The sequence below is a fragment of the Nycticebus coucang genome, chromosome 7 (genome assembly GCF_027406575.1).
Source record: "Nycticebus coucang isolate mNycCou1 chromosome 7, mNycCou1.pri, whole genome shotgun sequence".
Lineage (NCBI taxonomy): Eukaryota > Metazoa > Chordata > Mammalia > Primates > Lorisidae > Nycticebus > Nycticebus coucang.
Genome location: NC_069786.1, coordinates 104,315,667 through 104,432,534, shown reverse-complemented (window position 1 = coordinate 104,432,534; position 116,868 = coordinate 104,315,667). Strand labels below are relative to the sequence as shown.

General features: G+C 39.0%; 1 protein-coding gene across 1 annotated transcript; it reads left to right on the top strand.

The window, feature by feature from the left end:
- Nucleotides 1-57,838: 57,838 nt before the first annotated feature.
- Nucleotides 57,839-116,150, top strand: DYTN (dystrotelin). Its single transcript, XM_053596471.1, is given in 12 exon segments — nucleotides 57,839-57,866; nucleotides 58,383-58,457; nucleotides 61,639-61,840; nucleotides 63,205-63,290; nucleotides 64,064-64,159; nucleotides 69,447-69,532; nucleotides 69,742-69,887; nucleotides 73,841-73,952; nucleotides 75,582-75,730; nucleotides 101,650-101,809; nucleotides 104,304-104,796; nucleotides 116,047-116,150. Coding segments are annotated over 12 exon segments (1,737 nt in total).
- The last annotated feature ends 718 nt before the right edge of the window (nucleotides 116,151-116,868 follow it).

The following is a 116,868-nucleotide window of genomic DNA, read 5'->3' as shown; positions in this document are numbered from 1 at the left end:
GTTAATCACCTATTCATGTTATCAATAAGGCTTCTAGTCAACAGTAAACTATGACTATTAGTATTTAAATTGGGGAGGAGCCAAAAATTATATGCAGATTCTTGACTGCACAGGGATCAGCACTCCTAACCCCCATGTTGTTCAAGGATCAACTGCATATATATGTATGTGTGTGTGTGTGTGTGTGTGTGTGTGTGTAGGTATATAAATACACACATATATGTAAACATATGTATATTTATATGTATATTTTATATATGTAAAATATGAATACGTGCAAATATTTATGTAGAGGATTGTACCTTGTCTAAATCTACCTATACAAATCATATATCAGAAAAATAATAATTTAGTTACCATTTTTACCACATTTTTGCCTGAAACTCTTTATGTAGAAGGAAGCTGGCAAGCATAGAGAAGATGATTAATATTGTCAGGCAGGATGCAAAATCTTCATAGGGAGTTTGGTAGAAAGATGGTTCACTGAACCATATGGCTGGATGTCTACTTACTCATATTGCCCATTAGGCCATAGACCAGCCACTTTCATGGGTTGAGATTCCATAAAAGTGGGCTAGCATCTTGCAACTCCTAAGAAAGCATGGCATTTGGAAAAACTTGAGAGTGGAAGGACTAAGAAAAGAAAATGGGAATACCTGTAAAAAAAAGATGCTTGAAATGGTAAAAGCTATTATTTAAATTCTCTGTTGCAGCAAATTTTTTAGATATGCCCCCTCAAACCACAGCTGAAAAACCATTGGATCAAGAGCTCACAAATGGTAAGTGTTCAACAAAATGAGTATTTTCTTATTCTGTGAATGGAATTGGGTAGTAGAGGATGGAGTGTCCTTGGGATACTGTTCTTTTCCAATCCTCCCCCACTTCCCATATCCCATGCTTGCCTTCTGTCCTGGAACCTGTTTTCCCACTTTTATCAATAAGGCTTTGACAGTGAGAAGCATGTCCTTCCTTCAAAATGAATAAGTAAGGAATAGACACAACTAATCTTCATATCCAGACTTTCAAAGTCTAAAATTGACTTGAAAACAAGGCTGATGTAGATTTCTTTGTAGTTGACCACCCAAGATATTCAACCAAGCCTCCATATCTTTATTTAATGGTTATTAAAATGAACACAATCCAGTGCACCTCTCATTCTGAAAATGTATGTATGGGCTTTGGAATGGGCTCATTGTGCAAGAGTGAAATTAGTAGAGGGGAAGCAAGGCCAAGACAGGAAACGGAGCTGACAGTATCACTGCATGTACAATTCAGAATGAAATGTGAAGGAGCCAAAAGAGGCTACACAGAAAAGTAGTTTAGGGTCAGGAGAGAAGCCAGAATTAGTTTTGCTCTATGAAAATGTCTAGCAACCGTCTTGAGGTTTTATTTCCCTGTAGAACTTCTCTTACGCATTCACTTTCTCAACTGGAAAATTATGAATATAAGAATCCAGTAAACAGGAGGAAGAGGGAGCAAAATAAAACCTCATAAAAATACAGTAGAATCTCTGTAAGTGGCCCACCCAAGGGAATGTAGTGAACTAGTCCACGTACAGAAGTGGTCAACATAAGGAACTAGGCCTGCTGTACTGATAGGTACATGTGTGCTTGTCCAGTCTGTGAAAATCAAATCAACTTAAGGAGGTGGTCAGTGTAGGGAGGCAGTCAGCTATGGAGGTCCTCTATATGTTCCTAATGTATTTTTAAAATAGTCACATCTTTTCACTTCTCGTCCTTTTACAGATTTTGAAGACAAACCTTTGGAACCCTCACAGATCAAATTAGATGAAATATGAATTTACTTGGTTGTAAAATATAGAAAAAACATATATCACTGTCTATATTTAGGGAAGAATAATTTGAGAGATTGACTTCAGTCTCAGATGAAATGAAGTGAGGCAGTTAACTAATAGTGACAGCACAGAAGTCACAGTTGAGTCATTTCGTGTTACCTGTATACGCTCATGTTTGTCTATTAATAATTGGATTTTCTTAGAAATATTTCAGTGTCAATTCCTCTTTTCTAATCTACATTAAAATAGAGTTGCCAGTCGTTGTGTCTTGGACCATACATCCTTCTGAGAGAACCTGCTGCTTCCCACTGACCATGCCTGTGATGTGGCCTAGGTGGCCACGTTTACTCAGATGTAACCTCAACTGATGAGGCCAAACAGATGCATCATACATACTCAAGGAAAACAAATCATATTCATATTCTCTCTCTCTCAATTTTGAACTGCCACAAATAAATTTAAAAGTTGGTATCTGAGTCAGTTTAGTTGTAGTGAACAGGAGAAGAACACAGAGATGTGCTTATGAGATCTTCAGAGCTGGTCGGGTTCACCACGTTCATGAGACACAGCTGTGCACAGTTTTTCCTCGGATCTGCTTGGTGTCAGTGTTCAGTAAGTCAGACATTTTCTTTAGCTTAGTTTGAATACGTTTTAGCTTCTTGACACCAGATATGACCTGAGTAAACTGAATTTTGAAAGAAATGCATAATATTTTTACTATATAATTGCATGGTTTCAGTAAAAATTACTAAGTCTTTTATTATAGCAGTAGTCAATATGCTCAGATATTTTCCAGCTGAAAGATACATTTGTAAAGGTACAAATGCCAATTAGGAACTTTTGAAAGCCCAGGAGTCCTATTAAAAGCTGCTGATAGCTGTGCTTTCTCTGTATTTTTAATAGGTCTTAAGATACAGATTACTTTCTGAAAATTCAAGGAAATTTCAGATCCATCTACAGTGCTTCTACACAGTCATGATGAAGTGGGTAATTTCAAAATCACGACTGACTTTTGCTTGTTTCCAAAGTCAGCACTTCATTTAACGTTATTGTGAGAAAGCTGAATGTCTGTGTTAAGGACATTGGTTTTGTGCCTTAATCCTGCCATTTCCCCTGCCTCTCCTTTTGGGGTCCTCAGACAAAGGAAAGTGACCACAGGGACGATAATTAAATGAAAAATCAAGTGGTGCTATACATATAGCTGGGCATAGGGCAGCTGCCCCTCAGTCCACAGAGCTTGATGATACAATTAGGCTATATTGGAAGCTGTGATTCAGACCACGAAGTCTAAACAAAGCTTCCTGCTCTATGCCCATTGAACCTGTTATGTGAATCACTTACCACTCAGAACCAGTTAGAAAAGCCGGAGTGGAGAATACAACTATGTACACACATCACCTTTCAGTGTAGTGGCTCTGCCCCTTGGCGATATCCTTCCACGGTGTCAAGCTCTGACCAAGAAGATAAGGAGTTTCTTCCCCAACTCATGAACATCTAGGAAGTGGCTAGAGTGAGAAAAAGACAGTTTTCTGCCCTTTAGGGACATGTTGAGCTCCATCCCTAAGAGTTTGTACTTTCTAGCATGAATATGAACTATCACATGTTTGTACCACTGTAGAATGACCATGATGCTGTAGATAGAGTAGCCTCCCATAGGAAAATAGAACAGACTGATTTTAATCACTGTATCTTCTCCACACACTGTCCCAAATTATATAAGCATGGAATTACACTGGAATAAAAGTGTTAGTGTTTGCTATTTAAAAATTATGATGGTGCCAGTTCAAAAATCTTATTTAGGGAGGTTTTTTCTTTTTTTCCCCAGCTGGTGGGCTACCTCCACAGGAGCCTGTTAGGTATAGTAGACCAACTTGGGAAATCTCAAGTCTGCTTTTCCCACCAGAAGTAAGTTTAGCATGAAGGTATTAAAAATCATTTCTCTATACTATTAAAACTGGCATGATAAAGGCATGAGGGAAGAAGGTCCAGTAGAAAAATGAGAGTATGATTTGGAGAAAAGCATTATGTAAGTAGTTACTTTACTGGTCACTGAAATATGAGTTAAGTTCTATATAAATAGCAGGTACTATCAGTTGCTCCACCACCACCTGCCCTGCCCCATTCTTTTGACTAACAAAACTCTGATTTTTAGAGATGGTTGATGGGCCCAACGGTTTGGGCCCAGTGAATACTGAGATATCTAGTGTACTCTCATTTGCCAGTGATTGGTCTAGGGGCAGGCATATAGCCTGGTTTGGGACAATTATCCATAAGAAGAAGTCTTTTGGAGGAGAGAGAGAAAGAGAGAATTAATATATGGTATACAAAAAAGAAAGCATTTTGGCTCCCACCTATTTCCTTTCTGCTTAAAATTCTGTCCTACCAGAATATAATCCTTGCAGCTTTGGCAGCCATTTTGTGACCATAAGGAGAGAACTGAACCAGCTTAAGAGGGTGGCAGTGTAGAAAGACAGAAAAAAGCCTCTACCCAGCCCTTGATAACTTCAAGGAGCCTCTAAACTAACCTGGACCAACTCCAGAATTCCTGTCAAATAAGAAATAAATAACTCTGTGGTTCACTCCCCTGTTAATTGTGATTTCTGTTACATGTAGACAATGTCTATGAACTTATATAGTATCTATGGCTATATATCCTTATAGCTAATAGCTAATTAACTTAATAGAGAAATGTCCTTCAATTATTTATTTCAGGAAAATAAATAAGAAATACATTTTGATAATTTAAACAACTGAATTTTCCCAGGCCCCAAATCTCTACTAACTCTTATATTTTTAATATCTTTCCCAATTCCAATCAGTAAATACTGTCAGCCTAGTTCAATCCTAGATCAGTGGCTTTTGACATTAACATCAATCAAAATTACTCCCATCTCCAGAGTGTATAATTCATTAGATCTTAGGTGTGGCCAAGGATTTGTATTTTTGACAAGTTCCCAAATGATGCTAATGGTACTGATCTGGGGACCACATATTGAGAATCACTGCCCTAGACTATGGGCAATCACCTCCTAAATCGGCAACCATCCTCATTCACCTTATCTAGACCTACAACCCAGCTACCTCCATCTGGATTTTGCCTTTAATCACAGAATTCTTCTCTGAACTTACCAGAAAATTGTTTTGGGATTTCTTAATCCTAACCAAATTGGTCCACCACCATCCTACAAACCTTAGATTTGCTGCACCTTTGCCCTTGTGTGTATCATTTGCCCTGCCTAGAATGTTCTCAAATCTTATCTCAATAGTGGAGTGGCCTTTCCTCTCTTGGCCAAACCATTACTTATTTCTTTATTTTCAGGGAGATAAAAACTATAGTACACCAAAAGACAGAAATAGAGCAAGGAGCTTTTTTCTTCCCTCTGATCCCTATCAGGTGTAATTGTGAAATAATGTCATATGTAACTTTTATCTGCTCTTTTTCTGGCCTTAAAATGAGCATCTACAACTCTAAAGTGATCCTGGCCCAGAGATGAATGCTTACACAGTCTGCAGAGGACACAGAAAGGTTACCCAAGCTTGCAGCTGAGTTTCTGGAAGCAAACTGGTAACCATCCCAACAGTGAGCAGCTGCTCTTCCCCTCATATTAATTTCTTCTGGACAGAAATTATGAGCCCACAGAGACATCTAATCATAAGTATCTCACTTCCTTGGTACAGAGAAGCATGATTTCTATACAAAGGGGCCATATCAAGGGTTTTGCAGAGTACACAGAGTCCCTCCTTCTGGTAGATGTACTACCTGTCTCTGGGAAAACAGCCACAAACCCTAGTGTGTGTTGCTTAAGAACAGCACACAAGAGTCATGCCTAAGCTTTGCTATTAAATCAAATTTTCATCTGCATCTCCCCACATTACCACCATTTTTGCAAAGCTCCATGAAAAGCTCACAGTCCTCATGCTGACATATCAGTAGCATTTGACATCCATTCAGGCTGCTATAACAAAATACCATTGTCTGGGTAACTTACAAAGAAATTTACTTCTCACAGTTCTGGAGGCTGGGCAGTCCAAGATCAAAATGCCAACAGATTCTGCATCACGTTTTTTGATCCATAAATGACACCTTCCCCATGTGTCCTCACATGGCAGAAAGAGCAATGTGGCTCTCTGGGGCTTCTTTTATAAGAACACTAATCTCATTCATGGGGACAGAGCCCTCATGACCTAATCACCTCCCAAAGGCCCACCTCCTAAAGACATTATGTAAATAATTACTTTATCAGTCACTGAAATATGAGTTAAGTGTATATAAATAGCAGGTGCTATTACTTGCCCCTCCACAGCCCTGCCCCATTCTTTTGACTAATAGAACTCTGATTTTTAGAGATGGATGATGGGCCCAACAGTTTGGGCCCAATATATATTGAGATATCTGGTCTAGTCCCATTGGCCAGTGATGGAGCAGGCCAAAATTAGGGATTAGGTTTCAACATATGAATTTTGAGGGAGACAGAAACATTCAGACCTTAGCTGCAGTGTTGATCATTCTCTTACTTCTCTATATACCTTTACTTCATTTGCTTCTTGAGCCATGACAATTTCATGTTCTTCTTCCCACTTCATCCCCATGAAGTTCTCCACTCTTTCTCATTCTGCTTTGCTGATTCTGCATCATTTACCCTTCTAATGAGGGAACTCCCAAAGATCTGTCCTTGCTTACCTTCTCAGTCCACACTCATCTATTTCTGATCTCATCCACATATCATGGCTTTGAATTCCATCTACATGCAAGTAATTCCCAAATTTATATCTCCAGGCCAGTCACCTCTTCCAAATCTCAGACTTGTCTATCCTACTTGAAATTTCTACTTAAATGGCTAACAGACAAATTAACATGTTTCAAGTTTATCTCTTGTTTCCAACATCCCACACCCTAAACCTGCTCCTCCTGCAAAAATCTCAACACAAATACAATATTACCCGTACATGTGCTGAGCCCAAAACTTTTGGAGTCATCCTTAACTTTGCTTTTTCTTGCATTCTACATTCAATCATGGGAAATCCCATTGGCTCTACCTTGAAAATATTTCCCAGAACAAAATCTCCACCATTACCAGCTTGATCCAAGCCTCTACTCTCTGTTTTCTGGTTTATTGTAGAACCTGCTAAGCAGTCTCTCTTCTGTTATCCTTGACCTCTTACACCATTCGTAAAATAGTGGGAAAGGTAATAGTTTCTTTTAAAATGTGAATCAGATTATACCTCAGCTATGTTCGGAAACTTCTAGAGGCTTTCTAGTTACTTCAGAGTAAAAACCAAAGACTTTCAATGGCCTAAAAGGCTATGTCTGATTTGTTCCCATCCCCGCCTCTTTGTCTTTCTGATGTTTCCTACTACTGTTGTTTATGCTTGGACCACTCTGCTCTAGCCAAAATGGTCTCTTGCTGTACTTTATACCTGCCAGGCACATTCCCACCTCACAGCCTTTTTCCTGGCTATTCCCTCTCCTTAGAATGTTCTTCCTATCAATGATACTTAGCCCATACCTTCACTTCCTACAAGCTTTGCTGAAATTTCACTTTCTGAATAAAACCTATATCTACCTTGCTATTTTGTAAAATCTGCTCCTCTCAGCAATCTCCACCCCTTACCTGGCTCTGCTTTTTATTTTATTCCATAGTGCACACAATATTATTATATTGTGTTCTCACTCTAGCATTATTACTGTTTGTTCATATATTAAACTTATTATATATTGTCCATCTCCCACACAGGAATGAATGTCCCACAGTGGCAGAAATACGCCTCTGTTCCGTGATGTTTTCTAAGGACCTAGAATAAATGCCTGGCCCACAATTGCAATAAATATATATTTTGATCCCCTGCTTCTAAATTCCAACAATACTCATTATGTTTTGAAGTATAAAGGCAAAGGAAAACCAGTACGTCTTCAAGGAAGTAAGTGGGTTATTTATCAAGGTGATATCACCTTGATTAAATGTACCACCAAAGTCTATTCTTCCCTTTTGCAGGGTTTAAAGAGTTGTTTGCAGACACCAAGACTAATGACAACACAGGAGTGCCAACTTACCACTCTCAGACTTAAAATAGAAGTACCAAAATAAAAAAAGAAGAAGAAGTACCAATGTTACCAGATGTCCGCAGCCCTTACAGTACATTCACTTCCTCTACAAGCTACATAGAGACATGACTTATAATCAGAAGGCTTGGAGTCAGAACAAGAAGTATTTGGATAATTTCAATATCTGATTGTCTCAGGCCTAATTAACTTGTATCTCCAAAATGGAACCAGGCCCAGGAGAGACTAGCAGAAATCACAGGCAGGATACTTTCCCCCTGCACCATGCTAACTAGTCTTTCCTGATTATTTTATTCGATACATTTCTTGAGTTTTAGGATGACTCATTCAGTGTGGGAAGAAGACACTGAACAAGAAAAAAGAGCTCTTGTTTCTGCTTTGGATGAGTTTGCTTTCTAGTGAAGAAGACAAATAATAAGCAAGTAAAAATACAATAAAACGAGATGACCTAAAAGTGCTAAAAGCTATGTGCTAAAAGCTATGAATAAAATGGAGAGGTATGTTAAAGATTTCTCAGATAGGGGGCTGTCATGGAAGACCTCTGTGAAGCCTGGAGAATGAGTGTGAGGCAGATGAGCCAGGGAAATTCCAAGCACGGAAAATAACAAGGGTGAAGGTCCTGTTGTGGGTAACAGAGGAAGATTAGTAAGTTTTCAGAAACAGGAAAGAAACTAGCCAGCATGAGTACAAAAGAAGTGGGATGGGTTTGAAGAAAGAAGCCAGTCATAGAAGATTTTAGTAAATATTGGTAGGTAATTTGGATTTTGAAACCACTATCAGTGCCTCATGAAGAAAACATAAGCTGCATATAGGAGTAGATATGAGGACACCATATAGGAGGCTGTTAGTAGAGGTTCTAATGGCTTAGACCAGTGAGGTAGTAGTGGGGATGGGAAGAATTGGAAAGTTTGGGATATATTTTGGAGGTAGCATTCATGGGATTTGAAGGTAGAATGAATGTACTGAGAAGGTTAAATAAAAAGGAGAACTCAAAGATTACTGGTTTTAGTTTGAACAACTGAGTGGATAGTGGTGCCATTCCCTGAAATGTGAAGAGAGGGGAACAGATTTGAGGATAGAATAGAAAAGTCAGGACTATGTCAAGTCTAGTACCTAAGTTATCAATAGGTCTGCATTTCAGAGATGTCAGGGCTAGAGTTATCCATCTGTGAATTGCCAGCTTATAGGTGATAAGGAAACCTCAAACTATACAACATTTTCAGGAAGGGGAGAGCAAGGAAGGGAGCTGAAGACCTATCCTGAAGAAATTTCAAAATTTACCACCAGCTCTACAAGAAGGAGCCGACAAAGAAGAATCAGAAGAAATAGCCTTTTGTTTGGAGGGGAACCTTTAAAGAGTGGTAAGACAAAGGTAAAATCAGAGAGATTTAAAGGTGGAGCATTAAAAGATAAGCTAAAGATTGAGAAAATGAACAAATATATATATATATATATTTTTTTTTTTTTTTATTGTTGGGGATTCATTGAGGGTACAATAAGCCAGGTTACACTGATTGCAATTGTTCGGTAAAGTCCCTCTTGCAATCATGTCTTGCCCCCATAAAGTGTGACACACACCAAGGGCCCACCCCCTCCCTCCGTCCCTCTTTCTGCTTTTCCTCCCCCTCCATAACCTTAATTGTCATTAATTGTCCTCATATAAAAATTGAGTACATAGAATTCATGCTTCTCCATTCTTGTGATGCTTTACTAAGAATAATGTCTTCCACTTCCATCCAGGTTAATACACAGGATGTAAAGTCTCAATTTTTTTTAATGGCTGAATAGTATTCCATGGTATACATATACCACAGCTTGTTAATCCATTCCTGGGTTGGTGGGCATTTAGGCTGTTTCCACATTTTGGCGATTGTAAATTGAGCTGCAATAAATAGTCTAGTACAAGTGTCCTTATGATAAAAGGATTATTTTCCCTCTGGGTAGATGCCCAGTAATGGGATTGCAGGATCAAATGGGAGGTCTAGCTTGAGTGCTTTGAGGGTTCTCCATACTTCCTTCCAGAAAGGTTGTACTAGTTTGCAGTCCCACCAGCAGTGTAAAAGTGTTCCCTTCTCTCCACATCCACGCCAGCATCTGCAGTTTTGAGAGTTTGTGATGTGGGCCATTCTCACTGGGGTTAGATGATATCTCAGGGTTGTTTTGATTTGCATTTCTCTAATATATAGAGATGATGAACATTTTTTCATGTGTTTGTTAGCCATTTGTCATCTTTAGAGAAAGTTCTATTCATGTCTCTTGCCCATTGATATATGGGATTGTTGGCTTTTTTCATGTGGACTAATTTGAGTTCTCTATAGATCCTAGTTATCAAGCTTTTGTCTGATTGAAAATATGCAAATATCCTTTCCCATTGTGTAGGTTGTCTCTTTGCTTTGGTTATTGTCTCCTTAGCTGTACAGAAGCTTTTCAGTTTAATGAAGTCCCATTTGTTTATTTTTGTTGTTGTTGCAATTGCCATGGCAATCTTCTTCATGAAGTCTTTCCCCAGGCCAATATCTTCCAGTGTTTTTCCTATGCTTTCTTGGAGGATTTTTATTGTTTCGTGCCTTAAATTTAAGTCCTTTATCCATCTTGAATCAATTTTTGTGAGTGGGGAAAGGTGTGGGTCCAGTTTCAGTCTTTTACATGGAGACATCCAGTTCTCCCAACACCATTTATTGAATAGGGAGTCTATCCCCCAAGGTATGTTCTTGTTTGTTTTATCGAAGATTAGGTGGTGGTAAGATGTTGGTTTCATTTCTTGGCTTTCAATTCGATTCCAAGTGTCTATGTCTCTGTTTTTGTGCCAGTACCCTGCTGTCTTGACCACTATGGCTTTGTAGTATAGACTAAAATCTGGTATGCTGATGCCCCCAGCTTTATTTTTATTACTAAGAACTGCCTTAGCAATACGGGGTTTTTTCCGGTTCCATACAAAACGCAGAATCATTTTTTCCAAATCTTGAAAGTACGATGTTGGTATTTTGATAGGAATGGCATTGAATAGGTAGATTGCTTTGGGAAGTATAGACATTTTAACAATGTTGATTCTTCCCATCCATGAGCATAGTATGTTCTATATGTTCTATACGTGTCTATCTTCCATTTGTTAATATCCTCTGCTATTTCCTTTCTGAGGATTTCATAATTTACTTTATAGAGGTCCTTCACCTCCTTCGTTAGGTATATTCCTAGGTATTTCATTTTCTTTGAAACTATGGTGAAGGGAGTTGTGTCCTTAATTAGCTTCTCATCTTGACTGTTATTGGTGTATACAAAGGCTACTGACTTGTGGACATTGATTTTATATCCCGAAACATTACTGTATTTTTTGATGACTTCTAGGAGTCTTGTGGTTGAGTCTTTGGGGTTCTCTAAGTATAAGATCATGTCGTCAGCAAAGAGGGAGAGTTTGACCTCCTCTGCTCCCATTTGGATTCCCTTTATTTCCTTGTCTTGCCTAATTGTATTGGCTAGAACTTCCAGCACTATGTTGAATAGTAAAGGTGACAGAGGACAACCTTGTCTGGTTCCAGTTCTAAGAGGAAAAGCTTTCAGTTTTACTCCATTCAGTAAAATATTAGCTGTGGGTTTGTCATAGATAGCTTCAATCAGTTTTAGAAATGTGCCACCTATGCCTATACACTTCAGTGTTCTAATTAGAAAAGGATGCTGCATTTTATCAAATGCTTTTTCTGCATCTATTGAGAGGATCATGTGATCTTTATTTTTGCCTCTGTTAATATGGTGGATAACGTTTATGGACTTGCGTATGTTAAACCAGCCTTGCATCCCTGGGATGAAGCCTACTTGATCATGATGAATGACTTTTTTGATGATAAGCTGTAATCTAATGCTTGGATTTTGTTGAGAATTTTTGCATCTATATTCATGAGTGAGTTTGGTATGAAATTCTCCTTTTTGTTTGGGTCTTTTCCTGGTTTTGGTATCAGGTTGATGTTTGCTTCATAGACTGTGTTAGGGAAGATTCCTTCTTCCTCAATTTTTTGGAATAATTTCTGCAGTAGAGGAATAAGCTCTTCTTTGAAGGTTTGATAGAATTCTGGTTTGAAGCCATCTGGACCAGGGCATTTTTTGGTTGGAAGATTTTTTATTGTTTCTTTGATCTCAGTGCTTGAAATTGGTCTCTTCAGGAGCTCTATTTCTTCCTGGCTAAGTCTGGGGAGAGGGTGTGATTCCAAATATTGATCCATTTCCTTCACATTGTCAAATTTCTGGGCATAGAGTTTCTGGTAGTATTCAGAGCTGATCTCTTGTATCTCTGTGGGATCAGTCGTTATTTCCCCTTTATCATTTCTGATTGAGGTTACTAGAGATTTTACTTTTATATTTCTCGTTAGTCTGGCCAATGGTTTATCTATTTTATTTATTTTTTCAAAAAACCAACTCCTGTTTCATTAATTTTTCTGAATGATTCTTTTGTTTTCAATTTCATTGATCTCTGATTTGATTTTGGATATTTCTTTTCTTCTACTGAGTTTAGGCTTAGATTGTTCTTCTTTTTCCAATTCCGTAAGATGGCTTATGAGATTGTTGATGCGCTCTCTTTCTGGTTTTTGAATGTAGGCATCTAAAGTGATGAATTTTCCTCTCAAAACTGCTTTTGCAGTATCCCACAGGTTTTGGTAGCTTGTGTCTTCATTGTTGTGATGCTCAAGGGAGTTAATGATTTCCTGTTTCATTTCTTCCTGCACCCATCTGTTATTCAACAGAAGATTGTTTAAATTCCATGCCTTTGTGTGGGATCAAGCGTTTTTGTGGAGTTCCACCTTTAGTGCCTTATGGTCTGAGAAGATACAAGGTAAAATTTCAATTCTTTTGATTCTGTTGATATTTGTTTTGTGTCCCAGGATATGATCAATTTTGGAGAATGTTCCATGGGGTGATGAGAAGAATGTATATTCTTTATCTTTGGGATGGAGTGTTCTATATGCGTCTATCAAGCACAGTTGTTCTAGGGTCTCATTTAAATCTCTTATATCTTTGTTTAATTTCTGTTTAGAGGATCTGTCCGGCTCTGTAAGAGGAGTGTTAAAGTCCCCTGTTATTATGGTATTATCAGATATCATATTGCTCAGACTGAGTAAGGTCTGTTTCAAGAATCTGGGAGCATTTAAATTGGGTGCATAAATATTTAGAATTGAGATATCTTCTTGTTGTATTTTTCCCTTGACCAATATAAAGTGACCACCTTTGTCTTTTTTTGACTTTAGCTGCTTTAAATCCACATGAATCTGAAAATAAGATTGCAACTCCTCTTTTCTTCTGAATTCTATTTGCCTGAAAAATTGTCTTCCAACCCTTGACTCGGAGCTTTAATTTGTCTTTTGAAGCCAGGTGTGTTTCTTGCAGACAGCATATGGATGGCTTATGCTTTTTAATCCAGTCAGCCAATCTATGTCTCTTCAGTGGGGAATTCAAGCCATTAACATTTATTGAGATAATTGATAAGTGTGGTAGTATTCTATTCATCTTATTTGGTGAGAGTCCATTGCTTAGTTTTATCTTTTGCATCAGTGTGGAGGTTAGGATCTGTCCTTTAATTTCTGAGTTCTTACTTTGCTGCTGATCCATTGTGGTGGTCAGTGTGCAGAACAGGTTGAAGTATTTCCTGTAGAGCTGGTCTTGTTGTGGCAAATTTTCTCAATGTTTGTATATCCATAAATGATTTGATTTCTCCATCAATTTTTAAGCTTAGCTTAGCAGGGTACAGAATTCTGGGCTGGAAATTGTTCTGTTTAAGTAGATGAAAGGTAGATGACCATTGTCTTCTTGCTTGGAAAGTTTCATTAGAGAATTCTGCCGTCACTCTGATGGCTTTGCCCCTGTAGGTCAATTGGCACTTACTCCTGGCATCTTGCAGAATCTTTTCTTTTGTCTTGACTTTGGACAGGTTCATCACAATGTGTCTTGGAGAAGCTCGGTTAGAGTTGAGGCGACCTGGGGTCCGATAGCCCTCTGAAAGCAGTGTGTCAGAATCTTTGGTGATATTTGGGAAATTTTCTTTTATAATATTCTCTAGTATGGCTTCCATTCCTCTGGGGCATTCTTCTTCCCCTTCTGGAATTCCTATAACTCGTATGTTGGAATGCTTCATAAAATCCCATAATTCTGACAGTGAACGTTCTGCTTTCTCTCTCTTCTTTTCTGCCTCTTTTACTATCTGAGTTATCTCAAGAACTTTGTCTTCTACCTCTGAAATTCTTTCTTCTGCATGGTCTAACCTGTTGCTGATACTTTCCATTGCATCTTTAAGTTCCCTAATTGACTGTTTCAGTTCCTTCAGCTCTGCTATATCCTTTTTATATTCTTCATATCGTTCATCTCTTATTTGATCCTGTTTTTGGATTTCCTTTTGGTTATTTTCCACTTTATTAGCAGTTTCCTTCATTGTTTCCATCATTTCTTTCATTGTTTTCATCATGTGTATTGTAAATTCCCTTTCTGTCATTCCTAACATTTCTTTATAGGTGGAATCCTCTGCAGTAGCTACCTCATGGTCCCTTGGCGGGGTTTTTCTGGACTGGTTCTTCATGTTGCCTGGAGTTTTCTGCTGATTCTTCATCATGAGTGGTTTCTTTTATCTGTTTCCTTGCCCTAATTTTCCTTTCACTTCCTCTTGCTCTTTAAATTCTCGTGCCTGTGGACTAAGGGTTAGATGAGTCCTTTTGGTACAGAACCAGAAGGATGAGAAGGTTGAAGAGCAAGAAAGGGATGAAAGAAAGGAAGACCGAGTGAAAAGAAAAAAGAAATAGAGAAAGGAGAGGGGATAGGTAAAAGTAATATTGACAAAAAGAAGAGAGGCACAGAAAGAGGGAGATATATCAATATAGGTGTACAGTAGGGTACTTTAACACAACCTTAAAAAAAAAACCCACCTTCTGGGGGTGCCCAGTTGGGTGGTTCCCTTGAGGTCAGCAGCTCTTTGCTAACCTGATCAGACACAATACCCCACCTCCACCAAATAGAGAGGAAAGACAAAAATGCTATAAATCAAACCAAAACAAACAGAAAACTTTACGGGATAATATTGGGTGAAAAAACAAATAATAGTGGTAGAAACACTAGCAAAAATGAAGTTCTAGTTATTAAAAATGGCAGCAATGGGAAATTATAATTAAACTAGAAAAATTGAGAAAGAAAAAAGATCTGTACGGAAAAGGTTGAAATTAGAAAACAAAACAACATCAACAACATCAAAATAAACAAAAAAACAACCAAACAAACAAACAAAAAAAAAACACAACCAAAAACAAAGCAGTGTGTGTATGTTGTTGAATATTGTCTGGGCAACACGTGGTCTTCTGGGGTATGAGATGTTAATCACAGTTCTGATACGACTGGAGGCTGCTAGTTTCTCAAACCCCAGCAGGTAGACACCCTAAATCTCTCTTCAGCCCACTTAAAAGGCACTTTGAACTTGTAAACTTGCTGAGCAGAAGCTTTCCCAGGAAAGTGCTTGTCGCTGGAATCACTGCTGAAGTGGCTATCCACTTACCTAGTGTGCCAAAACCGGTCTCACTCTGCCCCCGAGGGTTAGGGCTGCAAGGCGGCTCAGACCCCACCCTTAGGCTACTTGGTCACTGGGTTACCAGCTCCCACCCAATTCTAGCTCTGCAACCCTGAGGGTGGAGCTTCTGGGGCAGATTGCTCACAATGGCTCCCTGTGACCCACAGCCAAACACTATTAGCTCCATCTGGCTCAGCGGCTCAGACTGGGGCCAGAGACAACAGCTAAAGTTCTCTGCATTCCTGCCCAGGCTCTCCACAAGCAGTTCAACTGAGTGCCAAGTCCAAAGACACCAAAACAGTTCACAGGTAAGGCCTTTCCAGTTTGCAGTCTCGCTGCTACTGAACTTACAGTTGCTGGCGGGTTTAGACCAATTGAACACAAGCGACCACTTGCCGGCTTTCCACTGTTTTAGTCCTCCTCTTGGGGTCCAGAAGTCTCTCGCTGACTCTCTGTATCTTCACAGGGATGATGATAGGTAGATCCCACCAGCCAGAGATGCCTGGAGTCCTATCTCCCCGGACTCACGGTGCCCAGATGCAAGGAAGCTGTTACTCGGCCACCATCTTGCTCTCCTCCCCCATGAACAAATATATTAATGTTTCTGGAAGCTAGAATAGTTGATGCTGGAAAAGAAAGAAAGAGATCCGGAGTGGGGGAAGGACAGGAAGAACCCTATGGTTTGGGTTTGTTGGATTGGAATTAAAGGTATCTTGATGAACTTATAAAAGGACCTAGAACACAGTAGTTGTCCCCCATAACAGTGAGCACATCTATTATTCAGATTTAGGGCCCCCAAACCATTGCTCACTAAATGAAATCAAGACTTTTTGGAGAAATGGCTGGTTTGGACAGGAGTGTGGAAAGTATATGATAAATATGGAATAGCTTGTTGGTCCAGAAAGTGCTACTACACACACACACACACACACACACACACACACAGGAAATGTCCAAAGGAAACAGACACCAGCTTGAAGAGACATCACCTTCACAAAGTGTACAAAGGGAACATCACCGAGTAATTAGATAAACTGATCTCATGTGCCTCCTAAGACGATGAACTTAGAAGGATTATGGTATCCCCCCACCCACCCACCGCCCAATGTGTATACTGAAAATAAGCTTGGGAGAACAACATACAAATTCAATTTGAAGAACTTTCTGCAAAATAATTGACTTATACTATTCAAAAATGCCAATGTCATGCTAACCAAGGGAGGCTGAGGAATTACCCCAATTATAGGGAACTAAAGTCAATGTGTGATCCTGGATTGGATCCTAAATCAGGAAAAAATTTCAATAAAGAGCATTAATTGCAAAATTTAAACACTATTTATTAGATAATAGTATTGTGTCAAATCTAAATTTCTCAATTTTTAAATTTATAGTGTGGCTGCCTAAGGGACTCTTCTTATCCTCAGTATATATAATCTTACGTATTTAAACTTAAAGGGGCAAAATGTCTGCATCTCATTCACAAATGGTTCATAAAAATATCACAATATGTGTGTATGTATGTGTGTATTTAGAAAAAACTCAAGCCAGGTTTTCCTCTGCTCTCACATCAAGGAAGCAATTACATTCTTCAGCAGACACAACTAGTGTCTTCCAATTCAAATCCAACACTACCTAGACATAGCATCAGATCCCACAGGATGAGGGCTCAGTCCCCAAGACTCCCCATAACCCCTTTGGGCACCAGTCATGATTCCAGGCTTCTGAAACTTTTGAGTAACCAGCTTCAAGTTGGGCTTCCCCTGATGCCCCCTATGAGTTTGATTAAAGTTTGAACATCCTCATTGAACTCAGGGGTTTATTATAAAGGATATCACAACGGATATAAATAAAGAGATATATAGGGTAAAGTATAAGGGAAGGGCCATGGAGTTTCCATGCCTTTCCTGAGCATGCCATCTTCCAAGAATCTACATGTGTTTATCTACCAGGAAGCTCTCCGAACACTGTCATTTTGAGGTTTTAGAAGGCTTCATTAGATAAACATGTTTGACAATCACATGGACATGTAATTGGGCTAAAAGGATTTGATCTAATCCCAGAAAGATCTCTCTGTTCAGTTTCTTCTTCAACTGTCTGTGTAACATTTCATCCTCCAGGGTATGGGGCAAGACCACCTCTCAAATGAGGAACCAGATTAGAGTCCTGCCTTGAGTATGCCAATGGAGAGCAGGGGAAGGTCAGAGAGAGAGATTTTGTTTTCTGAGCTCTGCTTGTGAGGCCTAAGGCACCCCAACATTAAAATAAAAGCTATGAGAGTTATGAGTCAGGAACCATGAAAGAAAATCTTACCATGGATGAAAACACACATATATTCAATATATATAATAGCTTATACATTATATATATAATAGTAATAGCCCAGTATATATGTCTATACAGTAACAATTGGTGATCTGAGTGAAAGGTGATGTGAGAGTTTTTTATTATTCTTCCAAGTTTAATGTATTTTGAAATTACCAGATAAAAAGTTTAAATAAGAAAAAGTTAAGACAAAGACAAAGGTGGAACAATTATACTTTGGATTCAGCAATATGGAAGTCATTGATTTTGATATACAGCTTTAGAAGCCTCAGCTATAAAATCATACCTTCTAGTAGCTTTCTACCTAAATATTTTTATAATTTTTGTCCAGTTGTGAATTAAATTTTTCTGGTATATTTGCTAACTGGATTATTGTCATATTTTTTATTTGTTTGACTTCTTCTGCAAACTGTGTCCAATGGCATGAAATAAGAAACAAAAGATGTGAAGAAAAAGGAAAAAGAAAGCTATAATTATTTACAAGTGATAACACCTAGAAAATACACAAAATATACCAATGAAATTTAGAATAAATGATTCTTCAGTAAAATGGAGATGATAATAAGTATTATTAATTATTATTAATAACAATAATAACTATTATACCATTTAACCAAGGAAGCAAAAAATCTGTAAACTATAAAACATTGATGAAAGAAAGTAAACACAAATTAATGGAAAGACATCCAATGTTTATGGATTTGAAGAATATTTTTATAATCTCTATACTACCCAAAGTGATCAACAGATTCAATGCAATCTCAATGAAAATTCCAATGACATATTTCACAGAAATATAAAAAATAATCCTGAAGCTTGTATGGGGCCACAAAAGAGCTCAAACAGCCAAAGCAATCTTAGGCAATCAAAACCAGAGGCATCACGCTCTACTTGACTTCAAGGTACCCTACAAAGCTATCGTAATCAAAATAACATTGTATTGGCATTAAAAAAAAAAGGCACATAGACTAATGGAACAGATCATAGAAAACCTAGGAACACATCCAGGTATTTACGGTGAATGATTTTTGACAAAGATTTCAAAAACACACAATGAGGAAAGGACAGTCTCTTCAATAATGATGTTGGGACAACTGGATATCCACATGCAGAAGAATGAAATTAGACCTCATCTCACATCATAAACAAAAGAACTCAAAAGACTTTGAGTATTTGAGACTTAAATATAATATCTGAAACTGTAAAACTGCTAGAAGAAAACATAGAATGAAATCTCCATGACAAATGAAATTTTAGATATGGCACCAAATATGACAGGCAACAAAAGAAAAACAGACAAATAGGATTACATGAAAGGTAAATGCTTCTGCACAACAAAGGAAACAATTAGTAGAATGAAGAGACAACTTGTACAATGGAAGAAAATACTTGCAAACATTAAATCTGATATCCAAATAGCCAGGTATTATGGTGGGCGCCTAGAGTCTCAGCCTCTTGGGAGGTGGAGGCAGGAGAATTGCTTGAGCCCAGGAGTTGGAGGTTGCTGTGAGCTGTAATGCCACAGCACTCTACCCACGGTGACAGCTTGAGGCTCTGTCTCAAAATACACACACACACACATATAACATGTAAGACAATAAAACAACTGAATAACAAGAAAACAGTAATCCAATTTTAAAAATGGGCAAAACTGAATAGACATTTCTCAAAAGAAGACATATAAATGGTGAACAGATTTATGAAAAAAATGCTTAATGTCATTAATAATTAGGGAAATGTAAATTAAAACCACAGTAAGATATCACCGTACACCTATTAAGATGGCTATTATTTTAAAAAATGAAAGATAGCAAGTGCTGGAGAGGATGTGGAGAAAAGGGAACCCTTTCACACTGTTAATGGGAAGTTAAATTAATACAGCCATTATAGAAAAGAGTATGTAATTTCCTCAAGAAGTTGGAAATATAACTATCCTATGATCCAGCAATTTCACTTCTAGGTTTATGTCCAAAGGAAATGAAATGTTATATTAAAGAGATACCTGCATCTTCCCTGATCACTGCAGCATTGTTCACAAAAGCCAAAATCTAGAGTCAATCGAAGTGTCCATCAACAGATGAATGGATGACAAAATTTTGGTATATGCAAATATAAGGTCAGACCATGAAGTTCATGAACTCAACCTGGAAAAAGTGCTACCCGCCTCATTGCTGAGTATCAGTACGGTCACCTTTGAAATACTCCCTTTGGGAAGCGATGCACCAATGCCGGCACCTAGTCCACCCTTCAAAGCAATTATGAACTTTTTTTTTTTGGAATGGCCATCAGCACTGCTGTTATACAAGGTCTGACAACTAAGTTTGTGAACTCATCCTAGAAAAAGTGCTATACTTCATTGCTGAACACCACTATAGTTCCAGATGGCCAAGGGAAAGTGTTCCAAAGGTGACCGTTGCAATATTTAGTAAAGAGATATGTAGCTTTTCTTTTCTTTTTTTTTTTTCTCACTTTATTACCCTTGGTAGAATTCTGCAGCATCATAGCTCACAGCAACCTCAAACTCCTGGGCTCAAGCAATTCTTTTGCCTCAGCCTTCCAAGTAGCTGGAAGTATAGGCACCTGCCACAATGGCCAGCTATTTTTAGAGATGAAGTCTCACTCTAGCTCAGGCTGGTCTTGAACCTGTGAGCTCAGGCAATCCACCTGCCTCAGCCTCCAAGAGTGTGAGGATTATAGGCATGAGCTGCAATGCCCAGCCTAGCACTTTTTCTAGGATGAGTTCACGAACCCAATTTTCTGACCTTATATACCAAATGGAATACTATTCAGCTTCAAAAAAAGAATGAAATTCTGTCACTTGTTTCAACATGGATGAAACTGGAGGTCATTATGTTAAGTGAAATAAGCCAGGCATAAAAAGGTAAATATTTGTGTGATCTCATTTATAAATAGGAATCTAAAAAAGTTGAACTCATAGAAGTAGATAGTAGAACAGTGGTTACCACTGACTGAGAGGAGGGAAGCAGTTGAGAAGATGTGTGTCTAAAAATAGAAAACCTGTACCAAGGAAGATACAGCAAATGAATTTAAATTATAACATTCTTTATGTCAAAGGACATAGAATTTTAGTTAGACTGGAGGAATAAGGTCAAGATATCACTTGCACAATATGATGACTATGTTTAATAACAATTATCTTATTTTTTTAAATTGTTCAGAGTAGATTTTAAGGGTTCTAACACCAAAAATGAGTATGTGAGGTAATGCATATGTTAATTAGCTTTATTTAGTCATTCTGTAATCCACATATATTTCAAAGCACCATGTTACACAAAGTAAGCATACACAATTTTAATTTGCCAATTGAATAATTAATTAAAAATAATAATAATTATATCAACAGTCTTTGCAACATCTCCTAAAATTTATCGTTTGATTTCTCTTACTGAACCTATCAGTCAACATTTTTTGACTCCCAAATATCAAGTATCTTTGTATCCCCAGAATGAAACCTACTCAGTTGTGGCAAATTATTCTTTTAATATGTGGTTTCTAGGTTCTTTAGTTAGTATTTTCTCATCTATCTTTATAAATAACATGGGCCCATATATATTTTTTTATGTGAGAATATGTGTGGAAAGGAGAGAAAGAGATTTTGATTGCTTTGTCATTTTGACATTCGGTGTTTTGCTGGCTTCATAAAATAGATTTGGTAGCCTTGTCGGTCTTCTAGCCATTCTCATGGTTATAAAAATCTTCTGTTTTCTAAAGCTTCAAGTTTTAAGTCATACAATAATCTGGGTTCAGAATGTTATAATTTGAGTTCATTTGCTGTCTCTTCCTTGGTATAGGTTTTCTATTTTTTCCATGAGTCAATTTTAGTAACTTATTTTTCTCTCTGAAATTATTCATCACGTATATACATAGACAAGACGTAAATCCTCTTTTGTGTGTATAAGGAGCCCTCAGAGAATAAAGAGAATTTTGATATGAGGACAATTAATGACAATTAAGATTATGGGGGGGAAAGCAGAAAGAGGGATGGAGGGAGGGGGGTGGGGCCTTGGTGTGTGTCACACTTTATGGGGGCAAGACATGATTGCAAGAGGGACTTTACCTAACAATTGCAATCAGTGTAACCTGGCTTATTGTACCCTCAATGAATCCCCAACAATAAAAAAAAAAGAGAGAGAATTAGTTCCTATGCATAAGAAGGCAAGGATGCCCAGTTAGTTGTTGGGCTGGTGTGGAACCTGTGTGTCTAAACTAGGAGAAGTTGTGATTGTGGCGGAAGATGCACCTTGCTCCTCCCTGTTTCCTCAAGGTGACACTGTTTCAGAAGGTAAAGACAGTGTCAGTTACCGATTATGATTTATGGAAACTATTGCCACGTTAGCAGGACAATACTTCCTCTGCAGTTGTTTGTGATATTGTAAATTTGCAATAACTGCTTTTGATTTCTCACCTAAAACATTTTACAAGAAGAGAAGAAAAGAAAAGAAAAAGTCTTCGTGTGACTAGGTCTATCTGAGCTTGAACTAGGAGACGCAACATTAACTACGATGTTCCAGGTCACAGAATTCAGTGAAACAAAAACAGTCCTGGGATCTTTTCTGGAAGCCTGTCCAAAATCAAGTCATGCTAAGAGCTCAGGACTATCAATTACCCATTTGCTTAAATTACTTTCCAACATGTCTAAGTTCATTCTTAGACATTATATTATAAATAAATAATATTTATAATATTATTTATCCCTTTAATTATGTTATTTAACTGGACATAAATATTTATCCCTTTCATTATGTTATTTAACTGGAAATTCAGATCACTTTTTTGGGAGGTGGGGGGTGCCAAGATTCTTGATCCACAGAATTAGTCAAGCCTGAGATTTGCTCAAATCTGGAGTGACGGCACTCAGAAACAGCTTCAAGACTCCTTGTAAATGCTGGGGCCTCAGATGCAACAATGTGTTCTGATACAGATTCTACATATAATGTAATGCAAAACTTCTAAATATGATTTCAGCTTTGAGTCTGCAGTAAACAAGCATAGAGTTCATGTAAGAAAGACTTGCTCTCTCCTTAGATTTTTTCTTATCTGTTTCCAGAAAAGGAAGTTTTTTTTTTGAGACAGAGTCTCACTTTGTTGCCCTCTGTAAAGTGTGGTGGTGTCATGGCTCACAGCAACCTCTAGGCTTAAGCAATTCTCTTGCCTCAGCCTCCCGAGTAACTGAGACTATAGGTGTCTGCCAAAATGCCTGGCTATTGTTTTGTTGTTGTTGCAGTTGTCATTGTTGTTTAGCAGACCCGAGCCAGGTTTGAACCCACCTGCATTGGTATATGTGGACGGCGCGCTACCCACAGAGCTATAGGCGCCGCCCCAAAAGGAAAAATATTTATGTAAAAAAAGACACATGATAGATTATTTTCCTCTTCCACTCCATCCCATTCTTGCTCCATTACTTTTCAATGGTTATTTTTTTCTTTTTTTTTATTAAATCATAGCTGTGTACATTGATATGATCATGGGGCATCATTCACTAGCTTCACAGACCGTTTACCAAGTTTCACATATACCCTTGATCAATGGTTATTTTTTTTTAATGTCTCAAGTTTCAGTTTTTACGAAACCAACAGTGTGATACTAATACATTTCAAAAGGAAAAGAATAAATTGACTATACTTGGACATCATATTCACTTTTCAAAACTGATTTTTATTATAGGACATTCTAGAGTGTATCTGACCCCCTGTATCACAGTTGTGTAAAGTGTATCAGTTGGGACCTGGACTCTCAGCCACTCTGGCTCTGGAGATGCTGTTCACAGTACACACCTCTTGTTTTTTGTTGCCAGACCAAGGAGTCCGTCCACTGTCACCCAAGTCAATTATTGGAGTCGTAGATGAGTGATCAACAGTTTCACTTTTATTTTCAGAAAAGCCAGTGATTCTCATTCCAGCTCATGCTGGAAAAAAGTGAGCAGAGGGATATCTTCCCAAAGAGTTGCTCTGTCCTCTTGTTTCTCCTTGTTATTTTTATACCTTCACAGAGCAATAGCTTACATCCGCAGTGCCATTAATCAGCATAGTATATGTTAAACAGATCTCCTCTTTGTAAGTTACAAAGTCAAACTATTTCTTGCTTTTGAGGTGGCTGTATCTTTAAAGCATTTCTAATTTGACTAAATTTTTAGCCAATTCATTCATCCCTGAGTGCACAGAATGCCCTGGGTCCTTGACTGGAACCATGGAGTCAGTTCCCCAACTTATCTATGGCAGTGGGCCCTGGAAGTGAATAAACCATCTCCAGACACCAGCACAGATGGCCTTGTTAGGGTCTGACCAGCAGCGCCCTGCATGAAACAGCTGTTCAGGATAACAGTGCCTACTATCATTTGGGGTTCAAACATTTATTGAAAGCCATGTTAAAATCGACCCCTGACTCCTCAGATGTCTGAAGACGTTAATGGTAAAGTTCTAGTACATTTGGCTAATGTGACAGTGCCTTTTTAAAACCCTATTAGGATTGGAACAGGTTTGTTTTTAATCTAGACTTCCTTAGAAATAAGACATTTTTAGATGATATTTAAATTTTAAAAGGAAATATGCATTCATAACAAATTATTACTGTCCATTTGAAGACTTGTATTATATTTCACACCTTTTAAAAATGTATAACCATGGCCAGGCGTGGTGGCTCACGCCTGTAGTCCTAGAGCTGCGGGGGACCGAGGCGAGTGGCTTGCCTGAGCTCAGAGGTTTGAGACCAACATGAGCCGGAATGAGCCAGAGTGAGACCCCATCTCTACCAAAAAAAAAGCCAGGCGTGGTGGTAGGTGCCTGTAGTCCCAGCTACTTGGGAGGTAAAGGGCAAGAAAATCACTAAAGGAAGAAAAGAAAAAAAAATTAAAAAAAATAAAACTTCAAACTAGGATGAGTGAAAGCCAGTTGAAATTGAAAGCAAAATAAAAAAAAAAAGGTAACCACACCTCTGTGTTTATAAAAGAATTAATACAATGAATTCAGTTCTATTTCTAGGCCACTGTTTTCTGAGTCAGTTGGTGGGGTGGTAGGGTAGCAGTTACCTGAGATATGGAGCCCTTGTATTGCCTCCTAACATTAATAGTAAGCCCTGCTCTCAGTAGCACCCAGAAGATGTTTTACTCTCCTCTCCTCCACAGGAAACCAATAGGAAAATAGCCCTTTGAAACAGAGATATAGGAGTGGCCTTAAATTATTCAAGATCTTTATTATTAATGAATGCACTTTTGTGGGCTATTGAAAACAGTACAGCCTCAAATGTACTGTTTGGCATGCACCATCTGGGCAGTCAGAACAAGAACTCAACTCTGTATAGGAATGTTATATCTGGAAATCTGTTTATATTCAGTTTTTCCTGCTTCCAGAATTGCTGAGTCATTTTTATACAGAATGTTTGACTAAATTACTTCTCCAGAGAAACTAACAAAGGTAAGGACCTGGCATGGAGGCAGACAGAGGCATCTCTGTACTGACCTTGACTATTGGGAGACCAGACCCTTCTAGCCGTCTTCCCGATAACTGGGGTGAGGGGGTGGGGTTCAGGGAGCACTTGGGGGAGTGTTTCTACACCAAGAAAAGTTCTGACCTGATTTCCCACGCTACAGCTTTTCTAAGCGAATATTACATGAATACATTTGGAAACTTCTTAGGTTTGGAAAGTCTCAAATTGCCACTGTTGCTATCACATTTTTAAAGAACTAATGGTAATCAGGTTTTGCTTCTGTTTCTCTCTTTGTAAAATGTTATTCGTCTGACCAAATAATTTGTGATCTCATTAATTCATTCATTAGAAGGTAGGTAAAGTACTATTTAAATTTAATTATCATGTGGCTTTGTAAAACTATTTTTAGCCATCCATGTTAACAAATATTTTTTTCTTAGAACTGCATAAGTCTTTCTTATAGCATTATCCATTCCTTTTGTTGAAAGTGAATATACATAATATAACTTTATATATGTATGTGCACAAATATAAACACACAAGGGGACTTCAAAAAGTTGATGGGAAATGGAATTAAAAGATAAAAAGTATAAACTTTATTTCTCAATAGAAGCTCCATCAAGTTCAAGACACTTTTATAACAAAGAGACCAGCCATTTAGTCCATCGCTAGAGAACTGAGGGACCTAGAAATTTAACCATGTCAATGCAGCCATTTTTGCACTATTTACTGAGGAAAAATGGGTGCTCTGAGAAGTTTTTTTAAGATTAGGAAGCAAAAAAAGCCAGAAAAAGCCAAGTCAGGTCTGTAAGTTGGAAACCTAATGATTTCCCATCAAAACTCTCAGAAACTGGGCAGCGCCTGTGGCTCAATGGGTAGGGCGCCGGCCCCATATGCCAAGGGTGATGGGTTCAAACCCAGCCCTGGCCAAAGTGCAACAAAAAAATAGCTGGGCGTTGTGGCGAGTGCCTGTAGTCCCAGCTGCTCGGGAGGCTGAGACAAGAGAATCGCCTACACTCAGGAGTTGAAGGTTACTGTGAGCTGTGATGCTACAGCACTCTACCAAGGGTAACAAAGTGCGACTCTGTCTCTACAAAAACAAACAAACAAAACAAAACAAAAAAAAACTCTCACAAATTGCCCTTGCTTAATGAGAGGAAGGAGCAGGAGCATTGTTGGAGTGGAGAAGGACTCTCTGGCAAAGCTTCCCTGCATGCTTTTTTTGCTAAAGTTTTGACTAACTTTCTTTTTTTTCTTTTCTTTTTTTTTATTAAATCATAGCTGTGTACATTAATGCAATCATGGGGCACCATACACTGGTTTTATAGACCATTTGAAATATTTTCATCAAACCGGTTAACTTAGCCTTCACCGCATTTTCTTAGTTATTGTGTTAAGACATTTATACTCTACACTTAGTAAATTTAACATGTCCCCTTGTAAAATGCACCGTAGTTGTGGTCCCACCAATTACCCTCCCTCCCACTTATGCTCCCCCTCCCTTCCCCCTCCTCTTTCCTCTTCTTCTTGGGCTATAATTGGGTTACAGCTTTCTTTTTTTTCTTTCTTTTTTTTTTGGTGGGGGGGATACAATGCGCTGATTTTTATTTTATACAATCTGACATGGTTAGATCAAATAATGGGAGGGTAAAAGGCGGGACCACACCTATGGTGCATATGACAAGGGTACAAGTCAAATCTGTCAAGTGTAGAACATAGATGTCTTGGCACAATAATCATGTAAATGAGGTGAAAGCTATGTTGACTAACTTTCTTAAAACATTCTCATGATAAGCAGACATTATCATTCTTTAGCCCACCAGAAAGTCAACCAGCAAAATATCTTGAACATCTCAAAAAACTATTGCCACAACCTTTCCTCCTGACTGGCCCACTTTTGCTTTGACTGGACCTCTTTGCCTGTTGGTAGCCTTTGCTTTAATTGTGCGTTGTCTTCAGGATTGTACTGGTAAAGCCATTTTTCTTTTCCCATTACAATTCTTTGAAGAAATCTTTCAATGTTAATGCCATTTGTTTAAAATTTCCATTGAAAGCTATGTTCTTATCTGCAGCTGATCTAGGGGCATCAATGGTTTTGGCAGTGTCCAGTGGAAAGCTTACTTAACTGAAATTCTTCAGTCAGAGTTGTGTAAGGTGGGCCGATTGAGATATCTGTGGTGTTGGGTGTTGTTCCCACTCTTCAGTTAGGACACAAACAACATAAATTCTTCCCTTGCAAATTGATGTGGATGGTCTGCTGTTACAAGCTTCATCGTCAACATCATCTCATCTCTTCTTAAAACTAGGTTTCCATTTGTAAACTGCTGATTTCTTTGGCGCATTGTCCCCATAAATCTTCAAAAACGTCAGGCTTCCACCATTTTTCCACCCAAGCATCTCTGTAAATCTGATGTTTGTTCTTGTTTCAATTTTAGCAGCATTCATGTTGCTGTGATTGGAGCTCCTTTCAAATTGAGATTTTATCCTTCTTAGTGCCTCTAACTACAGTCTGTTCAGATACACTATACTGAGTGAGTATGAGTTTACTTTGTTGCAAAGAAATTTTTGAAATCCATGCATAGTCTTTTCATAAGGTGCATTTTCCACATATTTTTTGAAGACCCTTCCTGCACATTTGTGTATGTATAGTTTAAACAATAGGTGCATCATGAAGCAATTGACAAGATAACTGATTACTCTTTCAAAAATGTTAACTGAATTCTATGTATACCCACCTAGGTGTACGCATATATGTAATGAATCAATAGTATTTGTTAGACATTTAATATGTAGAATTATTAAGCAGAGTGGTATTGGAAATTTAAATATTGAGAGCTTTGAATTTTGCCTGTAAAATTCAAATAAAGTTTACATTTTCTGTAAGGGAGAATCAATTCACTCTTAAAATTATTATGCCTTGAAGGTTCTAAGTACCCACAGTCTTAGTTTCAGTAGCTATCCTGAGAAGTATGGCTGGTATTAGATGTCTCTACCCTGTGTTCCTCCTTTTTATCTCCCAAGAGATTATTGGTTCCTTTTTCTTTCTTTCTTTCTTTTTTGTTTTTTGAAATGAGGGCTCACTATGTTGCCCAGGCTGGAGTCAAGGCCTGGGCTCACGCAATCCTTCCACCTCAGCCTTCTGAGTAGCTGGGATTACAAGCACGCACCACCAGCCCCAGCTTCATTTCTAGTTATAAGAATCCTCTTGCCATCTGTCATTCTAGGAAATTTGTGAAATGGACCCAGATAAACGAGGTGAGTATTATTGTCAAGTTTCTGAGCACAGTTTGTAAACAAAAGAATTAAGCACAGATGTTGTATTTTCAGACCTCTGAGTTGTAGAAGAAAGTAAATATTTGGCAGAGTTCTGGCTGAAAAGGAAATTACTAGGTGGTTAAAGTGACTTTCTTTCTCTTCTTAACAGAAATCAATCCCATCTTGAAGAGTATTTGATCTGTTGTCTTTAAAACATCAAAAATAATTTAACAAAAGGCTTAATATCAATGTAATTACATTTTAAATTACTATTCAAATTCACAAAATTGTCTTATTTTTATTTATATTCATTGTTTACTATTAAAATGATATCATTGCAGATATTTTAACACCAGGAATAAGTTTACAGTACTACATAGCCTCAGAGTTGGGAGAAAGGTCCATGGTTATCACTGCATGAATATTTGATAAAGAGGTATGGAGAAGCTACTTCATCTTTCTCCCAACATCCCTAAATGCCCAATTAGGCCCAGGACTGGTCTGTGACATTTTTATGATTGGATCTCTTCGCGGCCTTTTTATCTTGCCAACTCTAGATTGTTCTATTTGTTTTAAACAAAATTATGAAGAATTCAAATTATCTTTGGGTTTCTGTTTAACACAAAGCAGCAGGTAATCCACTCAAAGCTCAATTGTCTTTCTCTAACAGTGTCTCTCAAATTTAGTGTGCATCAGAGTCATCTGGACTGTCTGTTAAAATATTGCAAAGTCCCTCTTACAATTGTGTCTTGCCCCCAAAAGGTGTGTCACACACCAAGGTCCCAGCCCCCTTCTTCCTTCCCTTTCTCTGCTCTTCCTTTCCTCCACCCCTCTGTCCTTCTTTCTCCCTTCCCCTACTGCCACCATGGCATCAATGGTCATTAAATTGTCCTCATATCAAAATTGAGTACATAGGGTTCATGCTTCTCCATTCTTGTGATGCTTTACTAAGAATAATGTCTTCCACTTCCATCCAGGTTAATACAAAAGCTGTAAAGTCTCCATTTTTTTAATGGCTGAATAGTATTCCATGGTATACATATACCACAGCTTGTTAATCCATTCCTGGGTTGGTGGGCATTTAGGCTGTTTCCACATTTTGGCGATTGTAAATTGAGCTGCAATAAACAGTCTAGTACAAGTGTCCTTATGGTAAAAGGATTTTTTTCCTTCTGGGTAGATGCCCAGTAATGGGATTGCAGGATCAAATGGGAGGTCTAGCTTGAGTGCTTTGAGAGTTCTCCATAATTCCTTCCAAAAAGGTTGTATTAGTTTGCAATCTCATCAGCAGTGTAAAAGTGTTCCCTTCTGTCCACATCCATGCCAGCATTTGCAGTTTTGAGATTTTGTGATGTGGGCCATTCTTGCTGGAGTTAGATGGTATCTCAGGGTGGGTTTGATTTGCATTTCTCTAATAATTAGGGAGGATGAGCATTTTTTCATATCTTTGTTAGCCATTCATCTGTCTTCTTTAGAGAAGGTTCTATCCATGTCTCTTGCCCATTGATATATGGGACTGTTGGCTTTTTCCATGTGGATTAATTTGAGTTCTCTATAGATCCTAGTTATCAAGCTTTTGTCTGATTCAAAATATGCAAGTATCTTTTCCCATTGTGTAGGTTGTCTCTTTGCTTTGGTTGTTGTCTCCTTAGCTGTACAGAAGCTTTTCAGTTTAATGAAGTCCCATTTGTTTATTTTATAATTGAAGACTGCCACAGCAGTCTTCTTCATGAAATCTTTCCCCACACTGATATCTTCCAGTGTTTTTCCCGTGCTTTCTCTGAGGATGTTATTGTTTCATGCCTTAAATTTAAGTCCTTTATCCATCTTGAATCAATTTTTGTGAGTGGAGAAAGGTGCAGGTCCAGTTTCAGTCTTTTACATGTGGATATCCAGTTCTCCCAGCACCATTTATTGAATAGGGAGTCTTTCCCTCATTGTATGTTCTTGTTTGGTTTATTGAAAATTAGGTGGTTGTAAGATGTTAATTTCCTTTGCTGGTTTTCTTTTTCTTTTTTTTTTAAATTGTTAAATTATAGCTGTGTACATTAGTGCAATCACCTGTACCCATTCTAAGATGCACCATAGATGTGGCCCCACCCATTACCCTCCCTCTACCAAAACCTCCCCCCTCCCTTCCCCTTCCTTGGCCCTTTCCTCATAGTCTTGTGCTATAGTTGGGTTATAGTCTTCATGTGAAAGCTATAATTTAGCTTCATAGTAGGGCTGAGTACATTGGATACTTTTTCTTCCATTCCTGAGATACTTTGCTAAGAAGAATATGTTCCAGCTCCATCCATGTAAACATGAAAGAGGTAAAGTCTCCATCTTTCTTTAAGGCTGCATAGTATTCCATGGTATACAAGTACCACAATTTGCTAGTCCATTCGTGGGTCGATGGGCACTTGGACTTCTTCCATGACTTAGCAATTATGAATTGGGCTGCAATAAACATTCTAGTACAGATGTCTTTGTTATATTGTGACTTTTGGTCTTCTGGGTATAAACCTAGTAAAGGAATTATAGGATCGAATGGCAGGTCTATTTTTAGGTCTCTAAGTATTCTCCAAACATCCTTCCAGAAGGAACGTATTAGTGGGCATTCCCACCACCAGTGTAGAAATGTGCCCTTTCCTCCACATCCACACCAACATTTCTGGTTCTGGGATTTTGTTATGTGGGCTACTCTTACTGGGGTTAGGTGATATCTCAGTGTAGCTTTGATTTGCATTTCTCTGATGATTAAGGATGATGAGCTTTTTTTCATGTGTTTGTAGATCGTGTGTCTGTCTTCTTTAGAGAAGTTTCTCTTCAAGTCCCTTGCCCATCCTGAGATGGGGTCACGTGTTCTTTTTTTGTTAATATGTTAGAGTTCTCTGTGGGTTCTGGTTATTAGACCTTTATCTGAGGTATAACCTGCAAACATTTTCTCCCATTCTGAGAGCTGTCTGCTTGCTTTACTCACTATGTTCTTGGCTGTGCAGAAGCTTTTTAGTTTGATCAGGTCCCAGTAGTGTATTTTTGATACTGCTTCAATTGCCTGGGGAGTCCTCCTCATAAAATATTCACCCAGGCCGATTCCTTCAAGAGTTTTTCCTGCACTTTCTTCAAGTATTTTTATAGTTTCATGTCTTAAGTTTAAATCTTTTATCCAGTGAGAGTCTATCTTAGTTAATGGTGAAAGGTGTGGGTCCAGTTTCAGTCTTCTACAGGTTGCCAGCCAGTTCACCCAGCACCATTTGTTAAATAGGGAATCTTTTCCCCACTGAATGTTTTTAATTAGGTTGTCAAAGATCAAATAACGGTAAGTAGTTGGATCCATCTCTTGGTTCTCTATTGTGTTCCAGACATCTACTTCTCTGCTTTTGTGCCAGTACCATGCTGTGTTGATCACTATGGATTTATAGTACAGTCTCAGGTCTGGTAATGTGATTCCTCCTGCTTTCTTTTTATTGCTCAGTAATGTTTTGGCAATTCGAGGTTTTTTCTGATTCCATATAAAACGAAGTATTTTTTCAAGATCTTTAAAGTATGACAATGGAGCTTTAATAGGAATTGCATTAAAATTATATATTGCTTTGGGCAGTATGGACATTTTAACAATGTTGATTCTTCCCAGCCATGAGCATGGTATATTTTTCCATCTGTTAACATCTTCGGCTATTTCTTTTCTTAGAGTTTCATAGTTCTCTTTGTAGAGATCTTTCACATCCTTTGTTAGGTATACTCCCAAATATTTCATCTTCTTTGGCACTACTGTGAAAGGAATAGAGTCCTCGACTGTTTGTTCAGCTTGGTTTTGTTGGCATATATAAAGGCTACAGATTTATGGGTGTTGATTTTGTAGCCTGAGACATTGCTATATTCTTTGATCACTTCTAAAAGTTTTGTAGTAGAATCCCTAGTGTTTTCCAGATATACGATCATATCATCTGTGAAGAGTGAAAGTTTGATCTCTTCTGACCCTATGTGGATACCCTTGATCGCCTTTTCTTCCCTAATTGCAATGGCTAAAACTTCCATTACAATGTTAAAGAGCAATGGAGACAATGGGCAACCTTGCCTGGTTCCTGACCTAAGTGGAAATTATTTCAATTTAACTCCATTTAATACGATATTGGCTGTGGGTTTGCTGTAGATGGCCTCTATCAGTTTAAGAAATGTCCCTTCTATACCGATTTTCTTAAGTGTTCTGATCATGAAGGGATGCTGGAAATTATCAAAAGCTTTTTCTGCATCAATTGAAAGAATCATATGGTCTTTATTTTTAAGTTTGTTTATGTGTTGAATTACATTTATAGATTTATGTATATTAAACCAGCCTTGAGACCCTGGGATAAATCCCATTTGGTCATGGTGTATAATTTTTTTGATGTGTTGTTGGACTCTGTTTGTTAGGATCTTATTGAGTATTTTAGAATCTATATTCATTAGTGATATTGGTCTATAATTTTCTTTTTTTGTTGGGTCTTTCCTGGTTTGGGGATCAAGGTGATGTTTGCTTCATAGAATATGCTGGGTAATATTGCTTCTTTTTCTATATTTTGGAAAAGGTTTAGTAGTATATGTACTAGTGCTCCTTTAAATGTTTGGTAGAGTTCTGATGTAAAGCCATCTGGTCCTGGGCTTTTCTTTTTAGGGAGATTTTGTATAGTTGATGCTATTTCAGAACTTGATTTAGGCCTATTCAACATTTCCACTTCGTTCTGGCTAAGTCTTGGTAGGTGGTGTGCTTCCAGGTATTGGTCGATTTCTTTCAGATTTTCATATTTGTGAGAGTAGAGTTTCTTGTAGTATTTGTTAAGGATTTTTTGAATTTCTGAGGGGTCTGTTGTTATTTCATCATTACCATTTCTGATTGATGAAATTAGAGATTTTACTTTTTTTTTCCTAGTTAGTTTGGCCAAAAGGATTTTTTGAATTTCTGAGGGGTCTGTTGTTATTTCATCATTACCATTTCTGATTGATGAAATTAGAGATTTTACTTTTTTTTCCTAGTTAGTTTGGCCAAAGGATTATCTATTTTATTGATCTTTTCAAAAAACTAGCTTTTGGATTTATTGATCTGTTGTATAATTCTTTTGTTTTCAATTTCATTTAATTCTGCTCTGATTTTGGTTATTTCTTTTCTTCTGCTGCATTTGGAGTTGAAATGTTCTTCTTTCTCCAGTTGCTTGAGATGTTCCATTAAGTTATTGACTTCCTCTCTTTCTGTTTTCTTGAGGAAGGCTTGCAGTGCTATAAATTTCCTTCTTAGGACTGCCTTTGCAGTATCCCAGAGGTTCTGGTAATTCGTGCCTTGATTGTTGTTTTGTTCCAAAAATATGGTGATTTCCTTCTTAATCTCTTCTATAACCCATGTATCCTTCAGCATAAGGTTGTTTAGCTTCTATGTTTTTGTATGGGTATGCAGGTTCCTGTTGTTATTTAGTTCAACTTTTATTCCATGATGGTCTGAGAAGATGCAAGGAACAATTTCTATTTTTTTAAATTTGCTGAGGTTAGATTTGTGACCTAGGATGTGGTCGATTTTGGAGTATGTTCCGTGGGCTGATGAGAAGAATGTGTATTCAGTTTTTGGGGGGTTGAAATGTTCTGTAGATGTCTGTTAAGTCCAGATGCTGAATGGTTGAGTTTAAATCTAAAATTTCTTTGCTTAGCTTCTTTTTGGAGGATCTATCCAGGACTGCTAAAGGGGTGTTAAAATCTCCAACTCCATGGAAGTGGAGGAAATCGAGTTGCTCATGTCTGTTAGAGTTTCTCTTATAAATTGAGGTGCGTTGTGGTTGGGTGCATAAATATTAATAATTGAGATCTCATCATATTGAGTATTACCTTTAGCAAATATGAAGTGTCCATCCTTATCCTTAATTATTTTGGTTGGTTTAAAGCCTATTGTGTCTGCGAACAGGATTGCAACACCTTCTTTTTTCTGCTTTACATTTGCCTGGAATATAGATGACCATCCCTTCACCTTGAGTCTATATCTGTCTTTTAATGTAAGATGCGATTCTTGGATGCAGCAGATATCTGGCTTGATTTTTGTATCCAGTCCGCCAACCTATGCCTCTTTAGAGGACAATTTAAACCATTCACATTAATTGAGAGTATTGATAAGCCTTTCGAGAGACCAGTGGACATTTTTAATCCTTTTGTGACTGTGGAAGTTGGAATTTGATCAAAAATTTTTTGGGTGGGTTTACTTTTGTTGTGGAGAATTGCGCTGGTCTTTATGGAGGATAAGTCTAAGAATGTCCTGGAGAGCTGGTTTAGTTTTGGCAAATTTCTTCAACATGTGAATGTCGTTGAAGTATTTAATTTCTGCGTCATAAATGAAGCTCAGTTTAGCTGGGTACAGGATCCTGGGTTGAAAGTTATTTTGTTTTAGGAGATTAAAAGTTGATGACCATCCTCTTATAGTTTGAAAGGTTTCAGCAGAGAGATCTGCAGTTATTCTGATATTCTTCCCCTTGTAGGTAATGGTTTTCTTTCGTCTGGCAGCTTTCAGAATTTTCTCCTTCATATTAACTTTAGTGAAATGGATTATGATGTGTCTGGGGGATGTCTTATTTGGGTTGAGTCATGCTGGAGTACTGAAACTGCCTGCTATCTGAATATCAGAACCTCTTGGCATGTCTGGAAAGTTCTCCTTCGTAATCTCATGGAGAAGAGACTCTGTGCCTTGTGAGGCCACTTTGTCACTTTCAGGGATCCCTATAAGACAAATATTGGTTTTCTTCAAATTATCCGAGAGCTCTCTGAGAGAGTGGTCTGTTTTTGCTCTCCATTTCTCTTCTTCTTTGAGGGTTTGGGAGCATTCGAAAGCTTTGTCTTCAATGTCAGAAATCCTTTCTTCTGCTTGCTCCATTCTGTTACTGAGGGATTCTACTGTGTTTCTCAGATCTTTGAGGGATGCAACTTCTTGTCTCAATGTGTCAAAATCTTTGGTCATTTGGTCTTTGAATCCATTGACTTCTTGATGGAATTCTAATTTGATCTTATTTGCTATCCAGATCCTGAATTCAATTTCTGAAATCTCAGCTATTTGTTTGTGCATGGGGTCTTGTGCTGTTTCTGCCCCATTGATCCTTGGGGGAGTTGATCTACTCTGATTATTCATATTGCCAGAGATTTTCTGTTGATTTTGCCTCATGATTCTTTTTCACCATTGCCTCTGGCTGTCCCCATAGTTGGGGAGGTGTCTCTCCAAGCTTAAACTCCAGCGGGATCACTCTATTGTTGCTGGATCTTTGTAGGGAGTGACCCTGTGTAGTTCCTCTGGGGCTGCTGTAGCTAGGAGTTTTGCTTGTGGAAGCAGCTCCGGTTTGTGACCCACCCGGATCCAGCAACAGGGGTGGGGGTGGTGCACATGGTTCTCGGAGTGCCAGGCACCCAGTGACTTTGGCACAGAGAGCCCAAGGCTCCAGCAGTCTCTGGCCAGGAGAGAGCTCTGTGCAGAGGCAGGGAGGGCTCCAAAGGACACGCAGCTACCAGAGTCCCTGTCCAGATGAACTGGCTAGTGTGGAAGCTGGGAGGACACAGGAGGGAGGACACAGGGTTGCATGGCTCCCGCAGTTCCTGGTCAGGAAATGTGGAGGCCCAGTGGGTGCAGGTCACCAGTCGGGGGGTCACTGCACAGCTCTTATGGAAATCTGGGTGGCGCCAAGCCCAGGAGTTTGAGATTGCTATGAGCTGTGACGTCACGGCACTCTACCCAGGGCAACAGCCCAAGGCTCCAGTGTGCCAAAACCATCTCACTCTGCCCCTAAGGATTAAGGCTGTAAGGCAGCTCAGTCCCCACCTTTAGGCTGCTCAGTCAGTAGGTTAATTTAAACTGCCCAATCCTTGCTCTGAGACCCTGAGGGTGGAGCTTGCCAGGGCAGTTCATTCACAATGGCTTCCTGCGCCCAGCTCAGTGGCTCAGTCTGGGGCCCCAGACAATGCCCAAAGTTCTCCACACTCCTTCTCAAGCTCTCCCCAAGGCAGTTCAACTGAGTGCCAAGTCCAAGAACACCGAAACAGTTCACATGTAAGGCCTTTCCGGTTTGCAGTCTCACTGCTGCTTGTACTTACAGTTGCCAGCGTGATTAAGTCGATTGAACACACGCAAACACTTGCCAGTTTTCCACTGTTTTTATCCTCCTCTTGGGGTCCAGAAGTCCCTTGATGGCTCCCTGTATCCTCAAAGGGATGATTATAGGCAGATCCCACTGGCCAGAGATGCCTGGAGTCTTGTCTCCCCAGACTCACTGTTCCCAGTTGCAGGGAAGCTGTTACTCAGCCGCCATCTTTAATCTCTCCTCCCCCTTTGCTGGTTTTCTATTGGATTCCAAGTGTCTATGTCTCTAGATTTGTGCCAGTACCATGCTGTCTTGACCACTATGGCTTTGTAGTACAGCCTAAAATCTGGTATGCTGATGGCCCTGGCTTTGTTTTTATTACTGAAAACGGCCTTAGCTATACGGGGTTTTTCCTGGTTCCATACAAAACACAGAATCATTTTTTCCAAGTCTTGAAAGTACAATGTTGGCATTTTAATGGGGATGGCATTGAATCAGTAGATTGCTTTGGGAAGTATAGACATTTTAACAATGCTGATTTTTCCCAGCCCTGAGCATGGTATGTTCTTCCATTTGTTAATATCCTCTATTTCCTTTCTTAGGGTTTCATAATTTTCTTTATACAGGTCCTTCACCTTTTTTGTTAGGTATATTCCTAGGTACTTCATTTTCTTTGAAGCTATGGTGAAGGGAGTTGTGGCCTTAATTAGCTTCTCATCTTAACATTATTGGCGTATACAAAGACTACAGACTTGTGAACATTGATTTTATATCCTGAGACATTATTGTGTTTTTTGATCACTTCCAGGAGTCTTGTGGTTGAGTTTTTGGGGTTGTCTAAGTATAAGATCATATCGTAAGCAAAGAGGGAGAGTTTGACTGCCTCTGCTCCCATTTGGATGCCCTTTATTTCCTTGTCTTGCCTAATTGTATTGGCTAGAACTTCCAGCACTATGTTGAATAGTAATGGTGACAGAGGACAAAGTTGTCTGCTTCCAGTTCTAAGAAGAAAAGCTTTCAGTTTTACTCCATTCAGTAAAATATTAGCTATGGGTTTGTCATAGATAGCTTTGATCAGTTTCAGAAATGTGCCACTATGCCTATACTCCTCAGTGTTCTAATTAGAAAAGGATGCTGGATTTTACCAAATGCTTTTTCTGAATCTATTGAGAGGATCATATAGTCTTTGTTTTTGTTTCTGTTAATACAGTAAATAATGTTTATGGACTTGCATATGTTAAATCAGCCTTGCATCCCTGGGATGAAACCTACTTGATCATGATGTATGACTTTTTCGATGATAAGCTGTAATCTATTGGCTAGGATTTCGTTGAGAATTTTTGCATCTATATTCATGAGTGAAATTAGTCTTAAATTCTCCTTTTTAGTTGGGTTTTTTCCTGGTTTTGGTATCAGGATGATGTTTGCTTCATAAAACGTGTTGGGGAAGATTCCTTCCTCCTCAATATTTTGGAATAATTTCTGCAGTACGGGAATAAGCTCTTCTTTGAAGATTTGATAGAATTCCGGTGTGAAGCCATCTGGACCAGGGCATTTTTTGGTTGGAAGATTTTTTATTGTTTCTTTGATCTCAGTGCTTGAAATTGGTCTGTGCAGGAGCTCTATTTCTTCCTGGTTAAGTCTAGGGAGACAGTGTGATTCTAAATATTGATCCATTTCCTTCACATTGTCAAATTTCTGAGCATAGAGTTTCTGGTAGTATTCAGAGATGATCTCTTGTATCTCTGTGGGATCAGTTGTTATTTCCCCTTTATCATTTCTGATTGAGGTTACTAGAGATTTTACTTTTCTATTTCTAGTTGGTCTAGCCAAAGATTTATCTATTTTATTTATTTTTTTCAAAAAACCAACTCCTTGTTTCATTAATTTTCTGCATGATTCTTTTGTTTCCAATTTCACTGATCTCTGATTTAATTTTGGATATTTCTTTTCTTCTGCTGGGTTTAGGCTCAGATTGCTCTTCTTTTTCCAGTTCCATAAGATGGCTTGTGAGTTTGTTGATGTACTCTCTTTCTATTTTTCAAATGTAAGCATCTAAAGTGATAAATTTTCCTCTCAGAACTGCTTTTGCAGTATCCCACAGTTTTTGGTAGCTTGTGTCTTCATTGTTGTTGTGCTCAAGGGAGTTAATTATTTCTTCTTTTATTTCTTCCTGCACCCAACTGTCATTCAACAAAAGATTGTTTAATTTCCATTCCTTTGTGTGGGGTTGAATGTTTTTGTTGCAGTTGAGTTCCACCTTTAGTGCCTTGTGGTCTGAGAAGATACAAGGTAAATTTTCAATTCTTTTGATTCTGTTGAGTTTTTTTGTGTGTGTGTGTTCTAGGATATGATCAATTTTGGAGAATGTTCCATGGGGCAATGAGAAAATAATATTTTTTATCTTTGGAATGGAGTGTTCTATATGCCTCTATCAAGCACAGTTGTTCTAGGGTCTCATTTAAGTCCCTTATATCCTTGTTTAATTTCCGTTTAGAGGATCTGTCCAGCTCTGTAAGAGAAGTGTTAAAGTCCCCTGTTACTATGGTGTTATAGGATATCATATTGTTCAAACTGAGTAAGGTCTGTTTCAAGAATCTGGGAGCATTTAAGTTAGGTGAATATTTAGAATTGAAGCATCTTCTTGTATTTTTCCCTTGACCTATATAAAGTGACAATCTTTGTCTTTTTTGACTTTAGTTGCTTTAAATCCACATGTATCTGAAAATAAGATTGCAACTCTCTCTTTTCTCCTGAATTCTGTTTGCCTGAAAAATTGTCTTCCAACCCTTAACTCAGCGTTTTAATTTGTGTTTTGAAGCTAGGTGTGTTTCCTGCAGACAACAAATGGATGGCTTGTGTTTTTTAATCCAATTGGCGAATCTATGTCTCTTCAGTGGGGAATTCAAGCCATTAACATTTATTGAGATAAATTGATAAGTGTGGTAATGTTCTATTCATTTTATTTTGTGAGAGTCCTTTGCTTAATTTTATCTTTTACATCATTGTGGAAGTTTGGCTCTGTCCTTTATTTTCTGAGTTCTTACTTTGCTGTTGATCCATTGTGATGGTCAGTGTGTAGAACAGGTTGAAGTATTTCCTGTGGAGCTGGTCTTGTTGTGGTGAATTTCCTCAATGTTTGCATATCAGTAAATGATTTGATTTCTCTGTCAATTTTAAAGCTTAGCTTAGCAGGATATAGAATTCTGGGCTGGAAATTGTTCTGTTTAAGTAGATTAAAGGTAGATGACTTTGGTCTTCTTGCTTGAAAAGTTTCATTAGACAAGTCTTCAATCACCCTGATGGATTTGCCCCCATAGGTCAACTGGCGCTTACTCCTAGCAGCTTGAAAAATCTTTTCTTTTGTCTTGACTTTGGACAGGTTTATCACAATGTGTCTTGGAGAAGCTCTGTTAGAGTTGAGGTGACCTGGGGTCCGATATCCCTCTGAAAGGAGAGTGTCAGAATCTTTGGTGATATTTGGGAAATTTTCATTGACAATATTCTCTACTATGGCTTCCATTCCCCTGGGGCATTCTTCTTCCCCTTCTGGGATACTCATAATTCGTATGTTTGAAAACTTGATAAAGTCTCATAATTCTGTCAGTGAACATTTTGCTTTCTCTCTCTTCTTTTCTGCCTCTTTAACTATCTGAGCTCAAGAACTTTGTACTCTACTTCTGATATTCTTTCTTCTGCATTGTCTAATCTGTTGTTGATACTTTCTATTGTATCTTTAAGTTCCCTAATTGGCCGCTTCAGTTCCTTCAGCTCTGCTATATCCTTTCTATATGCTTCATATCATTCATCTCTTATTTGATTCTTTTTTTGGATTTCCTTTTGCTTATTTTCCACTTTATTATCAGTTTCCTTCATTGTTTCCATCATTTCCTTCATTGTTTTTATCATCTGTATTCTAAATTCCCTTTCTGTCATTCTAACATTTCTTTATAGGTGAAATCCTCTGCAGTAGCTACCTCATGATCCTTTGGGCAGCTGGGGAGGATGGGGTAGCAGGGGGTGCTCTGGACTAAATTTTTGTGTTGCCCGGATTTTTCTGCCGATTCTTCCTCATGAGTGTTTTCTTTTACTTGTTTCCTTGCCCTAATTTTCCTATCACTTCCTCTTGCTCTTTAAGTTACATGCCTCTGGCCTAGGGTTTTGATGAGTCCAGTTCTCCACTGCTATTGTCCTCCTCATGGGGACCAAAAGTCTCTTGCTGACTCCCTGTGTCCCCAAAGGGATGTTTCTGGGAAGATCCCACCAGCCAGAAATGGCTAGAGTCTTCTCTCCCCAGTCTCACTGTGCCCAGTTGCAAGGAAGCTATTACTCAGCCACCATCTTGCTCCTCCCTCCAGGAATGAGCATTTCTAGCAAGTCCCCACACAATACTGAAGCTGTCCACCTGGGATCACACTCTGAGGACCAATGGCTTCCAGTAGCTATTTCTGAGTCATCAAACCCATCTTAGTATCTGTGGAAAATGAATATAATGATGTGGCTAAGCAAAAAGATGGATTATTTAAAAGCAAAAGCTGTTTCCTAGTCAAATTGCTTCCATGCACAAGAACACATGTAACTTTGTAACTTTATTATTTCCTTAAGTATATAAAACTACTTTGCTTATAGCTTTGGGCATGATACATCCAGTAATTTCTTCCTCTCTTAAGTCTTTTCCCACATCAGAAAAAATGTCAAACGCTAGCCTTGAGGAAGCAGGTCTGGTAGTGCATCACCCGGGATCCTCATGCACTTGTCATGTGGCACTGCCTCACAGCTTGGCATGTTATGCTGCACAGCTTTGTCAGATGAGGCTGCAGAGCATAACGTGACAGCAGTGTGATGGGCCAGATGGTGGAGCAGCTATGCAGTGGTGCCTCCACAAAGCGTGGCATCTGGGAATTCACAGAGCCCCTAGTTTGCTAACTCCCTGTATCCATGTGATGCATCTGGGAGGAACCACAGCACAAAAACTGGCTATTTTCCATAGGGGGGAAGAAAGGCTGAGCATTACATTTCCATTAATTATTTCAACACTATTATGCCTGCTGTCAGTTTGCTTTCTTTCTCCAGACAAAGGGCAGAGGCAGAGGTGCTTCTTAGTTCTCCTATTTTATGACATTGGAGTTTTCTCTGAGCACTAAGCATTTTTTTTAAATGCTTAAACAATAAGGATATTGCATAACAAAAGATTCAGAGGAAATTATAGGTTTTTTGACAATGTTTGCACTTGCTGATAAAAGAAGGGGGGGAAGATCTGACTTTTTTAAACAGGATTTCTTGATTCGGTGACAATTTTTACACACTCACCTGAGGTGGGTGTCCTCTAACTCATGTTTGATCAGTGTATGCCCAGGGGGAGGTCCATGCTGTGCCCTCACTCCTCCAGGATTGGTCTGGCCTGGGTCAGCCCCTCTGTGGCTTAGCACAATGCATGGCACTCAGCATCTTTTACTCCATTACACTCATGGATAAGAAACATCATTTTCCAAACCGAAATCCAGCCATTGCACTTTTGTTAGCATTCAGATTGAGTTAAGTTTAAGAAGGAGCCATCCCCTTGGAGAAAAACATAAATCCTCAAGGTTGTTACCCTCAACATCTTGTCAAGGCTCTGATCTGAGGTGCAATCATGGCCATCACTCGTTATGCTCTTTCTTTTTAGTTTTGGGGCCTACTTGAAGACATGGGGCTCCAGGTCAAGACTGGACCCACAAGTCCCAGCCTGTGGCTGGTCTCCCTGGCTAAGCCAGGCAGCCATTCCCTCCACTTAGGGGGCTGCTGGTAAGGGCTTTCCCAGCATCTTTTCCAGGAACCATTCTTTCCCCCCAGGACCACTCTAGATTAATTTTTTGATGGGCCTGTCTTCCTTTTCCTATGAAGGCCTAAGTAGAGTTGATTTTTTTTTTTTTTAAGTAGGGTTGATTTCAAAGGTGGCTCTTAAATACCAAGAAGCTGTTAGATCTTCCAAAGGAGCAAAAAGAGCTTAGACTTTGGAACACACTCAGATTGGACCAGGAAATATTGCCTTTCCATTCTTTAAATTCTCCCACTGCTATAAGAACAAGAAAAAATTAGTATTGCCACAAATTAGCCTGCCACATATGTTTGAATCAAGGAAATCCACTGAGCACTTTCCTGTTTGGTGTTGTTAGGGCCTGCTTAGCCAAGGCTGAAAAAGTCACAAAACTCCCCCAGTACATAGATGTTCACTCCAAACTGCCTGAGTTTTGCTCATTAGTTAAATTGAAAAGTACTTTTATTTTCTTTGAGGCTTATTACCCTTAGCATAATAAATACAAATTAAGTCTTGGTCTCAATGTTTGCTTGCTTGTATGTCAAAACCTTTCTTTAGAATGAGTATTCTGGGTCTAAATTCTATTTAGTTGGCATTTGTTAAACACAGGAAATATCACAGATGCAAAATTGGTTAGCAGTTCTTCCCAAAAGTTGTGATCAGGTTTTTTTCCACTTCCCACTGGAGCTGGCCAAATCTTCACTGTTTTTTCTACCCTACAACCGTCTCCTTAGTCTAAGTAGATGAACTTGTCCTCAACTTCTGTAGTCCCCAAGCTCCAAGCCACAGATTTGTACCAATCCGTGCCCTGTTAGGAACTGGACCACCTAACTGGAAGTGAATGGTGAACAGGCAAGTGAAGCTTCATCTGTATTTACAGTTGCTCCCCATCACTGGCATCACTGCCTGAGCTCCACCTCTTATCAAACCTAGCTCCCCTTAACCCATTCAAACAATATCTTCCATAAAACTGGACCCTGGTGCCAAAAAGGTGGAAAGCTGCTGCTAAACTTCATAAAGAAAACAGAAACTTTTGGACATGACCATATCCTTACAGTTACCCTTGAATACTTTTATTCTTCCACTCAAGGAATAAAGCGCGGACTTCTGGTCCTACCTATTTCCTTGACCTGTGCACTTTTTTTCTGTTTGGTGTCTCTACCCTGGGGATTGTTATCATTGAGCAATATTTCAGTTGCTTGTGATAGAAAACTTAGCCTAAAGAGGCTATATTACCTTATATAATTAATAACCCAATCAAGAGATCTGCTGTATAGCACAATAATAAAAATGTATTGTACTCTTGAAAATTGCTAAGAGGGTAGATTTGAAGCATTCTCACCATAAAAAAATGATAAGTGCTACACATATGAGGTTATCTAGCTTGATGTACCCACTCCATAATGTATTCATATTTCCAAACGTTTTGTATATAATAAATATATATGGTTTTTATTTTTCAATTAAAACAAATTAAATTAAATAACCCAAAGCAACACTCGCTCACACTGGTCTCAGACATTGTCACCATGAAGTGGTTTCTCTCTATTGCCAAGTTCATCTCTGCTCACCTTTCACGTTGGTTTCATTCTCACATAATACACTCTGACAAGAGTGACTGTTGCTCTAATATTCCCCTCTTCCAAGGGCAAGTCCAGCAACAAAACAATTAAATCTGCTTCCTCAGTAAAAGAATCCTTAAACCCATTTTTACTGGGCTACCACTTGCCTGACTTTGATTGTGGTGCTATTAATGAGGAGTGCTGTGATGCATTCACTGAAAGGCTGGGTATGGGCTATGTGCCCCCCTGAAAATGGGAGAGTTGGAATTAACACCACTAGAATTTCATGGAGTTAGAGTAGGGGGAGGTGATTCACAGGAAGAAAGAAAAATTGTCAGGGCAGAGACAAGATGGCTCACTGAAGCAAGCTTTCCACAGAGGCTCCCGTCCAGAAGGAGAGTTAAAGGACAGAAATTTAGCAAGTAACCTGGTGGATTTGAGCTTCATCAAGAGAGAAGTTTGAAGAAAGCACATCAACCCTGCTGAGGCGAGCTTAGACCCCAAAGATACAAGCAAAAGGTACAAAATCCATCACCAAGTGGATGGGAGTCCCGTCCCCCATGAAAATGACTTGGAGTGCCCCACAAACAAATGAGCAGAGTTCAAAGGTCCTCCCACTACACTCCACGGGAGATACCCTCTAAAAACTGGACCTACCTCCCCTACTAGGGTGCCACAGCGTTCTCCTGCTGTTCTTCTCCAGCATAAAACTGTATAAAACTGTATATGTTCTCTACCAGCAACTCTGAGCTCCCAGAACTCCCCTCCATTCTCAGTCTGAGGTCTAGAGGCCTGTCCCCCAGGAGTCTAGATTCTTGGGTGATTTCTCAAGGGGTGTGGACAGTGCCTAAACTGCAGCTGGTCAGTGCTGACTCTGGGGCACGGGAGTGAGGAGAGGATGGTCAGCTGAGAGGGAACCATACCGGAGCAGCAGTACCCTGAGGCACAGAGCAGCAGCCGTCTTTTAGCAATAATAGGGCTCACTCCTGGATATTCTGAAGCCACACCCCCTGTCTCCCTGGGCAGCCAGAGGAAGCTGGGCATCTATTCAGGTGGCAACCACCACAGAACAGACCTGGAACAGAAACACAGGCCCCGTGAGTAAAAGGGTTTACCTACTGACCTGGGTGGAGCGCAGGGACTAGAAATGCACTTGCAGACCCGGGAAGTTCCCAGGGTAGGGCTGACTCAGAGGACCGCTTTACTGAGCCTAAGACACACCCAGCCCTAAGGGGATCGTCAGCCTATAGACAAAGGAAGACAGGAGGCTACAACTGACAGGTAACCAAATACAAACCTGCAGAACAAAGACAGGGCCTGAGGTGCAGGCTCTGGGAACTCAAAACAGCTTCTCTTCTGCAGGGGAATTTAGCAGGGACAGAAACAAATTCCTGCAAAGTTGTTCTGTTCTGTCAGTAACATCAATCAGGGGCGGGGCCGGAACTTAGTGAACAATCCCCAGCCTCCATCAAACGCTCGAGGTTGTCAGGCCTCATATCCCACTGCTGGATAGTGGCAGAGTGCAGCGGCCTGGCTGAGCAGATATAGATTTCCTTGTGATTCAGGCAGGTGCAATCCCCTGGAGTATCTGTTCACTAGAAGCAACTGGGTCACAGCCCTGTGGGTGTGACTGGGTGTGACAGAGGTGCAAGATGGGGAAGGAGGCACCAACCTTCCCAGACTAATCTATTTGCTAGGTGGGTCCTCCTGACTTCACAGAGCATCAGAATAAGTCATATCTAAGTTGTCACCAGACCCCTGCAATCCAGTTGCCAGAGAACTTTTAAACTCTCCCACTGGAGACAGGTGCTGACTGAGACAATTGATTTGGACCTTTTGAACTGAGCCAATCTCCCAAGGACTATTCAAGTGGGTGCCCTGGGTGTGTGGTTGTAGGAAGGTTTGATTTTCCTTTTCCATCAGTTGCCAGTGGGGGGCGGAGTGACTTAATAGCTGGTATTTCTCCACAGCTAATACTTCAACACAGATGACTGTTTCACTAGGGTTGGACAGAGACCAGCTGAAAACAAGACAGAACCACTTAGACCCACCACACAAAACAGGTCCCCAGTTTCTCAGGCCATAGCACTGTACGGGTGCTCGACGAAGCTCCAGGGGAATAATCAAATGGTGTAAAACAATCATGGGGAAGAATCAGCAGAAAAACTCTGGTAACATGAATAACCAGAATAGATCAACCCCCCCAAGGAAAGATATGGCAGATGTAACTGAAGATCCCATTCATAAACAGCTGGTCGAGATATCAGAAATTGAATTGAGAATTTGGATTGCAAACAAGATTAATAAAATGGAGTAAAATTTGGAATTAGAAATTCGAGCAGCAATTCAAAAGTCAGAATTAGCAATTTGAGGAGAAAGTTAAAAGTTGTCTCAAGAATTTAACAAATTTAAAGACAAAATCACCATTTTGATGCACTGAAACAAGAATTTGCAGCCCTCAAAGATCTGAAAATTACAGTAAAATCCCTCAGTAAGAGAGTGGAGCAAGCAGAAGAAAGGATTTCTGACATTGAAGACAAATCCTTTGAATGCTCCCAAACTCTCAAAGAGGAAGAGAACTGGAAAGCTAAAATGGATCATTCTCTCAGAGAGCTCTAGGATAATTGGAAGAAGGCTAATATCTGCCTCATTGGAATCCCTAAAAGTGATTAAGTGGCCTCCCTGTGCACAGAGGCCCTTCTCCATGAAATTATGAAAGAGAATTTTCCAGACATGCCAAGAGATTCTGAAATTCAGATAGCAGACAGTTTCAGAACCCCAGCACAACTCAATCCCAGTAAGACATCCCCCAGGCATATCATAATTAACTTCACTAAAGTTAATATGAAGGAGAAAATTCTGAAAGCAGCCAGACGTAAGAAATCCATTACCTACAAAGGGAAGAATATTGGAATGACTGCAGCTCTCTCTGCTGAAACTTTTCAAGCCAGATGGGGGTGGTCATTGACTTTTAATCTCCTAAAGCAAAGTAACTTTCCATCCCGGATCCTGTATCCAGCTAAAATGAGTTTCATTTATGATGGAGAAATTAAATACTTTAATGACATTCATATGTTGAAGAAATTTGCCATAACCAAACCAGCTCTTCAGGATATTCTCAGACCTATGCTCCATAATGACCAGCACAATCCTCTACCACAAAAATAAACTCACTCAGAAACTTTTGATCAAACTCCAACTTCCACAGTGGCAAAAGGATTAAAAATGTCCACTGGACTTTCAAAAAACTCGATAACCAAAATTTTACCAGACTTATCAATATTCTCCATTAATAGGAACGGTTTAAACTGTCCCCTAAAGAGGCACAGGTTAGCTGACTGGATACAAAAACTCAGACCAGATATTTGTTGCATACAAGAGTCACATCTTACCTTAAAACACAAATATAGACTCAGGGTGAATGGAAGATCATCCATATTTTAGACAAATGGTAATCAGAAAAAAGCAGGTGTTGCAATTTTATTTGCAGATACAATAGGCTTTAAAGCAACAAAAGTAAGGAATAATAAGAATGGTCACTTCATATTTGTTAAGGGTAATATTCAATATGATGAGATTTCAGTTATTAATATCTATGCACCCGACCAGAATGCACCTCAATTTATAAGAGAAACTCTAACAGACATGAGCAACTTGATTTCCTCCAGCTCCATAATAGTTGGAGATTTCAACAGTCCTTTGGCAGTATTGGATCAATCCTCCAATAAGAAGCTGAGCAAAGAAATTTTAGATTTAAACCTAACCATCCAATATTTGGATTTAGCAGACGTCTACAGAACATTTCATCCCAACAAAACTGAATACACATACTTCTCATCAGCCCACGGAACATACTCCAAAATCGATCACATCTTAGGTCACAAGTCTAACCTCAGTAAATTTAAAGGAATAGAAACTATTCCTTGCATCTTCTCGGACCACCATGGAATAAAAGTTGAACTCAGTAACAACAGGAACCTGCATTCTCATACAAAAACATGGAACTAAAATAATCTTATGTTGAATGATAGATGGGTCAGAGATGAGATCAAGAAGGAAATTGCCAAATTTTTGGAACAAAACGACAATGAAGACATGAATTATCAGAACCTCTGGGATACCACAAAGGCATTCCTAAGAAGGAAATTTATAGCCCTGCAGTTCTTCCTCAAGAGAATGGTAAGAGGAAGTTAACAACTTAATGGGACATCTCACGCAACTGGAAAAGGAAGAACATTCCAACCCCAAACCCAGTAGAAGAAAAGAAGTAACCAAAATTAGAGCAGAATTAAATGAAATTGAAAACAAAAGAATTATACAACAGATCAATAAATCAAAAAGTTGGTTTTTTGAAAGGTCAATAAAATAGATAAACCTTTGGCTAACCTAACCAGGAAAAAAAGAGTAAAATCTCTAATCTCATCAATCAGAAACGACAAAGTTACAGCATTGCAATGGAACTTTTTGCCACCGCAATTTGGGAAGAAAAGGCTATCAAGGGTATCTGTACAGGGTCAGAAGAGACCAAACTTTTGCTCTTCAAAGATGATATGATTGTATACCTGAAAAACACCAGGGATTCTACTACAAAACTCTTAGAAGTGATCAAGGAATACAGCAGCGTCTCAGGTTACAATATCAACATTCATAAATCAGTAGCCTTTATATATACCAACAATAGTCAAGCTGAAAAAACAGTTAAGGATTCTATTCCATTCACAGAAGTGCCACAGAAGATGAAATATTTGGGAGTTTATCTAACAAAGGATGTGAAAGATCTCTGTAAAGAGAACTATGAAACTCTAAGAAGAGAAAGAGAAGAAAATGTTAACAAATGGAAAAACATACCATGCTCATGGCTGGGAAGAACCAACATTGTTAAAATGTCCATACTACCCAAAGCAATATACAATTTTAATGCAATCCCTATTAAAGCTCCACTGGCATACTTTAAAGATCTTGAAAAAACAATACTTTGTTTTATATGGAATCAGAAAAAAACTCAAATACCCAAGACATTACACAGAAATAAAAACAAAGCAGGAGAAATCGCGCTACCAGACCTCAGACTATACTATAAATCAATAGTGATCAAAACAGCATGGTACTGGCACATAAACAGAGAAGTAGATGTCTGGAACAGAATAGGGATCCAACAGATGAATCCAGCTACTTACCGTTATTTGATCTTTGACAAGCCAATTAAAAACATTCAGTGGGGAAAAGATTCCCTATTTAACAAATGGTGCTGGGCGGACTGGCTGGCAACCTGTAGAAGACTGAAACTGGACCCACACCTTTCACTGTTAACTAACATAGACTCTCACTGGATTAAAGATTTAAACTTAAGACATGAAACTATAAAAATACTAGAAGAGAGTGCAGGGAAAACCCTTGAAGAAATCGGTCTGGGCGAGTATGTTATGAGGAGGAGCCCCCTGGCAATTGAAGCAGCTTCAAAAATACACTACTGGGACCTGATCAAACTAAAAAGCTTCCGCACAGCCAAGAACACAGTAAGTAAAGCAAGCAGACAGCCCTCAGAATGGGAGAAGATATTTGCAGGTTATGTCTCTGACAAAGGTTTAATAACCAGAATCCACAGAGAACTCAAACTTATAAGCAAGAAAAGAACAAGTGATCCCATCGCAGGCTGGGCAAGGGACTTGAAAAGAAACTTCTCTGAAGAAGACAGGTGCACGGCCTACAGACATATGAAAAAATGCTCATCATCTTTAATCATCAGAGAAATGCAATTCAAAACTACTTTGAGATATCATCTAACTCCAGTAAGATTAGCCCATATCACAAAATCCCAAGACCAGAGATGTTGGCGTGGATGTAGAGAAAAGGGAACACTTCTACACTGCTGGTGGGAATGCAAATTAATACATTCCTTTTAGAAAGATCTTTGGAGAACACTTAGAGATCTAAAAATAGATCTGCCATTCAATCCTATAATTCCTCTACTAGGCATATACCCAGAAGACCAAAAATCACATCATAACAAAGATATTTGTACCAGAATGTTTATTGCAGCCCAATTCATAATTGCTAAGTCATGGAAAAAGCCCACGTGCCCATCGATCAACAAATGGATTAATAAATTGTGGTATATTGGGGAGACAAGATGGCGGACTGAAGCCAGCTTTCAACAAAGGCTCCCGTCCAGAAGGAGAGTTAAGGGACAGGAATTTAGTAAGTATCCTGGTGGACTTGAGCCTCACCAAGAGAGAAGGCTGAAGAACGCACATCAACACCGCTGAGGCAAGTTGTGATCACAAGGACGCAAACAAAAGCTGAGACTTCAAGCCAGAGTAGAAGTTGCAATAGGACCGAACAGAAACCAGCTGAAAACAAGACAGAACCACTTTGCTCCACCACACCAGACAGGGCCCCAGTTTCTCAGGCCACAACACTGTACGGGCCCTCGATAAAACCCCAGGGGAAAAACCAAAGGGAGTAAACCATGGGGCGGAATCAGCGGAAAAACTCTGGTAACATGAATAACCAGAATAGATCAACCCCCCCAAGAAAAGATACGGCAGATGTGATTGAAGATCCCATTCATAAACAACTGGCTGAGATGTCAGAAGTCGAATTCAGAATTTGGTTTGCAGACAAGATTAATAAAATGGAATTAGGAATTCGAGGAGAAATTCAAAAACTGTCTCAAGAATTTAACGAATTTAAAGACAAAACCACCAAAGACTTAGACACACTGAAACAAGAACTTACAGCCCTCAAAGATATGAAAAATACAGTAGAATCCCTCAGTAACAGAATGGAGCAAGCAGAAGAAAGGATTTCTGACATTGAAGATAAAGTCTTCGAACGCTCCCAATCTCTCAAAGAGGAAGAGAAATGGAGAGCAAAAACGGATCACTCACTCAGAGAGCTCTCAGATAATTCGAAAAAAAACAACATAAGGGTTATAGGAATTTCGGAGACTGATGAAGTGGCTGCCAAGGGCACAGAGGCCCTTCTACATGAAATTATGAAAGAAAATTTTCCAGACATGCCTAGAGAATCTGAAATTCAGATAGCAGACAGCTTCAGAACCCCAGCACGATTCAACCCCAATAAGCCATCTCCCAGACATATCATAATTAGCTTCACTAAAGTTAACATGAAAGAGAAGATTCTCAAAGCAGCTTGGCGAAAGAAAACTATAACGTACAAAGGTAAGAATATTAGAATAACTGCAGATCTCTCTGCTGAAACTTTTCAAGCAAGAAGAGGCTGGTCATCAACTTTTAATCTCCTAAAGCAAAAAAACTTTCAACCCAGGATCTTGTATCCAGCTAAACTGAGTTTCATCTATGAAGGAGAAATTAAATACTTCAATGACATTCATATGTTGAAAAAATTTGCCATAAGTAAACCAGCTCTTCAGGATGTTCTCAGACCTATCCTCCACAATGACCAACCCAATCCTATACCACAAAAGTAAACTCACTCAGAAACTTCGGATCAAACTCCAACTTCCACACTGGCGAAAGGATTAAAAATGTCCACTGGACCTTTGAAAAACTCGATACCCAAAATTCCACCAGACTTATCAATACTCTCCATCAATGTGAATGGCTTAAACTGTCCTCTAAAGAGGCATAGGTTAGCTGACTGGATACAAAAACTCAAGCCAGATATTTGTTGCATACAAGAGTCACATCTCAACTTAAAAGACAAATACAGACTCAGAGTGAAAGGATGGTCATCCATATTTCAGGCAAATGGTAATCAGAAAAAAGCAGGTGTTGCAATTTTATTTGCAGATACAGTAGGCTTGAAACCATCAAAAGTAAGGAAGGACAAGAATGGTCACTTCATATTTGTTAAGGGTAATACTCAATATGACGAGATCTCAATTATTAATATCTATGCACCCAACCAGAATGCACCTCAATTTATAAGAGAAACTCTAACAGACATGAGTAACTTGATTTCCTCCAGCTCCATAATCGTTGGAGATTTCAACACTCCCTTGGCAGTGTTGGATCGATCCTCCAGAAAGAAGCTGAGCAAAGAAATCTTAGATTTAAACCTAACCATCCAATATTTAGATTTAGCAGACATCTACAGAACATTTCATCCCAACAAAACTGAATACACATACTTCTCATCAGCCCATGGAACTTACTCCAAAATTGATCACATTTTAGGTCACAAGTCTAACCTCAGTCAATTTAAAGGAATAGAAATTATTCCATGCATCTTCTCGGACCATCATGGAATAAAACTTGAATTGAGTAACAACAGGAATCTGCATACCCATACAAAAACATGGAAGTTAAATAACCTTATGCTGAATGATAGCTGGGTCAGAGATGAGATTAAGAAAGAAATCACCAATTTTTTGGAACAAAATGACAATGAAGACACAAACTATCAGAACCTCTGGGACACTGCAAAGGCAGTTCTAAGAGGGAAATTTATAGCACTGCAAGCCTTCCTCAAGAGAACGGAAAGAGAGGAAGTTAACAACTTAATGGGACATCTCACGCAACTGGAAAAGGAAGAACATTCCAACCCCAAACCCAGTAGAAGAAAAGAAATAACCAAAATTAGAGCAGAATTAAATGAAATTGAAAACAAAAGAATAATACAACAGATCAATAAATCAAAAAGCTGGTTTTTTGAAAAGGTCAATAAAATAGATAAACCTCTGGCCAACCTAATCAGGAAAAAAAGAGTAAAATCTCTAATATCATCAATCAGAAACAACAAAGACGAAATAACCACAGACTCATCAGAAATCCAAAAAATCCTTAATGAATATTACAAGAAACTTTATTCTCAGAAATATGAAAATCTGAAGGAAATAGACCGATACTTGGAAGCACGCCACCTTCCAAGACTTAACCAGAATCAAGTGGAAATGTTGAACAGACCCATATCAAGTTCAGAAATAGCATCAACTATACAAAACCTCCCTAAAAAGAAAAGCCCGGGACCAGATGGTTTCACGTCAGAATTCTACCAAACCTTTAAAGAGGAATTAGTACCTATATTACTCAACCTGTTCCAAAATGTAGAAAAAGAAGGAAGACTACCCAACACGTTCTATGAAGCAAATATCACCCTGATCCCCAAACCAGGAAAAGACCCAACAAGAAAAGAAAATTATAGACCAATATCACTAATGAATATAGATGCAAAAATATTCAACAAGATCCTAACAAACAGAATCCAGCAACACATCAAACAAATTATACATCATGACCAAGTTGGTTTTATCCCAGGGTCTCAAGGCTGGTTCAATATACGTAAATCTATAAATGTAATTCAGCACATAAACAAATTAAAAAACAAAGACCATATGATTCTCTCAATTGATGCAGAAAAAGCTTTTGATAATATCCAGCATCCCTTCATGATCAGAACACTCAAGAAAATTGGTCTAGAAGGGACTTTTCTTAAACTGATAGAGGCTATCTACAGCAAACCCACAGCCAATATCATATTGAATGGAGTTAAATTGGAATCATTTCCACTCAGATCAGGAACCAGACAAGGCTGCCCATTGTCTCCATTGCTTTTCAACATTGTAATGGAAGTTTTAGCCACCGCAATTAGGGAAGAAAAGGCGATCAAGGGTATCCATATAGGGTCAGAAGAGATCAAACTCTCGCTCTTCGCAGATGATATGATTGTGTATCTGGAAAACACTAGGGACTCTACTACAAAACTCCTAGAAGTGATCAAGGAATACAGCAGAGTCTCAGGTTACAAAATCAACATTCATAAATCGGTAGCCTTCATATACACCAACAACAGTCAAATTGAAAAAACAGTTAAGGACTCTATCCCATTCACAGTAGTGCCAAAGAAGATGAAATATTTGGGAATTTACCTAACAAAAGACGTGAAAGATCTCTATAAAGAGAACTATGAAACTCTAAGAAAAGAAATAGCTGAAAATATCAACAAATGGAAAAACATACCATGCTCATGGCTAGGAAGAATCAACATTATCAAAATGTCCATACTACCCAAAGCAATATATAATTTCAACGCACTCCCTATTAAAGCTCCACTGTCATATTTTAAAGATCTTGAAAAAACATTACTTCGTTTTATATGGAATCAGAAAAAACCTCGAATAGCCAAGACATTACTCAGAAATAAAAACAAAACAGGAGGAATCACACTACCAGACCTCAGACTTTACTACAAATCGATAGTGATCAAAACAGCATGGTATTGGCACAAAAACAGAGAAATAGATATCTGGAATAGAATAGAGAACCAAGAGATGAATCCAGCTACTTACCGCTATTTGATTTTTGACAAGCCAATTAAAAACATTCAGTGGGGATAAGATTCCCTATTTAACAAATGGTGCTGGGTGAACTGGCTGACAACCTGCAGAAGACTGAAATTGGACCCACACCTTTCACCATTAACTAAGATAGACTCTCATTGGATTAAAGATTTAAACTTAAGACATGAAACTATAAAAATACTAGAGGAGAATGCAGGGAAAACCCTTGAAGAAATTGGTCTGGGTGAGTATTTCATGAGGAGAACCCCCCGGGCAATTGAAGCAGCTTCAAAAATACACTACTGGGACTTGATCAAACTAAAAAGCTTCTGCACAGCTAAGAACACAGTAAGCAGAGCAAGCAGACAGCCCTCAGAATGGGAGAAGATATTTGCAGGGTATAACTCTGACAAAGGTTTAATAACCAGAATCCACAGAGAACTCAAACGCATCAGCAAGAAAAAAACAAGGGATCCCATCGCAGGCTGGGCAAGGGATTTGAAGAGAAACTTCTCTGAAGAAGACAGGCGCACGGCCTTCAGACATATGAAAAAATGCTCATCATCTTTAATCATCAGAGAAATGCAAATCAAAACTACTTTGAGATATCATCTAACTCCAATGAGACTAGCCTATATCACAAAATCTCAAGACCAGAGATGTTGGCGTGGATGTGAAGAAAAGGGAACACTTCTGCACTGCTGGTGGGAATGCAAATTAATACATTCCTTTTGGAAAGATATATGGAGAACACTCAGAGATCTAAAAATAGATCTGCCATTCAATCCTGTAATTCCTCTGCTGGGCATATACCCAGAAGACCAAAAATCACAACATAACAAAGATATTTGTACCAGAATGTTTATTGCAGCCCAATTCATAATAGCTAAGTCATGGAAAAAGCCCAAATGCCCATCGATCCACGAATGGATTAATAAATTGTGGTATATGTATACCATGGAATACTATGCAGCCTTAAAGAAAGATGGAGACTTTACCTCTTTCATGTTTACATGGATGGAGCTGGAACATATTCTTCTTAGTAAAGTGTCCCAAGAATGGAAGAAAAAATACCCAATGTACACAGCCCTACTATGAAACTAATTTGGGACTCTCACATGAAAGCTATAACCCAGCTACAACTTAACAATAGGGGGAAGTGGGAAAGGGGGGGTGGGTAGAGGGAGGGGAATAGGCGGGATCACACCTGTGGTGCATATTACAGGGGTATTTGCGAGGCTTGGTAAATGTAGAATGTAAATGTTTTGGCACAGTAACTAAGATAAAGCCGGAAAGGCTATGTTAACCACTGTGATAAAAATGTGTCAAATGGTTTATGTAGTGAGTGTATGATGCCCCATAATCATATCATTGTATACAGTTATGATTTAATAAAAAAATTAAAAAAAAAAAAAAGAAAAAAGAAAATGTTCGAAAGCCTATGGGGGAATTTAAAGTGCAGAATTTCTTTTAGAATTCTTTTTGTTTGTTTATTTGTTTGTATGCTTGTAAGCAGAATAAGCAGTTGTATTTTTAAAATAATGGATTATAAAAAGTTTTTGCAAGCCTCAAGGTAATTGCAAAACATAAATCCTACAATAGATACATAAAAAATAAAAAGTAAGAAATAAAAACACACTACCAAAGGAAAAAAAAAAATAAAAAATAAATTGTGGTATATGTACACCATGGAATATTATGCAGCCTCAAAGAAAGATGGAGACTTTATCTCTTTCATGTTTACATGGATGGAGCTGGAACATATTCTTCTTAGTAAAGTATCTCAAGAATGGAAGAAAAAGTATCCAATGTACTCAGCCCTAATATGAAACTAATTTATGGTTTTCACATGAAAGCCATAACCCAGTTATAACCCAGGAATAGGAGGAAGGAGGAAAGGGAGGGGAGGGAGGGGACAGGGGGCAGAGGGAGGGTCATTGGTGGGATTACACCTGTGGTGCATCTTACAAGGGTATATGTGAAACTTAGTAAATGTAGAATGTAAATGTCTGAACACAATAACTAAGAAAATGCCAGGAAGTCTATGTTAACCAGTGTGATGAAAATGTGTCAAACAGTCTATAAAACCAGTGTATGGTGCCCCATGATCGCATTAATGTACACAGCTATGATTTAATAAAAAAAAAAAAAAGGAAAACAAAAATTGTCATTTGGTGACCAAAAGAACATGTACCCACCGAGAGGAACTTTGCTATATCAAACACCTTATGGTTCCCACTTACTGAGTCTTCAACCTCTTCCTCTCTCCTGGCTCCCTTCCCTGACCCATACATACATTCTGAAATCTGTCCTCCCTTTGAAAACCAGTTTTGATTATGTTGTTCTAGCTATGGCCCTCTTGTCTTCCCTTCAGGTTAAAGATCTTGAAAAGTTGTCTGTTTTTATGTCTTCTCTTCATCTCACACTCATTGCTTAATCCTCTGCAGCTTGATTCTGACTTCCTGTGACTCTACTGCACCTGCTCTTGCAAAGACCTTCAACAGTGAACTTAATCATAAAAACCAGAATCAATAAGTTCCATTTATACCAGCAGTTTTCAAACTTCAGCTTGCATCAGCTTTACCTCAAGGGCCCATTAAAGAGTCTAGAGTTGAAAATTTGTTGGAGTTTTGTTACAAGTCATATTTCTAACAAGTTCCCAGGGCACTGCTAGTGTAGGAACCACACGGTGAGGACTACTGCTTTCTACAGTAATCAGGTAAAAGAAGCTGTGTTAAGTGCCTAAAATAAATTAAACAATAAAAATATAACATCTTATAAAGCTTTATTTAATGATATTAAAGCCAGTATGAATAAATTGGGATATCTACTCTGCATTTTTTATTTTTTCTAGATACAAAGACTGATTCTATTGGCCAGGTATAGTGGCTCACGCCTGTAATCCTGGTATTCTGGGAGGCCAAGGCACGTGGATTGCTTGAGCTCAGGAGTTCAAGACCAGCCTGAGAAAGAGTGAGTGATATCCCATCTATACTAAAAATAGAAAAATTAGCTGGCATCATGGCAGGTGCCAATAATCCTAGCTACTCAAGAGGCTGAGGCAGTGAACTAGGCTGAGGCCACTGCACTGTACCCAAGGTGACAGAGTAAAACTCTACCTCAAAAAAATAAATAAATAAATAAATAAAGAAGCTTTGTTCTGAGACAACAAAAAGCTGTTGGGAAATTGTTGTATGTCTCTTGAACTAAACAAAAATTAAATGTGGAGGAATGAATGAATGGAGGGACAGATTCATTGAAACAGATTTAAAATTGTGGTTCCTCAAGGGAAGTAAGAGAGACAATATTTAGTAAGTGCATTACCTATATTTTCTCATTTAAATTATGCAGATACTCTATGAGTAATGTATTATAATCCCTATGTATCTGATGAAGGAGTGGAAACTCAAAAAGTAAACTAATTTCCCCAAAGGAAAAAGGAAGGAATAAAAATAGGGATGGCTGGGTCCCAAACTCCCTCCTGCTCTTCACACTGGGGAACCAGCAAATCTACACTCAGTGCCAGGCAGGTGCTCAGAAATACTAGCCATTGCTATACGGGCTGGTGTAACTCTCAAAAAGTAAAGTAACTCTCAAAAAACGTATTTTTGTAATTCTTTTCTAATTATAAAAATAGCATTATACTCTTTGAAAACTTATATAACATTGACAAGTGGAAAGAAAGGAAAGAAACCACCTATAATCACAAATAACCCAGGTACTCAGAGATGTCCACTGTTAACTGCAGATGGCACTAGAAGTTAAGCTCCACGAAGGTGAGGTTCTTTATCTGTTTAGTTAACTGCTATACTTCAGGGCTCTGGAATCATGCCAAAGCCATAGAGTAAGAGCTCAATAAACATTTGCTAAATGCAGGAGTAGATGGATAGCTTTTGGGTCTTTTTCATAAATTACTAAATTTATATGTGCACATACAACTAAAATATATTAACAAAATTGATATTCTACCTTACATACAGTTTTTTATCTTATTTGTCTTACGAGGCACGGTCTTTTATATAAAAATTAGACAGAGGAATACTCCCTACTTTTCTGTGGACTCTTCCATTTGCTGGACTTGGAGGAGAGTGTTCTCTAGGATTACCTGTGGCTCTGAAATACTATAAATCTATTATTGTTCTTAGATAGAATTAAAAAGAGCTTTAGAACTTAATTTCCTTACCACCAACATAAAGTAGCTCTACGTGATCTCTAGGACTCCCTTCAGAATGCAGGATTTATTTCTATAATGAGACCGTCCTTTATCCGTGCATTTCATGTTTTCTTTACAGGTGCTCTTAACAGTATTGAGAATTCCATTTACAGAACAGCCTTCAAATTAGGATCAGTGCAAACTCTCTGCCAATGTAAGTATAGGCTCTCTAGAAACACTTGAAATGATCTGACCCTGAGGTGTGATGTAAAATTCATAGAGAAAACAAAAGCTTCCCCCATGCATATGACTGCCAGACTTGGGAAGGCTGGACTGTGCATGCAGCCCATTTGTGACCAGGAAGATGTTGGGGGAAAGATGTGCAATGCCCATGAAGCTTCTTCACTAACTGACACAGAAAATTCTGAATGAGGATTTTTGGTTTTTGTATTATTTTCCACTTGGCTTCTAAAAAAATTTTTGGTTTCCTTTTCAGGATACCAACGTTGATACAAAATAAAATAATAAAGAAAGAGTAGTTTAGGACCTATATTTGTAGATTTAAACATAAAAATTTTAAATTCTTACTACTATATAAGTTTCGCATTTTCAAGTTGTATCTCTTATTTATTAGTTGATATCTCTTATATATCTGAACATGTGAAAGTAATGAATAATGATGGGTCATAAATTTGAAAAAATCTTGAGAATTCCCTGAGAACTACTTGTTTGCATTAAATTTGTATCTGATTGAATGCTTTGATTTTCTTTTCTCATACTGTTATCTAAGTAAAATAGAGTAAGAACATTTATCCTGTGAAAATTCTCCAAAAAGAAATACGTTAGGTTGTAGCTATGGAAAAGATCAGGTCTTCAGCACATCTAACATTATTGATTTTTCATAATTTCTTTGCTTCATTAAAAAAGATCATTTCATGTGAAATGATTTCTGAAATATATAATCTCAGAACTAAAAGAAGTTGTGTTATATATATGACATTTCTACTGAAGGTTAAATTTTTTTCCTTAAGCCTAAAGTGTTACATAGACCAATGATTTTCACATTAAGCTTTATAAAGTATACATGGGTGTGAGGTAAGGCACAAAAGGGTTAACAAAAGTGAGAATAAGGGATGTAGCCAGGCCAGCTGGGAAGATTCAAAGACCATGTCTTCAACAGGAACAAGGCTGCATTTCTCTATTTTCCATACAGTATTATTCCTGTATCAGGTTCCTTTGAAGAAGGAATATTTTGGTTTTAGAAAATGTTTTATTTACTGGACTCAGCGCCCGGGCTCAGTGGTTAGGGCGCCGGCCACATACACCACAACTGGCAGGTTCAAACCTGGCCTGTGCCTGCTAAACCACAGTGACAATGACAACAAAAAATAGCCAGGCCTGTGGTAGGCGCAGTTTGAGGTTGCTGTGAGCTGTGACACCACGGCACTCTACCAAGGGCAACATGGTGACACTCTGTCTCAAAAATAAATCAATAAATAAAATAAAATAAAAATAAGTCATTAATGTAGACAAATAAACTCATTTAAAACTATTATTTACTGTCCTAGGAATAAACGAAAGGCAAAATACACTCACTCGATATTTACTCCCAATTATGTTCTTTTCCTGGAGAATCTCTCCTTAGAGAAAGTTAGCAGCAATTGTTCATATAAGTCTCCACCAATAAAGCCTGGGTACGGACAATAGTATGATGTGAAGATGTACATTTTTTAACTTACTGTTATCCTTGGCATCAGCAACAGTGAATATAAATAATACTTGTGGGAAATATTAACAACACACAAAATCGGTGTTTGAAAAAGTCTACCTAGAAAAGATATCCAAACAAAAATCTGAAGACAGTAAAGTCCCAAACACAGATAAAGATTAACAAGAGCTCCAAGTAGCAGGGTCTGGAGCACATTGCAGCATAAATCTTCATAAATCTTGCAGTGAGATTAATGGACACCGCTATTACCTGGTTTGCTGTAATATAGAACTCTCAGCAGAAGACAATAACATCCTGTGTTCAGAATACCAGGCCGAGGTGATAGGTTTTATCGATAAAAGAGTTTACAGCCTCCACAACCGGCAGCCAGATTTTTATTTAAGTCACATTCCCCAAACATGCTCCTGTGTTCCTTAGATGCGCCCCTTAAAAGCATATCAGAGAACAAATAAAAAATTTTATTACAGTCTTTGCTTTTCTTATCTGGGAGGTTGATTTACGAAGCAGAGGGAATCTCAGGGTTTTATCATTTCACAGGCTGAAGCATTGTAAATGCCAGTGGCTCCGGGTGCTTCCCCCATCCCCACCTCTCCGACGGTACAAGTGGCTGTTATTAATTTTGTCTGTCAACCTCTTTCTGCAAGAAATTATAGGGTTAGCTCTATGACATTCTTACTTCTATTCACTGCCTTGTAAAATTTTTAGGAGAAGATGGTAAAAAAAAAATACAGTATAAGAAATAAGCAATTATTTTTTGTAAGCAACTCTGGTTTTATGAAGTGCCATCTCTAGATAATAGTACTAATGCAACAAATATCAAAAAAAGTGATATTACTGACTTGCTGAATTATCAGACTCTTTGGGTTCTACCTAAAGAGATTTTTTTTTTAATTATAGCAATTGCATTTTAACCCACACCATATTCCTTCTGATGCTAGTCTACAGGCAGGAAAAACTGTATTTGAACCTGAAAGGTAAATTTGCTCAACCCACATAATAAAGAATATAAAAATATTTTTCTAACTTTTCACCATAGTTTCCTAACTTCCTTGGAAGGCTTATTTTTCAAGTTTCTCACTTCATTCTACAAAACAGATCCTAGAAATTGTACTGACAATTACGTGGTGAACAGGCTTTACTAACAGATGCACTTTTCCAAAATAAAATTGACTATCATAGTAAAGAGTAATGCCTGAATTACACACAAAAGATAGGTGTTCAAATAGTGGTCATATTTAATTCCCTTTACAGAAAATAGCTAGGGCTAAGCACAATGGCTCACGCCTATAATCCTAGCATTCTAGGAGGCCAAGGTGGGTAGATTGCTTGAACTCAGGAGTTTGAGACTAGCCTAAGCAAGACTTAGATCCCACCTCTATTAAAAAGAAAAATTAGCCAAGCGTGGTGGCAGGTGCCTGTGGTCCAAGCTACTTGGGAGGCTGAGGCAGAAGGATCAATTGAGCGCAGGAGTTTGAAGTTGCTGTGAGCTATGATGAAGCCACAGGACTATACCGAGGGCAACAAAGTGAGACTCTGTCTCAAAAAAAAAAAAAAAATTTTTAATTTAAAAAGACAACTGAATTAAACACTAAGAGGCATTTGCTTAATTTGAAGACTTTTGTTCTTATCAGAAAATCAAACTTAATTCTTCATTTGTTTCCTGCAGTGGACTTGATTGACAGCTCCCTGATTCAGCGTGTGCTACTACGACCACATTTCTGGGAAGCCAGGGAGCACTCGCTGTCTGGGCAGCAGCTTTTTCAAGTACTGCAAGAGCTGTTTCAGAGAGCCAAGGAGGAAAAACCAGGACAGGTGCATCCCAGAGCCTCCAAACTCACTCTCAGCCTTCTCATTACAATGTACGACAGGTGAGGGTGTGGATGTCACAGTGTGGCCTCAAGGGCAATGTTTAGCTGCCACTGGTCACTTCCCATTTGGTGCTGTTTAATGTTTGCTTCAGGTCTGGTATGTAAGAAGTCTTTGCTTTTCACAAATTTATTCCTCATTCAGGAGGGCAGCAAAGAACTAAACATTTATCAGCTTTGCAAATATAAATGACCCATGGATAGCAAAAAGGGGAAACAATTCCTACGTCACCCTTTCTTTCACACAAGTTCATTTCCACTCTGGAGAACCATGCACACACGCTTTGCTAGAGCAATTATACTGTATATATAAACTACACTTCTCTCCTGAGTCACTCCTAGCTTATCTTATTTCTCTGTTCATTTCTTTGTAATGCATCACCACGTTTTGTCCTGTTTTGGTTTTAGGCTAGAATAAGGTTGAATAGCTGTGCTTCGATGGCTAGCCTATAAATCAGTATAGGCTATGTCAAACTTCAGACTTACACTCTGAAGTCAGTGGTTGAGTGTGTGTGTGTATGTTGCTGAGCTGTAGAGTTTATGTTCCTCTGCCTCCTCCTCAAATTGGTTCAGTTACGTAGTGTTGACTCATTCTTTAGAATGAATACATAGTGAACCATAGTGAATACAAAACATTTGTAAAGTAGAAAAAAATGACTAAAGAAGAGAAAATATTACCCATCAGCTTGCCTTCCAGAGGCAAGTATGGTTTTAGCCACTGGGAAAATTCCTTATAATTATTTCCTATTCTAGTTTGTTTTCTTTTAGTTATTTGCACAAATAATATCTAAACACCTTCTCAAGTTATTTTTTCATGATTACAGCCTCCTTAAACAGGGAGCTTCTAATTGTCATCTCTGCTACTGGTGCCTGTCTCTAATAGTTCTCCTGCCTTCCATAAATTGTTTTGCAAATGGGGAAGGGACGATTAGTCTAAGATTGGGGACCGGTGAACTGTTGAATTTTTTTTTTTTTTGGCATAAATATTTGTTGCTTTTGCCTGGCCTTTGGGTCGTTCTTTCTTGTGTTGATTTCCAGGCAGCTGAGTCCTAAGGATGTGAGACTTACCTGCTCAGGACAGAGTGTACCCTGCATGCCCATTGCCTGGTACAGTGCTTAGCACACAGGAGACATCCAATAAATGTTTCTTGAATGAATAAATGAATGAATGCATGAATGAATGAATGACAAAACATGATAATTCAATATTCTGCTAAATTCTAGATCCAGGAAAAAGGACCATGAAAAGTTAGAACTTGTAACACCATGTTAGAAATGCCCCTTAAGAGTCAGAGCTGTTATAAACCTCTGCACCAATAATAACGCTGGCCTCGCCCTTCTTGTCTCTGTGTTTCGTGACCGTGCAGCACAGGAACAAGTTCTCTCCAGCTTGCAGCTGTGGCCACTGCCCTCATCGCCCTCTCAGGGGACAGCCCTCATACAAAATACAGAAGTAACGCAGCAGTTTTGAGCGTCCCAAGTATAGTGACCTCAAACAGCCAACCCGTTACTTTCATTACCCACCCACCCACCCCCTCTCTATTTTTGTTCTTTAGCATGATTTATGCCTTTATTAAAGAAAAATCTTACGATTTGGAGAATCTAGACTTTTTCAAGATGTATGCTTGCTAGTCACTCATTCCCTGCTTGTTCTCACTGTTTGTTTGTTTAGAGATTATCTAACTGGGAAAATCCTCACATGTCCCCTTTTACCAAGTTCATGACCTTCATCACAGATACACTGAATTATCGAGGGGTTGAAATGGGGATGGTTCTCCATACTTATCAAACTATTCTTGCTTGGGAGGCCTTCAAAATAGCAAGCAAATAATCAAGAATATATCTTTCCCTCCCCTTTCCCTTCATACCCACAGAGACTGTTACTCCAGAGCACACATTCTTGAAAGATACATTGCAAATGTTTGATTTAAAAAATTCCTCTTTTTAAAATTTCAGATTGATATGAAGATACAAATGATCAGGTTATACTGTTTGTGTTTATTAGGTGAAGTCCAAGTTGTAGCTGAGCCCTTCACCAGGAGGTGTGCCATGTACCCCTACATTGTGCCCATTTAGTGACAGCACATCAACCTCCCTCCTTTCCCTCCCCCCATTTGAATGTAGTTGTGTTTTCCTCTGTAAGGGTAGGCAGTTGTTCATCTACTGATTTCATATTAGTGTTGAGTACATTCAATTTAAAAATTTCTTTTCCCTTTACCTGTCTAGCTCTTTTTCAGCTCTATGCAGAAAATAGCAGAGGAGGTTATGATTCTGGGTTACGCATGACTCGAAGGGTTTTGAGAAACCTGCTAACAAACCTCTGCAGGTAAACCCCTGACACTTCAGAGTGCTAAACTGGGTTCAGTTACATTAGCCACATGGATTGTTAAAGAAATGTGGTGTTTACAGTGTCAGTCCTACCCTTATATAGCCCTCCATGGACTCTCACTGCTCTATGGCCACTGCTGTCAGCTGGGCACAGACCGCGGTCACTTCAGCCTCACCTGTTGCCATCGCCTCCTAACTAGCAACTCCAGCTCCAGCCTCCCCCTTTCTTAACTCTTCTTCCACTCCACAGCCAGGGACCTTTCCAAAGTGCAAACATGCCCCATAGCTGAAATTTTTTGTTGGCCATTCATATCTAAAGAATAAAGCCTCAACTCCTTAGCACTGCAGGCAAACAAAGCTTTCCTGATTTAATCCAATCCTTCTCCCTTAACAAAGAAGTAGAATCACGATTCTCATACAAATATAAAATGAACATGTGTCCAAAAATCTAATTCACTAATTAAATGTAGTCACCTACATAGTGCAAGATGTTACAACTAGTCCAAAGTGTGTGTGTTGAGGGAGGGGGGCAAAGAATAAATTGATAGATTAGATATATTCAAGGGAATTTGCAGGTGGATGCAAAATTGGCTTGAGGAAAAGAGAGGATTGTCTCTTCCCTTGGACAGAATTGATTTGCATGTCTACAGACAAGAACTATTTGCATTGCTTTTATTTTTCCACCTCTATAGAATTGTAAAATAGCCCAAACAATGATGCATGTTTCTATAGGTTCAGGTTATCGTCATTGAAAAGATAATTCAGTAGTCTCTTTTGCTTATTCTAAAGTGTTTAATTTTTCCTTACACTGTTTATACCCTTTTCACTTCTGCATAACCAAAATCCTTTCTGTGTCTGACATGTACCAAGCTCATGCCTGACTTCCACAGTTCCGTCTCCCCACAACACCAAGGCCTATCCTTTCTCTCGCTAACATTGCTCATCTGTCAAGATCATTCAAATACTAGTCACCTCCTTGCTCAAAGCCTTTTTAACTACCGATGCATAACTTTGTTATCGCTTGTGTCAAATTGCCCTACCTGCTTTCCCATTAGACTGTTTTCTCAAGAGAAGGAATTGAATCTCATTTATCTTTATACCCAGAGCCTTGAACAGTGCCTGATACTAAAAGTTTCAACAAATGATTAATGAATGTGCAGATGAAATGCAAGATTCAATACTCAAATCGTTATGAGGTCCCTCATTTCCTGTGTTTCAAGAAAGTGTGAATTTGATACTGTTTTTGTCCTTACTAGGCAAAGGAATTTAACCTCCTTAAATATGTTCCTTAAATGTTTTGAAAGAATGTAGAGATAAAGAGAAATATTATCAAAATATCTAGGCCAGCTGGCATGATTTAAGAAAACCTATCCAAAATTACCCTTACTTCGTGTTGTTGTTGTTGTTGTTGTTGTTTTGTGTTCTTGCTGAGGGCTTTTTTTTTTATTATTATTAAATCATAGCTGTGTATATTAATGCGATCGTGGGGCACCATACACTGTTTTATAGACCGTTTGACACATTTTCATCACACTGGTTAACATAGCCTTCCTGGCGTTTTCTTAGTTATTGTGTTAAGACATCTACATTCTTACTTGATTTGGTCTTAATATTTTATGTTCATATTGATCATAATCATTAACATTTAACTTAAATTCTAAACACTATTTTAAAATGTTCATTTTTTCTAGTATCAGAATATTACACACATTTTGGTTACACAGTTTGCTTTTGTATATTTTAAGTCAAGGTTACGATTGTGCCCCTCACCCAGCAAGTGTGCAGGGTACCTTTGTGATGTACCCATGAGGTGGGAATCCACCCATCCCCTTCTCCCCCTCCCACCCACTTGAATTTTACTGAATTTTGCTTTCCTGTGAGCACAAAAAGTGGTGATCAATTAGTTTGATTTAGCATTGAGTACATTTGGTGTTCTTGCTGTGCTTTATTTAGGAGAATGATCTCCAACTCAATCCAGGTTGTTATGAAAGATGCCAGATCGCCATCTTTTTTTTTTTTTTTTTGCTGAGTAGTACTCCATGATATACATTCACCACATTTTATTCATCCATTCATGAATTGGTAGGCACTTGAAAAGATGTTCATATTTCTTAAATAGAGCAATGATTTCTTTTGAACTTAAAATGCTGAAATACAGTAGCACCTATGGCTTAGTGGGTAGGGCGCCGGCCCCATATACCAAGGGTGGCAGGTTCAAACCCGGCCCCCACCAAACTGCAACAAAAAAATAGCTGGGCGTTGTGGCAGGCACCTGTAGTCCCTGCTACTTGTGAGGCTGAGGCAAGAGAATTGCCTAAGCCCAGGAGTTAGAGGTTGTTGTGAGCTGTGTGATGCCGTGGCACTCTACTGAGGACTATAAAGTGAGACTATGTCTCGACAAAAAAAAAAAAAAAAATGCTGAAATATCAGACGTCAGTTGCTGCAGCACATGGATCTCACCACCAGTTTTCTGCTCATACCAAAGCATTTCTCAGGGAGCTGCCACAACAGAAGCTGTTCCCCAGCTATTCCGCACTATAGGGCTTGGGATGGCAGGGCGCTGCAGTGGGGCAACCTATCCACTTGTGTATGTAAGCAGACCCATCAAACTAATATGTTTAGATGGCAGACATAATGAAAGGAGATGGGCTGAGGGGGATTTTCTTTATCCTATAGAATTCTCTGTGCTCTTCTTCTGACTGCTGCTCCCACAGGCCCTAAAAATCAACCCTTGTTCCCGGCTCAAATGAGGTCAATGAGCTACTAAACTAACAGCTCCCTAGCACTTCACCCTCACCCTTCCCACACTCCATGTACTATTGTGCTCCTGATACTGATTCTCCTGTTGGAAATGTGGAGATTGGCACAGCCAGTTATCAGCCCATTGACTTCCATTACGGACTCAGAGGCATATTCCCACACAAAATTCCAGGCCCTACCATGTGATTCAAATCCTCCCCCAAGTGTCATAATTACTGTTTCAAGTGGTGTTCTGCCTGTGCCAGCAAACCATCCAGCCACAGTGCATTCTTCCTAGAACACCTGCAAGAAATTAGTCCAATAGGCAATTTATCTGCAAAATCTTTTGTGCACACACTTACAGGCAAAAATATAGGTTAAAACTCATTACCAAAGTGAATTTTCTTTTCACTAGTATCAGAATCATGGTGAGTTGAACGTCTCTTATGTACCTCCCTTACTTTATAATTGATGTGAAACTCCTCTACCAGGCCTCAAGGACACCAGGGAGGGTGAATGATGAATTAACACAAACGTCTAGTGGTCCAGTTAGTTCATCAGCACTCACTGGGCAGAAGTGAGTAATGAGTTATTTTTTCAGACAAAGGCCAAATAACATAGGGAGTGGTTACTTAAATGTGACTGGTAGGGTTATTACCAATTTTAAGTACAAGCCATCTTGTCACTATTACGCAAATGTTTGTTGACTTCTGCCTGGCTAATTGTCAGCAAAGAGGTTCTGAGTGCCACTTTCCTGATTAGAAGAATGTTTATTGGAGTTGATGGACTCAGCAGGGGGTCTTTGAGATTACTTCTGAGCTTGCCAGCAATGCCTGCTGACAGCTTGTGCTGCAGAAGACATCAGACAGGAAATTGGGACCCGTGATCGAAGGGGAATAAGTGGAAGTGACAGGTACATGTATCTGTGCATATAGTTGATGTCAGAGCCAAGTCTCTGGCCATCTTGGCAGTCACAACAGGTTCTTAGCCCCTTCATTGAACTCCGTACGGTGGCTGTGGTTGGAAGATGGAAACCAGAGCGAGGGAGTGCAGGCTGAGCCGCCCTTGGAATATGTGTAAGGCCAGGGTATGACAAGCTGTGCGAAGGCCCGTCTACAAAGACTAGGACATCCTACAGTGAGGAGCTAACTTGTTTTTTTGACCTTGAACAAAATATCTTATTTCAATCAATATTTCAAAAAAATATTTATTTGGCAAATATAAATTGTTTAAGATGTGCAACGTGATGACTTGACATATGTAAACCCTATAATGATTACCATGGTCACAGTAATTACCACATCTATCACCACCCATAGTCACCATTCAGGGCAGGAGTATGAGGACACTTAAAAATCTGCTCTTGTATCGAATTTCGAGTTAACAATACAATATCATTGACTTATAGTCACCACGCTGTATATTAGATCCCCGGAAGGTATGTATCTTATAACTGAACGTTGTACTGTTGGATTAACACCTCCTCGCTTCCCCCAGGCCCCAGCTCCTGTTTTCCATGAATTCTACTCTGTTTCTGTGGGTTTCACTTTCTTAGATTCTTCACGTAAAATGAGATCATGCAGTATTTGTCTTTCTGGGCCTGGCTTATTTCACTTAGCCTATGGTCCTCCAAGTCCATCCATGTTGTCACAGACGACAGAATTTCCTTCTTAAAAAAAGCTAAGTTGTATTCTGTTGTGTAAGCATACCACATTTTTTAAATCCATTCATTCATTGACAGACAGAACCTATTTCCATAACTTCGTTATTTTTTTTGTTTTAGATTTTTTTTTTTTTTGAGACAGAGTCTCACTTTATTGCCCTTAGTAGAGTGCTGTACTGTCACAGCTCACAGCAACCTTCAGTTCTTGGGCTTAGGTGATTCTCTTGCCTCAGCCTCCCAAGTAGCTGGGACTACAGGTGCCCACCACAACACCTGGCTGTTTTTTTGTTGCAGTTTGGCCAAGGCTGGGTTTGAAACTGCCACCCTCAGTATATGGGGCCAGCACCCTACTCACTGAGCCACAGGCACCACCCAACTTGGTTATTGTTAATAATGTCACACTGAACATGGAGGTGTAGATATCTTTCCAACATATTAATTGTCATTCTCTTCTACCCCTTGCTTTAAACAAAGGTAATGATTACTGCCCTACCTTAGCGATTAGCATTTGAGAGTATTTGAAAACGTTTTCCTCAAAAATCCCTCAAAACTTGAAGACAGCATCATTGTGGACTGTATTTTATAGGTGAACAAGGGCAAAGAAAGTTGAAATCATTTGGGATCGTAAGAAGGGAGACAGTCCCTTTATCACCCCCTTCTCTTTCCTCAGCTTCCTCCCTCTTCTTATTCCCACTGGTTCATTCATTGTGTCCACCCAGACATTGCAGAAAACCCACCCATAACTTCTGCTTGCTTGTATTGAGACTTCATCTGGCTTCAGACACCAGATACGAGTGACCCCATGCTGTGAGCACCGTGATTCAGGTGTGCTGATGCTGAAGGCCACATCTTTCTCCATCTCCTCACCGCTGACATGAGGTTGCCTCTTACAGATCCCAACTGTCGTGGGGGAGAGTCGTGCTCTGTGCTCTGTGGAAAGTGCCACCCGCAGCTGTTTCCAAGGGGTGAGTGCCATGCACACCTTCCTGGAGGTGGGGGCAGATTTAAATTACAATCCACACAGCCTCTAACACAACCAAATTTAGCAGGTAGACTTATCTTCTTCTTTTCATATGCCAGGCTTCTCCCTCAGCGGAGCCGACAAACATAGAGAAGAAAATGAAAGCACAGAAGGATACCTGAGACCACATCTCTGTGTGCCCTTGCTCTTCAGGTGTTAAGCCCAGCAATCAAGGAAGAGAAATTCCTATCCCCCATCCTCCTGTGGCTGCCCACCTGCTACTGATTGTCAGCCACTGAAATGGTCACTCACCCTGTCCGGTGCAGCGTCTGCAGGACCTTTCCTATCACGGGACTGAGGTACAGTCACCATTACTACTGTGTGTATGGTCATTCTTCAAATGGGTCTAAAATCGGAGCTGCCATCTCTCCAGATTTATTTTGAGGGGAGATTCTTCTCATACAGAGGTCTGGAACTCAGTTAACATTTTGAACTCAAGGCCAGGCACGGTGGCTCACTCCTGTAATCCTAGCCCTCTGGGAGGCCCAGGCGGGAGGATCGCCTGAGCTCAGGAGTTTGAGACCAGCCTGAGCAAGAGTGAGCCCCCATCTCTAAAAATAGCTGGGCGTTGTGGCGGGCGCCTATAGTCCCAGCTACTTGGGAGGCTGAGGCAAGAGAATTGCTTGAGCCCAAGAGTTTGAGGTTGCTATGAGCTGTGATGCCATGGCACTCTCCTGAGGGCAATGAAGTGAGACTCTGTCTCAAAAACAAATTTTTTTTGTGAACCCAGTAATTCTCTGCATGTGGCATTATTTTAGCTTTCTATAATGAATGGAATATTCAATTTTTCTATAAGGATTACTACATATTCTACCACTAGGCCAGGTACAGAATTAACTTTACAATTATAAAAAACACAATTTTTCCATTTAAATATTTGTTCAAAATTATTGTGTATAACATAAAGAAGATATTATACCTACACTATAGATGACAAAAATTGAGTCTCAAAGAATTTGAGTGACCTTCTCAAGTCACCCAAAATAATAGCAAAGGCAGTGGGTAGGACATGCCATACTTTAAGTTTTAGACTGTGTCCCTCTCTGCTGAGAATGAGACTAAACTCCTTAGAAATGCCTCTGTGTGAACCCTCTTTCCTCTTAGACATCCAAGGCAATGTATACATGTCATCCGTACAGACAGCTGACTGACTTGGGCAAGGCTTTTAACCTCTCTGGACCTCAGTTTTTTTTTTTTAAGTAACATAGGCCAGGTAGATCAATAATATCTGAGGCTTCATTTAGCTCTGCCCTTCTGAGTCTATTAAAAGTTGCCTAGATATACTATAATCCTAGCTTTAAACTTGTGCTTCTGGCTCTTGGAAAACTCATGCAATATCTTTGGTTTTAATGTGAGCTTTCAAGTCATTTTTGAGAAGCAGCATTCCTAAGTCTGCAGGTAGGAAAAAAAGGACAAAGGCTTGACCTTCGAGGGAAAGAAAAAAGGTACAAAGACCATAGATGGTCCCTAATCTAAGACTGAAATTCTAGAAAGAGATGTCCCATTTTTGCTCAGTGATGGTCATATAGGGTTAAGATGAGATTAGGTGAAAATCTGGGTTCTGTACTGGTAATACATCAATGACAGACTGATCTCATTACTCAGATGACAATCTTTCTCATATGCTTCCTACATCTTAAGTAGTTTTGAAGCATAGAGGCACAAATTCAAGGGCAGAGATAGCATACTGTCCTAGACATGTGGACTGTGGCTACATGATAACGCTGGACAAACCAGCCAGCACACATGGCTCATCAAATAATCTTTATGAAAAATACCATATTATGTTGTACACTTCACTTAAAAAGTGAGGGCTCTCCCACTTAATGTGTGTTAAATAATTTTAAAATCTTTAAAAAAAATTTGCAAGGCCAGGAGAGTTTACTGGTCCTATTTTTCCTTTTGAAGAAACTAAGTTATCCATTCAACCAATGTTCATTGAAAACGTACCATGTACAAGGCATCCTCCCAAACAGTGAGCTTACGTTTCCAATCCAGCTGTTAGTTCTGCCGTGAGGGATGGCAGCAGGTGAGTTCAAAGTCAAGCCTCCTTGGTGGTCTGTTCTAGTGGCCAAAATAGCAGGCTGGCAATGCAGATGGTATCTGGTGTTTTACTAAGTAGTTACTTACTACGTACTTGTGTAACTTCGTGCATGTTCCTTAAAATCTCTTCGTTTCCTCATCTGTAAAAGAATAATAAGAATATCTGAAAGGGCTTCCATGGAGATCAACTGTGTCAACACGTGCTCAATCCCTGCACACAGAAACTGCTCAAAATGTTAGCTGCTCTTATAGTCAATCCACGGTATTTACTACATATTAATACCTGCCGTGGCCCTCAGCATGGGAGGTACAGCAGTGAACGAGGGTGGCTGAGGGTGGGTCTCATGGCTTGTGCCTTCTCCTGCTCTGCCTCTAAATGACTTTGGTCAGACTATCCAGGCCTTCTGTCGTATGTGAGGAGTTTTCTTCAGGGTAATTAGCAGAGAAAGCTGATCCTCTAAACCAGCCGTTCCCAACCTGTGGGTCACGACCCACAGTAACTGTATTAAAGGGTCGCAGCATTGGGAAGGTTGAGAACCACTGCTCTAAACCTTTCTCCTCCATCCCTGCCGCCATTGCCTCACTCCTCCTCCTCTTTCTACCTGGATCCCCTTTCTTCAATTTCCAGCCCAGGCTTCAATGCATAGGATGAGTCTCACTTCTTCCATGAAGGCTTTTCCGACCACACCAGCCCACTGGGATCTCACACTCTGTCTCTTTTACAGCACCAATTTTCCATTGGCACTTAAACTCCCATTACCTAATTTTGTTAGTTATTACCCAAGCTTCCATGTCACATTCTTGCAGCAAGATATGAAATTGGAAGAGCATCAGAATCGTTTGTAGCATTGGAATCGTGTGTATTTTGTGCCTTTTAAGATGGAGGTTGAAAACTCAGATGCTTACAGGGCAAGACAAGTCATACATATGAGGGAAGCAGGCCGGGCAGGGCTGGCGACCAGCTCAAAGAGTATGTGTGCAGCCTAAACAGAATACAGGTAGTCCCCGGGTTACGAACAAAACCGGTTCTCTAGGTCTGTTCTTTTTTTTTTATTATTAAATCATAGCTGTGTACATTGATATGATCATGGGGCATCATTCACTAGCTTCACAGAGCGTTTGGCACATCTAGGTCTGTTCTTAAGTTAAATTTGTATGTAAGTTGGAATAGGTACATTTACCCGTTGCCTGTAATAGTCTCCATTCATAAATGTGAGTTGTACCTAAGTTATGTTTGCAACTTGGGGACTGCCTGTAGCTGCCACCTTGACAGTGCCACACATGCTGCAGTTAGAGAAGAGAATTAAAATATCAGAAAAAAATGTATAACTCCCTGATATTTTATAGACAAAAAAACATGATCCCATTCAAATATCCTTAAAGTCATGAGCTGATGACTGCTGTGTCCCACCAGACCTCCCTTGATATCACAGTATTATCCTGAGTGTTATAAACCACCCCCACGCGTCTTATCAGAGTACCTCAAGATTCTCTCTGCTTCTTCTGACCACAAGGCAAGTCTGGGTTATGAAACGTTATGAGAAGAGAATCTCCAATGTTGATGTGCCAAGAAACGTGGGTGTGGTGGCCACTCGGCTTTGGGCTGGTGAGAAACTCCCCTCCTCTATTTCTTCCCTATATACAAACTTCTAGAAAAGAACAAATAAATTTTTTTGAATTCTTTGTCTATGGGTTAATTTTCCCTAATGCCATGTAGGAAGGCAGGACCAATATTATCATAACTTGCAAATTTATGATAAAAAGAAAAAACAGAATCAAATTTTATGGAAATCTAGTTTTTTTTTTTTGTTGGCAATTAAATTTAAAACATTTGAGTGCTTCTTGCAGCTATACAAAATGTGAGCTAAGGGTTTATCCTAAGGGTTCTAGCACACAGTACCCTGTGTATAGAAGGCACTTAGTCTTTTAGGGGAATGAATTAGACTTCTATACCTTAGTTGGTTGAATCAAAACATATTAATATAATGCCTTATAAAAATAGGATCAAAAGAAGGTTTCCTTGAGTAAATTAACACATCAGAGCCATTTAACGTTCCTGTAAAGTTTGGGAGAAACTTTATAATAACTTGATGGCTCAGACATCTTCCGTATGGTTTGGGGGCACTCATTTTCCACCTGGATATTATACTCACATTCTTTGCTAACCTACTAGTAATGACGTCAGCTATATTTCTATTTTAATTGGCAGATACCGCTGTCTGAAGTGTCTGAACTTTGACATCTGCCAGGTGTGTTTCTTGTCTGGTCTTCACAGCAAGTCCCACCAGAAATCTCATCCTGTAATTGAGCACTGTGTTCAGGTAACATCTAATGCAACATACCAAATGATTCATTAAATAGGTCAGCATGAACTGTTAACCGTTAAAAAACCTTCCTTCCAGTGAAACCTCGGATTCTGCTCCTGCCGTACAATAAGATGAAAGAAGTGGCAACTCAACCTTAAACATCTCTCAATATAAATATGTCCTCCTTACATTGTAGGTGTTCTTTTAGAGCTAGGTCTCATTATGTTGCCCAGGCTAGACTGAAACTCCTGGGCTCAAGTGATCCTCCCTGCCTCAGCCTCCCAAGTTGCTGAAACTACAGGTGCACAGCATTATATTGTGGGCTTTTATAAAAGGTTTTAGGAACAAGAAAAGGCCAAATAGAGTCCAATAGAAAGTCCCTGGTCCCATACTGTGTGCTGGAAAGTATCTGTGAGGAGTTAGAAGGGAATGTCATTGGAAAATATCTGTGAGGAGTTAGAAGGGAAGGGCATTGCATTGGCAATGGTTATAAATGGAAAAGAAAAGTGTTCTAATATGGTTAAAATGATACAGTAAGACTTCTAATTATTGGTATATTTTTGGAGAAGTTTTCTCTTTTAACAAGTCTTTTCCTGAGCCTTAAATTTTATATTTTTTAAGGAAAAAACAAAGATTATCGTCTCACTTTTGACTGAAGAGTATATAACTGAGATTCCACAGTTGTCTTTCAGAATTTGTGTAACAAAATTATGAATACCCAGCAAGTGAATTTGATTCTTCTTAAGAGGAAAAAAAAATAAATTAGCAAATTGTAAATTTTACTAATTTTTAAATAAATTAGTAAATTGGAGTGCAAGAAGGAGTCCAATTTTTTCCCAGAAAGAACATTTTCTTTTTACCACTAAACTCCTAGGCATCAGTTCATCTGTGCAGATGGCAACTCCCTCAAATCCCACAAGAATGAGGCTGTTGATTAATTACCTTTGCCAAGGATAGTTTTTCTTCGTTCTCTGTTTTACATGAATGGTCCACAAAAATCAAGTGCCTGGATCTTGCCAGATGATTTTCCAGGGGGCATTGCCTTACTAAACTGTATCAAGAGAGATCTCCAAGTTCATGGGCATTCCTGAGCTGTTTCTGGTGTTCAGTCTGGGACTTGTCGGTGTGATAGTGACACCATGTGGTCATTTTGTTATGATGCTTTAAATTTCAAGTGCTAAAAATCTTAAATAATAAAATATCCATCTCAGTCCTTCTTTATTTCCTTTTGGTACAGTTCTTAACTTGAGGTGAGTGAATGAACTTCAGGTGGTCAGTGCATCTGTTGAAACTGGATACAGAACTGAATGTCTCAGTGTTTTTCTAGAGATAAATCTGCAAGTTAATCACCTAATTCTCAAAGGAATCTACAACCCCAAATATTTTATACCCTCCTCTGGCTGGTTACTCGAAGGAAGAGGACTTATTGATGGAGATGAGGGCATTTAACTTGTAGGTGTATGCTACGTGCATGTCTATACAGAGAGACTGTGAAGAAGTTCAGGGAGCAGGAAGTAAGATTATTTTTCTAAAGACATTTGAGAAATAATTCCAAAAACTTTGATGCACAGCCCACCCAAGTAAGGGTAGAAGACTGTGTGTAGAAGGATCTGAGACATTTTCTGTTGTTGGCCCTTTCCACAGATGTCAGCAGAGGAGAACACAAAACTTGTCCTCAGGACCCTCAGAAACAACTTGGTCCAGGGCCACTGGAGGTGGAAAGAAGCTATGAAAAGGCAGTGGCTGCCGGACCAGGTGAATCCAAAGGACAAGGCTGACCACACGAAGGCCAGGTGAGGATCTGTGAGTGACAATCCTACGGAGTGGCAACCCCTGGGACCTGGACGCTGGGTTACTCTGCCATCACAGAGCACAAGCCGACGTCTCTCTCTCTAATGCTGATGACGCAGAGGCAAGATGAGGGAGGCCTTGACAGACTTCCCCCCACTGGAAATAGCCTTTAATTTATAAGTAGAACGACAAGGGAACCATGCCTTTCAGGGATCCATCCAGTTGTTTGATTTCTAAAAGCGTCAGAAAGACACAGAAGATTTAGAAGATTCTTAATATTAGAAGACAATATAGATTTTTGTTCTGTATTACTAGTTTTTTTGAAACCCTAGTTCAGAATTAATACTTCATTTAAAAAGGGAACAGAAAGACAGCCAGTATCTCACCACTCACAGATGAGTGGTATTCACCTTGAAGTGTTACTAAAACAGGAATTATACTATAGACACAATATTTCATTCTTCTTTTCACATAAATGGGAACATGTCCCATGTCATTAGTTTCCAAAACGTCATTTTTAATAGCTTTACTCTCATCCTTGTAGGAAAAGTGCCATAATTCGCAAACCCTTATCACTGAACATTTTATTTTCAACTTTTGCCCCCCAAAATTCTACAGTCAACATCCAAATATTTTCTGAATATTTTTTCTTTCTTTTTCCTTTTTCTTTTCTGCATATTTTTATTATTTTATTAAGACAAACCCAAGTAAACTCATTGAATCAAAAATTATGAATTCTGTTAATCTTCAAATGAATCAAAAATTATGAATTCGGTTAATCTTCAAAATTCAGAATACCAGATTATGCTCCAGAGGGGCACACCCTGCCACCACCTGGATGTGAAATCACCCACACTATACCAGATCACCAACCAAAAAATGACTTCTTTAAAAGTCTTTGTGGCCTTAATTTTTGAAATAACAATTCCTTGCAATTTAAAAAAAGCAGAGAGTAAAGGAAAGAGATGCTATTTCTTTGCCTTTATGATCATCACACATTTGAGAGAAAAAAAAAAATCCACACCCATTTTATTTGTTGGGATAAGGAATACATTTGTTTAAATCAGACTGATATTAATTAATTAATTTCTCAGACATCCATCAGGGAACTCCCATCTCAATCCCAGATTTTTGTGTCTGTGGTTATTTTGTTACTTTACAATTTATCGTAATTTAAATATATCTTGGATAAGGGACACAATGAACTCACAATTATCTATCATTTATTGTAACTGCATCATGTGTACCTATAAGGTTGTTATTAATATGTAATTACCATCAGAGAATTTAGTTATCATCTTGACATACATCTTTAATATAGTGTGAATATGTCGGGTGAATATACATGGCATATTGGGTGCCAATCCATTCTTATCCTTCAAGCCAGTTATTTTCACCTCTCACTTGTTTTATTGTTAGTGAAATAACAATCAATCATTGGATTTGTCAGATACTTGAGATCTTACCTATATTCCGACATTCTCACAGTCAGAACACAAAGGTCCATACTTATCCATACTTTCATTGTGTATTTCTGTAGGCCACTGAAGCCAGACTGATCTTTTACACATCTTTAACATAAACATGATGACATTTCTCTCCTGCTCATCCCCCACAAATTTCCATGCCCTCCTTAAATCTTTCCAGCGTCTTCCCATTGTTTTTTTTTTGTTTGTTTGTTTTGTTTTGTTTTGTTTTTGTAGAGACAGAGTCTCACTTTATGGCCCTCGGTAGAGTGCGGTGGCCTCACAGCTCACAGCAACCTCCAACTCCTGGGCTTAAGCGATTCTCTTGCCTCAGCCTCCCGAGTAGCTGGGACTACAGGCGCCCGCCACAATGCCCGGCTATTCTTTGGTTGCAGTTTGGCCGGGGCGGGGTTTGAACCCGCCACCCTCGGTATATGGGGCCGGCGCCCTACCGACTGAGCCACAGGCTACGGCCATACCACCCTGAACGCGCCCGATCTTGTCTTCCCATTGTTTTTAAGCGAAAAACTAAAAGTTGTACCATGTCTTAGGAAGCCCTGCTCATTTAGTTCACCGTTATAACCTCTGTAGTTTCTTCTGTCCCCCAAAATACCTCATTCTGCAGTCCTGATTCTGCCTCCACATGAGACTAAGCCAGCGCTACCCCTCCACCCCCCACCTTCAGATCTAAATGTTTACTTTAAAAGATTTGTCGGTTTGTAACTGCACATTTATTTGTATAATTATCTGGTTACTAACCTGACCGTCTTCCCATTTGGCTAAAAGCTCTACCAAGGAATCTGGCTACACTCACTCACTCCAACACCTGGTTCATATGAGTATTTAACAATTCAATCTATCAGCAAATTGTGTAGGTTGTGCCTTTAAAATACATCCAGACTCTGACTAAGTCTTATTATCTCCACTGCCATCACCCAGGCGACCTTTCTTTTGCACTGTTGCAGCAACCTGTTCACTAGGTTCCCTACTTCCTCCCTCGTCACCTCAATCTACCCCTGGTGCCACAGGCAGGGTGATCCTTTTCAATTTGGGTCAGATCATGTCACTCCTCTAGCAAACCTTTGGATGACCTTTCATCTTCAAAGACAGCCCAAGTCCTTTAGCCTGGCCCTGTAAACTCTGCTCCCCTCTGGCTCTTAGTCCCCTTCTGTGCCTCTCCCTGACTTATCCTGCTTAAGCCTCACACTCACCTTGATGCTCTTTGAACACACCAGGCGAGCTGCCATTGCGGGCTTGGTGCCCCGGCATCATCTCTCTGCAAGGCTTGAGGCCTCACCTCCTAAAGACACATTGAAGGTCTTTGCTTGAATGTTGTCTCATCGTGACAACCACTTACCATTTCAGTCCCTGTACCCACTCTGAAACTCCCAGCTATCTTTCTTGCCTATACTTTTCTTCACAGCACTTTGTTAGCATCTGATGTCTCATATATTTTATTTATTGTTGTGCCCCCTACTATAAAATGTAAGCTCATTGAGGGGAGGAATCATCTAGTTTCCAGTTGCATTGTTGGACTTTATAACAATATCTGAATATGATAAATGTCCAATAGATGTTTGTTGAATGACAGACAGACTGGATGAATGAATAAGAAAATGGACGGATGCATCATGGGGGGATTGGTGGATGGGGTGGATAAGGTGGGCTGTGAACTCTTTTAGAATATAGCATGAACAAGAGTCACAGGGAGTGTTGAAACAAGGCAGTAAAGCTTTATTGAGCCTGGAACAGAGAGACACAGAAGCCTGTCCTCAGCCAGCCATGTGTGGGTCTATGGGAAGTCACTTCCCTTTACCATGACTCAGTTTCTTTATCTGATAACAGGGATTACCTCTCTTCCTACTCCCAGAGTAGCATTTGTGGAGATAAGATGAAGAAAGAAAATTGCAAGGGCGATCCAAACTAAAGGTTCTTTAAATATCTATGTGTTATACTCTGTCTACCCTGAGTACTATAGGGTTGGTCTTCAAAATAATATTGTATGGGTCTCTCTCGCGGTTTCTCCTTCACAAGAGGGACCACTCCCAACCCTGTTTGAAATGCTGTAAGCTTTCTCTTTATTCTTAAATAAAATTTCTCTTTGTTAAAACCTAAATAATAATATTTTATGTAATAATTTTCAGTTTAGCCTAGATTTTGATGAGTTTGGAAATTCTGATTAGTGGCTGATCTAAGAGGAAAGAATATGGAATGTTACTATTTCACAACGTGAATAGTCCTGGGTATCTACTAAGTTGGCGCATCAGCACCGACCATCCTTTGAGAGACAAATGGCCATTGCCAAGTGATAACATTGAGTTTATTCACCGATTCAGCAAATGATCTGCATGGTAATAAGCTGCTTCTCTTTTGATATGAATTCACTTACTTTACATTTAATAGTTCACACTAAGAATTCTTTCATTTACAACAGCAGAATTGGAAGCTAGGTACTACATAGCATCAATGTTATTAAATATGTGGGGAAGTTCTTGCAAATATAATAAAGAAAATTAAAATGCTGAAGAAGAACAGAATGACTTCAATTTGCAGCTAATAAAACTGTGATTCCCTAAGAAACCCTAGGTAACTCTAATAAAAACTGGGAGAATTATTAGGTTTTCAATGGTGATGGAAAATAAAATAAATATGCACAAAATTCTTCACTTACACTATCAAAAACCAGATAAAATTTTATTAAAGTCTGAAAGTACCTGTAAAAATTATTTTTCAAGGAAACTAAGAAAAAAATTTTAATAAAACAGATACAAGACCCATGACGGATCACAGAAAACAAGTCCTTAGCCAAAGAAGAATCATATAAATTACTAAATAAGAAAACAAACTTAAGAATGCGCATACTCCCCAAACTAAAACAATTGCTCTTCATTATTTGCAAAGACTATATTTACAGATTTGCCTATTTGAAAAAATGTATGTGTAACCCCCAAATCAATACTCATGGTCCTTTTGCAGTATTTGTAGGCATGAAAAGAGTGGCAAGTTGTTTGGCGCGCGTGTGCCCGGCACTGTTCAACTGAGCAGTGCTGCAAGGCTCTGCTTTTTAATTTCAGCTCTACTGTAAACAAGTGTCCTTCTCACGGTCTAGTTTGTGCTGTATTTTCTGCATGTTTGTGCTTTTTCTTGCTGATTGCACCAAGCGTTCCTAAGCATAAGGTTACAATGTGCATTACTGAGAAATACACGTGTTAAGTTGCATCCAGCTGTGTCTTAATACAGTGTTGTTGACCACATGTTTGCCATTAGTACATCAACAATATATGTTAAATAAGATGCCTTTAAACAGAAACACCTATGAAACAAGGTTATACATTGATTGATTGACAAAAATATTGTGACCACAGGCTCGCAGGAACCTAACTTTGCATTTCCCATAGGAGCAATGGTTTATTATTCTCTAATTCAGTGTTTGTGGTGACTACATAGAACTTAGATACTGTGAATAATGAGAATTGACTGTATTTAAATTAAATGCACTTCCAAACAGCATCAAAAATTTTTTTAAATAGGATAAAATAACTTTGAAGAGATGTTGGAAGTATAATTGCATGAGAATAGTAAAATTATAATACTGAAGAATATCAAGAAGGGCTCCCCTTCAACAAATATTAGAACTTACTATAGAACCACTATATGACCAAGTAATATAGTACTAAAAGGAATAAACATGTAGATCTGAGGATGAAAACACAAAATTTAATAATTAATCCAAGCATATATGGGAACCTAATATGTAATAAAGGTAGTATTTCAATTCAGTGGGAAAAGAATGCATAAATCGTTGTTTGTTCAACTGAAAGAAAACAAAACTGACTCTTATTTTTCCCTGTAGGCTGGCATAATTTCCAAAATTACTCCTAGGGGAAATTCAAATGTAAAAAGCATTTTAAAAAAATACTAGAAAAGAAATAGGAAAGCTGTGGTTGGAGGAAAGTTTCCTAATTAAGCAAGACAAAATATCTTGAAAGGATAGACAGATATATGACAACATGCAAATTTGAACATTTTGCTATGACAAATAATATAATAAACAAAATCAAAACTAGGCTCTAGACTTAGAAAAATATTTTCAGTAATAAGACCAACTATACTATACAAAGGGTCCTTAGAAATTGATAAGAAAAACTGAAGAAGAAAAAGAAAATGAGGAAGAAGAGGAGGTAAGGGTAAAGAGGAAAATATGCAAAATACTACATATAGAAATAAGCACTCCCAGAGGAGAAATTCCAAATGGCTCTATACCCACAAAAAGACACTCAACCTCACTAGTGGTTGGAAAAATGCAAATTAAAGAAAGAAACAATGACATACTATCGTTTTACTTATGGGAAAGGCAAAGACTAAAATGAATGACAATATCCTCGCCATGGAATTTATTTCATCAAGGGTCTAACTTTTGGAGCTCAGATGGATAGTCAATTACATGATCTCTTCCCCACTTAATTAGAATACCAAATTTGCCACATATTAGGTTTCCTTAGAATAATTAATAGAATGTATATTCTCATCCTCAAATCCATGTGTTGGTACTAAACAATTCATTGTACAATCTTACTTTGGTGCTAAACAATACAGTCATGGTGGGTCTATGGTAAGTAGAAAGATACAACTAGCGTGAACTGACATGGAGGAGGATATAGCTCAAGCAGGCTTGTGGGGAAGGATCGGGGGTTCAGTTTGGGATATGTTAAGGTTGAAATGTCTCTGAGATATTCACATGGAGATGTTGAGTAGGAAGTTGACAATTCATATTGAGACTTCAAGGAAAAAGTGGTCTGTACTAGAGAGACAAATCTGGAGTTTGTTGGCATGGTTTTTAAAGCCATGAGACTGTATGAGATCGCCAAAGAGAAGAGGCTGGAGGTCTAAGCCCTGGGACACTCCACACTACAAAGTTGGAGAGAAGAACCACCAGCAAGGGAGACAGAGCAATGGATAAGATGGGAAGAAAACAAAGTGAGAAATTCTAGAAGAAAGTGTTCAAGGAAGAGGGCAGAGTGGTCTCCTTGTCAGCTACTGCTGCTAGGTCAGATAAGCGTTAACCTTGGGAGTCAGCAATGAGAACGAGAAGATCATTGATGGCCTCAAAGCGAGCATCACAGAACAGTGGTAGTAGGAAAAGGCAGACTTAGTGTCAGTTTAAGAGAATATTGGGGCTAAGGAGCTAAAGATACCAAGTAAGAAAATGCCCCTTTTTGTGTTTGTTTGTTTGTTAACTGGAATGGGAGTAAGGTTATAGTCTAGGTAGCAGAGTGACTGTCACACTTTATGGGGGCAAGACATGATTGCAAGAGGGACTTTACCTAACAATTGCAATCAGTGTAACCTGGCTTATTGTACCCTCAATGAATCCCCAACAATAAAAAAAAAAGAGGGTGTTTAATTTTTTGAAAGCACCAGCATGTTAAAGGAAATGAGTTGGTAGAGGTAAAAACTGATGATTTGATGCAAGAGGGAAGAATTATTGGAACAACATCATTCAGCAGACAGTGGGTAGGATACAGGTATGGACAGATAGGCTTCAGAAGAGGGGTATATACTAAACATTAAAATATGCACAATTGTTGGCCAGTGATCCATTTTTAGAACTCTATCTCACGGGAGTGAAAGAACCACTACCTTGTAAAAGAGGACTTTTTCAGCATGGGAGAACAGGGCAATAAACCGGAAACAACCTCAGTGTCCTGTGCTAGAAAAATGGTGGAATACATACGATAGAAACATACAACAGAACAGAATGAATCCCCTTAAAAGAAAAGGTTTTAGCTGCCATCTATTATGCTAGAGGGCATTCAGCGTCCTGTCAGAGAAAAAAGCAAGTAGCGGAATAATACATGTGGCATGATTGCATTTTTGTCTCAAAAACAAATTCAGTATGTATTTTGATGCTTGTAAATGTGTGAGTACAGAAAACAGTTCACGCGCGACCATGCTGACACCATGATCTCAGCCTTTTGAGCCCCTAGAACCATGAGAAAATAAAATGGCCATTGGTTAACCGACCCAGTCCATGATATTTTGTAAGAGCAACTTGGGAAGATTAAGAGAGAGGGGAGCAACCCCAAGGTATTAAAATTATCTCAGAGGGGTAGGAATAGTGTGTCTCTACTGAAGTGTGTTACAAAGTAGTTACAGGTTATCTTGTTTTTCTACTCATCTACCCCAAATTCCCAGCCCTTAACAACATACCACAGAATAAGTGTTTCTTTCCCCTGTGCTCTCAGCGTGCCTGATAGTAATTATCGTATTATGTCAAACACGACTGTATATTTTTCTATCTGTTAGATGTGAAGTTCCTGTGTGAGCGGGGAATTTTCGGCTTCTTCTTGTTGTTGCTTTTATCTGTCATAACTTGAGATGGTAAAATGCTTTAAAAATGGAATTAGAAAAAAAAAAGTGGAATTGTATAAAATGGAATAAGCCTGACCTTAAACCAGTTGAGTTTACTGTGTGTTCTTTCAGATTTGACATGACAAACACACTTGGAACCTCTAATATCTGACCTGGACAAGACGACCTGGGAGACTTTCTGCCTCATCCCCAAATTTCTTTGCTTTCTCACATTTAGATTGTCAAGGAGGAGGGAAATGGAATTTTCCTTCCCATCGTTGGTTACATTGACTATCAACTAAATTACCTGGGAAAGGACACGGAGAAAGAAGTTGGGTTACTTTGTGGCTATTTTGGGATAATTGGCTTCAATGTCTGATTTAACATTATTTCAAAGGCTTTCCTCAATGTCATACCTGATGATTAACTATTGCTACCACTTCTTACAAAACTCTCTAACAGGCTCTGCGTGCAGTACAAGAGTTCTAAAGTACTAAGGGATGTGAGGCCAATCAGACCAGTGGAAACAATGTCCTCCACACCTGTACCTCAAAGAATTTCTCAGGCTCAACAAACCCCCAGCAGCCCCCATTATCAGGTGAGAGCAAAGGGAGAAAGGAACTCATGTGAATGCACAGGTAACCCGGACCATTTTGTAGGGAGGTTCAGTGAACCCTTCAATAGCTCAAGGAATCTTCTTAAGAGGTTAATATGACCAAGGAAAAATCTAGTTATTTTTTAAAATAACTTTTTATCTCCAGTCAGAAAGTGCTATATATTTATCACAGAAAATTTGGAAACGTCATAGAAGAACAAAGCACCAGATTAAAATTGTAAACAATTCATTCGATGCCCATGGTTAATATTTGGGTGATTTCCTTCTCTGTAAACATCTTAAAATTAGTGTAAATCACACTGCGAAATGTATTAATTATATAATTCTCTATCAATGAAGGTTATAGTGTGTTTACTAGGGAGGATGAAGAGATAACATGGGAATGAATGAATGGGGGAGGAAACAGATTGACTTGTAAACGAATCTCTTTGGAAATGAAAATAACCTGAGAGACAGATATTATCTTTAAAACAGGTGGGGCCAAGTCTGTTGTATCTTGATCTTCATTCCTGCTATAAGGTGGGATAACGGGGAAGGGAAAGAAATCTAATTGTCATTCTTTGGGGGTCTATCTGATTTTATGTAGATAGAGGGAAAACCCCTTCCCAGGCCCACTGATCTCTGAGGACCTTTATTTTAAAATACTCTTTATGCCAAGGAGTCATATTTTAGGGTGAAATTTCCTGAGCTCCTTCAGGGGCAACTTGTTTTATCTGGGATGGAGCTAGATAAACGGGGGCATTTCTCTAGTGACTCTCCATCAAATATTATGGTTCTAGTTGTTGGTTTGAGATTATTTTTAATGTGGACAAAGTACTCTTCTACTATTTTTTAGAAGATTTGGAGGGGTGGTTTTAAACTTGTTTATTTTGAAACCATTTCAGTTTCAATTGGGATGATCAAACATTTTCTCTTACTGGAAGTATTGCATTAATAGATTCTCTAATAGTAAACATTCTTGGCATTGCCGTAACTAAAAGCTATAGTTGTTTACAGTGGATTATTCTTTAAACATACTTTCAATTTTATTAGCTCATATTCTGTTTAGAATTGCAGTAATTACCAATTAGAATATCTCCCCCATCCCCTGCTCAACATTGTCTGTGCCAGTTTTGAGCATTTGAGCATTAGTGGCTACATCAAATAACTGAGTTACATCTGTCAAAGGGAAAGAAGCCATACTCTGTAAAAAAAAAATATATATATATATATAATATATAATATATAAATATATATATTTTAGAGACAGAGTCTCACTTTATTGCCTCAGTAGAGTGCCGTGGCGTCCGCACTCCAGCTCACAGCAACCTCAACTACTGGGCTTAAGCGATTCTCTTGGCCCAACCTCCCAAGTACCTGGGACTACAGGCACCCACCACAATGCCCGGCTATTTTGCTCACAGCAACCTGCAACTCCTAGGCTTAAGCAATTCTCTTGGCTCAACCTCCCAAGTACCTGGGAGTACAGGCACCCACCACAATGCCCAGCTATTTTGCTTTGTTGCATTTTGGCCGGGGCCAAGTTCAAACCTGCCACCCTCAGTATGTGGGGCCGGTGCCCTACCCACTGAGCCACAGGCACCGCCCTCTGTGAAATAGTTTAAAGGAGTTTATTCTGAGCCAAATTTAAGGACGATGACCTTGAGCCACACTCAAGCCTTGAGCACATGGACTTGAGGCGGTGGGGTTCCAGTTTGATTTTATACATGTTAGGGAGACAGAGATTATAGGTGAGGTCATAAATCAATACGTGGAAAACATACATTGGTTTGGCCTCAAAAGGTGGGACATCTGGAAGTGGGAGCTTACAGGTTATGGATGGGTGCAAAGATTCTTCAGCTGACAATTGGCTGAAAGCTAGGCTCTGTCTAAAAGACCAGGAGTCAGTGAAAAGGAATGCTTAAGATAAATGATCTGTTAATTAGGGACAAAGTACCTGTGGACTATGTATATTGATATGTATATTGAGGACCTGCAGGTAGGTCTTGCATAGCCTGAGGCCTGTTAGTGAGGCACAAAGAACATCCCTAAGAAGGGAGGGGGCATGATGAGGCATGTCTGATTTCCTTTTTCTTTCTTTTTTTTTTTATTATTAAATCATAGCTGTGTACATTAATGCAATCATGGGTACTATACACTGGTTTTATAGACCATTTGACACATTTTCATCACACTGGTTAACATAGCCTTCCTGGCATTTTCTTAGTTATTGCGTTAAGACATTTATATTCTACATTTAGTAAGTTTCACACATACCCTTGTAAGATGCACAGTAGATATGTGATTGGTGATTTCCTTTTTCAAGGCTATGAACTCAGTTTTAGGGATCCTCTTGGCCAAAAGGGAGATCCAGTCAGTCAGTTGGTGAGGAGGAAGCCTTAAGATTTTATTTTAGTTCACATATTTTGTATTTTCCTGTATTTGAAACAATTTATCTAACATAGGAACTATTTATTTCTTCAACAATTGCCAAAATTCAAGAGCAAAATCCTAGGCACTGGAGCTTTTCTAATATTTAGATAATTTTTTCTATTTCTCCAAGCTTCTCTTCACATTTTCTTTAGTCTTAATTTTCTTGTAGGAATTAACTACTGGATGAAGATTTTTGTAGTTAGAAGAAGTATTTTAAAAATATCATTTTACTTGTGTTTTAGGTCTTCACATTTCTATTTTAATTCAACCCAAATATGCTCTACTTTAACCCCAAAAGAAAAAAAAGTCATTTTGTAGCTAAAGGATCATACCAAATAAGCACGTGAGTGCTAAGAAAATCTATCATATTCTCAAAATACATAACTACGGGTCTTTGAACTATTTAATATAATCAATTGCATAACTTTTCCTGAAGAAGGAAAGACCACAGTAATTGGATGTTTGTAAGGATAAAGTCCATTGTAAGTTTTCTATCCTGTAAGGACTATGGCAACAGTGGTGTACTATTAATTAAAGTGTACTTTATATTACTCCTTTGTGGCATATCTTAGAAGACTCAATAGTGATGTCCTTGAGGACACAGAAAATCTATCCTTAAGGACACAGAAAATCTATCCTCACCTGTAGTTGAGCAACGTGAATTTTATTTTGTCTTTTGCCCCCAAAGATTAGGCGATTCTAGCCCTAATAACGTATGCCACCTCTACTATGCAAATAATAAACTATGTTGGTCCCTGCCTAGTGACAAAGTTCAGCTTTGAGGGGCCTGTTATTAAGATAGGTTGCATTCAACCCTGATATCTTTAAATTAATTATTCCAGTTCCATGGATAAAGGCTCTGTCCAGGACTTCTGTAAACAGCTAACATTTCCTTCTGTCCATAGGGCCCTAACTTGCCAACTCAGGTAAGATTTTATGTTATTTAAAAAGTAGCAAACCAGAGCATCCATATGTAAGAAAAATGTTTAGCAATTTAAAAGGGAAGATATCACAGAGGAGGGTGAAGACAAATGAGGGAAGGAACTTTAAAAAAGATCCCAGTGAAATATTTTCATCAAAGGGATTAAAAGTGTCATCTTTTTTAAAAAGTGTGCATTCCGGCCCCTTTGCCTCTTTGCCTACTTGCTGGGCAGTGGAGGCTGGTTTGCTGTCTGTGGTGATCATATCTTTCTCTTACTCTGTAAACCCACCTTCTCTTCCTCAGTAAATTTTATTTCATGCTTTCCTTAAAAAAATAAAAAAGGAAAGTGCACATTCTGCAATACTTTATCACGTTTTCAGTCAGCTGTTTATTTGCCCTCACATGTGTAACTCCACTTGCAGGCTTGGCCTCAATCATTGTGATCAGTACAGTCTGATCTTAAGGAAGGTCTTCAGACCGTGACCATCTGTAATACTTACTAATCACCAAAGAGAATTAGAATTCCTGCATTGCAGTTGTTTGGGGGAGCAAAGTCTCATTACTGTTGCAGCCTCACCAAGTTCATTGCCAACAGCTCAAAACAGCAGGGCTTACAGCAGAGAAAGGGTTTAATATCCTTTCAACCATCCAATTGATAAGGGAGGAAATTCTCAAATCCATCTCCCTAAGAATTTGGGAGAAAGGTTTTAAAAGATAGTTTGATGGGCAAAGGGCTAGGGAATTAGTTCTGCTAATTGACTGGTCCAAGGGAGAACCATCCAGTGGAGATACTATCGTCTTTGCTGAGTCAGTTCCTTTGTATGGGTCACTGTTCTGTGTGGGTCTGGCATTCCATGGAAATGCAGGGCCTAGAAGATACCTCACAAACTAGCCCTAGGTTTCACAAGGGCTTACAGAAGTCTCTTCATTCAGAGAACAATGAAGAAAGCTAAAGAGTCTTTGTGACCATCAGTTGTATGACTCCTGAGTAGTCCGCAATTTTAAGAAAGTAAGCTAGAGGGAGGCGGAGCAAGATGGCGGCCGAGTAACAGCTTCCTTGCATCCTTGCACCGTGAGTCTGGGGAGATAGGACTCCAGGCATCTCTGGCTGGTGGGATCTGCCTATCATCACCCTTGTGAGGATACAGGGAGTCAGCGAGAGACTTCTGGACCCCAAGAGGAGGACTAAAACACTGGAAAAATGGCAAGCGGTCGCGTGTGTTCAATCTATCTAAACCCGCCAGCAACTGTAACAGCGAGACTGCAAACCAGAAAGGCCTTACCTGTGAACTGTTTTGGTGTCTTTGGACTTGGCACTCAGTTGAACTGCCTTGGGGAGAGCCTGAGGGGGAGTGCAGAGAACTTTGGCCGTTGTCTAGGGCCCCAGTCTGAGCCGCTGAGCCAGACGGAGCTAATAGTGTTTGGCTGTGGGTCACAGGGAGCCATTGTGAGCGATCTGCCCCAGCAAGCTCCGCCTTCAGGGTTGCAGAGCTAGAATTGGGTGGGAGCTGGTAACCCAGTGACCAAGTAGCCTAAGGGTGGGGTCTGAGCTGCCTTGCAGCCCTAACCCTCAGGGGCAGAGTGAGACCGGTTTTGGCACACTGGGTAAGTGGATAGCCACTTCAGCAGTGATTCCAGCGACAAGCACTTTCCTGGGAAAGCTTCTGCTCAGCAAGTTTACAAGTTCAAAGTGACTTTTAAGTGGGCTGAAGAGAGATTTAGGGTGTCTACCTGCTGGGGTTTGAGAAATCAGCAGCCTCCAGTCGTATCAGAACTGTGATTAACATCTCATACCCAGAAGACCACGTGTTGCCCAGACAATATTCAATAACATATACATACCTCTTTGTTTTTGGTTGTGTTTTTTTTTGTTTGTTTCATTGGTTTTTTTGTTTATTTTGATGTTGTTGATGTTGTTTTGTTTTTTAATTTCAACCTTTTCCATACAGATCCTTTTTCTTTCTCAATTTTTCTAGTTTAATTATAATTTCCCATTGCTGCCATTTTTAATAACTAGAACTTCATTTTTGCTAGTGTTTCTACCACTATTATTTGGATTTTCACCCAATTTTATCCCGTAAAGTTTTCGGTTTGCTTGTTTTGGTTTGATTTATAGCATTTTTGTCTTTCCTCTCTAGTTGGTGGAGGTGGGGTACTGGGTCTGAACAGGTTAGCAAAGAGCTGCTGACCTCAAGGAGCCACCCAACCGGGCACTCCCAGAAGGTGAGGTTTTTTTAAGGATGTGTCAAAGTACCCTACTGTACACCTATATTGCTCTGTCTCCCTCTTTCTGTGCCTCTCTTGTTTTTGTCAATATTCCTTTTACCCACCCCCTCTCCTTTCTCTATTTTTCTTTTTTTTCCTTATCACTTGGTCCTCCTTTCTTTCATCCCTTTTTTGCTCTTCAACCTTCTCACGCTTCTGGTCCTGTAACCCTTAGTCCACAGGCACGAGAACTTAAAGAGCAAGAGGAAGTGAAAGGAAAATTAGGGCAAAGAAACAGATAAAAGAAATCACTCATGACGAAGAATCTGCAGAAAACTCCAGGCAACATGAAGAACCAGTCCAGAACAATCCCGCCAAGGGACCATGAGGTAGCTACTGCAGAGGATTCCACCTATAAAGAAATGTTAGGAATGACAGAAAGGGAATTTAGAATACACATGTTGAAAACAATGAAAGAAATGATGGAAACAATGAAGGAAACTGCTAATAAAGTGGAAAATAACCAAAAGGAAATTCAAAAACAGAATTAAATAAGAGATGAACGATATGAAGAATATAAAAAGGATATAGCACAGCTGAAGGAGCTGAAACAGTCAATTAGGGAACTTAAAGATGCAATGGAAAGTATCAGCAACAGGTTAGACCATGCAGAAGAAAGAATTTCAGAGGTAGAAGACAAAGTTCTTGAGATAACTCAGATAGTAAAAGAGGCAGAAAAGAAGAGACAGAAAGCAGAACATTCACTGTCAGAATTATGGGACTTTATGAAGCGTTCCAACATATGAGTTATAGGAATTCCAGAAGGGGAAGAACAATGCCCCAGAGGAATGGAAGCCATACTAGAGAATATTATAAAAGAAAATTTCCCAAATACCACCAAAGATTCTGACACACTGCTTTCAGAGGGCTATCGGACCCCAGGTCGCCTCAACTCTAACCGAGCTTCTCCAAGACACATTGTGATGAACCTGTCCAAAGTCAAGACAAAAGAAAAGATTCTGCAAGCTGCCAGGAGTAAGCGCCAGTTGACCTACAGGGGCAAATCCATCAGAGTGGCTGCAGACTTCTCTAATGAAACTTTCCAAGCAAGAAGACAATGGTCATCTACCTTTCATCTACTTAAACAGAACAATTTCCAGCCCAGAATTCTGTACCCTGCTAAGCTAAGCTTAAAAATTGATGGAGAAATCAAATCATTTATGGATATACAAACATTGAGGAAATTCGCCACAACAAGACCAGCTCTACAGGAAATACTTCAACCTGTTCTGCACACTGACCACCACAATGGATCAGCAGCAAAGTAAGAACTCAGAAATTAAAGGACAGAACCTAACCTCCACACTGATGCAAAAGATAAAACTAAGCAATGGACTCTCACAAAATAAGACGAATAGAATACTACCACACTTATCAATTATCTCAATAAATGTTAATGGCTTGAATTCCCCACTGAAGAGACATAGATTGGCTGACTGGATTAAAAAACACAAGCCATCCATATGCTGTCTGCAAGAAACACACCTGGCTTCAAAAGACAAATTAAAGCTCCGAGTCAAGGGTTGGAAGCCAATTTTTCAGGCAAATAGCATTCAGAAGAAAAGAGGAGTTGCAATCTTATTTTCAGATACATGTGGATTTAAAACAACTAAAGTCAAAAAAGACAAAGATGGTCACTTTATATTGGTCAAGGGAAAAATACAATAAGAAGATGTTTCAATTCTAAATATTTATGCACCCAATTTAAATGCTCCCAGATTCTTGAAACAGACCTTACTCAGTCTGAGCAATATGATATCTGATAAGACCATAAAAACAGGGGACTTTAACACTCCTCTTACACAGCTGGACAGATCCTTTAAACAGAAATTAAACAAAGATATAAGAGACTTAAATGAGACCCTAGAACAACTGTGCTTGATAGACGCATATAGAACACTCCACCCCAAAGATAAAGAATATACATTCTTCTCATCACCCCATGGAACATTCTCCAAAATTGATTATATCCTGGGACACAAAACAAATATCAACAGAATCAAAAGCATTGAAAGTTTACCTTGTATCTTCTCAGACCATAAGGCACTAAAGGTGGAACTCAACTCTAACAAAAATGCTCGACCCCACCCAAAGGCATGGAAATTAAACAATCTTCTATTGAATAACAGATGGGTGCAGGAAGAAATGAAACAGGAAATCATTAACTTCCTTGAGCATAACAACAATGAAGACACAAGCTACCAAAACCTGTGGGATACTGCAAAAGCAGTTTTGAGAGGAAAATTCATCGCTTTAGATGCCTACATTCGAAAAACAGAAAGAGAGCACATCAACAATCTCACAAGAGATCTTATGGAATTGGAAAAAGAAGAACAATCTAAGCCTAAACTCAGTAGAAGAAAAGAAATATCCAAAATCAAATCAGAGATCAATGAAATTGAAAACAAAAGAATCATTCAGAAAATTAATGAAACAAGGAGTTGGTCTTTTGAAAAAATAAATAAAATAGATAAACCATTGGCCAGACTAATGAGGAATAGAAAAGTAAAATCTCTAGTAACCTCAATCAGAAATGATAAAGGGGAAATAACAACAGATCCCACAGAGATACAAGAGATCATCTCTGAATACTACCAGAAACTCTACGCCCACAAATTTGACAATGTGAAGGAAATGGATCAATATTTGGAATCACACCCTCTCCCTAGACTCAGCCAGGAAGAAATAGAGCTCCTGAGCAGACCAATTTCAAGCACTGAGATCAAAGAAACAATAAAAAATCTTCCAACCAAAAAATGCCCTGGTCCAGATGGCTTCACTCCAGAATTCTATCAAACCTTCAAGGAAAAGCTTATTCCTGTACTGCAGAAATTATTCCAAAAAATGGAGGAAGAAGGAATCTTCCCCAACATATTCTATGAAGCAAACATCACCCTGATACCAAAACCAGGAAAAGACCCAAACAAAAAGAATTTCAGACCAATTTCACTCATGAACATAGATGCAAAAATTCTCAACAAAATCCTAGCCAATAGATTACAGCTTATCATCAAAAAAGTCATTCATCATGATCAAGTAGGCTTCATCCCAGGGATGCAAGGCTGGTTTAACATATGCAAGTCCATAAACATTATCCACCATATTAACAGAGGCAAAAATAAAGATCACATGATCCTCTCAATAGATGCAGAAAAAGCATTTGATAAAATCCAGCATCCTTTTCTAATTAGAACGCTGAAGAGTATAAGCATAGGTGGCACATTTCTAAAACTGATTGAAGCTATCTATGACAAACCCACAGCCAATATTTTACTGAATGGAGTAAAACTGAAAGCTTTTCGTCTTAGAACTGGAACCAGACAAGGTTGTCCTCTGTCACCTTTACTATTCAACATACTGCTGGAAGTTCTAGCCAATACAATTAGGCAAGACAAGGAAATAAAGGGAATCCAAATGGGAGCAGAGGAGGTCAAACTCTCCCTCTTTGCTGACGACATGATCTTATACTTAGAGAACCCCAAAGACAACCACAAGACTCCTAGAAGTCATCAAAAAATACAGTAATGTTTCAGGATATAAAATCAATGTCCACAAGTCAGTAGCCTTTGTATACACCAATAACAGTCAAGATGAGAAGCTAATTAAGGACACAACTCCCTTCACCATAGTTCCAAAGAAAATGAAATACCTAGAAATATACCTAACAAAGGAGGTGAAGGACGTCTATAAAGAAAACTATGAAATCCTCAGAAATGAAATAGCAGAGGATATTAACAAATGAAAGAACACACCATGCTCATGGACGGGAAGAATCAACATTGTTAAAGTGTCTATACTTCCCAAAGCAATCTACCTATTCAATGCCATTCCTATCAAAATACCAACATCGTACTTTGAAGATTTGGAAAAAATGATTCTGCGTTTTGTATGGAACTGGAAAAAAACCGTATTGCTAAGGCAGTTCTTAGTAATAAAAATAAAGCTGGGGTCATCAGCATACCAGATTTTAGTCTGTACTACAAAGCCATAGTGCTCAAGACAGCATGGTAATGGCACAAAAACAGAGACATAGACACTTGGAATCGAATTGAAAACCAAGAAATGAAACTAACATCTTACAACCACCTAATCTTCGATAAACCAAACAAGAACGTACCTCAGGGGAAAGACTCCCTATTCAATAAATGGTGTTGGGAGAACTGGATGTCTACATGTAAAAGACTGAAACTGGACCCACACCCTTCTCCACTCACAAAAATTGATTCAAGATGGATAAAGGACTTAAATTTAAGGCATGAAACAATAAAAATCCTCCAAGAAAGCATAGGAAAAACACTGGAAGATATTGGCCTGGGGAAAGACTTCATGAAGAAGACTGCCATGGCAATTGCAACAACAACAAAAATAAACAAATGGGACTTCATTAAACCGAAAAGCTTCTGTACAGCTAAGGAGACAATAACCAAAGCAAAGAGACAACCTACACAATGGGAAAGGATATTTGCATATTTTTAATCAGACAAAAGCCTGATAACTAGGATCTATAGACAACTCAAATTAATCCACATGAAAAAAGCCAACAATCGCATATATCAATGGGCAAGAGACATGAATAGAACCTTCTCTGAAGATGACAGACGAATGGCTAACAAACACATGAAAAAATGTTCATCATCTCTATATATTAGAGAAATGCAAATCAAAACAACCCTGAGATATCATCTAACCCCAGTGAGAATGGCCCACATCACAAAATCTCAAAACTGCAGATGCTGGCGTGGATGTGGAGAGAAGGGAACACTTTTACACTGCTGGTGGGACTGCAAACTAGTACAACCTTTCTGGAAGGAAGTATGGAGAAACCTCAAAGCACTCAAGCTAGACCTCCCATTTGATCCTGCAATCCCATTACTGGGCATCTACCCAGAAGGAAAAAAATCCTTTTATCCTAAGGACACTTGTACTAGACTGTTTATTGCAGCTCAATTTACAATCGCCAAAATGTGGAAACAGCCTAAATGCCCACCAACCCAGGAATGGATTAGCAAGGTGTGGTATATGTATACCATGGAATACTATTCGGCCATTAAAAAAAATGGAAACTTTACATCCTTCATATTAACCTGGATGGACGTGGAAGACATTATTCTTAGTAAAGCATCACAAGAATGGAGAAGCATGAATCCTATGTACTCAATTTTGATATGAGGACAATTAATGACAATTAAGGTTATGGGGGGGAGCAGAAAGAGGGACGGAGGGGGGTGGGGCCTTGGTGTGTGTCACACTTTTTGGGGGCAAGACATGATTGCAAGAGGGACTTTACCTAACAATTGCAATCAGTGTAACCTGGCTTATTGTACCCTCAATGAATCCCCAACAATAAAAAAAAAAAAAGAAAGAAAGAAAGACTAGAAATGCAAAAAAAAAAAAAAAAAACAAGAATGTAAGCTAGGGGAAAATGGTTGGTTATACAGTGTGGCCATAAAGTTCATGTACAATTTAAAATAGTGTGCCATTATTGCCACCCTGTATGTATAGTACGTGTCTGTGTGTGTACTTATATCTCCTACCACCGGTCCCACCTGTGGCCTTGTATTAATTTTATAAAGGTGGCATCATGAACACGCCATGGTGAGTGGCTTTTGCACTTGCTTCTCTGTGGCGTCCTTTTAGGCCCGTGTGCCTTTTATTCATCAGCAACTGGAGATCAGGCCACACTGCGACACCCACCACAGGATATCTGCCAGGATTCAGCATTCACACTGCCGTGCTCAGCAGGGAGCTGGATCAACAAGTGAGGACAAGTAAAAAGCTAATTCCCACTTCAAAGAAAAGAGGAGACTTTTTTTCACTTTAACAGTTATTCGTTCTGGGGAAAGAAATTTAAAAATGGTTTTGCTATTTCTGTTTTCCTCCTTTATTTCAGTTTTCTTCTACCTCCCTCTCATCTCTTTTTCATTTTTATAGTTGCTACAACCTTTCTTATGGGTACAGTACGTTTCTTTTTCTGATTTAAAAAAAAAAAAAGCATTGTAACTATAGAAATAGAACGTGAATTTGTTTGACTTGTAAAAAGTTAAAATATTACAGAATTACAGATGAAGCTAAAACCTTTTTCAGCCATGATTCCCAACCGAGTTTCTAGTTCCCCACAGGTAATCTGTGTGGTGCTCATCTTTGCAGACCTTCTTTCTATGCATTTTCAAATGTGTGGGTGTGGGTATGTGTGTCCAAAGGAGGCAAATAGATAGTATCTATTAAGCTTAAAACCCAAGAACCTTGTACATGGACACAGAAAGGCACACACAGCTTTGTTCCCTGCAGCACTGCTTTTCCATACTCTGGGTTCTCTTCATATCGTATACATCTTTTGCCTTTTATTTATGAAAAACTGAAAACAGCCTAATATCCTTACATTGAGAATGACTCACTAAATAAACCATGGTAACTATTCTACGGATACACTATGGTAGGCCTTTATGCACGAAACTGAAATGCTTCTCGATTGCAGAAAAATATGTACTAGATAATACACTTGATGTAAAAAAACACTTTTAAAGTTTTTTTTTATGTTATTAATATTAAGCTCACTGATTCAAAGACTATACTGCACGTGTGGAAGCTGTTTGAGAGGCAGACAGACACAGTTTGCTCTGAGGGGCTGCAAAGGGCACACACCAACCAGAGAATGTGACTTTAAGTCTGCAGGTGGCTCAGTTTCTTCTTCCTGTCCTTCCCTCTTCCTCTATCAGGCTGTTCCTGTGGAATGTTCCTAAGGTAGAGAGCCCCTCCTCAGATCATTTCCAGGGAGGAAAGGAGGCTGCAAGTGTAGCCACAGCTGCTTTATAAATGAAGCCTAATGAAATCTAATCTCCCATCCAGACGTGTGGGAGCCAAGGGCTGGAACATTGTGCCCCAGGCCCCTGGGCCAGGCTGGGTCAGGTCAGGACTTTCCCTGAGGTTGCAGTTTAGGGAGCAGAGTGTGACAGGAGAGGTAGGGTTTGGTGGGAAAGCCTAAATGAAAGTGGAGTGGACCATGATTATTAGTTCAGAAGACGTGGTGAATACAAAGAGAAACCATGGGAGGTCCAGTGAGAGACATCTTAAGCAAAGGGAAAGAAATGACCCAACTGCTTTTTCTTCATAGATGTCTGTGGGGAAGGAGATGTTCAGGGCAGCAACTTAATGTAGGCAAGACTGTTGTCACTTATTTTTGAAACCTACAATACTTCTGAATGTTTTAACGTGTTTTATGTAAATTAGGCAGGGTAATCATACTTTGAGCGTGTGAACACATGCACCATTGTATGCGGATGTAAACCCAGACAGTGGCCACTTTTTGAAATAGATTGAATTTCTTCAAAAAGTATCAATATTGTCTTCTTATACTGGGTTTTTAGGAATGATGGTTCCAAACCATTGACATATTTTGGTTCCAAACCAAAAACATATTTTCTGTTCTCTTGCTTCTCTAGACCATTGTCAGCCTTAGGAATGAACTCTGGAGGACTCGGGAATCCATTAGTGCTCTCCACAGGGAAAGAAGGTAGGAGCCGCGTGGATGTGCACAAATGCTATGGCAGCAACAGAGCAAGAGCATTTCCTTGGCTTTTACAGAAAAACTTGCTATAAAAATTTCAACCTACTCTTTTTTTTCTAATTTGGAAGGAATTTTAAGCAGAGAAATCCTATGATTTCAATATGAAAGTAAAAGAGGGCTTTGACTCTGAGTAATTGAGCATAACAAAAATCACCCAGATAATTATATTAAATTTTGACTTTTGGTTACCAGATTTTGGTTCTTGTGTGTGTCTTGTATGTATTTGTGTAGTGTGTGTGAGTGTGTGCTTTAGCTACTTCTAAAGAAATAACAACAGCATCTAACTTTCCACCAGGTTTATTAAGCTGTTTGGAAACCACCTATGATCTTCTTTTTTTTTTTTTTTTTATTTATTTATTTTTTTTTTTTTGTAGAGACAGAGTCTCACTTTATGGCCCTCGGTAGAGTGCCGTGGCTTCACACAGCTCACAGCAACCTCCAACTCCTGGGCTTAAGCAATTCTCTTGCCTCAGCCTCCCGAGTAGCTGGGACTACAGGCGCCCGCCACAACGCCCGGCTATTTTTTTGGTTGCAGTTCAGCTGGGGCCGGGTTTGAACCCACCACCCTCGGTATATGGGGCCGGCGCCTTACGGACTGAGCCACAGGCACCGCCCCACCTATGATCTTCTTAATTGTGTGTTAAGGAACTGGTCATTCCTTCCCCTCCTGTCCCCTGCTGTAATTACATTAGAAGGCAGAATTCCTGGCTCTTCAATAAGAAGCTTCCCCTGAGGGAAGACCTTTGTTTTTTCCAAGCTTGGTACCCAGAAGATACCCAATACATTAATGATATCATGCAATTATATATGAGATAAGCTTCATAATCTGAAAATGTATAAAAGATAAGGAACATTTTTAAAATTTTGTGACAACTCATGAAAGGGAGTTAATAACCACTGTTAAAAAATCAAGATAATTTAAATGCTAAAAGTAATTATAATCTTTTTCGTGAAATAAGAAAAAGAAATTAGAAACCAAAGCAAAGAAAGCATAACATTAAAAAGACAATTTTTAAACTTAAAATGTGGAAATAAAAAGGAAATTTTGAAATTTAGTTCTTTAAAAATAAATTCTTGGGTGGAGACTGTGGCTCACGCCTATAATCTTAGCATTCTGGGAGCCCCAGACAGGTGGATGGCTTCAGTCCAGGAGTTCAAGACCAGCCTGGGCAAGAGCAAGACCCTGTCTCTACTGAAAATAGCCCAGCATTGTGACAGGCGCCTACAGTCCTAGCTACTCAGGAGACTGAGGCAAGAGAATCGCTTGAGCCCAAGAGTTTGAGGTTGCTGTGAGCTATGATGATACCACAGCACTCTACCCAGGGCAAAAAAGTGAGACTGTCTCAAAAAAAAACTAAACTAAATTGTTAAAATAATTTTTTAAAGCTAATTATTTTAAAGTAAGTTATTCTCTTTTACAGAATCCATGTATACTACATATATCATTGCTATCCTAAGAAAGTATTTATCACCACAAAGTATACCAAAGTGTGAGGCTGGTTGTTAAATGGAATACAACATGAAGCTCCATCTTTGTTCTGTATGCACCATCATTTTTATCAAGAATTTGGATGAAATTGTAGAGGGCATGATTCTCAAAGGTGTGTGTGACATGATACCAAATGGTCTAGATAATAAGCTGAATGACAATCTTGAATCACTAAGATTTAACACATTGCCGACTGGTCCTGAGTTACCCAGGCACTCATAGAGAGTTTCTGCATAAAATCACTGGTCAACAATGTGTTACGATGTTAGAGACACTAAGTCTAATGGGCCACGGCCCTTTAATACAGTTCCTGTGGGTTGGGACCCACAGGTTGAGAACCACTGCACTAAGTGATTCTATATTATAAGCAGGTAAGAGGTGAGGAGAGGGAGAAAGAATATAATAGGCTGCACTGGGGACAACTGGACACGGAGACTGGGAGAAATGAAATCAGGGAACAGCTGCTCTGTTAACACACTATTTACTGGTGATTTTATGCAGAGACTATCCCTATTACTGGTTAACTTGTGATTGGTCAAAACCGTGGTCGTTGAGCTGGAACAGGAGGGGACGATTGAAAAAGATCAAATATTCAAGGATTAAAGAAAAGTGCTACAATTGTAGGCCCTGTTTCACAACAAGTAGTGTGAAAAAGCCTTGAGATGTATACGATAGTTAACTGCACGTTTAGTAACAGCCAAAATTATGTCACTGATTATTTAAAAAGCAACACAGTCTGCGACATATTAACAGAAGGAGCACCATTCAGTTACTAGTCACGTATTTATCACTGTCCACTGTGCTGGGTACTTATCAAGGAAAGTAAATAGTTCATTGCTCTGTGTGTGATTATCTTGCCCAGGAGTATTTGTGTTTCATTTGAGGGCCTTGTAAGTAAATGGGAGATTCAAATTGCTTAGCTACAGAAAGCAGAAATACATAGAAAGATATAAAAATACAGAAAGGCAGATATCAGGTCATTGAGAGGAATTATCTCTCAGATGACCTGTTTGCTAATAGCAGCTATTTTCCTGAAAAGTGCTGAGCTCCCAACTGATGAGAATATTGACACCAGCTGAATCATGTCTGCCAGAAACACTCCATTAGAATCTTTACTTTTAGAAAAAGAACAGTAAGAAAAAGACCATATTTCTGACAGGACTCTGCCTGCCTTCCCCTGGGTTGTGCAAAGATAGATGTGCTATGCCACCATGGTAGCTGGGGCAGAGAGGAGGAAGCGGATGCCACTGGTGGGCAACCCAGGAGAAAGAGATCAATGCTACCCTCATTGGTCATCCTGAGCAAAGAGAGGCCTTCTGAGGATTTCTTTGTTGTTAGCCATATATAAAACCCCAGGCTGACTTCTTTTCAGAAAAAAAAATCATACAGATGTACTTGAAACTCCAAAGATTAGAGTCACAGGCCTGCTTCACCTGAGTGGGACTGTCTGCAAGTCTGAGGGCTGTCTTTAGGAGAACCCAAATAAAATTCCAACACCTCATGCTCTACGACATTCGGAATTCCAAAGGTTCTAGCATGGAGATAAGATGCATTTCACACCAGAGAGCCAGTTTACACAGTGGTATATTATTTTACAATTACAATTACAATTTTACAATCTCAATTACAATTATTACACAAATATACGCACAGTGGTGATCAAATAAGCCCATAATTTACTTACCCCATTGTAATCGTATGCTATGTACCTGCTATGTGACAGGGACTATTTTAGGTCTCGGCCTGGGCCTGGGGACCTGGCAATAAACAAAATGGGGGGAGGGGGAAATAAAGAGGCAATAAGCAACTAAGTAATAAGGTGATACGTAAGTCCAGTAATGAGTGACACAGGCAGCGCGTCACGCAGCATGGCCAGAAGTGTGAAGTTGAACTCTTTAATCTCTGTAGCAGTTAAACACGGCGAAAAGTCAGAGACAAGGAAAAAAGGAAGAGGATGGCTGTGCTGGAGATGAGGCTGGAGTTGTGCTTTGTAGTTGCAGGCAGGGCAGAGAGACTTTAATCTTAGCCCTTGCCTTGAGCACAGACTTGCAGGAGGTGGGGGGAGGGACTGAGGGCTGACCTGAGGAGAAAGGAGGGCTCTGGCAGAGGCAGCCATAGAGCAGAGACTGTGGGGGGGACAACAAGCCTGGGGAGTCCAAAGAGGAGCAAGGAGCTCCAGATGGCTGGGGAGCTGTGTGTGGGACATGGGGACCGAGAAGGAGGGGTGTCTGGAACATCTTTGCTGAGCTTCTCCACCTCCAGAAGCACTTCAGTTTCCTCACAATGAGGAGGGGAACCCCTGCAGGCTTCTGAGCAGGAGCATGACCTGACCTGCCTTCTGCTTTAAAAGAATGACCCTATCTGCTTGGTTCATTCTTAAACCATGGAACAACTAGATGGAGAGAGAAGCCAAAACAGACCCGAATTCATGAATCACATCAGGTTCCTTCCCTGTGTTCTTGGTCGAGGGTTGGGCATTTAGCCACAAAGGTAGACTGTCTTTTTGAAGGGAGTGTATCCAAGCAAAGGATAATGAATAAAATCAGTATTCAAATGTAAGTAGCCAGTGGGGGTATGCTGTCAAAGTAAGCCATCAGGGGCCTGATGAGGCACCTGACACGCCTCCAAAGGTGATGAAATGCTTAGTGGAATTGTGTCCATAATCCACACAAAGGCCACTGTACATGGTGAACACGCAGAATAAAACAGTATCGATTAGTAGTCAATAATAGTCAAGGCTCGGGCTTCTCTGGTATCCTCTTCCACAGGGAGGACTGAAGCAAATCTTGCCGGCGCTCTTGCCCTTCCAAGACACTCAGATCTCTTCTCTTTTCAGGCTCCTTAAGAAACACTTAAACCAATACAAAGACAAGTTGCGAGTGATATTCGCCTCCCAGGAAGAAAGAAGTTGCAGGTTTGAAACAAAGATTCAGGAACTCACTACCAACCAAGATAGTCTACGAACCAAGCTACAGAAGATGGGACAGGACCTACAGGTATACAATGTGGGAGACACTGGCCACTTGGACCACGTGGAGGCCTAACCATGAATCCCCCAGCCGAGGAGAGCTGTAGCCTGAAGCTTGACACACCACTTTGATCAGCTTCTTCCCTCATCCCTTCTTTCCCTACCCTGACCTCCTCCCACTTCCATCCTCCAGACTATGCCAAGTTCTTCCCTTCATACAGGTAGTATCACTGAAAGACAGGGGGATCTATGCCATTTAGAAACAACACAACTGAGGCAACGTGATTCTTCATAACATTGGTTCTTAAATCTAAGGTCTCAGGAGTCCTTACATATTCTTAAAAAATTTTTAGGACCCCCAACCCAAGAAACTTTGTTTCTGTGAGTTATGTTTATTGCTACTTAACATATAAAAATTAAAACTGAAAAGTTGTTTAAAATGTATTCTTAACTAAAACATAAAGTAATGAACTCATTATATATGTAATGCTTTTCAACAATCACTATATGTATTTTTTAAAAACACAAGGCATGGTGGCTCATGCCTGTAATCCTAGCACTCTGGGAGGCTGAAGTGAATGGATTGTTTGAGCTCAGGAGTTCCAGACCAGCCTGAGCAAGAGTGAGACCCCCTGTTTCTAAAAATAGCTGGGCGTTGTGGAGGTGCCTGCAGTCCCACCTACTTGGGAGTCCAAGGCAAAAAGGATCTCTTGAACCAATAGTTTGAGGTTGCTGTGAGCTGTGATGGGATAGCACTCTACTGAGGGCAACAAAGTGAAACTCTGTCTTAAAAAAACAAAAACAAAAACAAACAAACAAAGAAAACATATAGAAGACTGGCATTGTTTTACATTTTTTACAAATCTCTTTAATGTCCAGCTTAATGGAAGAGAGCTGAATTTTCATCACTGCTTCAGCAATCAATCTGCTACAAGACATCATAGTTGAAACATGAAGAAATCAGGCTTCGCACAGATTTGCACTTGAGAAAGAGAGGCGTGTTTTAAAAGCCTTTCAGATAATAGGGATACTTTTCTGTGATACTATACCAAAACATGCTATGTGAGAATTTCCTAAAGGGTAATTGCAATATGGAATCTGACGCCATATCTATTTTCACACTGTCTCATTAAAATCCAGCATTTTAATAGCTCTCTGAATGGATCTGCTACCCACTCATGTTTTTTTAACATTATACATTGATCCTTTGGGGAAAGGTAGTTCATTGAGCAATGCTGAATATCTTAATGCTCACCCATTTCATCATGCAAGATCAAAAAAAAAATTCATACTCATTACTGTCACCACTAATCTCATCAGAAAGTTGTTTAACAATTGGAAGGCTATCAGCTCATGGTGTAGATGCAAGTTTTCCAACATTCTAATTTTTGCTTTAAAACTGAACTGCTACCATCGACAACAAATACTGTTAGTGGCTTTCTTTGCAGTGACATTCTTTGTTCATTTTTAAGAAAATGTTTGCCAAATGCTAACGGCTGAATAACTGTAGTCTGTCAGTCAGTGTTTCTTCAGCACAAGAGCCAACTTTTGTATTTCCATATGCATCTGGAGTATTTTATGTACCCTTCCCACTTCATCACACACAATATTAAAAAGACGTGCTATTGTTTTTAAAATGAAGAGCTCTTGCTGCTCCATCCAAGGTATTCTTAAGTAGAACTAGCATTTTGTTCTAATTTCTGTCATGCGATGGTGAGGAACACCCTGAACACCAATCAGCCCTGGCATGCTGCCCTGATTTGTGCCAACGCACCAATAGCTTTACCTATCGTTCAAGTTGCACCATCAGTGCACGAGTCAACACGGTGAGCAGCAAAATAACATCCAAGCATCATTATGAAAATGATTTTGACTTCACCGATCCCTGAAAGGGTCTCATGGATCTCACAGGGTCTATGGATCACCCTTTGAGAATTGCTTTCCACAGAGCATGTTCCCAGACTTTACACCTGTGGCTTATCATGAAGTCTCTCACAACACACTTCCTAGAAAGATCATCATGAACATGTTTTATTGTAATAATTTTATCTAACAATTCAACATATGCTTATGTGCTCAGCAATTCCTTATGATATACTTAGAACCTGGGCTTTTTTAGAACCTAGAATTTTCCCAAATTTCTTTCTTTTTTTCTTTCTTTTTTTTTTTTTTAGAAACAGAGTCTCTCTTTGTTGCCCTCGGTAGAGTGCTGTAGCATCACAGTTCACAGCAACCTCCAGTTCCTGGGCTTAGGCGATTTTCTTGCCTCAGCCTCCTGTTCCTAAATTTCTTATGATTATTCTCTGTGGTATTTTAGAACCTGAGCTATTCCAACTCTTACAGAGAGTTTTAGGCTGACATGCAATTAGCAGCATAAAATAAAATTAATAATAAAATAGTATATTTAGAGAAGAGAAAAAATCTTGCTTTAGAATGTTCTATTGGAATAATAAAATATAACACATTTATTAAAAAGTAGGATAAATATTCATTTCTTCATAAATAAAGTTTTCTTTATCTAGGCAATGTTGCAGCCACACCATCCTTCATCTTCTTCCAGTCAAAATCTGGCATTCAAGATTGACCATTCTTCAGCTGAAAGGTTTTGGGAGGGAGGAGATTCTTTCGAGATCAAGAACTCCCCTGAGGACAGGGCAACAAGGAAACCTCTTCCTAACCCCGCCAAGGTGGACGGAAGTCACAGAAGTCAAGCAAATGCCGAGGATGGACTTCCACATTTAGCATCACCAGAGGCCATTGTGCAAAGCATTAGGGCACAGAGCCAAGCACAAAAGATGCCAAAGGAAATGCTTAGCTCCCCATCCATGTGTCAGGAGGGACCGCTGCAGGACACACTCCAAATGGCTCCTGCTGAAATGAGCAGTCCTGTGCTGGCACCCACAGAAAGGAAAGAAACAGGTATCATTGAAAAGAAAAAGGACGAGCTGGAAGAAAAGGAAATGCAAGAACTATTGTCAAAACTTACGGATGCCTTCAATCTAGAAATGCCATCAGGTAAGGGCTTCACAATCAATAGGCACAGTGATGGCCAGGGATTCAGGCTTGTTAAAAATACAACATTAGCCCAACAGCTGCAATTTATCTATTATGTAACAGAGTTCCAAATCTTTTGTATGTCAGTAGCATCTCTGAACTTGATTTCTACAATAGTATTGCCTACACCTAATTTAGAGGGTTATAGTGAGCATTAAAGATAATGAACCATTTGAGACTTTAGTATAGCCCCTGTTACACAGTTAGCATTCGATAAATCCTTGTTACTTTGTTATTACAATTATTAGTATCAGTAGCCCTGAATCATATATAAGTGGGCAGCTTGATGTCACCATTTGAAAATGAGGATAATAGTGCTGCTTTCTTTGTGGGAGATAATTAAGGTTTCTATATTATGTGATTATCTTCTTGATAAGCTATGAGTTGTTAAATTCTTCAGGCTTTAAAAAATTCTCTTCTTTCTTATATTTGTTCCTTGTGTTTTGGAGTGACATTGTCATATTTCCAGTTAGAGTATTCTGATACCTTTGCATATACACATACACAGATGCTCCTTGATTTATAATGGGGTTATGTCCTGACAAATCCATAGTAAGTTGAAAATATCATTAAGTAAAAAATGCACTTAATATATATAACCTACCCAACATCATAGCTTAGCCTAATCTACCTTAAATGTGCTCAGAACACCCATATTAGCCTAAAGTTGGGCAAAATCATCTAACACAAAGCCTATTTTATAATAAAGTATCTATAAATAACTATCTCACAAAATTTATTGAATACACTGTAGAGTACATTATCACTGTTTACCTTCATGGGATCAAAAAAGAAAGAAAGAAAATCATAATAAAGATGAAACATATTTACTATCCATTAAGTGGAAGTGAATCATCATGAAGTCTTCATCCTCATCACATTCAAATTGAGTAAGTGAGGAGAGGAGGAAGCAGAAAGGTTGTCTGGCTGTCCCAGGTGTGGAAGAGGCAGAAGGAAATCCAGGTGTAAGTGAACTCACACAGTTTAAACCCGTGTTGTTTAAGGGACGCTGTACATATAAATTTCTTTTGAAGAAAAATCAGTGATTTTTTTATTAATATGTTGGAGTGATCATCTAGAGACTTGCTATAAATGAAGGATAGCAGTCTTATATCTTTCTGTATCAGAGGAGACCTTCTCAAAATATTTCCGAATTGGTGTCTTAGTTTGCTAATGCTGCTATTAAAGAGTACCACAGACTAAGTGGCTGTAACAAGCAAACAAAAAATTATTTTCTCACAAACATGGAGGCCAGAAGTCCAAGATCAAGGTGTCGGCAGCATTGGCTCCTTCCCAGGTCTCTCCCTGGAGCTTCTAGATGGCCTTCCTCTGCTGTGTCCTCTGATGGTCTTCCTCTGTGTATGTCTCTGTCCAAATGTCCTCTCATATGGACACCACTCGTATGGGACTAGGGCCCACCCTAAGAACTTCATTGTAACTTAATTGATCTCTTTAAAGACCCTGCCTCCAAATATAGTCACATTCTCAGGTCCTGGGGGTTAGGAGGTCAATGTATCAATTTGAGAAAGGGTAAACACAATTCAGACCATGACCACTAGAGAGCTATAAACTGAGCATGTAATAATGTCAGTTTCATACAGAACTTTGTAGAACCAAGTCAGCTAACTAATTTGATGATTCTAAAAAGCTCTCCAGTAAATGGAGTCAACGTTATAATCTTTGCCTTACAGAAAACAAATTCAGAAAGACGTCAAAAATATGCTCAGATGGCCTAAGATGAAGACAGGATGGGGGCACCATGTGTCTGATTCCTAAAATGACATATAATTCCACCTACTACAATTACATATAAACATCCTTGGGATCATGATGAGTATTCAAAGCAAAGTCAATATCCACTTGACCTTTTTAGGAAAATGTCACATAAAAATTGGACTTTATAGACAAGTTTTTTAGTCTTTGACATCTTAGTCTTTTTGTTTCTTTTTGTTTCTCCAAATGAGCTGATAAAAGCTGCTAATTTCTAAAATGTTGTGTTAGGTCAGCCCACACAAATGTAGTTATTTTATTGCATATTTTAGATTCCTAATAGATGAGCTCTACTACACGTAGTTGGAAGACAATAACGCAACATTTGTGAAGTTTAATTCCAAAATCTAAAAGAGTCATGCATACATATTTTAGATGACTTTTCAAGGTTTGCATGGATATGTATGCATATGCATCATTATATTACTAAAAGGAAAATCATAAAATGGTAAAATGTACTTCTAAATTTAGATGATGCAATAGTATATAAATATGCAATTAGCATTATCAAATCTTGTAGACAATATAAAAAATACGTGTCTCAATAGAACCATTAAAAACCATTAAGAAGCATGAAGTATGCACTATTATACAAACATGCTCATTATGTTAGCAAGAAGGTGCACATCTTCTAATTTTGTTATTATAGTATTCTATACCTTGTGATGATTGGTGAGATTTAAGTGTACAATCTTGTTTCTTTTGTGTTAGTCTTATTTCTTACAAGCCTTTAAACATAAGGATCTATGTTAATGTTCATAACTACTATTTTGCATTACATATCTTTCCTCATTCAAATATTTCTAATTAAGTTTGTGTCCTTATTCAGTCTGGTATTGAACATGATCCTATTTTCAAGCTCCACTTAGCCATTGGCAATATAGATTATAAAAATGCACTCCATAATTTATACACAAATCTATTCATTGTTACAAAAATTACACCAGACTTAATCAGAGCAGGAAGTATGATAACTATATGAATGAAGATGTGAAAAGTGAAACAAACTAAATTAAGGTATTGCTTACCTTTGCTTACCTCTGTCTCTAGCATGGATACATCAGATAATAGCAGAAAGTTTCTGATCACATTAATGTTCACGTTTGTTTGTTTGTTTGTTGCTGAGAATTTTGGGGAAAATTAGAAAGATTTATTGTTTGTAACATGCTAAGATTTACTCAGACGGGATGTCAATGTATTCATCTAGGATGGTGATTATCCTAGTAGTTGACAGCCCTTCTAGACTGCAGCTTTGCTAAGGAGCCAACACGTGTCAAAAAAATAAGATAAACTTTACATTACTTAAAGGCTTAATAAGAATAAAATAGCAAACCTAATTATCAGTTTGGGGCAGTTGTTGACATAAGCCAAATACCGTCTTTCAGTATCAAGATCTAAGATAATGGGATTTCAAGAGACTATGAGAGCTCAATGGAAAAGAGAAAGTTGTATTAGAAGGGATTCCCCAAACTTCTCCAAATTAAAAATGTTGGATTGAAAATCAGTAGCAAAGAATTTGATTAAAACTCACAGTAAAGGAATTAGATTTGAAAAAATCTAATGTTACTTGTCCCTATAATTAAATAAAAGGATGCAATCCTCCAGTTTTACTGTATTATTATTTTCTTTCCATTTGAGAGTGAAATTGCTTGTGTACATCTAACTAAATTATTCTTTTTTTTTGTAGAGACAGAGTCTCACTGTACCGCCCTCGGGTAGAGTGCCGTGGCGTCACACAGCTCACAGAAACCTCTAACTCTTGGGCTTACGCGATTCTCTTGCCTCAGCCTCCCGAGCAGCTGGGACTACAGGCGCCCACCACAACGCCTGGCTATTTTTTTGTTGCAGTTTGGCCGGGGCTGGGTTTGAACCCGCCACCCTCGGCATATGGGGCCGGCGCCCTACTCACTGAGCCACAGGGGCCACCCCTAAATTATTCTTAAAGCTTCTCTCCCATCCCTTTTTGCCATTCATTTGCTATCACAGGTTTCAGATGAGAAAGGAAGATGGGAATAGAATGATGGGGTTAGGAGAACATGGTTTGAAAATAAAGATGGTGGTTTGGACCAGCATGAAAACATTTGTTATAGCTTTTCCAGTAGGCTCATTGCAAAGTGAGAAGTTGAATAAAACCAACCCAGATACCAATTTCATACTTGGGAAGGAAACTGGACCACGCACTCTACATTCTAGCTCTTCTGGACATGTCAGTGAGCCTATTCACTGTCTCAACTGTCTGAAAGTACTGACAAAATCCATCATACTGTAGATGCCTGAGGGCTGCTAAAAAGAAACATGGCTGATGGGACTACATGAAGCCCACAGAACCTAACCACACTGATTGCTTAGGATCTTCTTCCATATGAAACAAGTCTGTGGATATTAAGAGAATACCAACACAAATAGTAAAGAAAGATGAAGCAACTAAGAAACATTGTCCAAACAAAGAAATAAAACAGAGCTCTAGAAATGGACCCTCAAGAAACAGAGCAATGTGAATTACCTGACAGAGAATTCAAAACAACCATCATAAAGATGCTCAACAAACTCAGGAGACCAACACATAAACAAATGAGAATTTCAGCAAAGAGACATAAAATTTCTAGAGGAACCAAACAGAAATCTTGGAGCAGAAGAATCCAATAACTGCACTAAAAATTTCAATGGAAGAGTTTAATTGTAGACTAAACAAAACAGAAGAAATAATCAACAAACTCAAAGACAAACCATTTGAAATTATCCAGTCAGAGGGGAATAAAAAATAGGGGGAAAAAAAGAATGAAAAAGAGGGAAGAAAGTTTAAGAGATATATGGGATGCCATCAAACTGACCAATATATGCATTATGGGCATTTCGAAGTAGAAGAAAGAGATAGGGAAGCAGAAAACTCATTCAAAAATATAGCAGCTATCTCATTTCAGTCAAAAATGCCTTTTATCCAAAACACAGGAAGTAATGAATGGTGGTGAGGAAGTGGAGAAAGTGGAACCCTCACATACTCTGGGGGGGAATAAAAATTAGTGCAACCACTAGGGAGAATAGCATGGGTGTTCCTCAAAGAATTACCATATGACCCATGAATCCAGCTGCTAGGTGTATATTCAAAAGAGGGCAATTCAGTATATTGAAAAGATATCTGCACTCCTATATTTCTTACAGCACTGTTCACAATAACCATCCATCAGTGGATAAATGGATAAAAAATCACAGTAAATATGCACAATAGAATATGATATAGCCATAGAAAGAATAAAATCCTGCCATTTACAACAACATGGGTGAAACTAGAGAACATTATGGGTAGAACTAAAGAACATTAAGTGAAATAAGCCAAGCACAGAAAGACAAATCTCACATTTTCTCTTTCACATGTAAGAACTGAGTATTAAAAACAATTGATCTCATGGAGACAGAGAGTGAAGGTTACCAGAGGCTGGGAAGAATAGCAGGGAGGGGTGGATAAAGTGGATATGGTTAAGTAAAATTATAGTTAGATTATTAAATAGAATGACCAATATTTGATAGCATAACCAAGTACCTATAATCAACAATAAGTTAATATATACTCTAATACAACTAAAGGAGTGGAATTGGAATGTTCCTAACACAAAGAAATGGTACATGCCTGAGGTGATAGATACTGTGATTAACCTGATTTGATTCATTTACATTATATGCCTGTATCAAAACATCACATGTACCCTGTAAATATATGTAACTATTATGTATCCATAAAACCCTGTTTCCCCAAAAATAAGACATCCTCCGAAAAGAAGACCTACTTACAGGAAAGATAAGACGTCCCCTGAAAATAAGACCTAGCGCGTCTTTGGGAGCACACCTTAAAATAATCACTGTCTTATTTTCGGGGAAACAGGGTAATAAAAAATTAAAAACATGGCACAGCACCTATAGCACAGTGGTTACAGTGTCAGCCACATGCACCAAGGCTGGCTGGTTTGTTGTTTAGTCCAGCCAGCTGACTAAACAACAATGACAACAACAACAACAAAAAATAGCCAAACATTGTGGTGGGTGCCTGTAGTCCCAGCTACTTATGAGGGTGAGGCAAGAGAATTGCTTACATCCAAGAGTTTGAGGTTGCTGTTAGCTGTGGTGCCACAGCACTCTACCGAGGGTTGACATAGTGAGATTCTGTCTCAAAAAAAAAAAAAATTAAAAACATAAAGGATACAGTCCATAGGCACATATTACTAATAACCAACCCAAAGAGCATTGTTCTCAGTTTGTCTGACTCTGAAACTCTTATTACTCTCATTAATATGTTAAGAATCACAAATTATTCATGAATGGATGACTTTCTATTTTAGAATTTGAAAATGTACCTTTCTCTTATATTGCTTGTATCAAATTATTCTTAATGGTAAATAACCAAAAAAATTAAAAAAAAATAAAATTCCACATGGAGATTCTGGTATCTATGCCTGCATAGGAGATCCTGCCCCTGCAGACCATTACTTAAGAAGCTCACACAGCAAGAAGACAACTTGCCAGGCATGTGAGTGAGCCACTTGTCAAGTGGAATATCCTCCCCTGGTTAAGGCTTCCCATGTGGTAGACAACTGACCAATAAAATGAGAAGCCCTAAGCCAGTACCATCCAGCCAAACCACTTTCCTTAGCTGCAAAAATAATAAGTGATGTGACAAATAATAAATGCTTATTGTTATTTAAAGCAAAAAAAAAAAAAGAAAGAATGGCAAAAACTTCTCAAATCTGGAAAAGAAAATGGGTATCCAAACTTAGGAAGCTCTACCAATTTTGAATTAGATGAACTCAAAGAAATCCACACCAAGACACCTTATAATCAAATGGTCATAGGTCACATATGAAAGAATTTTGAAAGTGGCAAGAGAAAAGTTACTTGTCATGCACAGAGAAACCCTCATAAGATTATAAACCAATTTCTCAGCAGAAACCTTACAGAAATGGGATAATAAACTCAAAGTCCTGAAAGAACTGCCAACCAAAAATACTATACCCAAAAAGTTATTGCTATGGGTAAATATAAAGAGGCAAATACAAAACATTATAATACTGAAACAGTGTTGTGAGAATAACGTTTAATGTTGATGTAAAAGTTAAAGTACACAAATATTCAAATATCTCAAGAATGGAAGAAAAAGTATCCAATATACTCAGCCCTACTATGAAACTAATTTATGGCTTTTATGAAAGCTATAACCCAGTTATAACCTAAGAATTTGGGGAAGGGGAAAGGAAGGGGAGTAAGGGGGAGGATAGGTGGAGGGAGAGTGATTGGTGGGATTACACCTGTGGTGCTTCTTACAAGGGTACATGTGAAACTTAGTAAATGTAGAATATAAATGTCTGAACACAATAACTAAGAAAATGCCAGGAAGGCTATGTTAACCAGTGTGATGAAAATATATCAAATGGTATATAAAACCAGTGTATGGTGCCCCATGATCACATTAATGTACACAGCTATGATTTAATAAAAAATAAAATAAAGTAAAATAAATAAATATTTAGAATATTTAAGAATAACTATTAAAATGTATTAATACACAACATAAAAATATGTGAATTGTGATGCCAATAATGAAGTGTGGGGGGATTAAAAGTAAAAGGTATTCATAAGCGATTTAAACGAAGATATTAATCAGCTAAAATAAACGATTATAACTATAGGATATTTTATGTAAGCCTCCTGGTGAGCACAAAGTAAATAACTATAGAAGATATGCAAAAAATTGCTCGGTGCCTGTAGCTCAGTGGTTAGGGCGCCAGCAACATGCACCAGGGCTGGAAGGTTCGAACTCAGCCTGGGCCACTAAACAACAATGACAACAACAACCAAAAAAACAAAATAGCTGGACATTGTGGTGGGCACCTATAGTCCTAGCTACTTGGAAGGCTGAGGCAAGAAAATCACTTAAGCCCAAGAATTTTTTTTTTTTTTTTAACAGAGTGTCACTATGTTGCCCTTGGTGGAGTGTTGTCATGTCACAGCTCACAGCAACCTCCAACGCTCGGGTTTGAGCGAGTCTTTTGCCTCTCCCAAGTAGCTACCCTGTTTCCCCGAAAATAAGACATCCTCAGAAAATAAGACCTACTTACAGGAAAGATAAGATGTCCCCTGAAAATAAGACCTAGCACATCTTTGGGAGCACACCTTAAAATAAGACACTGTCTTATTTTCGGGGAAACAGGGTAGGACTACAAGCACCCGCCACAACACCCAGCTGTTTTTTGGTTGTAGTTGTTGTTTGGCAGGCCCAGGCTGAATTAACTGGCCAGCACCAGTGTATGCGGCTGGCACCCTAGCCAGTGAGCTATAGGCACCAAGCCTTAGGCCCAAGAATTTGTTTTTTTTTTTTGTTTGTTTGTTTTATTAAATCATAGCTGTGTACATTGATATAATCATGGGGCATCATTCACTAGCTTCACAGACCGTTTACCAAGTTTCACATATACCCTTGTAAGATGCACCGCTGGTGTAATCCCACCAATCCCCTTCCCTCTACCTACCTCCCCCCACCCTCCTCTCCCTTTCCCCCTTCCCCTTATTCTTAGGTTGTAACTGGGTTATAGCTTTCATGTGAAAATCCTAAATTAGTTTCATAGTAGGGCTGAGTACATTAGGTACTTTTTCTTCCATTCTTGAGATACTTTACTAAGAAGAATATATTCCAGCTCCATCCATGTAAACATGAAAGAGGTAAAGTCTCCATCTTTCTTTAAGGCTGCATAATATTCCATGGTGTACATATACCACAATTTATTAATCCATTCATGGATCTATGGGCACTTGGGCTTCTTCCATGACTTAGCAATTATGAATTGGGCTGCAATAAACATTCTGGTACAAATATCTTTGTTCTAATGTGATTTTTGATCTTCTGGGTATATGCCCAGTAGAGGGATTACAGGATTGAATGGCAGATCTATTTTTAGATCTCTAAGTGTTCTCCATATCTCTTTCCAAAAGGAATGTATTAATTTGCATTCACACCAGCAGTGCAAAAGTATTCCCTTTTCTCCACATCCACACCCACATCTCTGGTCTTAGGATTTTGTGATATAGGCTAGTCTCACTGGAGTTAGATGGTATCTCAAAGTAGTTTTGATTTGCATTTCTCTGATGATTAAAGATGATGAGCATTTTTTCATATGTCTGAAGGCCGCGTGCCTGTCTTCTTCAGAGAAGTTTCTCTTCAAATCCTTTGCCCAGCCTGCAATGGGATCCCTTGTTCTATTCTTGCCAATGCGTTTGAGTTCTCTGTGGATTCTGGTTATTAAACCTTTGTCGGAGACATAACCTGCAAATATCTTCTCCCATTCTGAGGGCTGTTTGCTTGCTTTACTTACTGTGTTCTTGGCTGTGCAGAAGCTTTTTCATTTGATCAGGTCCCAGTAGTGTATTTTTGAAGCTGCTTCAATTGCCCGGGGGGGTCCTCCTCGTAAAATACTTGTGGAGGGCCCTTATACAATGTATCGATCAGGCACAAAAACAGGATGGCGGAGGCTACTTTAGGAAACCTGCTTGCAGGCTGCACCCTGGCAACAACCTTGCTGCCCCGTGCCCTTTGCGTTCATTGGAGAGATATCTAGGTCAAGAAACCGACAACAGGAAGTGTCCTAGAGTATAAATATAGAGTGCTGTAAACAAGGTTAGGGGGGCTTTTCCATCCTGCTCTCCCCAGACAAGGTTAGAGAGCTTTTCCATCCTGCTCTCCCCAAACAAGGTAGAGAGCTTTTTCATCCTGCTCTCCCCGGACAAGGTGAGGGCTTTTCCATCCTGCTCTCCCCGGACAAAGCTGCTTGCCCCCGATAATAAACCTGCTGAAAGCTGTCTGCGTTGGTGTGTTCGTCCCTGCTGGTCGGCAGCCGAGCGACACCGACAATACTCACCCAGATGGATTTCTTCAAGGGTTTTCCTGCACTTTCCTCTAGTATTTTTATAGTTTCATGTCTTAAGTTTAAATCTTTGATCCAGTGAGAGTCTATCTTAGTTAATGGTGAAAGGTGTGGGTCCAGTTTCAGTCCTCTACAGGTTGCCAGCCAGTTCACCCATCACCATTTGTTAAATAGGGAATCTTTTCCCCACTGAATGTTTTTAATTGGCCTGTCAAAGATTAAATAACGGTAAGTAGCTGGATTCATCTCTTGGTTCTCTATTCTGTTCCAGACATCTACTTCTCTGTTTTTGTGCCAATACCATGCTGTTTTGATCACTATCGATTCGTAGTATAGTCTGAGGTCTGGTAGCATAATTCCTCCTGCTTTGTTTTTATTTCTGATGAGCTGTGACATCATGACACTCTAATGAGGGCAACATAATGAGACTCTGTCTCAAGAAAAAAAAAAGAAGATACGCAAAAGGAAAAATAAAAGAATCAAATCATAATGCACACACAAAAAAAAAAAACAGAGGAAAAGAGGAACAAAAAATTAAAAGACAGAAAACAACTAACAAAATCACAAAATGGTCCTTTCCTATGAAAAATTTCTTTAAATACTTTATAATTGGATTAAAGTCCCCAATCAAAAGACATGTAATCATTCTATTGACCATCCGAGGAATTGTAACAAATTGGTCACTACATGGAGGTGGTCAACATGAGGAATTTCCATGGAGTACAATATGATGGCTGGCTGGTCTATGAAAATTAGGTCAACTTAAGGAGGTGGTCAGCTATGGAGGTTCTACTGTGTATGCTGTCTACAAAACCTTACCTTTAGAGTTAAGGTCACAAAGATTGAAAGGGAAGGAATAGCAAAAGACATTCCATGTAAATGGTATCCATAAAAGAGCAGAGAGGTGGCTATATTTATGTCAAACAAAATAGCCTTTAATCAAAAACTAGGTCAAGAGACAAAGAAGGTTAAAATTTATGCATATCAAATTTTTGATTGATACCTGCTGAGTTATACATCTTTCCATAATACAATCCTTATTACAATAGATCATGCGGAACCACTCAGACCATTAATCAGGTAACTGTAGAACACTGGTTCTCAGAGTGTGGTCTCCAGACTAGCCACATCATCATCACCTGGAAACTTATTAACAACATAAATTCTTAGACCCCATCCCACTAGACTGAATCGGAGCTGTGAAGATGGGGCCCAGCAATCTGTTCTAGCACTCTCCAGGTGATTTTGTTATACACTAGAGTTTGAGAACTCAGGAGTGGGCTTTTTGGCTGCTCAGATTTGTGCTAGGAGCCATGGGAAAATGCTTCTCAAAAACTCACACCTGGCTGAATTAGTACTATTGACCACAATAAATAATAGCCATCTTATTTGCTACAGAGATAAGGGGGAAAGCATTGTCCTTAGGAACTGAGGAGAAACGGACCTGGTTTCTCCACTGTATAAGAACTTTACCGAGATGGGCTTGAGAACTTATAAATGTGCTTCTCTGAAAGACTCTCTTGTTTGTTGATTTCAGGTCAACAGTCTTCAGTAAACATGGACCTCTATTGTGGAGCTGAGCGGGTGTGCAAGGCCTTCTCTGCCCTTGTTGATCAAGTCACCTTGCCCAACTGGAAGTGAAAAGGAGTCAAGGCTCCAAGACCCATTGATGTGAAGGCAAAATGTATTTTCAAATCTGTATCAAAAGAATTAAACCTTCTCCTTTGCTCTCAACAGTTGGTGTGAACTATGAAGAAGAGAAGTTTTATTTTGTAATCTCCCTAGTTGCATATCTTAGCTCTTCAGTTCAAAGTAAAGCCTTAAGGAGGAAGGTCAGGGGTGGGTAGTGAAGGGAGAAGGAAAGAAGTGGAGGCAGAGTTGAATGCTCCTGTGCTGAGTTTTTATCTGAGAGTAATTCTCACTGTAATATTCAAGTGTGTGATTGGCATGAATGCATGCAACTGTCTTCTTCAAGTATCATTTAAATTACTGTGTTAATGACCTAATTTTCTAACTGGATGCTCCTCCTAGAGAACAGTCTTGGCAAAGAACTAAATACACATACACACACGCACACACATACACACACACAGAGTTGAGTGCTGTCAAACTGGTGAATTCTGAATGTTCTCTGAGTTATACTAATGACTCCTGGTTGTGATATTGTGTTTAATGATGTAAGATGTTAGCATTAGGAAAAACGGGATGAAGGGTATATTAAGGTATCTATATTATTCATTACATCTTAAAATTAATGAACATGTATCTCAAACTTTAAAAAAAAACTTAATATGAACTTTTGCCTCTAAAGCTCTACATTCAATGAGTTTCATCAAAGCATCTGTGTACCTCCTTTCCG